This window comes from Rhamphochromis sp. 'chilingali', assembly GCF_963969265.1.
Source record: "Rhamphochromis sp. 'chilingali' genome assembly, chromosome: 18".
NCBI lineage: Eukaryota > Metazoa > Chordata > Actinopteri > Cichliformes > Cichlidae > Rhamphochromis > Rhamphochromis sp. 'chilingali'.
Window position 1 is genome coordinate 3,554,037 of NC_137945.1, and position 144,179 is coordinate 3,698,215.

Genomic DNA, 144,179 nt, shown 5'->3' on the forward strand with positions numbered 1-144,179 from the left:
GAATCTGTGCAGAGTGCAAAACAAACAGCTCCACAGCTGAGGAATAACTGCACCGCCATTCACACAACCCTACACCTAGGGTTGCCAACCGTCCCTTAAAATACGGAATCGTCCCGTATTTCGAAACAAAAGCACACGTCCCGTATTGAGCTAATAAGGGACGCACTTTGTCCCGTAATACAGTGAGAATCAAAAGTAGTCTATAAATGTTTATGGAATTAACACTTGGTTTGAAAACATAATTCCCAGCCCCTCTCCTGCTTTGTGACCAATGAGCTGACAGCACACTTATGACAATTCGAGTATGACAATTCAGATTACCGCTCATCTCATTGGTCGAGGAAAGGTCGCTTGCGGAGAAAATACCGGAAGACAACAGATGACCACAACAAGAAGCATGGCCAACAGGGAAACAAACGCCGACACTGCGGTGCAAGTCTCGGACGACAGTACACCTAAAGCTGGGCAAACACTGTGCGATTTTTTCAGTCACGTTATTCAGCTCCTGCTCAAACTGCACGATTGACTCGCAGGGGTTAGAAGTTCATAGGTCACGATGCAGGTCTCACACTGTACCGCCCGATGCTCTGATGCGACCTGAGTGCTCACACTGTGCCTCCATAACATGAAGGTTATAACAGAAAATCTGTCGCTCGCTCTCTCCGTTTTTCACTCACACAGACACACCACCACCATCAACTTTGCTAAATTGCTAATGAAAAACATTGATCAGGCAGCTGTGACTGAGCAGCAATGTAAATCCAACTATTTTCACGGTTGTTGTGGTCGTGATAATTTTGTGATGCCACATCGAAAAGGCTCGGATGAGCTTTTCAAAGTTCTACAAGTTGTGCCTCCATCGCTTGTGTCCAGATCACACGCTGCACAGCCGTGCTGCTCCATCTTTTTCACCAACGTTTACGTGTTTGCGCGTGAGCAGTGTGAGCGGCTGTGGTGAGACCCTCACGAGCGATTGATGATCGGGAGCTGGTCGTGAGGTGTTAATCACTTCTCGTTACCCCACGTATACTACACGACGCACGATGAAGGCCAAAATCGGGCCGATCACTCAAAAATCGGCTCAAAATGGGCCTAAAACCGCACAGTGTGAGCCCAGCATTAGAGCAGCAATGTTTGTTCCCCTCAGAGAAAGGGAAGAATGGGAAAAGGAAAACACCTGGCTGGAAAAAGTTAATATGGGCATGTGCAGTGAATATCAGCGCTATGTGGCCAGAAGTGTGATAATATAATTTATTTTGTGTAATAAACAACTGCAAGGATAGATGATTACAACAAATAGATGACTAATACATAAAAGTAATACATAGATGAATAATGATGATGAGTTATGATGCGTAATCATGGGAACAAGTGGGTTTACAAACAGGAGCAGCTGATTAGCATTAGAAAAGCTGAAATAATACCTCAGCTGAAGCCAATTGTACTAAATGCACTAAATGTGCACTGTTACAAGAATATTTTTCTTTCTATTGTTTTCTATTATTTTAAGTTAAGCAGGACAGAGTTCTTTTAAAGAAAGATTTACTTATATTCTCAAAAGTTAAGCATGACAGGCTTCTGTTTAAGAAAGAGACCTGTTTTACTGTGTTAATGTTGTCATTTTGAGCTAAAAATAAATGGCTAAATGATCATTTGTTTCACATGTGTTCATATCACAAAGAATAGAATATGCATCTACTTAAATCAAATTCAAGTCAAATGGTTAAAAAAATAATTTCACACACAAAAAAAGAGCTAGAAAATTCACCACACTGGGAAGGGTGAAGACAACTGGGTCGCCCGGCCCTGGCCACGAGGTGTCCCTTATTTATTTTTCAGGGAGTTGGCAACCCTACCTACACCACTACAGTTAACCCTGCAGCGGCCGGTGGTGAGATCGTGAAATGAACTCAGCACATCCACTGAAGTACAGTTTAAAGTCCTTGCACTCTGGATGCAGCTACTTTCTCCTTCATGCCATTTGTTTGAAAGCTTTAGTTGCTTCTTATCTGCTAATATACGCTCACAAGATCATTATGTGCACCTCTCTGCCACCAGGCTTGGACCTGCTTTCGTTAGCAGCAGCCATGAGGAGATGCTACACTGTGGTTATAAACACATGGACACAGTCAGCAGCAGCTCAGGTGGGCTGTGGTGTGTAAACGACGCGCAGCTAAGGCGCCCAAGAGTTTCAGTGACTCACCCACGGCATGCACTTCTTTAGCCACAGACGTTAGAGTCACTGACAGATCTTTGCATAAAGCACACAGGAGGACAGAAACTGTTCACAAAGATAAAATCGCTCTCACTCTCTTTCTAACCTGTTCCCACATTAACCGTGAATAATTCTGATCATGTTTCTGCATCGTGACCACTTCATGAAAACTGTTGTTAGTTGGATTATGACTTCCTGTAAACGCGTCTTGCACCACTTTGTTTATTCAACACAAACCACGTTCTTCATGTAACGCATCGGTGCGTGGACGGAGGGACCCACGGTAATCCTGATCACATATTTATTCAGCCGGGAGAAAAACTTCCCAGTGACTCTGCGTGTCCTGTAAGCTCCCAGTATGTGTGGTCATGTGACCTGTGAGCGTCGCGTGTCAGTAATCGGATGATTGACCTGACAACAAATACTCTGCTGCGTCACTGACTTTAATCCGCACCTGCCTCGAGCGAAAGCAGAGAGGGAGTAAAACCGGAAATACACCCAGATTTCAAAATAAAACGAGAAACTAACTTTATGTTTGACATTTGCTTCTTGATGACATTTTTTATGCTGGAGGAGAAAAAAAAGGCAAAAATAAAACAGATGCAGCAGTTTGCAAAAGCCTGTTTAAGCAACCTATAATAAAATACATCAGTATCCCTCTGACATGTTACAAAAGCAGACACACCTGTTTCTTTAAACTACAAATCAAGAATGTTTTCTTAAATACATCTTTTTTTTTACAAAGCTCAACTTTGTAAATTGCCTGTACGTCTGTTAACTTTATGTGACTTGGTTGCTTATTCGGCGTCTTCTACTTGGAACCTTTTATTTAATCTTTAAAGCTGCAGATTTTGTAGAATATATCTGATAAATCTGATCAAGAATAGCTCAAAGTCCTGAGTAGATAGTCTGATTTGAAAGCACCAAATTTTACTTTCTGTAATTAGCAACAGCTCTGTGCAATCTTCATTGTTACTAGTTTATTTTCAGTCACTTTCTGTTATTTATGCCGTGAAATAAATAAAATATATCTTGTATATGTAAAAGAGATTTTATTATTTAGACTTCTTTTCTCTCCGAGACATTTTTCCCGTTAGGAGCGTTTTCGCTGCGCTTTTATTTTGAAATAATGAACTAGAATTTTTCCTGCAGTCTGTCAGCCTTGACTCGGGGGTTGCTAAGGCATGCGCGCCATAGCAACCGGCTCACCAGTGAAGGAAAAGTGAAGATTTTAATGTTCATGTTGTTTAAACACACGAGGAAGAAGAAAATGATGATGATGATGAAGGGTCCCTTCCAACCTTCGAGACCGGATACAGAAACATCCCAATGAGGTAAAAATGCCAGGAACTAAAGTCATCAAGCCTAAACCAGTCGATACAACGAGGAAAACCCAGGAGAGACCCAAAGCGGCCAAAGAGGCGCAGAGTGAGCTCCGAGTTCCCGCTGTGCGCAAAAGCCGCGCCTCCAGCTGTCCGAGAAACCCGCAGCCTGAGCGGTGCCAAAGACCGACCGGCGGGCCGCAGGGGTCACCCTCCAAACCAGGGAGCGAGAGGAGAACCAGGTCCACCTCCACTGCCCCCAAACCTCCACAGAACTGCTCCAAAGCGAACCGGGACTGCAGGAGGGCCAATCATGCCGCCGTGGAGCCCAAATATCAAAGAGAGGAGCGGACAGTGCGAGCGGAGGCCAAGTACGCAACAAGCCACAGGTGAGATACGTCAGAGGGGCCTCGTGGACACCCAGTGGACCACGTGAATCCATCTGTAACACCACTCACAAACAGCAGTGAAGGGAGAATGGATATGAGAAACGCCTTTATTATTATACTGTAATACCCATCACAGCATCGAAAAATAAAGTTAAACACAACAAACAGATAGAAGTAGCTCAGTAAAATTAAATAGACTACAATAAAGACAAACGAAACACTATTAAAAACATCCTGCTGACTGTAGTAAAAACAGCACAGCAAAAATGTTTTTATGCTCAAAATAATGTTCAGTCCGTCCACAGAGGATGCTGCAGATTTACACATTTACACATTTACACATTTACACATTTATAGGCTGTATAGAAAAGATGGAGTGAAGTTGAAGCCTAAACAAGAAGCTGCTGGTTGTGCGTGTTGAAAGTGACGCAGAAGTCTGTGGCGTCACCAATGCTCACAGAAACTGTGGAAATCAAAAAATGGAACGATAGTATTTGATATTTTAGCGTCTCCTGTTAAAAACATTAAGAAAATTATTTAGCATGCAGGAAGCGACAGGAAGTTGGGAAGCCTGATTTTTTCCTTTTATTATATTTGAAGCTCTTGGACTTTTGAGAAACGAGCATATTTGTAATAGAAACGCGTAAACACTGATATCAGCCAAATATATCCAAGCAAAACACTTATCATTCATTAAAAGTCAGACGATGGTCTGAACCAAACACAAAAGCAGATTATTTGTGAGGTAATTGTGTTTATTTATGCTTTAAGAGACAACAGCAGCACCAACACAGTCCACAGGTCCAGTTCAGTGAATTGCATTAGTGACAAAGATCACCTGCACAGTGTAAATGAAGGAGGAAGTTATCCATCGAGGCCTCTCTCTGCTGTAAAGCTGGACGTGCAGTCAGCGGGGACTGACTCGCTGTGAGAGCTTCAGTGGAGATTATCTTGCCACACTGAGCGATGCTGTAAATTTAATAAAAATATGTCAGGATCGCTCCGTCTGTAGCGCAGCTGTGCCAAACATGTCGTATTTAACTGCTTCACACCGAGACTCTGAGGGCAGGAAGTATCATTTTTTTCTGTTACCTCGACGACTTCTATGGTGGGCGGGACTAAGATGGGGTAAAAACTGAGACTTGAGGAGGTGGGACTGTGAATTATGAGATATGAGTGCATTCATATTGTTTTGTATTTAATGCCATTTTTTCTGTTGTCTTATAGAGATGTCTGCTGTCTTTGGAAAAACATTTGGATGTTTGCATAACTTTTGTTTAACAGTTCTACTTTTTCTTTTTTTTTTTTAAATTCTGAGATAGTAGAAATAATTTAGCATGAATCTGGAAGTTTTCATTTATTGAATCAGGACAATGAATCTCCCCTCAGATTTAAAATAGCTGCTTGCGTACGCTGAATGTTTGAGTTTCTCTCTCCGAGGCTGCGTGCAGGTCAGCGTTTGGAGGGGAAGGCGTTCACGTGTAGTCCTGCAGTAAAGTTTCACGCAGCCATCTGGTGCAGCAGGTTAATCCCTGCATGTTTTACCACCAACTGCACGACAGTGCTGCAGGTGAACTGCTGCATGTCCGAGTCACAGCAGCACACAGTGTGGCCGGCTGTCAGATTTGGGGTTTCGATTTGAAGCACAAAGAAGACTCGAGTTGTTCAAATATGCTATTTTTACACCTGGCAGGAAACGTTCCCAACATCTCCACAGGAGTTTGTTGCTTTTCTCTCTGGATTAAAAAAACATTCACATATTTGTTTTCATCTTTTTCTCCCATCAGCTTAAATATAACAGCTTCTAAATCCAAGGTAACACCTCATTTGTAGGGTCTTCCTCCCACTGCTTTCCAGCTGCGTACCACATCTGTGCATCTTTGATTGTAGCACCTCCTGCAGCCTCCTCTGGCTCCTCATTTCTCTTTCCTTTAGAGGCAATTTAAGAATTAAAAGAATCCATCAAGACAGCGTACAGAGAGAGCAGGACACAGACAGGTCATGCTTGGAGAAATTCATTTCATTCCAGAGGGGCTCAGATTAGAGCTGCAGCTGATGTTTTATGGATTCTTTTTGATTATTTAATCCTTTATTTAAACAGGTCGTCTCATTGGGATCACTTCAGTCTGGTGTTTGGGTTTTTTATTTCCTTGTTTGGTTTTAGTTTCAGCTCTAGTTCTGCTCTTGGTTTCACTTTGGCTTGTGTTTTGTTCGCGCCTCCGTTGTGTTTCCGTGTCTGGCTGTTTGTCTCTTTGTGTTGAATTACTCATGTTTTTTCCTGTTGTTGTTGCTCTTCCTGTTTTAATTTGGCGGGTAATGTCCTTTGTCTCTACAGGTTAGTTTAACCTCCCACAGCGTCGTTCTGTTACTCATCCCCTCGTGTGTTTGTAGAAACCGTCTCAGTGTCCTCTTGTCCTTCGTTGAGTCGTCCCTTGTGGTTGTGTGTTTCCTCGCCCTCAGGTCCCAGAGTCTGTCAGATCAAAGCTACGTTTTACCTTCACTCCTGAGTTTGGGTCCATATCCTGCACATGATAAAAATGTGTGCACAAATACACAAATGCACCTTAAAATATTCCAGTGAAATGATGAAATATGAGTTTAAATGTAATCAAAGACCAGAGAATGATTCACAAATAAAAATCATTATTTCTTATTTCTCTTCACTAACGAAGACCATCCGGTCTCCTTCAGTGAGGAGGGAGGAAAGAATAGTAGGTGGATGAAGAAGCGGATCATTGCACACCCTTCCCCTGTGATTTCCTGTCCCCTCCACCCTCTCCTCCGTCGCTCTCTGGTGCACCTGGTGGATGATGGTCCTGCCCCTGCTTAAAGGAGGCTGGGCTGTAGCATCTTCTGATTCCTGCCCCCCCTCAGTGGGGCTTTAGTTTGCTTTCCTTTCAGGATGAAGGTCCTGGTGGTTTGTTTTGTTTTCGGGGCTTTAGTTCTCTCACGTTACCACCCTGAGCAGGTGCGTCCGCGTGGCTCCTCCACACTTTAGATTTTTCTGCTTAAATGAAAAAATGTGAATGTCGGGTGTGGCATCCTGTTGAAATGTTTCGGTGGCTGAGAGAACTCGAGCCTTGATGCTCGGCCGGGTTGTGGCTGCGACTACATAAACAACCTGACCACAATCCAGCGCAGCCAGAACTGTGGCGTGAACCCTCCCATCCATCAGAGGAGAAGCAGATTTGTTTCTGTGGTTTTATCACAGTTTATGTTTGATAAGAGATTTCTGAAGCGTGTCTGCAGCCAGTGGTTTATAAAATGTTATTACTCCATCAGCAGATTAGAGATTCACTTTTTCTTCTCATATTCTGTGTTTGTGTTTAAAAAGTCGTGGAAAGTGAAATAAAGAGTTTGTGTTTCCTGTTCCAGTAACAAAGCTTTCACCGTCATCCCCCCAAATCCCAAGAAGAGAAGAGAGATCCAGAAAAGTGAGTCACATTTCATCAGCGTCGTCTCGGAGCTGTTTAAATCATCATTTTCGCTGTTGATACTTGTTTTGTGATGTCTGATTGGCTGAGCAGAGGCGGAGGCAGAGCTCGCCGCCTTAGAGGAGCTGCGTCTGAGCCGAGCAATGGCGTATGTTTCCATCAACCCCAGCAGTGTTGGTGAGGAGGCGGGACCTGCGGATCTAATTGTTATATGTAAAGTTGTTTTTTTCGCTGACTGTTTGTTTGTGCGCTAACAGGCGGCTGCATGAGTCTGGAGGAAGTACGCTCGAAGCAGCAGCAGGAAATGATGCTGGCGAAGAAGAAGCAGAAACCGGTCTGACGGCTCATTTTCTTATTTGTCATGTTGAACACCTGGCCCATCCCACGTGGGATTCAAAGGCTCCGCCTTCTCACAAAACGAAACTTCCTGAAATGCCGAGAAGAAAACCAAACTACAACATTCAAGTTAAACTGCTTGGCGATCCGCTTCAATTCTAATAAAAGCTTTGAAGTGGATCTGCAAAGTAGTCAAAGCTCATGTTTAACTGGAAACAATAGAAGTAAAGCACATTAAACTCAGCTTCCCAGTTTACTTACAGAAACCAAGTACTGGGACTAAGCCTGCGATCAGACTGAGGCGTCTGTAAGATGTGATCTCAAAGATCTTTAAAATGATTTTGTTTTTTAATCTGTGGTTCTTTTGACTTCGACACCAGTAACGTGTTTAAAAGTGTGAACAAACGCTCCCTGATTGATGCACTCGCTCATTTTATCAGCGTCGACGTCTGTTTGCCTTCAGAGCTGCTTCAGTTCTTTGTAGCACAGATTTAACAATGAGAAGGAAACATTCATCTGTCCTTATTGACATGAAAGCATCACACAGATTTGTTATCTGGACGTCCATGATGTGAATCTCCTGCTCAGTCTGGAGTCTAGTCCAGATTACAGGCAAGAAACCAGTTTTTAGAGGTGATCTGAGCTTTGTGACGTGGTGCATCATCCGAGTAGACGAGTAGACTGAGTCATACGGGGATGGACAAGGTTAGCAACAATGCTCTGGTAAGCTTCTTCATATGGGGCGCCGTTCGTAAACTGAAACATGTTGAGCATCCAAAGATGCTCCTCTGCAGACCTGCAGAGTGATTATTTGAGTTACTATCATGGCATTTTCACCCAGAGAGCCCAGATGGTTTGTTGGACCATCATTCTCAGTAAACCTCAGCGATGGTTGTATGGGAAGATGAGCAGTTTCTGAAATACTGAATCATCTTTCTTCCTCGTTCTGATGCTCAGTTTGAACTTAAATCCACTGAAGTTCTCATGTGATTGGCAACAAGCAGTTGAGTGGAAATAAACACTGAGCTGCCACCTAATGAAGCAGTGAGTGTAGTTAATTATCATCTGCGGTTCATAATATTAAAATACTTGGTGGTGCAGCTGATTCTGTGGTGGAGCTCGCTCAGAGATCAGAAACACTTCTGAAAACTGTCGCCAGTGAACGCAGCTCTTTGCTGCTTCCACCAGTGAAAGCTCTGCCCGAGCTCGTTTAAACTCTGAGCATCCAGCAGGTCATTATCTGTTGTTATATCAGTACGATCACAGCAAACAGCAGCGGACTGAAGATTTCACAGAGAAAATACTTTTCTCTGTTACTTTTCTCTCGATGTCGTTTCAGATGAAGAAGCCGGTGTTGGAGGAAACGTCCGTCCTGACGAGCTGAGCGTCTCCTCCTGCCTCGACTCCTCGCTGCAGCTCAAACATATAAATCACATATTTAAGGAGCAAACTTTAAATAAGTCTTTTTAGTGAAATATTTACAGATGAACAAACAGATGTCAGAGCTCACGTATGTCACCGTTGTTGTCATATAGTGGTTCGATTATGGTTGTTTCAAAGTTCTGTGAGTAGCTTTGTGGTCAAATGAAAATGTATTTTTTATCCAAGTTGAAATAGGAAATAACTTTATTAACAGGTCGATGATTCAAACATCTTCCTCCGAGCTTTCAGCCATCACGTCAGTAACATGGAGCTCAGGGAATCTTATATGTGCAGCTCAAACTGCAACCATCGCGGGCCCGAATGTGATAAATATAAAGAGTTGTGTGCTAACACACAGACAGAAGCTGGCTCACTGCTCACAGGTACTCCAGGCTTTCACCTGTTGGATGTGTTTGGTTAGATTCATTTTTCTTTGTAAGATTTTGATGCATTTTCTTTACCTTTGTTTTTATTTTATTTGAAGTTTTCATTAAATCTGCAGCCACGTGTTCAAACTGCAAACACCGGAAATAAAAGGTTTGCTGCAACAAGCAGACTCAGGTAACACCTCTGACCGACTGAGGTGTGGCCTGTGAACGCATCACGCCACTCTTCACTCTTACGTAATTCAAACACAACAGAGCAGAACTGACATAAACAGGCTGTGGACAGCACAGAGGACAGGTGACGCAATAACAATATGTTCACTTAATATTTACAATAAATGTTCAAGCAGCTTCTCTCTCTGCGTCACAGCTCAGTGTGCAAAGCAGCGCTCGTGCTCTTTGACATTTAGAAAAACTCCTCTTCAAGATGAAGATCGTAAAGTTTTCCCGGTGTTATTCCACGACTCTGAAACTGCCTCCAATGACATTTCAGAGGTAGGACCTGGCTGCCTCACCCACGAGGTGTTTGAGGCATGTCCGGAGTTCTGATTTCTACCCACAGGAGAGGTCGTAGGGGTTTGGTGCTTGGTGGCTCAGGCAGCGGTCTGGGGTGGAGCCGCTGGTTGCTGAATCTGGCCAGTGTTGATTTCTATTTAGAATTTTTTAACTCTTTTATAAACAAACAGTTTCAGTTACCTGCAGCCCAGCTGCAGTAGAAACCTCCAACATCTGGCTGCTATAGAAACATAAAAAACTCAAATTGTCAGGTGGTAGATGATGCAAGCTTTTAGAAGACACACACAACACCACCTGGAGGTGAGAGGGAGATTGTTTCTTTAGATTTTGTAAAACTTTATATATCTGTGTATGCGCACATGTGAAGAATCAGTGCCACCTGAAGCTTTGATTTACCTCCCGCGTCTCAGGATTTACTGATAAACGTGAAGCAGGAGCATCAGCGGACATGGTCGGGGAGGATTCACCTTCCCTTTGACTCTGATGAGGCTGCTTCCTTGCTAGAATCCAAGCTTGTGTTTCCTCCCATGCCAGCAGAGGTCGTGTTCTGGCTGTTTCAGAGGCTGTGGCGGAGCTCAGGGTGGGTAAACGGTGACTGACCACCACACTGCACACAGAGGAAAGGTGACTGGAGAGCATTCAGCTTCCAGTAGGAAAACACCATCATGAAGAACGATCACAGCACAGCGAGAAGCACAGACACAGTGAACCGGAGGACTGTGGTTATTTTTATAATGTTTCATTAGTATGAGTCAAATGCAAGTCAGAGGAGCTCTTTGAATTCTTTGCATAACCTTCACATACACACATTAAAGAGCAGGAAGCTAAATGTCAGCATTATTCTTCTGTATCACGAACGCATAATTAAAATGTGTCATATGGCAACTAAAACCCACCTTTGCGCATGCGTGACAGCTGTAGGGAAGCAGCTGTAATTGTTTTGTGAGGCCATGATTGTAGTCCTTATAGGGAGGCGACTTTGTGGAGCAGGTGCAGCATTCAGGGGATCCGGGGAAGCTCAGACATTTCAGCGTTAGAATGTTTGTGTTTGTTTTTCCAGTGTTAAAAAATTCAAATTTCTGGTCATTTAATGAGAAAATATAAGAAATGTAATTAAAGTAAAAACTATTATATAAAGACAAGACAAACAATATTAACTTTAAACCAATAAAATCTTTGTAAACTTGATTTTTGGATAAAAACACCAGCGTTTCAAACGGGTTTTTATCAGATTTGAATGATAAGCCTACACATGCATGTTTGAAGTCATTTAAATTAAAGTCATTTAGGGTTCGGATCTTTGTTATATTTGAGCCACATGCTGAACAAGCGCATTTCTAAAAACTGCAAATAAAGTATCGTACATGTAGCACTCGCAGCTCTCCTGTCTTTTCTGTGTTTTCTGCTGTAGAGCACAGATTAATGTTTCATTTGAAAAAAGACTCAATGTTAAGCTTAACCAGGCTGACAGCAGCCTGGTGGATAACTTCATTCTTTGTTTGTTCGTTTGCATGTTACAGAGCCTGCACAAAATCACTGATCACACAACAGGGAAATGCCTTGTACCAGATTGAGCTCCTAGCTAATCTCCATCTGTAAGCTCTTTGGCAGGTATGCACCATATTGACTAAGCTATAAAATACAAAAACACAGCCAAGATACAAGCTGTGGGAACAGTAATATAAATCAAACATGCATGCAAAAAAGGTTTTAAAAACCCAAAACATATTGTAAAATCATATGTATATGTGACCGGTGTGTTCCTGCGTTGCTAGAATTAGAATTCAACTTTATTGTCATTGCACATGTTACAAGTACAAGGCAACGAAATGCAGTTTGCATCCATCCAGAAAGTGCTTTGGCAGTAATATAGATATATTACAAAATATGGATCTATTATAGGTATGTTACAATGTACACGGTATGAAGGTATGTTATGTTGTGTCTGACAATGAAAGGTAAAAAGAAACAAAGACCTCCAAGTCATTAACCTGCTCGCTCCAGCTCCTACAACCAACTACAAACAGCAGGGAAGAGGGTTGGCTCCACCCACCACAACTCCCAAGCTAGCAAGAATTATCTATTCATGCTAGCACTGACTGTGCCTGTAACACATATGCGACACACACGTACTACACATTTACAGCATCTAGCAAAGACAGACACAGTGATGACAATAATAGAACTAAAAACACAATCAGAAACATCAGGGTGGCTAAATATACTGTATATGTGTGTTGTACAAAGAAAGGACACAAACCCGGAAAGGGGAGAGGCCAAAGGGGTACACTGTATTTATAGGGTTGCACCAAAGAAGAAGAAGAAAAGGCTGAGGAGGGGCTCTAACTGATAATGAACATAAGGCTTAGTTCTACTGAAGTTCAGCACAAACTAAAATCAGTCGTCTCTTTACATTAAACACAGTTATTTACAATAAGTACCGTTAATAGACTGTAAACACAAAGTCTGAGCAGAAGGTTTGGTTCTTAAAACAGGCTTATTGAGTATTTCATTAAATTTAAACAATGCATATTCAGTTATGTCATTTTGTGTCATTTGTTCTGGCTGTTTAATGAATGAATTTAAGTAATACATTAACAAGAGTATTACATAAAATCAATGAAGGGTCTTTCACAAGCGATTTGTAATCTTTGATATTGTTGAAAAAGACCTGACCTGCGATTGACCTCTGTTCTGTGTTTGTATTGTTCTGGGTTTTATAAAGTAAGCTGAAGATTTCTCCATTATCACCTGAAAGACACCGACCTGGTGAATAGTTTAGGTTTTATTCTTTGTTTGTTCTTCAAATCTGAATCTCATAATTATGTCTTGACTTTATTCTTAGTAAGTAAGTAAATGTTATTTACATAATACATTTAAATTAATGTACTTTATATTAAATAGAGAGAGAAAAACAGAATGTTTCTCAGGCTCCGTCTACACACACCGTAGTGCTGGGCTATGCTGCAAATTTTGGTATTGATATGATACCAAATAAATACAGGGCCAGTATTGCTGATACCAGTACTGATTTATTTAACACAAATGAACACAATTCAGTGCATGAATGTTGAACTTAAAGGACAGAAAGTATGGATCCAATACCAGTACCAGCATGGTTTTGATACTTGCATTAAAAAACACACAACAGCAAACTGTCCATGAGCCACAGTTTCAGAGATCAGCAGGTGGTAAATGTTTGAAAAAACAGATGTTCAGCCTGTAACATCTGGGGAATGTTAGAGTTAGAACAAAGTGTGCAACTATTTGTTTGTCAAATTTAAAATTGGTTAAAAGTAGTTAGCAGCATTGCCTTGCAGCAAGAGGGTCCTGGGTTTGAGTTCACCAGGCTAACTGACTGGAAGAAAAACAACAACAACAACAACAACAACAGTCCCCCAACATAGATCCTTGTGGAACTCCAGATGTTATAACTGCAGATACAGAGAAGTATTTCACAATTTAACTAGTATTGCATACCAAACCACTGATACACATCTATCCAAATAATCAGGGGGTAAGTCATAAGCACTTCAACTTTACTGTCAGTATTTGGATTTTATTTAGACTGTATTATTAGTATTTCATCTGGAATAGTATTTTCACTTCATTTTGGAATATTCTGGGAAAAAAAACCTTCCAATATTATTTTCACAGTGTTATTTATGAAGTATTTTTTCAGTTACAGAAAAAAATGCCAGGCAGAGTTAAGTTAAAAATGTAAGTTATTATTTTAAAAGTTCAACTTTGAGTCAGTTAGTTGAAATTTTGACGAACCTCTGCCTGGCATGTTTTTTTCAGTGGCAGAAACAAACGTATTTCATAGCCCTCGTATTCTTTTATGATAAAGAGTGTATGCGTGTTTCGGCGGTGCCTTGCGTATTTCCGAGGGAGCCTGAAAGCAACTGCAGTCAGTGGCCGCGGCGCTGTGAGCTGATCTTTGTGCGAACGAAGCAGCGCAGCAGTCGTAGTTAGCAACCGACAGCAAACACACTCGGAGACGGCGGCGGGTCACCGATTTTGGGACTGAAAAATAACTCATCCGGCGATTACAAAGTGACTGGGACTGCCTTAAAATGGTAAGGTGACATTTTCGAGCTGGGCCGGGGGAGATTTTTTTCCTCCCAGCTTGCTAAGCGGAGAGCCAGCAGGCTAATGCTAGGCGGTTAGCGAACTGTTTTCCTGACTCATTATTGAGAAGCTCGAGGAGCTAGGCTGCCATTTTACACCAGGCTGTTAGTCTGTCCTGGCCTCTGCCTTTGACTGTGAGAAGACAGCCTTTATGTTGAATACAGTCCAAGTACCACACATGTGTGTAAGCGATTGATAAGTGTGGGTCACATAGAGGCTGTGTTTTGATTTGAAGCTGGTCCATCCATCGTTCGGGCAGCAGACGAAGCTACCAGGCTAATCGAGCCTCAGAGGCTAATGGGAGCTAGCAGTATTGCGTAGCAGCGCCTGACTCCATTCCGGGGAATAATCACAGCGAATATTTTCCAAATTAACAGACGCCGGGGATCATTATATTCAAAATATACCCAAGTATCCGTTGGGGGTAGGTTTTTTTCGAGCACAGCCCCGTGGACCGTGCGGTGCGGTTTGGTCATTCGAACAGGACACACTCCTGGAACAACTGGTGGAGCGGAGCAGCGATACGGTCGCTCATTTCCTGAGATATTAGGAGAAGCTCGGAGTCAGAGGTAGTGCTGACACTGAGCTGCCAGAGCGAAGCAGCTGTTGGAAAAGGTCTGTTTTCATACTAATCGAGATTCCTGGATATACGTCCTCACAGTTCTCCTTAATTTAAACAGTGCACTTATTTTAGACACTGATCATTAAAACGAGATATTAAGAGTCGATGGCAGTTGTACCGGATTCTAACTCTTTAGTTTAGTTCACTTATTATTTCTTCCCTTTTATGGAGTCCTAGAATTTGTCAGGATCCAGGACAATATACAGCACGAGTCTGAGTTACACCTCACTCCTTTGTGTTTCTGGAGTAATGGGAAATGTGTGCAGCGATTTATTCAACATAAAAATCTAAATAAGGCAAAATCCGAGTTTTTACAAGTCTAAGGAGTTTGAATCATGTTATCTGAGCACTTTTTTAAAAAGTCCTCCAGGCTTCAGACAGTCAGAGCTTTTCTTTGGATGTTTGTCTTTTGTTCTGGTCCGTCAACATGATCCCACAGTGCTTCAATGCCTCTGGAGGTCAGTCCACAACCGATAGTCGTCAAATGTCTGTTTTTCTATTCATATGTCTTTGTTACATGGACAGTGTGTGTGGGCTCATTGCTTTCATGAGTAACTGTGGGATTGCACGGTGACTTGTAATCTAAACGTCTCTGTTTATAATTCTGACCATTGATGCACCAGTGGATGAAGTCCACCCTGAGAGCTTGACGGAGCCCCCAGTGGCTGTGGACACTCACTGTTGTGCCGCTCTCCTCACCTCAGTACATGTTGGCAAACAGAAATTTAAAATTTGGATGGATACATTTCTTTCTTTGAGGGCTCACTGTACAACATGTCAAGAAGTGCCAAGACTTTGGCAAATGTCCTGTCCAGGGTGTACCCTGCCTCTCGCCCTATGACAGCTGGGATAGGCTCCAGCGCCCCCCGCGACCCTGAAAAGGATAAGCGGAAGTGAATGGATGGATATTCAGCTAAACAAATGAGAAAAAGTGATGCTTTTTTCCTTTTCCTTGCTTGTTTTGCTCCTCGGGGAGAAAAACATAAAGAAGCGAGGGCATTGCTGTATAAATATTTGTTTAAATGAAGCGCTGTATGGCACTTTTCCCCCCACAATGACACGCAGTGTTTAAATATGTGTTTTAAGGTTTCGGAATAGACTCAAGTTATGGTGAAGTCTAAGTTCTAAACTTTGTTCCATAAATCTGCGTCTTCGGCAGTATGTAATTGTGAAATAATTGGCTCAGTTTGACTAAAATTGTGTAATCAGAATCACCTTATTACTTTGAGTTTGTCTTTATATTGATTTTAAAGCTGACCCCCCCACGCAGTTTTAAAATGCTGCGGTTCAGAGGAGTTTTAAAAGACAGATGTTTCTTCCCTGGGTTTATGGCCTGCTAGTTTTCTTTATCAGGCTTTTATTTTGACGAATAGTGTTGATTATTGTATTTTGATGTACACTTGTCCTCATAAGTGAGGCGTCACCTAATCTTATTAAAAAAGAAAACGTATTATTAGACCAACAGGTGACAAAAGGCCTTTATTATAGTGGGCTAAAGACATTAAAGCTTTTTACCATCTTCAGAGTCTAAACACAAAAGGTGCCAAAGAGCAGTTATATTTCCACTTCTGTTGAACCTGTCACTGTCCTGCTGTTTTTACTGACCCTTTTGCTTAAAGCTGAAATGTGTCTGATAGTTCAGGTCATCTTGTTTCTAACGCTGTTTGTTCAGCACGTGCAGGTTCAACAAAACTTGATGGCCTGAGTTTAAAAATGACGTCGAGCACACTGATTGGCCGGCTCCTTGCAGCTGACTTCACCTGTGAATCAAACCTTTGCTTGATTTGCTTTTCATGCTGGTTTCAGCCGGTTTACCATGAAATGAAGTGTTTGAGGTACTGAAATAAGGAAATGTTTATTAGAGAAGGCGAAGAGTTTGTTTCACATTTGTGGCTGTAGATCTGCATGAACTGTAAACCGGAGCAGGGCTCACTTTTATAAGAGCAGCCTGAAAAGTCTTGTTACATCGCTGAAGGTGGTGCTAAAGTTTAATTCTGTAAGTTTGTGTTGAATCTAAGAGCTATGGCCTCGCCTCTGCAAGTGCCTGACGACGACGTCAGCATTTATTCACTTGTGTCCTGCTCTGCCGTTTTGATGGCGGTGGGCTTTTTCTCTCTGATCCATCGGTCTCTCAGAGACGTGGGGTTTCAGAAGGGTTAAAATGAACGCAGACGTACATTAAAGAACAAGGTTTGACTTGAAACTGATCACAATCTAAACCTTTACAGGTGTTACCTGATCAGCAAGCTTGAACATGAAGAAAAGTGTTTTTCTTCCTCAGCTGTTCCCATCCACTGCTGTTTGTTTTAGTGACAAAGCTGTGGGATTGGAAAGGAAGATGAAATGAAATCTGCCCGTAAACAGACAGATGTCTTGTTTGGCTTCCGTCTGTAAATTTGGCAGATTTACCTCCAAAACACACCAGGTGTGTGTCTTTGGTGTCATGACTGATGCAGTTTTGTTCCAGCTTTGTAATCATGTTCCAGGTGTTTCAGAAGAGCTTAGTCTGCTTGGGGTCTTTTATTTTGAAAATTGAGCTCATTCTCTCTGCTGATTCTGCGTCTGACTTCCTGTCCTCTTCCTCGACTCCGTGGAGCTCGACACAGATTCCTCAAAAGAAGCAATAAACTGGGCTCAGTTTTAAGCAACGTGAAGCCTCGGCTCTCTATTTCTAGCAGCATACAAGGGCGAGTGGAAAAGGTGCTAAACTACATTTATCTTAAAGCTTTAGTAGCTAATTAGTTTTTATTTATATTAGTCATCAAAATCTACTAATACGCTGTTTTGTAGATGGAGCCAGCTAAGAGTGTATGGTGTAATGGAAAAATGGTCCAGTGAAACATGTTCTGGAAATATGGAAAATGTAATGCTGCACACTGATGAATAACTTAACAAGTGCTGAATATTGATGCTGACCTTGACCTGCAGACCTGCTGTGCTGAGAGTGAACACACAGGAAGAACTCGGGGGCAGCATAAAGGGTGTAGTGTAGGTTTGTATAGTAACCACGATGAAATAGCTGCACACCCATCCTTCCTCACTTGCGTGGTTATTTGGTGGATTTGCCACAGGGCAAAACACAACAAAGAAAATGCTCGGTCATATTTTGAGCTCGGTCAGCCTCTTTATAGCTTGAAATAACCGCAACATGCAGCCTGTGTGCCTTCCTCCTGACACGTTTATCGATGCCGTGGAGCTGTTTGTGGCACTTGGATATCCCTCGATCTGTGGCTTTCAGGCTTATGTTGCTTTTCCGTGTGTAGCATGATGGGAAATATGCATGTAAAGTGATTTATTTTTTCTTCTGGCTGCCCTCTGCTCCTCATGATGGGCTCTTTCACAACAGCTCACTGCCTCATGCTGAGTTCAGATGTCTCGTCCATTCTCTGCTCAGCATGGACGCCTGAAATCTGCCTGTTAAAGATGACTTGTGATCTCTGTGGACATGACGCGGTCTGTAAACAGGACGGTGTCATTAGGAATACTTGGAAATGGCTATTAAAGAGATTTAAAGGTGGGAAAGGGAAACGTGTACTTATTTCTCATGTTTGGTTAAATTTACTGAACCTACTATTTGTTCACATTAATATCAGTGTTGGAAATCTACAGCATATAGTTTTACTTGATGTGAACATACACAGATATGAGTGTACCAGCCTGATATCAGTGTTTTTCTACATACTTCAAAGGATATTAATATAAAGTTTCATGAGCTCAAACTGAGAGGAGCTGACATAAGTGAACTGAGCATAGATTTAATAAAGGCCATAATCAGTCTGGTTAGGTTGGTGTCAGCGTAGAGGCTGATCCAGGGTGTGCATCAGTGCATAGAGCACAAAGGAACAAATGTTTCCGTTATTGGCTGATGTGCTGATTATTTCCTAAATTAGTCTGATTCATAATGTCTGTAAAATGTCCTTGATGATAATAATAACCAGAAGAGATGGAAATACCTTTTGTCTATAATAAACCTCACACTGCATCACTGACAGGAATCAGTGATAGTTTCTGTCCAGGTCTGCGACACAGTTCAGTCAGTGTCACCAAACTCTACATAGATCTGTATTGAGCGCACGCAAAAACGTTTGCAGGTGCAAGTGTTGTATTTTGAGCGAAGAAAAGTTGAATTTGAGTGAACAAAATTCATTCCTGCGTAGGGCTGAACGATTATGGAAAATAATCTAATTGCGATTTTTTTGCCCCAATATTGCGATTGCGATGCGATATGCGATTATTTTTTAAGGTCTTTGTCTTCTGTATTATTAAACAAAGACAAGCAATACATCATATAGTATGGCCAATACTATATTACATTAATTTTAAACTGTTCTTTCCTGGAAGACAGACCTCTGTTATGATGACATGAGGTGATGCATGAATTGATGACTGACATTTTTATTTAACTTCTTCAATCACAACAGTATATTTGAACATACACAATAGTTTATTTTTAGCTTACAAACATCTGAGCATAAAGTGCTGACAAGGAACCCTGGTGTAAACATTAAAATGAAAGTCAGTACAATGTGCAGATTGCAGAAATATACATAAACAAAATCAGTGGCTTTACCACACTCAGTTTTTCGACATCTGTGAACTACTAGACAGTCATTCAATTAAAAAATAATATTAAATAAATAAAACTAATAAATAAAAAATACACACATCTTACTGATCTCTGCAGTCAGTAACATTACACATAAAGTGCAAACATAATAGCAATTGTATAAACACACACACAAACACGCCTTTAAAGTTTAAAGGCGTGAAATTGGACGGTCTAGTTCTGATTAGCGTCACCGCTGTCTCGGTGGAGTTTAATAAACTCGGCCGTCTGCTTCTTGCTATCTAAAATATAACCAGACACTGGTGTAAATTCTCGACTGTCTCATACTTCTGTTTAATAAGTTTTCTGTTTGACGTTTAGTCAGCTGTGTGAAAACCAAGGAGGAACCCACCCGGGGGATTAATAAAGTTTTATTTTATCTAATCTAATAACTTTAATCTCAGCCAAACCGATTTACTCACGAACAAACAAAACACTGAAAAAAGCCCAACAATAACATTTTTAGGTTGTCTAAGTGACTTATATATTACGTTTAACCCGAGCAGCGAAACTCCGCGGTGATCTGAAAATGATGTGCCGGGAGTTGTGCCGTTCTCGGCCGCATCAGTAACCCTCGAGCTCCCGGCTAGCTGTCGAGCTGGTGGGTAGCAGACGCCTCTGAAAACGTCGAAGCACTTTTGCAAATATGGGATATCTTGATAAACCGAGCAGATATTTGATGTTTACACAACTACTTTCTCGCCTGAAAATATTTTAAAAGTTTATTTTGTGACCCAGAAAGATTAGTATGAGTAATTTTAAAACTTAGTAGCGGCCGCCATTGCTGGAAACTGGAGTTTGGCTGGGCCGCGCTATGAATTCTGGGATATGGTAGTAATTTGGACAGCCTTCGGCGCGTCGCTGTGACGTAATCGGTCTACAAATGCGGCCTCAGGAGGATGCAGCCCATGAATTTGGACATGTCCAGAGTATAATCGCAGCCTTTGCGGTTAGAAAATTGCACTTGATCATGTCGCGATATTATCGCAAATGCGATATATCGTTCAGCCCTATTCCTGCGTGCAAAAAATGTATTTCAGCGTTTGCTGTTTTACTTACACACACACACACACACCAACAGCCCCTCTCGCTCAGTTTTTGCATGTGTGCTCGCTCACAACGTGTTGCTCGCGCTCTCAACATTTCTGCCCGTGTGCGCTCAACTCTTTCTCTACACCGTTATGTTTGTGCCACAAAACCAGCCAATCACAGACTTGGATGCAAAAAAATCTGATTGGCTGTTCTGGTCTCCAATCAGCTCGAAATGACGAAATGCAATATCCCAGAATCCATTTGTCCGAAACTCAAACGAGGCAGTGGTGGAGAAACACAGAGGGGCGGAGTTTGAAATATTACTCTGTCTGGGTCACAAAATAAACTTTTAAGATATTTTCAGGAGAGAATGTTTCTGTGTAAACTTCTAATACCTGCTCCATTCATCAAGACATCACATATTTGCATAAGAGCTCTAACGTTTTCAGAGATGCCTGTTACCCACCAGCTGACCGGGTCACTCGGGTTAAACATATAAAAGGCTGAACTGACAAAAAATCACCGACTACATCAAAATAATTTTCTCCTCAAAATGCAACACTTGCAAACTTTTTTTTTTTACGTGCGCTCAGAATAGTGGCACAAAGGTTTTCCTGCCCCAGGTGGCCTCTGGGAGCTGAAGTTTTACCTTGTTTAACAAGCGGGTTATTAAACTTGCTTATGCTGACATGCTTATGTAAATTAAATCAAGGAATTTTCTTTGGGTGGTCCTCACTTAAAAAAAAAAAAAAAAAAAAATCCACGCAAATAAATAAATCTGCTGTAATTTAAAAATAACAAAATTCACCACAGCAGTGGATCATTTACTGTAAACATGATGAATTCATTTTAGGAAACATGATTTAAAAGTATAGCTGTACATAGTAATGTGTACCCTTGGTCACACGAGTTAAGATGATCCTGTTGTGTCATCTGGGACTCTGAGGGTTCGTCTGCTTGATGTTTGAGATCCTTGGATGTGAAGTTTTGTTTGCGTGCTCATCAGAAGCAGATTTATGTCACAGTGGCTCAGATGATTTTTAATGTTTGCTTCTGTTGGTAAAGCTCCCATGTGAACTCTAGGTGGTGTGTGAAGCGCGCTGGCGGGTGTTGGTGTGTTTGGCGGTGGTTTGTTTCCTGGTAAATGTAGGGTAATAGGTTGTGGAGTCTGTCCCAGACACACTGATACTGGGCTAATCTGATTTACCGAGCACTGCGTGTTCCCTGCTCTTTCTTCCTGCTTCCTTCCCGTTCAGCAAACCTCTCTCGCGCTCTGCTCGAGCTGAGAAACCAGAAACATGCAGGTGAGCTGTGAACCTCAGGAGTCGCTTTACCTGTCGGCCACACTGTGGGACAGGTGATCATCAGGCAGAGGTTGATATGAAAGCTCACGGAGGCTTTGAAGTTATTCTGCAGCAGCCGAGCAGGGTAAGAACTTACAGCAAATATTTCTGGACTTGACTCGACAGAGGCGTCATAAACCTGTTAACTCTTCAGTACAAAGTCTGTGAGACGCTGTTCACACTGACGTGTAACTAGAACTGAAGCCATAAGTGCTGTGGAGCGAGAGACTTTAGTTCTTGGTTTATTCTGATTGTGCTGCTGGTTTAAAGCATTTAACCGTTTGCAGTCGTCTCTGATAAGAAGTAACTGTAATCTTGACTTTGGGAGAAACTTTTTGGGCTGCGTCAGTTAAAATGACTTTCAACTGTCAAAGTAGTGAATGGTAATAAAGTGTATTTGTAATACACTTCTGACTTTGGAAATGCTCGTTTTAATGAACAGGACTGACATAGGATTTCAAAGCCAAGTTGTCTAAAAGTTCTAGAAACGGTGGACAGGAAAACAAACGGAGTAACCCAGACAGCTGTTTCACACTTCTTCACATCTGGCTCATTAAGCTCCATTTTGGAATGAATACCTTTGTGGAACAGATTTTCTGTCTCCTGGTTTAAAACTTTGAGTGACATGTTGTTCTTGACTTACCTGGTTACCTGGAGGTGCTGAAGCCCCTCCAGTCCTGTCCTGTAAATCAGGACAGAAGAAGAAATGAAGTGAAACAAGTCTGCCTGTTTAAAAGTGGCAGAGATGGCTCTCTTTGAAGTCTGCTCTTTTCTTCATCGTTCCTGAATGAGCTCCGCCCAGTCCCCAGCACACTGTTAGCATTACCCAGAATGCTGTTCAGCAGGGCCATTTTAGAAATGCGTAGTTTGTGTTAGTAAGGGTTGCCATGATGCCATCTGATGACCCCTCTGGTGCACGAGCGCTCGCTGCAGTCTCCTAATGATGCGTGTTTCTTCTCAGGGAAAAACATCCACCTCAGGCTTTTATTGGAGTAGAAGCAGCTGAAACAGGAAGCAGAGTAAACTGCAGCGCGCTCCAGCAACTGTGACGCCACTTTTGGTGCACACGGCTTATTAGCAAGGGGCGAAGCAAGCATAAACCACATTAACTTATTATTGTACATAAACCGTATGATTAGAGGCCTTAAGTGAGAAGAATATGGTAAATGCAGCACCTGTCAGTGTGCTCGTTAGCGTGCCTAGCGGCCAGTAGCATAATGTACTTAAACCGCTTGGGAAGCCACAGGTGGTGCTTCGGCGGTCTCCTGCATTGAGACCTTAAAGTCCAAAGAAGAGGAGCGGCATTTTGTTGCTCCTCATCATGAAGCTTCTTCATAAACAGACGTGGACTCCTGTGGGCCTTGTTGCTGTCTGTGGTTCAGACTTATCTGGGTCAGCTGTCCGCTGACACGAGTCACGACCTCTGAGCTCCGCTGCCTTCCTGCTGCACACAGAGGCGTTGTTGATAACCGTGGGCTGGGATTCCCATTTCACAACAAGCGCTCTGCGAGCTTCCGTTTCCTGTTACTCGCCGTCACACGGCTGTGGGGCTGATTATAGGTCAGGCACTGGATACCTGCTGCTGTGGGAATCTGAAAGCTGATCACAGCGCCGCCGTGAAGGGCACCTTTCTCACCGCTGCAAGAACAGGAAACGGCGGAGACTGAGCGCTCTTACACTCTTACCTGCTGTGGTCCAATGAGTATTCACAGGTATTGTCTTCCCCAGTTGCCACGGCAACAGCTCAGGTAGGGGCTACCTTTTGCGTTTAAGCGAGGATCTGCTGAAGAGGAGCCAAAAGGTTACAAAGCTTGACTCAGTAAAAGAAAAAGAAACACGCGAGGCTGCTGTGAAGTGGACATCACACTCATTTCTATTTTTAGTGTTATACTAGAGCAGCTTTTCATGATTGACAGATCAAAATAACCCCTTGGGTACGTCCCCTGTCTGAAACAAGCTGAGCTGGAGCTGAGTGCTGTGTTTAGGATCTTCCTCAGTGGCGTCAGCGCTCATCTTCATCACACTGCTGTGTCTCAAGTGAGTGCAAAAGTGAGTTTTACTGTGATTCCAGTCAGAAAGAGGTAGGGCTGGGCCATATCATACCATTCACGGTAATACCGGTGTAATGTTGGGCAACGATAAGAAAATGAAATATGGCGATGGAGTATGGGTAAAACGCGCATGCGCAGTGCCTTTGTTTTCATACACACATGGCGGAAAAGCATGGCGGCGACGGAGAATGAGAAGAGCGAAAGCGGATTGTTAAATGAAACCAATGAACCAGAACTGGTTTGTAAAAATGCTGCAGCTTTAATGGTGTGGAACTGGTTTAGCTTCCGTCCGTCAGATACACAACAAAGCACTATTTATGGTAGCGCATGCTAGCGGGCCGTCGTTATTACCGTGTTTTTTGGAAAATACAGCGCACTTAAAATCATCCTTTGATTTTTCTGAAAGTCGACAGAGCCCCTTATAATCCCGTGTGCCTTATGTCTGAACTCTGGTCGTGTTTACTGACCTCGAAACGATTTTATGTGCACGGCGCTCAAAAATCTGTCAGATGTTTCAGTACGACTTTGCTGAGCTACGAAGCCGCACCGCTTGATGGGTTGTCGGAGCATTACGGCTATCGTAGGCGGAGCCTCGCGGAGTGATACGTACTGTGCTTCAACATAATGTTACCGTATTGTGTGTGTATAAGCTCTTTTTAAGTTGTGTGGATATTATACATGGTTGTGCTGAGGATATGTCGGCCAGTTTCCACTGGAAATGCCTTTTGGTTAAACTGTCAGACAGGAATTTGCGCTGTTACATTTTTATATAACTTTAATGCAGATAAAACAGCTGCTTGTTTAAGTGAAAACACACTGATGTTTGTTTTGCACTAATAAAGTTGTGGAGTTGTAAAGTATTTTGTCTGGTGTCAATTATATCGTCAGTTATATCGTTATCGCAAATTTTCAAATGTATATCGTGATAAATGTTTTTGGTCATATCGCCCTGCTCTAGAAAGAAGCCAACACGAGTCGGTCATTTCTGCTGGAACTCTGCGTGTTATATCTGAGCAGTTGCCTGTTAGACGCTCACATAAGGTCTCAATCAAAGACCCATTTCCAGTGTTTCATTTTCTACGCCTTCAGAAGCAGAGCTGTAGCTGAGACGACCTGCAATCACCCAGACTGGTCGTTGGAAGGAAGTAAACAGACGATTTCGCGTGTGTCACATCCTGAATATCTGGCCCTGATAGCCGTGAGTGGTCATGCCTGCTCCTGCTAAATATAGCAGCGCTTGCCTACACGAAGCAGCAGTTTGTGCCCGTCCACCCTCCTCTTCCTCCTCCAGTCACACAGCAGCAGCTTCAGTCTGTTTTCTCCCTCTTCATGTCTGTTCTCAAATAATCAGAATTATAAACATGGGCTAGCAGTGAGCCGTGTCTTTTTATGATTACCCATTCTCTTTTAAACATAACATTAAATGTTAACTCACAAGGTTCGTGCCGAGCAGCTTTTCTTTATTTCACTTCTGTGGTTTCCCCGCAGAGCTTCAAAAGTCCATCGAGCAATCTGTCATGTTTCCTAACCTTTTGTTCCTGGATGGTCAGCTAATGTTCATAAAAGTTAAACACTGTTTGTTTACTGTAGTTGGTGTAATTATACCAACTAATAGAGCTGTTTATACTAAAATAATGCTAATAACAGGTTTATTAGCCTCATGTGACTTAAACTTCATGAACTTGATGTTTGAGGACAGATTTTATTGTTTCAATCGGGACTTCAACACAAATGTGCTGGTTTAGTCTTTGTGTCCAGCTCTCAGCTGAAGGCCTCTGTAACTAAGAGCAGCCTCATCTACTCTGCCTTCTGTCCCACGATATCTTCTTTATAAGTTTGCTTTGGTCTCTGTTAGACCACGTCCTTACAAGTGATGGCTCAATCGCAGCTGCAAGGGCTGCAGCTGGTGAAAGACTTTGTTTCCTGACAGGATGATGGCAGTAAACACAGAACATATGCTCAAAAAGCTTATTAGCTTACATACTGCTACCTGTGCACGTTTCCTAACATACATATTCTTCAGCTTGTGATTGTAAATCAAAACAAAGAGCCAGTAAGTCGAGTGGATTGTAGTTCAGACCTCGGGTTGCTTTGTTCCTGGTGTCTCGGTCTCTGCGTCTCTGTGGCTTCAGAGATGTTGACGCTGCAAACCGTGGCGTTGGTTTACCTCCTGCTCGTGTCCTGTCAGCAGGGATGAAATTACAGCTGTAGGTCTCTCTGTTATCCCTAATGATCCGGCCTCTGCGTGCTGCCGATGTTTACCCTCCTCGTGGTGCGATAGTCGTGACTCAGTCTTTCCCACAGGATGGGTTTTTAAACTCCTTCCTGAATCTAGGAACCTCATGGCTTCACGTCCCAAAGTTGGAAAGAAATTCACTACCTCGCACGAAGCATGATCCAACCCCAGCAACACCTTTCTTCTACTCGTATAATTAAGACAAGACTTTACAAGGTTTTTCCCCCTCATGAATGTGCCAGTCTGAATTTTTATCTGGTCTGTTTGCCAGTGTTTGTTTTTCTTTTTTTCGATTATAAATTGCCTGTTGACTTCCCAGACTTTCAAAATATGATCTGAGTTGTCCAGTAGTACGCCAGTGGTTTGAAAAACTCCCAAACAGGCCTGTTTAATTGTTTTTAGCCCTTCAAGATGACAATTCAGTGTTTCTGATTAATTTAGAATCTCCCAGAATGCATTCCCATACTGCCAAAGCAAACACAGGTTATAAATGTAGGTCATTGTGTTTGTGTGTTTCTCCTAGCAACCAAAAAACCCTTATTGACTGTGGAGGTGGAGTTCGTGTACAGTGAGGCTGTGGTAAGGGAAACTAGGCAGGCGCTGTAGTGACTAATCTCATTAGCTGACTGACGCTGGGTCCGGTCAGCATTGTGTCTGCTGGCTCAGATCCAGGTGTCAACAAGGTAAATCCAGGTAACCTACCTGGCTAATCACCAGCAGGGCTGCTGCAGTGATTTTTCAGTGCCGTATGTTTGAAGGGAATCCTTTAAAACAGAAGTTTTGGTGAAGCTTTTATTTATTTTTAAGTCAAAGATTGTTAATCAGGTGGCTTTTTGTGTCTCTTCGTTTTCTTTGCAGGTCATCTGGTGAAGACTTCCGAAGCTTTTAGGTGGAGGAGTGGCAGACAGCGCCACCCAGGCGTGCAGAGTGGGACCCCTTCCCGTCTCACATAACCGACGACCAGCTTCCCGAGGCCGCCACCATCGTCCCCAGATGGACTCCAGACTCTGAGAAAAGAGCGAGGCAGTTGGGACCGAAATCAAGCGAAGGAGAGGAGGCGCAGGGGGAGGAGCACACGCTCGCTGGAGCAGGAAAGGGAGGGCATTGGTAGGGAGCGGAGAGGACACTGGGCTCCACCACGATGTCGTCAAATAGGACCCAGAACCCACACGGACTGAAACAGATAGGCCTGGACCAGATATGGGACGACCTGCGGGCTGGCATCCAGCAGGTGTACACGCGGCAAAGCATGGCCAAGTCACGCTACATGGAACTCTACACGTATCCTGTGTGACTGCGGGTGCTGCTGAGTGTGTGTGATCATACAAACCAGCTTTATTAAGTGTGATAAACCAGTGTGTTACTGAGCAAGAGGCAGGAAGGGCATTTAGGAGCAGGCTCAATCAGTAAGCATTCGGAGTAGTACTCTGACACTGGCGTAACAGGATCTATCTAGAGGCAGTAAAGCTGGAGATTTCCGTAGGTGTGGAAGGATTATTCACGGTTGGCTTTAGCTGCTCCGGATTGGCTCTGGCCTGCTCAGATCTTAGGTCCTCTTTTGGCAGGACGCGGCAGTTGGCCGTCGGCTTGCAGTCGCTCGAGTTTGCTGCCGTGCTGGGCTGTGTTCGCCGCAAGTGTCCTGCGGTGGAGTCGGTCTCTGACTCCCCTCCAACCCCCACCACCCTCTCCTCTTTCTTTAAAATACATATTTATTTGTTTTATTTACAGGAAATCCCCTGTACAAAGCCACAGGTGCAGTAACTGATGTTTAGCAATAATTGTGTTAAATCATCAGGTTTCTGTCTGCTCTGCATTATTGTGAATAAAGCGCCTTGAGGCAGCTGTTGTTGTGATTTGGCACTTTAAAAACAAAATGCAGATGAAAAATTTAATTACATTATTAACCAAAATCACCCTGATCAGGATTTTTGCTTCATTCAAGCAGCCATAGCTTCTGTTCTATTGCCTCTAATCATTAATGTGGCTGCCTTAAGAACTGCAATATCCCTTTAGTGCTAAAAGTTAACAACCTAACAGCAAATTTTCCGTGTGTGTTTGTTTCAGATGGTTAATCTCACTAGCGTGTTACTTCCTTTTCTCTGAAGCACAAACTTTTTTTCTAGTCGTTTGTTCCATTAATGAGTTTCACACACGGAGCAAACAGGAAGCAAACCTTTGATTCAGAGCAGTGTTTGTGTGGTTGAAGTTGTGTTTGAAAGAATTTCACTTTCTGCTGAAGACATTTGGCTCCATTGACTCTTTATTAGACGCTCTGTTATCCAGACTTACAACGAACTGTAAGACTAAATAGAAAATAAGATGATTTGGTTTATTTTTTCCACACGTTTAGAAAGAAGCCAAGAAACAAACCACAAACAAGGCAGACGCTGTACGAGTGCCTCCACGGCTGAGATAGCTGGCGTATATTCATAAGCCTGCAGTGATTTCATTTTCAGGGACGCTAAAGGGAAGAACATGGAGATTTCTTAATCTCCTGCCATAAATAGAAAAACCATCAACATGTCTTCAGTGGTAATCTCGTGGCATCGCTGCTTCAACTGTCTCTGCTTTAGCTCTTCTGACGTCCTCACACAGGTTTTGGTTTCTAAAGGCAAACAGATGCTGAGAGTTACGAGTCCAGTGATCAGACGTTGGCGTTCGTTACGATGCGCCGCGTTCAGTGACAGACTGAAACCTCCGACAGCCATGTTTGGAGGTTTGGTGACTCTCATACAAACACATCAGCACAGGGAACATGTGGGATGAAGGTCACGTTGTTCTCAGTAGAAGTTCATGTTTAACAATAAACGCCCTGGTGGGCGGGGCCAAACAGACCTTCAGGGAAAGAATATCTGAGCTTGACAACAAGGTTAGTCTTTGATATGCTGCTGCAGAGTTTGGATTACTCACTGACCCTGAGCTTGATGTTCACACTGTAATCTTCCCTCCAACCTTTGAGTAGGTTTTAAAAATTGGTTTCAAAAAGCTTTATAAAGTTTGTCTGTGCAAAAGAAAAGGTTTAAGTCCATAAAATGCGTCTGCAGGGGACGTGGGCGTAAAGTCTGAAGAGCTGATTATCCCCTCGTGCACCTTTCCTGCTAAAGGTTGCACATTTCCCTGAAGTATGAAATAAAGTCCACCCGGCCGTGGAAGCTCGACGCTGCGGTCGTGTCCCTGCAGACGGCCCAGGTTTAAACTGGGCTGTGTGCACATGTGCTGTGATTTCATGCAGAAAAGAGAGAGCGACAGCCGAGGACATTCCTCACATACTTGCTCTTGATGTTACAAGCAGCCAGATGTGAGGAATGCAGCGGTTACCCTGATGTGACGTGCGCACCTTAACCCTTCGATCAGACATGTATATAACTATTGCACCAGCGTCCACCAGTCCAGCCAGGGCCGGGGCTCTGTGCCTCCAGCAAAGCCCTCCAAAAAGTCCACCACTCCAGGCGGGGCTCAGTTCGTAGGCCTGGAGCTCTACAAGCGGCTCAAGGAGTTCCTGAAGAACTACCTGACGAGCCTACTCAAGGTGAGTCCATGGTTACCAGTCGCAGCCTCACCGAGTGCACCACGGACACCTTTCAACTCCTCCTCCCTTTGCTTTCCGCGTTATCGTCCGCAGGATGGCGAGGATCTGATGGACGAGTGCGTGTTGAAGTTTTACACCCAGCAGTGGGAGGACTACCGTTTCTCCAGTAAGGTCCTTAACGGGATCTGCGCCTACCTCAACCGCCACTGGGTCAGACGAGAGTGTGACGAGGGACGCAAGGGCATCTACGAGATATACTCGGTAAGTCTGACAGTTCCTTTCTGTTTGAATGCACAGAGTTAAAAATGCAGTTCCAGCAGGACGAAGTTAAATACGTCACCTGTCCCCAAACAGCAGTTACACAAAAGCTTTACCTGACAGGTCGCAGTAGGAGCAGATTCATAGCAAACACTGTTTTATTAAACTTGTGGTTCTCCTTTACTCTGCCTCCTCTCAGCTGGCACTCGTGACCTGGAGGGAGTGTTTATTCCGACCCCTCAACAAACAGGTGTGCAGTTTTCCTTCTTAAAGAAACAGCGCAGTGATTAAAATGCTGAATTCTGCATGTTTACTGAAGCGAACCTCTCTCCCTGTCAGGTAACAAACGCCGTTCTGAAGCTGATAGAGAGAGAGAGGAACGGTGAGACCATCAACACCCGGCTCATCAGTGGTGTTGTCCAGTCTTATGGTAGGTCCTCGAGTGCAACAGGGGAGTAACCAAACACAAGCAGGTTATGAGTATCAGCAATGATCACACAGACTGAGAGCTGTGCATAACTTTCAGGCTGATGTGAAATTCTACTTGGTTTGGTGGGAGCTGTGAACGGAGGCTGTGGAGACTCACAAGCAGCTACTCTGAGCATGTGTTGGGTTTAACATGAAAAGCTGTCGGTGATCAGAGCAGCAGACTGTCTGCAGTGTCTTCACCTGTCTCACTTATATAAATAAATGACATCTACCCATGCTGGAGTCTGCACACGTGTTCACAGGAGCTCAAATCTGACTAATTAAACCCAGCTGGAGATTTTTCTGACTGACTTTTGTGCAGCTGTTGAATGATTTGAATGATTTCAGAGTTATTAGCCTAACATCTATTCTGCAAAGGTCACACGTACATTATGTTTAAGATTTAACATGAAGATGCCTGCTCACAGCTGGGCGATGCTAACCACAGCAGCACAGGGCTGAATGAAGCTGGTTGCTCACTGTGACACGTGGTGCTGTCTGCGAGCACATATTACATTATTGTTGTTTTAAATGAAAGGATCGTTTCAGACTAAATTAGATGTGTAGACACTTTTGTTTTGTATTAACAGGATGTGGATGCTTTCATTAATCCCACCTCTGTCCTCCTGCAGTCGAGCTGGGCCTGAACGAGGAGGACGCCTTCGCCAAAGGCCCCACGCTGTCCGTGTACAAAGAGTACTTTGAATGTCAGTTCCTCACTGACACAGAACGTTTCTACACGCGTGAGAGCACAGAGTTCCTGCAGCAGAACCCCGTCACAGAGTACATGAAGAAGGTAGGCGCTGTGCTGTCCAGCTGCAAACAGCTGTGGGCGAACGAGCAGAGACACGTGGAGCTTTTAGCGCCGAGTCGTGACCCAGAGTCCGTCTGCTTCCTCTGTGTGCGTTTCCTCAGGCGGAGGCCCGTCTCCTGGAGGAGCAGCGGCGTGTGCAGGTTTACCTCCATGAATCCACCCAGGACGAACTGGCCCGAAAGTGTGAGCAAGTCCTGATCGAGAAGCACCTGGAGATCTTCCACACAGAGTTTCAGAACCTGCTGGACGCTGACAAGAACGAAGGTAACCGTGTCCTTTCCCTGCTGGATGGGAGAGACGGCACCGTGACGCTGACAGGGAAATATTTTTGCAGCTCTGATCCCCTCTGGTGTGTGTGTGTGTGTGTGTGTGTGTGTGTGTGTGTGTGTGTGTGTGTGTGTGTGTGTGTGTGTGTGTGTGTGTGTGCGCGCGCTGCATTCCACACACACTCCAAACATCGATCTTTTCCTGGATAACTCAAAGCTTTTGTCTCCAGTAACGATGACCTGGTGTTTCACAGATGCAGCTTTCTCTCTGTGTGTTTCAGACCTGGGCCGGATGTACAACCTGGTGTCGCGGATCACAGACGGTCTGGGTGAGCTGAAGAAGCTTCTAGAGACCCACATCCACAACCAGGGCCTGGCCGCCATTGAGAAGTGCGGCGAGGCAGCGCTCAACGTACGCAGGACTTTTTTTTTCACCTCAGTGTTTCTCACTAGTTTAATGTAAGGAGTCGACTGAAGGAGAGGAGGCTCTGAAGCTTCGTTTGTCTGTCAGGTAGCAGTGAGATGATAAACGTGTGGCCTGTTAGTCAAACACACGGAGACCAAATGAGTTTGTTGGAGTTTTTAAAGCAGATTGATGGAGAGAGTGGACGGATCCCTGAGCTCCACAGCAGATGTACTAACAGGACAATCACACGTTAGCATTTATGTTAAAAATGGCTCACAGGCTCTGACCTGTGTGTGTGTGTGCGCGTTTGTTTCCAGGACCCCAAAGTGTACGTGCAGACCACCCTGGACGTCCATAAGAAGTACAACGCTTTGGTCATGTCTGCCTTCAACAACGACGCCGGCTTCGTGGCCGCACTCGACAAGGTCAGTAACCACAGACTGTAGATAACAGATGGCAGCAGACAGTGTGATGTCATCCACTGGATTCCTACAGGCAGGTGAAATTTTAGACTCGTGGATTTGTCTCCTTTTGAAGGCGTGTGGTCGGTTCATCAACAACAACGCCGTCACCAGGATGGCTCAGTCGTCCAGCAAGTCTCCCGAGCTGCTGGCCAGATACTGCGACTCTTTACTGAAGAAGAGGTGGGTGATGTGCACAATGCATGTGAGCCGCGCAGCTCAGCATGTCGTGTAGTTACCCTGGACTCCTTCTGAGGCTTCTGCCGTTGTCTTTTAAATAAAGTCAAACGTGCTGTCGCCAGCTCTTACTTTCTTCTTCCTCTGTGACCTGTTTCAAACAGAGTCAACACTTTCAGTCCTAAAAGTGAAACATTGAACGAATGATGAAAAGCTCTGTGACAAACAGAAGTGCGCCACGAGGGGTTTGTTTGGGCAGCTGTTGTTTCCTGATCAGTGGATGCTGTTCCACTGTGGGACTCTCCCCAGCAGGACTGCGCTCTCTGTGGGTTCAGTAACTCTGAGTGGCGTCTGCATCCTGACTGCTTTGTTAAACTCAGGACAAAAACAAAGACGCTTTTCAAAGCGCGGCGAGGTGGACGAAGCTGCTTAAAAGCAGCTGAGGAGTGTGAGAGTGATGCAGCTGAGCAGACAGTGTTTACTTCATCCACACAGGGATGGTTTAGCTTTGCTTCAGAGGCTGAACAATAGTATAGCATCTGCCTGTCTGTAATTTAACCTCCAAATGAGATTTAAAACAACATTTTGTTTGTTTTTGTTTCCTTTTCAGCTCCAAAAACCCAGAGGAGGCTGAACTGGAGGACACTCTGAACCAAGTGGTGAGATGCTGTGACCCGAGCTTCTCTGTAAGGTGATGTCTTAGTTTTGCAGTGAAACCAAAGACTCCACGCTGTTTCCTCTCTTAGATGGTTGTGTTCAAGTACATCGAGGACAAAGACGTTTTCCAGAAGTTTTACGCCAAGATGCTGGCCAAACGTCTGGTCCACCAGAACAGCGCCAGCGACGACGCCGAGGCCAGCATGATCTCCAAACTCAAGGTCGGAATCACATGCGTGTGCACTCGTTACACACTCCAGGCAGCGTGTGTGTGTGTGGGTGTGGGGCGTCTGCAGGGTTGTTTTGACTTCTTCTCTTCCTCCTGCAGCAAGCGTGCGGCTTTGAGTACACGTCCAAACTGCAGCGAATGTTCCAGGACATCGGAGTCAGTAAGGACCTGAACGAGCAGTTCAAGAAGCACCTGACCAACTCTGAGCCGCTGGACTGTAAGTGCGCGCACACACACACACACACACACAGCTGTCTAAATCAAATACACATTCAAAATAAAGTCTCACATGTATGTGAAGATGGACGCAGTTTCATTGTGTTTGTGTCACAGTGGACTTCAGCATCCAGGTTCTGAGCTCCGGCTCTTGGCCTTTCCAGCAGTCCTGCACCTTCGCTCTGCCCTCAGAGGTAATCCAGCACGCTTTAAAATTCATTTTTCTAATTTCATTCTTGCTGATTTCAGAGATAAAACTCTGACTTCTGAAGATCAAAGTCGTGATTTGATAAAGAAACCTCTCCCCCCTGCAGGCGCTTCCACCTTTTCCAGGTACGATTGGAAAAGGATTCCCACATTTCATCTCACAGGATCAATAAGTCATAAAAACATGATCAAGCAGTGCTGCTGGTAATGAAAACGAGCTGCTAGCTCGACTGCTTTAATGGTGTGACATGAAGGAGGAGGAGGAGGTGTTTTCATAATGTTGCTTATGAGTTATTGATCCCAGGAGTTCAAAGACATGAATGTCTTTTCCAACCAAACCTTGAAAAGTGAAGCGATATTGCTCCTCAACTTAAAGTTTTCCCCTCATGAATGTTTCGTGTCTGGTAAATTTAACACGTCGTAGGTTTTGTCATCCGGCAGCATCTGAAACGTATATCTTTGAAGCTCTAGTTCAGTATTTAACTAAATCTCTCCTGTAAAATCAAGGACAGTTTGATTTCCTCATTAAACATTTAAAGCTCAGTGTGGACGTTTGAGTGGTGACACATCAGCAACACTTTGTTCTTACTTTTTAAACGCCTTCAGCTGAAGGACGTGTGGATGGAGGGTTTAAATCATATGCCAGGTATTTGTTTTCCTGCTTTATAAGCTGCGCTAAGAAAACGACTGCTGCCAGAAGGTGCCAAGAAATAAAAACCTAATATGATGAGAGATTACAGGAGAGACGTGCAGACAGACGACTGTGGAAGTGGGTCACAGCTTTGTGCCGTGACAAATGGTGTTAATAAGAAGATCCCTTACAGGTCCGCAGACCTCAGGTTGAGTACCGTGGCTCTGACCCTCTGCCTCTCCTCCTGCACAGCTGGAGCGGAGCTATCAGCGCTTCACGGCGTTCTACGCCAGCAGGCACAGCGGCAGGAAGCTCACCTGGCTGTATCACTTGTCCAAAGGAGAGCTGGTCACCAACTGCTTCAAGAACAGGTACGCGTGCAGTCTGTGAGCGCACAGGTAGGGGGCGCTGTGGCGCCACAGCTCTGGTGATCAGCCATGAAAGTTACATCAAATATATTTGAGATTCTTGCGCAGCGAGTTTGTTGCAGTAAATGTATTTTTGTGTCTTACCGAGTTTCTATTTCACACTGGAGTGAATGAAACACCACTTTAGGGACTATTTTCAGAGGCGGATTAATACACACGTGGACTGTAGTGAGTATTTGGTGCCTCTGAAAGGTTTTAAGGCATTTGTGACACAGAGGAGCAGAATCTGAGGCTCGTGCTGAATTCTTCTTTTGTGGTGACTCTCAGGCTGGTAGCAGACCTGCAGAGCTCTGAGCGCACCGTCGTGAGGTACGTGTGGCGGCCGCGAGGAGCCGAGCCCACGCCGCTCCTTACTGTTGCTGTGCTTGTTGACAGGTACACGCTGCAGGCCTCCACCTTCCAGATGGCCATCCTGCTGCAGTACAACACGGAGGACAGCTACACGGTGCAGCAGCTCACTGACAGCACACAGATCAAAACTGTAAGCGCACAAACACCGCCGCCTTCCTTCGTGCTGCTCTGTCGCCGCGGAGCAGGCGTCTCTGACCCCTCTGCTCTGTTTTCAGGACATTTTGGTTCAAGTTCTTCAGATTCTGTTAAAATCGAAGCTGCTGGTGAGTCACGCTTTCTGTCCGGAGGTGAAATCCTCACGTGTGGCTGGTCTTTAGTTTCCATAGAAACGCTTTAGTAATGGCAGACCTGATGCTGAATCCAAACTTTGTGTCCGTCAGGTTTTGGAGGACGAGAACGCCAACGTGGACGAGGTGGAGTTCAAGTCCGACACGGTCATCAAACTCTTCCTTGGATATAAGAAGTGAGACACGCTCCACCTTAAATCCGCCTTAAATAAAAGTGTGCCTGTGATGTAGGAGGATGCTGAAGCTTGTTGCTCTTGTTTGCTGCGCAGTAAGAAGCTGAGGGTGAACATCAACGTGCCGATGAAGACGGAGCAGAAACAGGAGCAGGAGACGACTCACAAGAACATCGAGGAGGATCGAAAGCTCCTCATCCAGGTGCAGCTCCCACTCCACTTCACTCCACTCCACCCTCTGCATCACGTTTAAAACATGCTGAAAAAAACCAAACACTGAGCTTTTCCTCCGTCTCCAGCAGAGCTGTATGAGGGCATGAAGGGACATAAAGTGGTTCAGTGCAGCTTCTGCTCCCCTAAAAGTCACAGACCCACAAACATAAGAGCATGAACACGGACAGAAACGCACAACAAGAATCTCAGAGTTCATCAGGAGCAAACGAGGAAACGTTTGTTTGAATGTGTGACAGAAGCAAAAACCTCTAATCCAAACAAATCAGTTTGCTAAAGATTCTTATCTGCGTTAAAGTAACGGTGTGTATGATCCCAGCTACGGCGAGCTCGTCTGAAACTGTAGAACAGTGACTGTTAAAATATTTTCTGATCAGATTCAAACACACAAAACCAGACGGTCGACCCTGTGAAGGCGGGAAAACTGGAGACGTGTGCCGCTGCTCTTCAGACGGCTGCTGTAGTCACTCTGTAAATGTAAAAAATGGGGGATCTGCTGCTAAAACCTAAAAATATTTCCCATGTTGTAAACATGTAAAAGGCGCCGTCGCTGGGCATGAATCAGTTTGACTCTCCGAGGCTCCATGCATGGAGCCAGCTGTCAGATTTGCCCTCCTGCTCTCACACGGCGCTCCTGTGTCCCCTGCAGGCTGCCATAGTGAGGATCATGAAGATGAGGAAGGTCCTGAAGCACCAGCAGCTCCTGGCTGAGGTCCTGAACCAGCTGTCATCCCGGTTCAAACCCCGAGTCCCCGTCATCAAGGTACGCACACCTGTGTGTGTGTGTGTGTGTGTGTGTGTGTGTGTGTGTGTGTGGCTCAGAGTGTGACGAGTGTTTTTTCTCCCCCGTGGACAGAAATGCATCGACATCCTGATCGAGAAGGAGTACCTGGAGCGAGTGGACGGCGAGAAGGACACGTACAGCTACCTGGCCTGAGCGCCACCCGCCCTCCCCCCTCCCACCTGCCCGCCTGTCGCCGCCGGCTCTCCTTAGTTTAATTTTAATTTGTTATCTTTTTTGTTTTTTATTTTTTATTTTATGTCTGAGTAATAAAGTGTGGATCCCTCTGAGCGTGACCACCCTGATGATGACCGCCACCAAACCCGAGGGGGGGAGGGGCAGCTCGCTCCTCTCGCCTCAAGAGATGAAGGAACGAAAACGCCCCTCCTGTCGGAACCGGGAAACCCCTTCTTCACGCTCGCCCGTCCCCGCCTCATCGTGCGACTCGAACGCTCACTTCCTTGTTGTCATACTGTAAAAAAACAACCACAGACTGAGAGGAATAAACAAGCCCCGCCCCCCAATCACCACCCCCATCCCCTTTACATAAGCGTGATGAAATAGCCTACAGCCAATCAGAGGAGAGCCGCATCCAAAGGTTTCTGCATGCTACTGCCTACCTGCGCCACAGCGACCACGAAAAAGATTCTCACGTAAGCATAAAGAGCGGAGTCTCCCGGGCCGCTGCTGCCGCACGCCCACCAGGTCGACGCCAGTCCTGTAACTTAAAGTCCGCCACTGCATCGGAGGAGGAGGAGCCGCTGAGGTCGCGTCAGAGCGAGGTCGGTGGGTTCGAGCAGGAGTCTCTGTACCGAACGGTGGACATTTGTATAGTGTGGTTCATTTTCTAAATGTGTGATGAATAAAAACAAGGAAAGATTTCTCTAATGCCCGCCTCCCCCGACACTCTGTTCACCCGTGTTTAAAGGGCCGGTACACCCTGAAATCAGTCACATGCTTCTGCTCTGGGTCAGAGGTCACAGGTCCTCAGTCACTGCACAGATAGGCTCGGGTTAATGGTGGACGGACAGGTGAGGGTCAGCTGATGAGCTCATATTGGGTTTTATTTAAATGTTTGTCTCTGATGTCCTCTTCAGCTCTCAATGTTGGAGCAGAAGCTCGCCGGCGTCTCGCTGTTTTATGGTTCACGTGTTGCTCAGAGTTTAGCTCCGCTGCTGCCACGTTCAAGCAGGTCGGAGCTGCAGCCCACCAGCTGCTGGAATATTTTTGTACTCGGAGAGACATGGTTCAGTAATGTTTGAGTTTACTCACTGCTGCTTTATAACAACTGAAAAATGTAACGAGCACTTTGACCACAGGGAGGCAGCGACCCTCCTCTCGAGCTTTGAGCTCCATGTTTCATCTCAGTGCATCATTTCTGTTTAAAACAGTTTGTTCAAGTCAGCACGTCGTTCAGTTTGAGTTTCAGTGCAGTCAGATATATTTAATATTTTGATTTAAAAACCTTAAAATGTCTGTTTTAAATAATAAATTCATAATAAAATACTCTGGCATGATGTAATTATTTAAATTCTTAAAATAAATATTTTTAAAGCTGTTGGATAAAACTGGTTTTAATTAATCACCCCGAGGATCTGCAGGCTGGGTGACACACGGGTCTGCAGACGCACACTTGCACTCATGTCGGCTGCTGCAGGCTTCAGTTTGAACACTGCTGCCAAACAGGTCGTCTGGAAGGAATGTCATTAAATGTAAAACTCTGAGATGATCTGTGTGGTTTCTATTTAAAACAGAAATGATGCACTCACACAGAAAAACGACCTGTCTGCGCTGGAATCAGTAGCATGACTAACATGCTTTTTGCACAGATGACTACCCACACCTTAGATTGCATTCAGCACTGACTCGCTGCTCCACCCTGTGGTTCAAAGCGGTATTACACGAGTGACGGTATTAAATGACCATATTTGGAGAGGTTTGAATCCTGATGAACGGAGCGTCCACAAGCTGAGCACAACACATAGACACAGGTTAATAAAATATTTGCACGTCACTGAAGTTGCAGCACACTTCCTGGAGTCACCCACCAAACTCGAAGCTTCAAACAGGTGAGTTATTAAATAAAGATCATATAAAGGTGGAGACTTATGGAGCCTCCAAGCGGTCGTTGGAGGAACTGCAGCTCTTAAAGTTTTACCTGTGATGAAGGGCTCACACTGAGCGGATGTAGACAACAGAAAGAAAATAGTCCCTGCATGAAAAAAGCACATGAGTGTTTTTGGATATTTTAATGGGATTAGAGGCTCTCGATTTCTTTGAGCACCACAAAGTGTTTATCAAAAATGAGGCTGATGTCTCGAACACTGGGCAGCCTGGAAGATGTGAGGGGAAACCTGAGACCTCGGATCTGAAGCAGACTTTCACTTTGGGTGGTGGTGACTAAGTAGGAAACAAGTTCCTCTGCTTCATGCAGATTAGAGGTGAGATTCACTACAAAAAGACGCAAATCTGAAACTGAAATGTCCTCACTGGAGTTTCCACATCTCATTTAAGGAACCTGACAAACTTTATTCCACAGAGTTCCTGCAGATCTTTGAATTTATTAAATGCTAACAATCAGTTTATCAGGGATGTCAACAGATAATTAGGTTTATATTTAACAAATGGAGCCCAAGTTACCCATTAACACAGGGGTGGGGAACTCAAGGGCGGGTGTCCTGCAGGTTTTAGATCTCACCCTGGGTCAACACACCTGAATCACATGTTCATTACCAGGCCTCTGGACAACTTCAAGACATGTTGAGATCATTTAAATCACTTTTATCTAAAACCTGCAGGACACCGGCCCTGGAGTTCCCCACCCCTGCATTAAGGGTGTGAAATGTCACTGAGTGGATTTGAGTCATAATGTACCTCATTAGGAGCCTGGCTACGTGAGTGAGTGCAATGACTCCAACAGGAAGTCACATGTTCAAAACCCTGAAACAGACCAATCAGAAGCTGGAACTACATGTTGGCTCCAGCATCGTTTCCTTCCGTCTTATCAGACCCATAAGCTGACCCAGGGTTCATTCACCTGACAGCCAACACGTTCACAGGAACAGCATCTGTCCAATCACAGGGATATTTAAATAAAGACGAGTTCTAGGAAAGTTTTTGTATCTTTATTTTGGGATTATTTCAATATTTGCACCAGCAATAAAAGCGAGTCTCATAGATCTGAGAGTGTGCCGTGTTTCTACTCTCAGGCTGCTCATCAGTGGTGTTATAGGTTTAATGTACACTTGTGTTTCTTTCCACTAAAGAGTATGATCATAGGTTATTCTGACTACATGAAGAAAAAACCGACACTGGGAACAGTTTATAATATTTTAATCTGCAACACTTTGAACAACAAAAACCCCTGTAAACATTACAAAATCAGCACCTGTGTGATCAGAGGAGAGACGTGGTCCTGTTGACAGGAAGAAGAAAAGAAAATACACCCGCAGCTTTCAGTTCGGGGAGAGCCGAGGAGCACCGCTCCCCAATCTCCTCCGTGTTCAGAGACGCTCCTCAGCCCTCCAGTCACAGCAGCGTTTACACATCTGTTCATTGATTAGAAAGCAGCTGCTACAAACATCTGCATCAGCAGTAAAAGTAAAAAACACGAAAGGTTCCCGCACAGATCGACGTGGGAACCTGCGAGTGAAGCACCAGGTTTCAGAGGCCCTGAAGTCTCCCGACGACTACAGACGACACTCCGCTCTCTGTGACGTTTGTAATAAATTACAGGTGAAGAAAAGGGAGGTGGAGGAGGGGGGAGGCTGGTATTGCTACGAGTTGGTCAGACTTTGGGGTCTTTCCGAGCACCAGAATTCCCACAAGAGAAGATTCACATTGTGGAGGAAGAGGAGGAGGAAGGATCAGGGAGAGTGCAGAGGAAGGAGAGTTTTTCAAAGTAAAACTCAAGTCACTGAATTATCTGACGATTTTTTTAAGCTGTTCAAATTCAAACAGTCAAAATCCAACTGAGATGAATTAAAGCAGAGACCTCAGACTGTGGCTGAGCTCAGCTTCAGCTCGAAACACTGACGGCTCGTTAGTGCTGTGATTACATCCTTAAGTTAAAGGTGGTATACACAAGATAGAAAACGCCTCAAAGGAGGCAGAGAGGATGCTGGGAAAACTTTGATTAAATGTGCGTAAGTCAAATACAAAAAAAGACTTGTTTCCTGATTAACAGAGGAACCTCAGCGCGCTGCTGAGGATGCTGGGAAAACCCGACCCGAGTCAAAAAGCACTCGGACATGAAACTGAGGCTCCGCCCAGATTTGAAAGGCTCGCCCGGCGGCTGCGGTCAAGTGCCTGGCTGAAGGAAAGCGGGCCGGCTTAGTTTTCACGTAAGCACCTGAAGCAGAGGCGGCGTCACAAAGCAGAGTCACGTCCAGCTGGAGGCGGACGCCGGACCTCGCTTTTCACGTCGCGGTGTGTGCGAGGAATCGGAGACTGATCGAGAACGAGGCCTGGGATTCGTTTGGAGCAAATTCAGCACAAGAACAACCACAAGAGCGACTCTACGACACGCTGCAGGACATCTTTAGGATGGATCACATCACGAGAGCCTAAACTATCAGTTTCACCTGAATCTTCATCAGTTCATCAGCCTCTGATGAAGATCTCACCCACGGCCTTGGATTACTTACACTAAAGTAACTAACACACAAACCACTGAACTACAAAGAAACTGTTTTTCTCTACAGATCAAACATTAAACATCAGAACTGCCCGTCTTTGTTTTTCTGTACAGTCGTCTCTGAAGGCAGCGCGTAGACGTTCGTCTTACTGTGGACACACGGAGACGGCGTCCCGTCACTTTTATCACCGACTGGTTTAGTAAACATGCACATAAACGTCTGAACCTGGACAAAGTGGAACAATCTGGACTTTAAACGAGTTCGAGTCCCTCGGTCTGCAGCGTGACGACGCGCCGGTGATCGCGTTTGTTTCGGCTCGTTAGTTTTGTTCCTTTGGAAAAAATGAACGTTAGCACCAGATCGGCCGCTGATGGAGAGCCCGGCTGGGACACAGTCAGTGCGCCCTCCACAGTGGTTGCTTCGCACGCCACCGCAGCACCACAAAGCCGCTTCTACTCATGCTCAGAAGTCGCTGCAGTGTGGCGGTTAAGGACACGAGTGAACGATGGCGTCAGGTTTTAATCATCGTGTTGAAAATACATCAGTGCTCAGAGGGAGGCTGAGGATTCGAGAGCATGTCAGAGGTGCTACACCTGCTGTTCAGTGGGCGTGTCCAGCAGCTCCGACTCAAGCAAACCTGCGTCTCCGACAGATACCTGCTAATTAATGCCAGCAGCACTAATATCTTCAGTTGAGCCACAAAGATGTTTTAACTGCATTAAAAAAGCTCCAAACTGCACAAACATGATCCAGAGGTTCAGGTCACAAACTTCAATTACAGGCTCACCTGTTAAATAAGCCACACCCCCAAATTCTAACCCTAAAGAAAATCCAAACAGGCGAGTTAAACAAACGGACCGACTCACTTTAGGAGCCTCGAGTGGAGATCACACTGATGTCAGTCCTGGAGGGTGATGTCTGATCTGAGCATTTCCCAACATCAGCCCAGTGAAACCAGTGAGAATGAGCTACACGCCCCACTCCACACTCACCTGTGTTAAACTTTAACTTTCTGTACTATTTACAGAATGGACGCTAACTGCTAATCTGAGCCTCCGAGCTCGGCCTCTGGGCTCCGTCTGTGCTGTTAGCAGTCACTAACCGTTAGCCAGCAGTTACCTGTCTGTGGGTGCACCTGTGCACCTGCCGCCTGACAACCGACCCTTAACCTCGTAACTGAAGAGTTAATCCTCTCATCCAGATTTTGTCACTTCTGGCTCAAAAACAAAGCAAAAAAAATTAAACTGTGACCAAAACGCCTTCACAGAGCCAGCAGCCCACTGCACTACAGCCGTGTCCATCTTTAACGTACAGCTTCTTTTATTCTTAAAATATTCCTGTTGTTCATCGACTTTGTTTTTAGCGGTCAGCTGGTTTCAGTGTGACGCTGCTTCGTGAACGACCTCCAGATTTACAGACAGACAGTGAAGCGGCGCTCTGAGGAGTGACAGGTTCACACGACACACACGCACGCACACACAGACACGCACACACAGACACAGACACGCACACACACAGACACGCACACACACAGACACGCACACGCACACACAGACACGCACACACACAGACACGCACACACAGACACACAGACACGCACACACAGACACACACGAGGAGTACAAACAGTCTGGTCGGCGGTGTGAAAGTGGCTGGTGGAGGATTTTGGTCCCTGAAGCTTGAACTGAGAACTTTTAAAAACAGTCGGGCTTTTTTTCTCCAGAACATTTTTACTCAAAGATGAGACAGATAACAGATATTTATATATTTTTTGTCGGTGCGCTTTCAGCAGAGGGAAGATTTATGAATCCAAAGAGGAAGATTTGTCGACAAATCAAAGGATAAAAAACATGACAAGTTTCTCAAAAACTCAGACAACAACAAATATCAGCTTCAAATATCCCCGGTTTGTTTTTCCTGAAGCTTTGTGGCGTTGTGACGAATCGTCTGAGTCTCCTGAAAGTGAGGGTGTGGTTTGTTTGTTTGTGTGTGTGTGTAAGGCCTTTGTGTCACTGAAAAACACAGGAAGTCCCGGTCAGGCGATCTCCATCTCACGCTCGATCCCGACGTACTTCAGAGCGTCGGCCTGGCTGTACCTGAGGAACAGGAAACAAACCTTTGAAATGTTTTCTGATGCTAATAAGACACAAAAGCAGAAAAACTGACCTTTTTTTAATAATAATCTTGATATGCACACATGGTTTCAAAAAAGCCAGACCAAGAAAACTTTTAGGACTCGAGTTGAAGCAGCTAAACTTCTCATCTGACTGCTTTTGAATGAGTGCCATCAAAAGCTGACGGCACTCCTGGTTATTCAACATCCTGACCTCTTGGAGGAGATCCAGAGTCATCACGTGACCCTTAAACAGTTAGACTGGCCTGACCTGGATGACAGAGAACCTTTGCACACAGACCAAAAGCTGCGTCTGTATGAGAGTCAAAACTAAAGAAATCCTCCAATACAAAGACATTTAAAGTACAACACGAAGAGCTCTGAGTGTGAGACACTGACTGCAGGTGATGTATGTAGATGAAGGCGTGTTCAAAGCACTTTGAAACATTAACCGAGCTGTTCTGCAGCTGAGACCTCCATGTGACCCTGACCTGTTTTACCACAAACACAGCAAAACTACTTTCATGCAGAGTTAACCAAAAAAAAAGCGATGATCACACGATCACAGCCTCGTCTCCATCGTCACTCAGATAAAACCTCAGGACTCTCTCAGTCAGCGATTTGACTTCTTCTTCACTGACCTGTAGTCGAAGAAGAGCTCCTCTCCGGTCTGGATGGCTCTCTTGGCAAAGATCCCGATCCTGTGATCGCCGTTCACCATCATCACTGCAGAGAGGAGAAGCAGAGTTACCACAGAGAGGCAGGAAGCAGCAGGAAGCTCCCGCGACATGGTCTTTGTACCTTTTGCATAGCAGTTCGGGTTCACCGAGTGGTTGGCGAAGCGGATCTTGTTGCCTTTCCTCGTGGCATCAACAACAAAGTCTGGAAGGAAGAGAGCATTTCTGACTTTATCCTCAAAAACAAGAGTGGAAGAATTCATTTATTCAGCAGATCAGACGCGTTTGAGCTGAATGCAGTAAAATAAAGAAGAAAGACCTCAGATGTAACAGATATATTTATCCGTGCTGTGCTTTACCGTTGTTCAGGTTGAACAGGAAGCTGCACATGTATTTGTCGTAGACTTTGCCTCTGCGGTCGGCTTCGTCCTGAGAGATGATCTGCAACAGAACGTGTTGGACGTTTAACGCGCAGCTGTGAGCACATTTATTCAGCTGTGACTCCAGCACGTGCACGGCCCTTTGGGACATGGCTCCACACAGCGGGGAGCTTGACTTTAGTAAATGAAGTCACCCAAAAACACATTACAATGTAAAACAATAAGACAAAACAGGATACAGTTTTCCTCTGCAGACACCAAACCTTCCTTTAGCAATGATGTAAATGGCCTCTGGCAGCCCTCTTGCAGTACCGTCACAGCCCACCAGAGGCCACAGTGAGAATCGCAGCATCAGATCAAAGATTCTTCAACTTCTAACCAGGTCTAAAAAAGCAGGTTAAACGACCACCATCAATCAGCCGTACCTCTCCACAGTACTCCGAAATGAACTCGTTTTTCTGCACCGGCTCTTTGATGAAGATGCCCCAGCCGGCCACGTCTGACGGAGCGAGCAGGAGGTGCTGAGGGACGGGAACAGATCAGGCGGCGCTTTTAGAACGTTTGATTTCACAATAAAATGTTTTGTTTTTAGTGAACGATGATTAAAGGCTGCACGTGTTACCTTCTTGGCGCCTCTCTGGATGGAGCAGTTCTTGCAGGACACGTTCTTGCTGTCCCAGTGGTCGGCGGCGCCGCAGGTCAGGCAGAGGTCGGGGTCGCACTCCCTCACTGCCAGGTAGCAGGGGCACTGCTTGGTGTTACACTGAGCTTTGCAGCGGCAGCCCGGGAAGCGGTTCTGACCTGCAAACACGGGAAAAGCAAACCAGTGAAAACACACTCAAAGAAGATTGGTTACTTCGTTTTTCAAAATAAAAGTTCTTACACTCCGAGCTGCACTGGCAGAACTTCTCACAGAAGTTTTGCGCGGTGACGCAGGGACACGAGGAGTCGCAGGGCTGACGGGGGTGGTCACATGGCTGGTAGTTATACACGTGATTGGATGAGCCATCTGTAAGAGGTCAGATGTGGCGTTTAAGAACAGAGCGAGTTGTGTGCTTGTGATTTCTCTGAACAGCATCAACGCCCGAGCTTTGCTTCCAGTCGTCCATCTTCCTTTGGTTTAAACCTTACTGTCCAACCTTCCACCAACAAACTCTTTATGTGTGAACACCGTGAAACAAAAACAAATATGAATGAATAATTTCTCCTTTTAAAGGGAGCAAACATGACAAAAAGTAAAGACGAGGAAAATGTTTGTGCTTCTGCACAGGTAACACGGCGCCCCCTGCTGACCATTATAAAGAAAGCAGGATTAAAGTACTTCCAGTTTGACTTGATCTCACAGACGTGTCAGCAGATGTAATCTATTGTAAACTTTTGTGCTGCTGTGACCTCTGACCTTTCTTCAGCTGGATCTTGCGGCAGTGAGTAGCCCACAGTCTGTGCTTCCTCTTCTTCTTCCTCGGCGGCGTGTCCTCGTCTTCAGCGGGAGCGCGAGCAATGATGGCCGACTCCTTGACCCTGAACTCGTAAACCTGCAGGACCCAGTACAGACGGCGTGTTAGACCGAGTGTGATCGTGAAGCCAGGGTCAGTTAAGACGAGCTGAAACAGACGGCGGTGAGTGCGATGAACCGGCAGCTCACCTGTCTGCAGGTCTTGGTGCCTATGAGCCGCGCGATGGCGCAGTAGTTGTCGTAGTACGTCCCGATGAGGACTCTGAAGAGAGACGCCTCAGCGCCGCTCCACTCCACCGCTTCGGCCTCACCGGACAGCTTCATCTTCACGGGAGTCTGACAGCGCGAGTTTCCCTCTGCACACATCAAATCAACACTGAGGACGTTTCCAACGCCGCAGGAAATAAACCTGCATTTGTGAGGATCTTGACAGGTCATAAACGAGGGTCCTACTTTCAGGGAAGGGTCTAACAGACAGCAGTGGTAAAGGTTTGTGTCATAAAACAAGGAGCGCGATGGTCTCATGGCTGAAACTGAGCTCGCTTAAATTTCCTCAGAAGGACAAACATCTCCGAGGGATCTAAGATAAACAGCCGAGCAGTGCAACCTAAAGTTCGACTGCCAAGAGAAATAATCTTTAGATAAAACCATAAACGAAAACAAAAAGGCTTCTTATACAAACACTGATGAATACTGATGAATACACAGACTCAGTCTGTGGATTTATCAGGAAATGCGTGGAAGATGTCGTCCCATCCAGAACAGTCAAATCCTTCCCAAATCAAAAACCCTGGATTAACGGAGATGTTCGCGCGGCACGGAGCACCGCCTTTGCCTCCGCGAACACATCGGACTACAAACACGCACATTACCAACTCCGGAAGACGATCAAAGCAGCCAAACGTGAGTACAGGGACAGGGTGGAGCAACAGTTTGACAACCCTCGGAGTATGTGGCAGGGACTAAACACGATCACAGACTTTAGAGGGAAAACCAGCACACCGCAGACCACGGCCTCTCTGTGTGAGGATCTAAACGTATTCTACGCTAGATTCGACGCAGCGAACACCATGAGACCGGACAGTGTGCGCACCGCGGATGACGTCAGTGCGCACACTGTGTTTGAGGAGGATGTGCGGAAGTGCTTCAGGAAGGTGAACGCGCGCAAAGCTACTGGTCCGGACGGGATTCCCGGCCGCATCCTCAAGTCATGCGCGGCTCAGCTGGCTGGAGTGTTCACGCACATCTTCAACCTTTCCCTCTCTCTATCTGTAGTCCCAGCCTGCTTCAAAATGGCCACCATCGTCCCTGTACCCAAATCCTCCACCATCTCCTCATTGAACGACTGGCGACCTGTAGCCCTGACCCCCATCGTAAGCAAATGCTTCGAGAAGCTGGTCAGGGACTTCATCTGCTCTGCACTACCCGACTCACTGGACCCTCTACAGTTTGCATACCGCCACAACAGGTCCACTGATGATGCCATAGCCCTGACACTACACACTGCCCTGTCACACCTGGAGAAGAGAGACACGTATGTGAGAATGCTGTTTGTAGATTACAGCTCAGCATTCAACACCATCGTTCCCTCGAAGCTGGACAGGAAACTGCAGGATCTAGGACTGAGCAGCTCCCTCTGCAGCTGGATCCTTAGCTTCCTGTCTGACAGACGCCAAGTGGTCAGACTGGGCAGCATCACCTCATCCCCCGTCACACTGAACACTGGTGCTCCACAGGGGTGTGTACTGAGCCCTCTCCTGTACTCACTCTACACCTACGACTGCACAGCCACTAACAACTCCAACATCATTGTGAAGTTTGCGGACGACACTACAGTGGTGGGTCTTATCACCAACGGTGATGAGACGGCTTACAGGGAGGAGGTCAGCGCCCTGACCCACTGGTGTCAAGACAACCATCTCACCCTCAACGTCGCAAAGACAAAGGAGTTGATAGTGGACTTCCGGAGGTGCAGGGAAGTACACACCCCCATCACCATCAACGGCGCTGCTGTGGAGAGAGTGAGCAGCTTCCGGTTCCTTGGAGTACATCTGGCTGAGGATCTTACGTGGTCAGTACACACAAACAAAACAGTGAAGAAGGCGCAGCAGCGCCTCTTCTTTCTCAGGAGACTGAAAAGATTCGGCATGAGCCCCCGCATCCTCAGGACCTTCTATCACTGTGCCATTGAGAGCATCCTCACTGGATGCATCACCACCTGGTATGGCAACAGCACCGCCTACAACCGCAAAGCTCTCCAGCGAGTAGTGCGGTGCTCTGAACGGATAATTGGAGGTGAGCTTCCCTCCCTCCAAGACATCTACAGGAAGTGCTGCCTGAGGAAAGCGGGGAGGATCATCAAGGACTCCAGTCACCCCAGCCATAAACTGTTCAGACTACTTCCATCAGGAAGGAGGTTCTGCAGCATCCGGTCCCGTACCAGCAGACTGAGAGACAGCTTCTTCCACCAGGCCATCAGACTGCTGAACACGTCATAGACACCTCAGCTTCACTACTGGAACTTCAACATTATGCACGCCATACTGTATATAAATGCCACTGTTTTGCACATATTCAACTCTGTATATTTTATATATTTTATTATTATTTTTTTTTACTATTTAATTTGTAAAAATGTGTATACACACACACACACACACACACACGTAGGAAAATATTTAGTATACACATCCAGAAATGCATACACTATTATATATCGTACATATATTTATTAGTTTCAGGTTGGCCATTCTTGTATTTTGCTCGTTTGTGTTGTTGTGTTTGCACATCTCTGTTGCTTGTGGGGCTCGCACACAAGAATTTCACTCGCATGTGCTGTGCCAGTGTGCCTGCACATGTGATGTGACAATAAAAGTGATTTGATTTGATGTCACAGTGACTCCTGGTCAAATCGATCTCTTTGAGCCTAAATTTAAATAACTTCAAATGTCTCCGTGCACCAATATGATTGAAGTACAAGCGTCACATGACCACGTGTGCCTGCACTGTATGAAGACTCACTGCTGCTGCCTGTTGCTTTGCTTGCAAACTAGTTTGTGCAGTAAAGACAGGAAGGAAGGAAAAGAGTGAGTGTCATAACGTTGTATGAACTCCAGGCCGTTATTGTCGTCACGTCTGCTGTTTACATCGCGTGTTTGTGACTTTATCTGCAGCAGCTTTGAAGTGCAAACAATCATCTGTGCTGTCAAACAAACCTCCCACAACAAGGGGGCTGCATGCAGAGGGGAAGACCCAGCTGGTACCAAGAGCATCGCTCCAGCGTTCAGCCTCTCATCGGTGAACCGCAGGCACGGTGCAGGTTACTGCACGGATGAAGAGATGCTCGACTCAAAGAGCCTCACAGGAGCAGCAGGATCTCTTCTACAGTCTGGGCTAATCACAGTTTTAAAGTCTTGATGAAGCAGCAATGTTACAGTCTTTGTTTAAAAGGGGCTCAGAAACAGACATCACTCCAGCTGGTGGTTTTTATTTATCCAAAGTCCTAAATTAGCATCAAATGAATGTGCCTGCTGTTTGGGAATCGCCCTCCTCAGAGGAAATAACTTTAACTTCCCAGGAAAAAGAATTCCTGAGAGATCAAGTTTGAGGTTCTCTGGCTGTCTCTGTGTGCTCCAGCGTTAAATTCTGCTGCCAATTCCTTCAAAGATCTATTAAAGACAATAAGGGACATAACAGAAGTCTTAATGTCCCATCAGAGCTGTAATTAGAACAGCGAGGGAGGAGATGTGATGTCAGCTTTTTAATAGCTTCATGAAAATAAACAGAACTGTTGCTGCGTCGGCAGATTCATTGACTCTGAGGTCATCGCTGCTCTGAAGCCTGCGCTTCACAGGCAGAAACGTTTCTGTTAGGTTTGATGGACAAACAGAGACTCTGCGTCTTCTCTGCAGACGGACGTCTGTAACCCTGTTAACATTGAACTTCTACCGTCTGTAATAACCGCCCGTCTGCACCTGAGCTGCTGGTGGTCTCGTCCTTCTTGTCCTCGTCGTCTTTGTCGTTGTCTCGCTCGTCCTCTTTGCTGCCCTCGCGGTCGCTGTCCGTGTCTTTGGTTTCAGAGGACACCGTGGGGGTGCTGGGCCGGCTGTTACTGTTGCTGTTGGGCAGCCGACCGCGGCGCCGGCCCCCGTTACGCTTGGAGGGCGTCTTTGCCCGCTCGGTTCCCACGCCTGTGGCGTACTCCCTCATCATGCCGTCCTGAGGAAGCAACAGGAAGAGTGTTAATATATTTTATAACTTTTCTGTTTCAGTTTAAAAGAAAAGCAGCGACTCGCCTGCACCAGGTCCATGTAGCAGTCGATGCCACACGGGTTTTTGTCCACCAGGTTCTCCAAGTTCTTGCGCTTGTACGTGTTGGGAGTTGCATGGAAAGCTAAGAGACACGAGAGAGAGAGATGAGTGCTTCTAGGAATTCAACAGCCTCATCTGTCAAACAAGCAAAGACTCCGACCTTTAAAGATTTTATATGATGCAAACACTGCCAACAAAAACAAACTCAGGTTGGTGCCAATATCAAAAAAAGCTGCTGGCGTTTCAGCGTCGATCACATGACGTGTCGAGCAGCGTTTATAACATCATCAGCACAGAGTCGAGCAGAGTCTTTTTAGGATGTGATGTTTTATTCTTTACTTTACTGACACGATCAAACTAAAGGAATCATTACCACAAGTTATTTTATGACTGTCAGGTTTTTAATGGAAAGCTTTGAGGCCATTTTTATACCCAAGATTCTTAAAACTGGCTGGACTATGAGTTATGTGAGGTTAGAGTTCTTATTTCATTAAAACTCCAAAGATAAGGTTTGATAACTTTTGGGGAACAGAGTGAACTTCTTGGTTTTCAGGTGGGAACATATCAGAGAAAGTTTGATTAGTACTGATGAAGGTGAGCTGCAGATGTGATAACGTCACTCTGCAGGCTGATGTGACCACATCACAGTGACAGTTACACAGATCTCTGAGGTAGCAGTCCAGCCTGTATAACCAGGAACTGCTGTGAAGTGTATTTATTGTGCACTAACGGTGGAGGAAGCAGTCGTATTTGAAGCAGCGTCTGCAGAACAGAGTGTGGAAGGAGTGCAGGCTCTGCTCGCGCTGCACGGAGCGAGCGTTCGGACCGTCGATGTTCGGCGTGCATTCAGGCGGCAGGGCGCCGGGCAGCTGCTGCTCAGTCAGCTCCTTGTACCTGCGAATACAAACACGCACACGAGAGAGATCAAATTTACTTAAGTCAGATGAACGCAGTGAGACAAACACGCATCACTGAGTTATCAGGTTAAAACATCCCATCAGTTTGTTACTGTAAAGCTGCTCTGTGCTGTAACACTGTCTCACAACACAGACCTGAACGTAAACAGGAAACACCTGGTGTTGTGTAACAATGGATTTAAGAGTCACACCCACAAGAACTAAAGTCTGTCAGGTTAAAGATATAAATCCATAAACCAAAACAGCAGATTTAAACCCGCCCCCCTCGCCTCCTATAACATTTAACATGAACAGATGTAGGGCTGAACGATATATCGCATTTGCGATAATATCGCGACATGATCAAGTGCAATTTTCTAACCGCAAAGGCTGCGATTATACTCTGGACATGTCCAAATTCATGGGCTGCATCCTCCTGAGGCCGCATTTGTAGACCGATTACGTCACAGCGACGCGCCGAAGGCTGTCCAAATTACTACCATATCCCAGAATTCATAGCGCGGCCCAGCCAAACTCCAGTTTCCAGCAATGGCGGCCGCTACTAAGTTTTAAAATTACTCATACTAATCTTTCTGGGTCACAAAATAAACTTTTAAAATATTTTCAGGCGAGAAAGTAGTTGTGTAAACATCAAATATCTGCTCGGTTTATCAAGATATCCCATATTTGCAAAAGTGCTTCGACGTTTTCAGAGGCGTCTGCTACCCACCAGCTCGACAGCTAGCCGGGAGCTCGAGGGTTACTGATGCGGCCGAGAACTGCACAACTCCCGGCACATCATTTTCAGATCACCGCGGAGTTTCGCTGCTCGGGTTAAACGTAATATATAAGTCACTTAGACAACCTAAAAATGTTATTGTTGGGCTTTTTTCAGTGTTTTGTTTGTTCGTGAGTAAATCGGTTTGGCTGAGATTAAAGTTATTAGATTAGATAAAATAAAACTTTATTAATCCCCCGGGTGGGTTCCTCCTTGGTTTTCACACAGCTGACTAAACGTCAAACAGAAAACTTATTAAACAGAAGTATGAGACAGTCGAGAATTTACACCAGTGTCTGGTTATATTTTAGATAGCAAGAAGCAGACGGCCGAGCTTATTAAACTCCACCGAGACAGCGGTGACGCTAATCAGAAGGCTAGACCGTCCAATTTCACGCCTTTAAATTTTAAAGGCGTGTTTGTGTGTGTGTTTATACAATTGCTATTATGTTTGCACTTTATGTGTAATGTTACTGACTGCAGAGATCAGTAAGATGTGTGTATTTTTTATTTATTAGTTTTATTTATTTAATATTATTTTTTAATTGAATGACTGTCTAGTAGTTCACAGATGTCGAAAAACTGAGTGTGGTAAAGCCACTGATTTTTTTTATGTATATTTCTGCAATCTGCACATTGTACTGACTTTCATTTTAATGTTTACACCAGGGTTCCTTGTCAGCACTTTATGCTCAGATGTTTGTAAGCTAAAAATAAACTATTGTGTATGTTCAAATATACTGTTGTGATTGAAGAAGTAAAATAAAAATGTCAGTCATCAATTCATGCATCACCTCATGTTATCATAACAGAGGTCTGTCTTCCAGGAAAGAACAGTTTAAAATTAATGTAATATAGTATTGGCCATACTATATGATGTATTGCTTGTCTTTGTTTAATAATACAGAAGACAAAGACCTTAAAAAATAATCGCATATCGCATCGCAATCGCAATATTGGGGCAAAAAATCGCAATTAGATTATTTTCCATAATCGTTCAGCCCTAAACAGATGTTGATATTAAGTTTATTAAAGTACTCCACAGCTCTGCAGAGACACCGATGAATGCAGTACAGTGTGCACACACACACACACACACACACACACACACACACACACACACACACACACACACACACTTTGTGAGATTTGCTGTCACAACAACAGAGGAGCTGTGAGTCAAAGTTCAGCCACTAAATATTCTGGTTTAGTACCAAGTGGGTCAAAACAAAAGAGCCTGACTCCAGTCTGCACTAATGCTCCAGCTAACACATGCACGAGGTTTAAATGTTTCTGAAAAATGATTTTATATTTATGAACTGATCCAAATTAACGTGATGCGTTTAACCCTTTATGGCCGCTCATTTTGTGCGACTCTTTTTAAAGCGGTAGCACTGCAACCACGTAAGCTAGCACAATAATGGTTTTGCATATGAAACTGGAGGAACTGTACTTACAACTTATGCCAGTTTCCCCCTTCAGAGCCTTATAAGCCTATACTGGTGATTTTCTGTGTAGTTTCTGGGATGATTAGAAGGCCAAAGAGTTCTGGAAATAGTTTGTTTTGATGCACATGCTGCTTTTTTTTTTGCAAATTTGCATTATTATATTAAAATTTCCTTTTTCCTGCAGTATATAAAAATTGGTGTAGCTCAAAAATAAAACTATGAAGACACTCAAAACACATTTCCTGTGGTTGGAAACTATTTTGTACAACCTTTTTGGATAGCAAAATTTTCTCTAACAAGAAATATGTGTTTAAAAAAAAAAAAAGTAAAAATGATTTTCAATTTTTTGTAGTTCATTGCACTTTTTGGCTATTTTTGTAGTTGCTATGGACTTAGTGCAATCATATTATTAGAATCTGGTTATAACGGTTGTACTGAGGTATAGCAACTTGAAATGCTCCCAAAAATGGCTCCACAGCATGTAAAATATAAGCTCTGGTGGATTTGGTTCTGTGGTAAGTCTTGAAGTATTAAATTGAAATTAAGTCAAATCTCGAGTTTAGTATTGTACAAATATTTTAAAGTACGTATAAGACCAACTGCTGCTCTTATATTTTGTATATATTTTACATCATAATCAACATTTTAAACACTTAAGAACAGGTTAATGTTGTTATAATTAAAAGTCTGTTTGCTGAGGCATGAACAGTAAATAAACAACATTCAAGTAAACAAACAGAAGATATGGAACAGACCATCAGCTAAACAGTTATTTTAAATACTGGATCATCCTGAACAACATCAGTATTACTGATAAATCTTTTTAAAAGCAGCTCATGACGTCTGTGTGTTTACAGAATGAATCAAAGTGGTCCTGAAAGGCTTCCAAGACATAAACAGTCTGAAATCAGACCTGTCCTGAGGTTTCCTCGTACAAAAACGTGCATCGCCTTTAATGATGCACGCCATCATCAGTTTGTCTCAACATTAGCACTCATCTGTGTGTGTGTGTGTGTCCTCTTTAGCTCACACATGAGACAGCCGCGGCTGTAGGAAGCACACATCTGACGTTCTGGCAAAATTAACAACCACCAGGACAACATCACGCCTGAGTCCATCTGAGCAATGACTGGATTCATCGTCTCCAGTGACACAACATGCAGCAATCTCAGCACCAACTGGACTTTGAGTTCCAAACACCAGTGAGATCACCTGCTGTCAATACGCCCTTTAAAGTCATCGCCTCGTCCCATCTGACCAAAGCGCCAAAACAGGACTTCTTGAAATCTCTCGAGAGGAGATCAACTTGAAACCAGGTGCTTTTTATGTTCATGGATAAATTCTTTGACCTTCTTTCATGACACATATTAGAATCAGTTCCTCTGTTATCGTCACAGTACCGACTCACTCGCACACAAACAAACCCACTGACTTTTCTTTGAGCTCCTCGGGGGAGCCCTTGTCGGGGAACATGGAGGAGATGGCCTCAAAAATCTTGTCAGAGGGAAACTTCTTGCTGGTGTCATTGTTGGTTCGGCCTGGAGACGACACACACACGCTTTCCATCAGGACACAAAACTGTCAGCTGGACCAGCGTGAATGCTACCCCCTTACAGCAGGTCAGCACAAACACGTCTTCATTGGTTATTACACGTTTCTAACTGCAGTACAGCTCCAACATCTCAGGACTTACTCTCATTGTTAACAAGCCCATCCTTGCGGGGCTCCTCTGGGTGCTCTTTGCCATCACACACGTCCATCTTGTCCACTTTAAAGTCCTGCTCTTCCTCCTCCTCATCATCCTCGTTGTCACTGTACTGTGCCAGAGCGTTGACCAACTCGACGAAGATCTCGTCGTTGATGAAGCCACACTCTGCAAAACACAACACACAGGATAGATAGTTTTACAGAGCAGCAGAGGAGCCGTTTCTCTTTCTACTGAGACGACGATACAAAGCAAATATTCATCGCACTGTTTTCCTGATGAGACACCACACTGACCAACCACACGAGCACGTTCACATTCCTGGTTTTGCAGTTTCTCTCAGATGTTGAGGGAGGACAGCAAACAGCTGTGCTGCATCAGCTCTCACATTACAAACTGCTGTGCAGAGTTTTGATAAAACGTTTAATCTCTGCTAGTTTTTTTCTGTCCCACATACTCAGAAATCTCTCTTTCAGAAACTTTGGAGCACGCCCACACAGGAGCCCGAGTTTGACAAGAAGCCATGCGAGCACCGAGCAGCACAGGACTTTCAGCTGCAACGATCTGTCACATTAAGTGATACTCAATCGTAATGGAAAACAACCAAAACTGATTACAGAAGGTAATTGTGGAAAAAGTTCATTACTAGACTTCCTGAATTCAGTTTTGTTTTTATTCCTAATAGAAAACTCTGACCGGCACATTTGTTTCAAGTCTGAATGAAAAGTGAAATGTTGATTCCAAAACAACTTTGTTCCTCAGAGCAGTGGCACCGTGACTGCACACAATGTTACGCACAAAATATTTATTTTCTGCACCAATGCTTGGTAGCAACTCATTTTCATAGGGAAATGAGTGCATACGAAAAGGAAGGAAAAAAATTCATCGTCTGTGCACAAAGTTTAACACACCACAGCTAACACATGGTAGAGATGACCGACTACCTGAAGAAATAAAGTATTGCCAGAAAAATCCATCGTATGGTTCCAGCAGGTTGAGCTCTCAGGAAAAAGGTGGCTAATGCTAACGAGGCTCCAGAAGCCAAACATCCACCCTGACAGACACTTTGCTTCAACAAAATGACCCATATGTTTATGGAAGCAGCTTAATGCTAACAGAGAGGAGACACGCCAGCATTTCAAATGGTTTTTCCTGTTGCCATGCTAGGTCTAGATCCTGCAAATGAGCTGTTAAAAAATGCAAACACAACAAAAAACGCTGAAAAGTTAGAGGCTCCTGTGTTCATGTACGACTCGAAATTATTGTCTTGTTCTTGTTCTGATAAACTGCTGCCGTACAGTCGTTTTTAAACCATTTTTCTGCTCTTTATATTAACCCTGGAGAACCCATGGGGTCGGCTCTGACCCCATGGGTTCTCCAGGGTTAAGATCCACAAACAAAGCGCTTTGATCCATCAGCTGATTAGTCACATTTCAGTAACTGTTTTTGCTGCCTTCAGACTGATTATCAGATGAAGTTTCATTAATTACTACTTTGGCTCTCAAACCATTTGCTCCTGCGCCCACTGACCCTCACCTCTGTCTCCGTGGACTTTGCCGTCATAGTTCTTGATGAGCTCTTCGATGAAAGTCCCGTCCTGGTCGAGGATCTCGTCTCCCATGTAGGGAATGTTATGGAGCACCGTCTCATCCTCCACCTGCAGGAGGAAACCCAGAAACGTCACACACACAGCTTCTCAGCCACCTGTGACTGTAGTATACTGTCCTGAATCCCAGCCTCAGCTGTTCACAAAGTGCAGCTTTTAAAGCTTTGTACGCACCATGAAGTTTTGCTGTAGCGGCGACCAGGAGTACATGACCGGGACCGAGGCCACGGCGTTCAGAGTCTTCAGGGGGATGACCTGTCGAGGGAACTCGGAGAAGCCGCTCTCCACGGTGCACTGCAGAGGAAGCGTGCGTTACAGTCAGGACACCGCCCTCTGAGCCTTTAGAGTTTTTTTTTTTTTTTTCAAATTCAAATTTCAAATTCAAATTTTATTTGTCACACACACACACAACCATACACAGTATGACATGGGAGTGAAATGCTTGTAGCTGTACAATGCCCGACCATTAAATGACAGAAGAAAAGTTTTACAATATTTACAATTTACTACAAAAATTTACAAATTAACTTAGGAATTTACAGTAAGGAATGTGCAAATAGCAGAAGAGATTATAAAGATAAGGATTATAAATTATAGGAATTATAGGATTATAGGAAACGTGTGGTGGTGACGTGTGTGAGAGTCCAGTCTTATAGTGACGTGTTTGGGAGAGTCCAGTCCTACACCTGGTTCAGGCCCCGAATAGCCTGGGGGAAGAAGTATTTTGATACCAGTATCAACCGCTCACCTCTCGAGTCCCTCGTAAGGAGCTGACCGACGTCATGATGTGAACGGGCTGGATTCGCCGGGTTTTCCACTCCTGGTTCAAAATGTCAGTTCGCTCCATGATTTTCTGACGGTTGCTGTTGAACATGCTCTGTGAGAGTTAAAGGAAATTTATATCAGTGCACAGAACAAAACACAGGGCCAGCTTCACTCTCCCTCAGTGTTACCACCCGCAGAGATCGTACCTGTGCAGGTGAGCCAGGTGACCATTTTAGCAAATAAACAGCACGTGCTGAAGCCTTTATATGGCCCTTCAGCTACGTAAACTTTAATTTGGATCAGCTTTAGTTTTAATTTCTGATGGAAAAAGGTTAAAGGAGCCATAACGTCACTAACGAGACCCAAATCTGTGAGAAACTGCTGCTGTGAAAACAACTTAAAGTACTGAAAACGTTACGTAGTGAGACAAAAGCACCGTCATCCATCAGACTCCTGATAACCATCTCTTCTCCATTTTAACACCATTTATAGGACAACTCTCAGAGAGCCAATCACAGAGTTTACAGCCCCGGCTGGTCTAGTCAGTCAAAGCAATCACCGGCCCAAACACCGTGGGACACTTCCTGTTTCCACTTTCATGATTAAAAACTTTGGGCGAATAAATAAATCTGTTCTTTACTCCAAAACAACCTCAGCTAGTGCTCTTAAAAAAAATAAAAACTATAGTCAAACAGACCCAACTTCTCTTAATAACTGCAGCATGAATGCTGCTGTGTGTGTCTGTGTGTGAGTGCGTAAACGAACCTTGACCTCGTCAGCCCGTCTGAAGCGTTTCAGCTGCCGAAGCCTCATGTACTCAGACTTCACCCTCCTCTTCCAGCAGGCGGGGCCTTTCTCCGAACGCTTCCCAGTCAGCACCATGATTCACCTGCAGCCAGACAGGAAGATATTAGGGATCCTGAACACGACACCTTCAGGTCTCATATTTTCACACTTTTCTTGACTGGACTGTAGGGCCAAAACACTTTATCTATATAATTGAATAATTTAGGCATAAAATGTTCCTCTTGGCACAACCCAAACTTGGATCTGGTGCCCCAGACATGCAAACCAAACATACATTTGTTAAGATAATAAACTTCACCTCACGTCCAACAATCAGAGCCAACCTCTGATTTTCTTTTCTTTCAACAGCTGATGTAAAAATGATATGCTGCAAATCAAACGTCTGAAACCTCGCTGCCAGCATTCAAATGCCTTCTGTTCAATCTCACGTTACCATTCAAGTGCCAACCCCGGAGAGATTCAAGCACAGGTGGATTACTTCCTCGCACCTCCTCTGCCAAGTCCTCGTTCTCATCCTTTCTTTTAATGACTGTGTGTGAATGACAGCAGTCGTCTGTCGATCCATCTGCTGCCCGGCAGTCAGTCAGTAACCGTGAGTCTCTGACTCAAACCTCACACTTCAGATTAGACGTGACAGACGGCCGTCGTGGAGATGTGGACGACTGAACCGGCCTGACACATTTCACAGCACAGAAAATAAAGAGAGATACACTGAAGCCCCTTTGGACAAGTTAAATGTGCTGGGATGTTCACACAGTAAACTCACTGCTGTGTCTTATTAGTATTTAAAACGTGGAGAGATTATTAGGCACCGTCTCAGTAATGCATATAATCAGTATCTAAACAGGCGATTATAACCTTATTTAAGGGTTGGATTTGCGCACAAAATGGAGCAAGACTATCACTGAGTCAATTTAATCCCGTACGGATTAGGGTTGGGTGATTGGACGAATATATGGACTATTGACGATGGGCTCAGCCTCAGTGGGCACCAGATCCAAGTTTTTACAAGAGCCATTTATTTATTTGCCCATGAGTAAGTTTGCTAATAATGATGGAGCTAATAGAAGCAGTCAACAGCAAAAAAATGAATAAATAATAGCGCCGTTTTAACCGCACCCTCTTTCATCTGCGAGCAAATGCCCCCACCTCAGAGTGCGCCCAAATGCTTGTTGATGGAGCTGCAGAAGCTAGTGATAGCCTAGCATAGTCAGCCGGATGGTGGACACGTACATGCTCATGCAAGTTAGTCGTGCTTGAGTACTTTGCTCACACTATACGTCTGCAGCACACCGCTTTGGTTACATCCTTAGGTTCACCTCTTTCATCTGGTTTAAAGCCAAAGAAATCCCAGAATGGTGACTTTATATTTTTTGTGCTGTGAGCGCTAACACGCCGTCAACATGACTAACACGATTAACAATTAACCCATCTGGATCCCAGACTGAGTCAAAATCCCTGAAATGTCCCCGTCAACGCATTTCGGCAGTTTGTCCCAATTTTGTTCATTCTGCGCTCCAGATGTGTTGGGAGCGTTAACGATTGTAATTGTGATGACCGCGTTCAAGCCGTGTTAACGCTGACAGCGTTTTTTGGGAAACTAGTTTGTCCATGTTTGGACTTATTCTGTGTTGTAAACACACAAATCAGTTCATGCATGATTACTTTGCCCCGCCCATCAAAAAGTGTGCACATGCGCGAATATATCGCCCATCAGTGATTGTTGGACTGACGATTGGAAAATTGTGACATATCGCCCAACCTTAGTATGGATATACCGAGATTGGTAAACTGTGCTTGGTTTTCCTGTACAGATGTGAGGGGGAAAAAAAAAATCACCAACAATGCTATAAAAGTATTTTCTAATCAGCCTGTAAATGTCTGAGAATTGAGGACAGCAGCTGCTGGACTTTCTGGAGAGGAATGTTTTCCCATTCCTGTCAAAGGAATCTAGCTGCTCAACAGGTCTGGATGGTCTTTGTTGTGTTGTTTGGTTCATTATCCTCCAAACGTTGAGCATGAATTATGGTGAGAAAGGTCTGGACTGCAGGCAGGCCACTTCAGCACCGGACTCAGCGTTCATATTTCTAGTTTCATAGGCACGAGTGGACTCCCACATCATCATGGAAGCAGACTTTGAACTGATGACAAACCGAATGCTTCCTCTCCCTTCTTGTTCCAGAGAATGTGAACTCTGCGTTTTACAAAAATAATTTCAAATTTCATATTACCTGACCTCAGAACAGAAAAGGTAACTGTTCTTGTAAGTCATGAACAAACTGGGAATAATCACATTTCTTGGAAAGTCCCAATCACTTTCACTAGCCACACCCAAACCTGAGTCAAGAAATCACTTAAACAGAACCTGTTTGTCAAAGTGAAGGAGGATAAAGATCTCCAAAAGCAACACATCACGCTACAGTCTAGAGACACAGCAGCAAAACAAAGTCACTGACATCTACCAGTCTGGAAAAGAATACAAATTTCTAATGCTTTGGGACTCACGAGAACAGTAAGAGCCATTACCCACAAATGGAGAAAACTTGGAACAGCAGTGAACTTTCCCAGGAGTGCATGGCCCACCAAAATTATTCCAAATTACTTGGCAGCTCACCCAGGTTGTCACAGGAAAAAAACCAAAAAAACAAAACAGAACAACATCTAAAGAACTGCAGGCGTCACTTGTCTCTGGTGAGCTCAGAATTCATGAAAATATTCTGGACTGATGAGACAAAAGCAGAACTTTGATTCCCGTTACATCTGTCATCAAACTAACAGCACATCATCAAAAGAACATCTTATCAATATTCAAACAAGGTGGCAGTATTAATGATGGTCTGGGGCTGCTTTAGGACCTGGACAACTTGCCATAATTAATGGTACCATAAATTCTGCTCTATCAGAAAATCCTGGAGGAGAAGGACACTTAGTTTATGCAGCAGAACAATGATCCAACACACCAGCAAGTCCACCTCTGTTGCTTTGGAACAATCTTCCTCTTCACATGGTTTTTCAGTCCAGATCGAAGACCTATTTTTAATCTCTGGCTTTTAACTCTGTGGGTGACTGACACTTTTATTCATTTTATTGTCTTGCCAAGTTTCTATATTATTATTATTGTATTGTTCAGCACTTTGGTGTGTTGTTAAAGTGCTATATAAATGATGATGATCATGAATGGTTCAAAAAAACCCAAATGCATGTTTTGGAGCAGCCTAGTCAAAGTCCTGACTTAAATAAATCGCTGCAAACATTTGACCTTCAAGATGAAGGGCTCTATCCAAAACCTGCCACATGACTCTCAAGATGACTTTTGACTAACAGGTGAAACTCAAGCTTCCTGTCATGTGTAAGCGGCACAAACTTCTATTCTTTTTGCTCTAGGCGATGTTATGAGTTTTATGGTGAGGGAAGTGGTTGAATATCGCCCCCGCAAGGCTTCTAGGCAAACAAGAGGGAAGCTTTTTTACTTTAATCAATGTGACAATCGCCTAACTTAAGGTGACACTTACTTTTACCACCACCTCCAGCCCCAGTTTCACAATAAAACCCTCAAAAGCTTGAACAAAAAACGAAAGAAAATTAAATGAGAGGTACTAAAAATTATACATCAAAAAACTGTACCAGCCTTTTTCTGTGAGCTAGCTTCGAGCTAACGATAGCTTGCGGATGTCGTGCCAAGTTTGGCTCCCCTCAAAATGTGCTTCCCCTTAGCCCTGAAACATGCTCACAAAGGTCCCAAAACACGAGTGGACGGTGGATCCATCGGAATGATTACCCTCCTCCGAGTCATTTAAAAAAAATGACGGCTTCTTTATAAGCTAGTCAATATTTACGGGGATACAAGAATTGGCACGGTACCCCGGCGAGCTAGCTAACAGTTGGCGAGTTAACAAAGATTGAGGCGCCCAAGAGCACAAAGAGCAGCCCACAACAAAAGCACCGTGAACACAGCCACGGACACTGACAGCTTCTCTCACCTCCACCCGAGCCTCTGGCCTCATCCAACGGAGCGATCCGGATCGATGCGACAAACACGGGCAAAGTCGTCCTTTGTGCTGCAGATTAGCTCGCTCCGTGTTACGGCTAGCTGTAACGTTAGCTCGATGGCTAGCTAGCAGTTTAACTCAGGAGGAGGGAGCGACCGAGCTCGCGCAACACCCGGCTTCACGCACCCAGAGCCGGTAAATGAAATAACTCACATCGGCTCCTTCGCTCCAAGGCTGGTTAGGACACAGAAACTGTGCGTCTATGAGGGACAGTTTGGTGTCAGCCTGCTTGTAAAAAGTTATTTGGATTTCAATGTTTCCGCCTAGGCAACAGCGACTCTGTTCAAACTGGTCCTCCGCCTCACCGCCCACTACGGCTGCGGCGGATTCAAGAGGCGCCAAACGTCTAGGCCAATCACAGAACCCGATGTTAGGGTTTCCTCAGTGAGTCCTACGCGATAGGTCGAATGATATAAAAGTGTAGCCAATGAAATTTGGAGCTGAGCTGGGGGCCCTGTGGCAGGGACATGTGGACAGCTTCTCTTTGTTCTCTCTTGTCAACGGGAGAAAAAACAAAATATGCAAATACACACTTTGACAGTTGAGTTAATAATAGTTATGCATCACATTTGAGATCAAAGCGGTGTCTCTGACGCATGACAGCTGTCACAGCCGTCAGGGCTAAACTAAAACACTTATATAAAAAAGGTTATCGATGGATTTAAGGGCAGCGGAGAGGCGACAGACAGCGCGTGGTCTCGTGCAGAACAGCTCAGGTTTCAGCAGGTGTGTGAGCGTCTCAGTGTGTCCAGAACGAGGAAACATGACGGCTGAACGGGTTTATTGAATGAATGAGAGACTCCAGTGCCACAGCCAGCAAGGGCAAGGGTCTCCAAGTTTATTTAGCCACGCCCCTCCGAGCAGCGATTGGATGACGCTTCGAAAACGTCCACATGATGCATTCACTGCCAGCGGAAACAGAAAACACAGCCGACAGATTAAAAGCATCATTAAAAAACAATTGTGTCATTTCAAATCTTTAAGAGTAGTAAAAAATAAATAAAATGTAGAATGTTTTAATGCATTGATTTTTAAGCAATAACAATAGGGAGGGAGATGAAGAAGGCAGACTGGAATACTAGGTTACGTTAAACAGGATAAACAGAGAGTGACAGAAGAATGCAAAGGTCGTCCAGATGACATACCTGATGGAAATGTGTAGGAGAGAGGGTCGTGCAATTCTTCTTTAACTAGATGGTTTAAAATAATCATGGAGAGAGTGAGAGGATACCTGAGGTATGGAGAAAAATGTACTTGAATTGTTTTTTAAGACGAAGGTTGATGTGCAAAGCTGTAGCAACCACAGAGGGATAATGTTGTTGAGCCATATCATGAAGAAATGGTACGTTGTTGAAGCTGGAATAAGAAGAGAGGTGGTGATCAATGAGCAGCAGCATAACTTCATGCTGAGAAAGAGAACTACAGATGTGATGTTTGCTTTGAGAGTGATGGAGAAGTATAGAGAAGGTCTCAAAGAGCTTCACTTTATCTTTTTAGGATTAGAGAAAGCAGATGATAGGGCGCCAAGAGAAGAACTTATGAAGTCAGGAGTGGCACGACAGCTCCCTCTGTTGGTCGCTGTGGTGCAGATCCAGGCCTTTGTTTAAATTCAGTTAACTTAAAAGTTACAGTTTTTTCTGAATGCTTAAACCCTAACTGTGATTCTTACAGCACAATTTCTAAAACTATTGATAATTATAGCAAAACCACTCACTGAGTTTGCAAAACTAAAAGCACAAACACTGCTTTGCACTCAGTTTGCCATTTTGTAACACACACTTTGCAAACCTGTAGCTACAATCCACTGCACAGCACTCTTTTTGCAGAACTGTAAACACAACTCACTGCTTTACACTCAATTCCCAAATGATCAACGCACTCCTAGCAAAACTATACACATTTACGGCCATTATTTATACTACTTTGCCAACTGTCTGGCACACTTTCACATGTGAAAACTGTTTTAGATAATTAGTTCACTTTGCAATCAGCCTAAGCACTATAATACAGGTAAGCTGTGTGTGCGGAGTACAATGGAGGGAGCAGAAAGAGTGAGAAGTAGAGGAGGCCGAGGAAGAGGACGTGGAGGTGAAGAAGTAGGATGAAGAGGACGACAAGGACAAGGAGGAGCAAGAGGAGGACGAGGAGGGGGGAGAGGAAGGGTAAGAAGAGTAAGAAATAGAATTGCTGATGACATCAGAGCTACAATAGTGGACCGTGTCATCAACCGTGGAATGACCCTGAGGGTAGCTGGCCAACGGGTCCAGCCTAAGTCGAGCTGCTACACTGTAGCAGGCATCATAAGGACATTTTGAAATGAGAATCGGTGAGTACAGTCACTTTGCACTAAGATTTGTAGCACTGCCATATGCCAATGAGAAACACACCAATACCATTGATGTAAAAATACTGGAATTGTTACTTCACAGAATTGCTACCAGATGCTGGGGCAGAGGAAGCATGTTCACTGCAGACCAAGTAACCCATATAGTCATTATGGCGATTGCAAATAATCCTATACTTGGAAATAAACACTTGTGTTTGTTTTGATGTGTTTGAATAAACAGCAGTACTTGAAGTTTGGATCCCTCTATGCTTATGGATCTATGACAGAAGTATGAGCTCAAACTGACATAGCCTACCTTGTGCACAGAGAAAGCAAAAGCCAGATGTGTTTTGTATTCATACCATCAGTGTGCAGTTGGCGCATTGTGTGCTTAGTAGATGATGGCTTGTGTGTACTGTTTGATACGGAAACACCATTTTTACGAAGGTGTGAAGAGTTAATCTAGCTGTGTTTGCTTTTGCAAGAGAACTACAATGTTTTGATGATTGGGTGACAGGTTTTCTTATTTGTGTGAAGAGTTTTGCAAAATTAGCCAATAGTTACAAAAAATGTGCACAAGCCATTAGAAAAAACTGTAATTCTGTTTTTCTGGACGTAGAGTTTTGTGGGAGAAACGTTTCGTCCAAGGGACTTCTTCAGTCTCAGCTGACTGCAGGTTACTGACTGCAGGTTTCCCCAAATCTTATAAACAGTACATTTGCATAATGAATGAAACCAGCCCACTGAAGGGACAATGGGCTGTTTATAAGATTTGGGGAAACCGCAGTCAGTAACCTGCAGTCAGCTGAGGCTGAAGAAGTCCCTTGGACGAAACGTTTCTCCCACAAAACTCTACGTCCAGATGAACAGAATTAACTTTTGGAGATTTACTTTCCTGGATGATTGAGAATGCATCAAGATATCTATAGAAAAAAGACTCTTGATTCTCAAAGGTCCAAAGTTTGTTTGTGTGTGTTACGTCTCCTCGAGAGGAGGAGGGGATAACACAACAACTCCGGAAACTCAGTACAGGTGTTATGGAAAAAAGGTTTAATGGCAGCGCTCCAGAGTCAGACAACCAGATAACCCAGAGTCAGACAACAAATGTGGGGGAAAAAGGGAGTTAGGTTGTGCCAAAAAAAAAAAAAAAAAAAACCACCAAAAAGACAAAACCAAAACTTAGCTGAGCTACTATCCTAGAAAAGCATCAAACAGGAAAAAAAAGGCCCTAGACCTCAACTTAAAACAAGTAGTGATGTGTCCTGTGTGTCGAAGCGTCGAATCGTGTGTCGGGTAATCTCGGGAGCGTTTTTGTGAAGCGCGTATCGAGGCTCGCTTTGATTACGTATGCAGTGACGTTCGAGGCCTCGCGGGCAGTCCGTACCACGTGACTGATTCAGGGACTGGTTCACCGGTTCGCGCCAGATTCGAAATAAAATGGGCAGAAAAACAGCTGATTCCCCATCACGCTGTGTTGTGGAATTGGATTACGTACGTGCTACATAGTTACTTATGCATTTCTTCTTCGATGGAACCAGCAAGGAAGAGATGTTTTTTTTTAAATTTTGTCTCTCCTAATAAAGTATGCACACAGTAATAAATATCACAAATGATAAACACCATAATATAAATAAACAACACTACACATCCTATAATCTGATTTCTGTCTTTTAGTTTATTAAAAAGTGAAGCACCAAACACTAGTTTGTGTCATTATCCAGATGTACATAAGCATGATTACACAGGTACTAGGAGCGGGTTTGGATTATCGATTAAAATCGATTCTAGCTTGGATGTCGATTCATTAAAATCCTGAATCGATTTTTAATAGAAATATTACTACATTTCAACAACCACCAAACAGCTAAAACAGTAAATGAGAGGAGGTACACCGATTCTGCACAAAGACGTAAACACAAGGCGCGGACCGCTGACGGATCAGAATCAGTGAGATGTCGCCTTTCTCACCAGACAGCACGGACACGGTCGGGGCTGAAAGCCGACAGTTCACTGATTCTGATCCGTCGGCGGGTCCGTGCTTCATGTTTACGCTTTTTTTGCGCTGATTCTGAAGCTGCAGGTTTTATTTATCTCCAAACAATATTGACCGAACCAGCAGAAAAAGAAGATCCAAACTATGCTTCACATAAACATCGTCATGAATTCACTCTGATTTTTGCTGTTTTGCTTTCACCAGGATAAAAATCACACTTCATGCACAGCTCTCTCTCTCTCTCACACACACACACACACACACACACACACACACACACACACACACACACACACACACACACACCCCTACCTTCAAGAACAGTTTCCCGTCTAAAGATCTGCTTTCTGCATTATTCGCTTGTTTGTTACGCATAAGACCTCCGTTGTTTGTCAGCCGCTGTTCTTTCCCATTTAAATACTTCCGAAAAGAAAACCTAATTTCTGTCGTTCGATAGGCTACTAAAATAATTGAAACTTTTTAACATTATGCAAAATTGCAAAACGCTAAGGTGTGTCTCTAATAAAACCTCTATTTGCTCTGCTTCAATTCAGCAGCATCAGGTAATGTTCATTTGTTGATTGATGGTTTTCTTTTGGTTTTGATCTACTGCTGAATATTTTCATAAAATCGTTTTTCTGTTTTAGCCTCAGCTATGTTGACACAAAGGCATCTGCTGTGATGCTCACACATTAGATAAAGTCTCGAAAGTGTCAGCTTTCTTTTTATAGTTATACAAATATGCAAATGTACAGATCTATGATCTGAATTATACTATTGACTGACTGTCTGAGGCTGACAGTTACACAATCATACCAAAACGCTGTCCTGATACTTTCCACTTTCTCTTTTGTATCACACATACTGAGACAATATTCGGGATAAATAACCAAGAAAACAATTTATTTATTCAGTTTAGAGGTTTACACATCACATCATTATAATCACAGAGCCCGCTTCACTTGAATTGTCCACTTGATGGCGCAGTAGAGCAAATGAATCATCACAGTGCTTCGAACCATGAGTCGACCAATTGGGTGGAAAGCTTCAGTTCATCATGAGGCTTCATCTCACCATCACTAAAAACAAGCTCAAAGTTACATGGGTGGCACCAACCTACTTACCTAGTGTTTCTATCAAAAAGACTCTACGTGAGTAAGTGTATGGGGCCCCCAAACTTACCTAGTCCACTTTACTCCCACCACAAGCATCAAACAAAAGAACGACAGCAGGAAAACATCACACATGTGCCAAACAATTCAAAGGAGGGAAGAGAGCCGCGCCCAGCCACAGGTGGGTCTCCTTATCAAGGTGTTCACTTCTGGTTTGTCCAATCAGGGCCTCCCTCCTCTAATTAGTTGGACGTCCCTAGATTGACATCAGCCTGTAGTCTGCGACCTAAGGGAACGGAAAACAAAAGGAGAGGGAAAGAGAACATGCAGCCTGCAGACACGTAACAGTGTGTGTGTGTTTTCAATCAGTAGAAAAAGAGTAATGAATAAAGTTTGTGATTTTCCTGAAAACAGATCCTGTTACTACTGATAGTGTTGGTCCATCTGTTAGTGAGCAGGTAGTGAAAAAATCAGAGTGTAAAAACATCCTATAAAAATATATTGGATTTATTTATTGGTTTGCAGAGTGTTTGAGAAGATAGTTACATATAAAGATATGAAGCGACACAAATAAAGATTTTTCCAAAAGAAAACACAAACAGACATAAAAGATCTTATTATTATTATATTATTATATTATATCTCTCGGCTGGCCTGGGAATGCCTTGGTATTCCTCCGGACAAGCTGGAGGAGGTGGCTGGGGAGAGGGAGGCCTGGGCCTCTTTGCTTAGGCTGCTACCCCCGCGACCCGATCTCGGATAAAGCGGACGAAGATGGATGGATGGATGGATGGATTTATTTATTGGTTTGCAGAGTGTTTGAGAAGATAGTTACATATAAAGATATGAAGCGAAACAAATAAAATTTTCAAAATAAAACAGGAAATGATCTAAGATATACACATAAAACATAAAAGATGAATGAAGAGATCTTATTGAAATAAAAATGAGAACAAGAGTCAGAGCAAACAAAAGACACGAAGCATTTATTATTTTCCTTTTACTCAAACCTCTTCAGTTTAATTTTAGGAGTTTCCTTTTTACTCTTATTTAAGTTCTTTTTTTATTTTCATATTAGGACTTTTTTGTTTGAATCATTAAAGTTTGAATGGCAGAATGCAAAAGATTAAACACACACAGGTACAACAAAGGCTCGTTCAGGTCAATACATCAAACGTCCAGCAGATGGTGATACACACTCAGTTTACAATGGCCAACTGTGCTGCTGCTCCTCCACCTGAAAGCATGTTTGGTTCCAGACTTCAATGTCAAAAACCTTAAAGAGAGTCAAAGACGCACAACTGAGCTTTCATGTCTTTAAAGGCCTCCAAGTTAAAGAAGGCAGTGGGAGAGAAAGCCATGATTCATTTAAAAAAAGAGAAAAAGGTATCAAACAAATATCAACGTGAACATATTTATGCAGAGATATCAAGTTAATTAGTAAAATGGGAAATATGTGTGATATGTGTGACTTTTTATAGAAACATGCTGAGGCAAGCATGGACATACAAATAAACCCCCCTCTTGTAGCTCTTTGGAAATGCACAAATACAATTTTATGTCCATTAGATTTTGTGAAAATATCTGTATGGCTGGAGTTTCCTGAGGAGCTTATTGATTTCTGCATTAAGCTGATTCTGTTAGTTAAAATTTAAATGTTGAGAACTGAAATTAAATTATGTGGCAACAATTCAAAGAACTTTTTTTTTTTTTTAAAAAAAGGGAAATTAAGATAAAAAACAATTATGTACTTTATAACATTCCAACATTATCTGATGTTTGTCAAACCTTTACAACAATGCCTTTGTTGTAAAAATACGTTAAAAAAATATTTGTATTTATTTATTTATTTAGAATACAACCACAGTTCTGTGGAAAATGCTCTGTTGACTAAGACATTTCCACAGAACTCCTCGTGGCCTCGTTCCAAACATTTCTTTTGAACAGATATTGATCATAAAAAAACACCATACATATTTGTGGTTATGAGGGCACACAATGAAAACATATCCAGTGAAAACCCAAAGGTGTGACAGGTATTTCCACTTTACAGTCCAACATTATGTGATGTTTGTCAAACCTTTACAACAATGCCTTTGTTTCTCCCTGTTGAGCTAAGACCTCTAAAAAAATTATGCCATCTAGAAGTTGGTCAAATGTGAAAAGTAGGAGTGGAGCTGAACCCGAATACGATATTCGGAAAGGCACAAATAGCGTGTTTTTTTGTTTTTGTTTTTTTTTTTTACAAATTCTTATTTCAAAAAATACTTTAAAAATATTTGTATTTGCAAGCGCGAGCCACTTCACAAGCGGATGGCACAACATAGAAGAGCCACCTCCACGGGACAAGACTCAGCAGTCCATCTGCATCTAAAGGTCAAAGGTCACTCTTTCGAGGATGCCAACGTTGGGTGCAGGTTTCACAATGAGCTCACCCGAAACTCTGGCTGATTGGGACCCACACCCAGTTTGACACCTTGGCTCAGGCGATTAGAGGATCATCAGGGGGTCCTTTTGTCCCTCTGTGGGGGGAAACTCCCACTGGGTTTAAATCTGCTCCCTTCTCTTGTTTGCCAAAATCCCCACATCTGGGCTGAACTCATTTAGCTCAAAGGTCAGCTAATCAAAGGGGTGTGACCTCACGCCTGCCACTCAGCAGTCTATGAAGATGAATGGTAGATGATCCTGTGGAGCTTGGGCTGTGAAAAATACGTCCATGTAAATCTTGTATTTTTCTTGTTTTTTCTCTTTGGATTAGTTGGCGTTGTTGTTGCACTTGGTCACATCACCATGTAAGAATCTGTTCTAAGATGACTTTAAATGTATACATACAGTATAAATATATATATTTATTTTTTATTAAAAAGGATAGGGAGGGCTCAGCCCTGTCAGTCCATTCATACCAGCCATCCCTGATAGACACACCAGGGATCCTAAATGCTGGCAAATCCACAGAACTTGTAAAAAAAGAAATGATCACATATATTGAACTCTCTACCTCTCTACCGGGTCCTCATCTTTTTACATTTATTCTTCATGTTGGTTGATTCACACCAAAGAAGAAAAACTCTGTGGAAGCCCTGCAGGATCTGCTTGATAAAAAAACCAATTACCACTACATTATTGTACTGTTCACCTATGGTGATGAACTTGAAGACTTGGACATAACTATACAGCAGTATTTACTTGAAGCCAAACCAGAGCTCCGACAAGTCATCCAAAGCTGTGGAAACAGGTTCCACGTCTTCAACAACCGAAGCACAGACACAAAGCAGGTGGAGGACCTGATCACGAAGATTGACGACATGGTGGCACATACTACACAATTGCCATGTATAGAGAGGTGGGGGGGAAGAGAGAAATTGGGTGGCATGGTTAAAGAATACAGGTTTATAAGTGAACTATTAGAGAATATTCTGCGTTTTAATTTCCTTCTTAAACAACAAGACAGTGTAAACAAATAGAAATGTGTAAATTACTTTTGCCTCAACTAGCACAGACTTATTTTTCTCCCAGTGAAAATAAAATAAAATGAATTATGCCAAGGATCTCATCAAGAATAACAAATTTTAAGGATAATTGTGTGCTTTAAGTGTGATGTGCTACTGATAAGTTACTTTTCAGGTATCAGGTGAGTATGGTTAGTTTTTTTTAAAATAGCAGATCTATGTTTAACCATAGTGGCTGAATACGCTTGAACTCAGATTTATGCCATTTAAATGTCATTTAGCAATAAAACTTGAAGTAATGCTTAGTTTTGTTGTACAAAGCCAGGAAAAAAACAGATGTTGTGCTTGTTATTAAAAACAATTTTGAAACAATTTTATTTTTAAGGTTTATTCTTTTTTTCTAAGAAGTTAGCTCAGAAGCTTAAGATAAGTGATCTCAAAGTACTTTACAAAGTAAAATAAAAACGTTTTGAGAGAAAATTCTATAATTAACATTCACAGAAATAATTAAATATGCATCTGGATGTGACTAAACCTTATAAATTTGTCTTGTGTCCTGAGAAGTCCTAAATCAACCAAGAAGGAAATTTCGCTTCTTGGTAGGAGCAGTCTGTGCAAAGTTTAGAGGGCAAATTATTTGATTATTCAACAATTTCTTTATATAGAGCCACTTCATTACAAATGTACTATGTACAATACAACCAGTTGCTAAGGTACATTTTTATAACATTTAAACTCCTTTCTCGAATCAGAAAACTCAGTTTTTAAGTTTATAAGTTCACAAACCTTCTTTCTTCCACCCTCACTATACATTTAGATGCGGGAGGTCTGTCCAGCGTCTTCCCCACCACCTGATCCAACTCACCACCAGGTGGTGGACAGTTAACAGCTCAGCCCCTCTCTTTACCTGAGTGTCCACAACATACTGCTGCAGGTCTCGTGATACAATTACAACATCGATCATCAACCTGCGACCTAGGGTGTCCTGGTACCACCTGCACTTATGGACACTCTTATATTTGAACATTGTGTTCGTTATGGCCAAACTGTGATTTGCATCACTTTGTAAATATGAAGACTGGAGAGGGGGTTCTGGTGGTGGTGGTGGTGGTGTGTGTGTGTGTGTGTGTGTCTGTCTGTGGGGGGCGTTATTGTAATGTACTGTTTGAGCTGTCTGTGGATCAAAGAACCCTTTAAATACTAGCTGGAGCCAGCTTCAGCGAGCGTAAAGAACACAATAACAGGACTGTCATTGTGTTCTTTGTTTCCACAGAATACAACCACAGTTCTGTGGAAAATGCTCTGTTGACTAAGACATTTCCACAGAACTCCTCGTGGCCTCGTTCCAAACATTTCTTTTGAACAGATATTGATCATAAAAAAACACCATACATATTTGTGGTTATGAGGGCACACAATGAAAACATATCCAGTGAAAACCCAAAGGTGTGACAGGTATTTCCACTTTACAGTCCAACATTATGTGATGTTTGTCAAACCTTTACAACAATGCCTTTGTTTCTCCCTGTTGAGCTAAGACCTCTAACAAAATTATGCCATCTAGAAGTTGGTCAAATGTGAAAAGTAGGAGTGGAGCTGAACCCGAATACGGTATTTGGAAAGGCACAAATAGCGTGTTTTTTTACAAATACTTATTTCAAAAAAATACTTTAAAAAATATTTGTATGTACAAGCGCGATCCACTTCACAAGCACATGGCATAACATAGAAGAGCCACCTCCACGGGACAAGACTCAGCAGTCCATCTGCATCTAAAGGACAACGGTCACTCTTTGAGGATGCCAATGTTTACATTTCAGTTCCCTCCCCAGACACCTCAATGCCCACTCAAATCCTGGGCCATCTGACCTCAGGAAATCACATGATAGGTTGGGTGCAGGTTTCACAATGAGCTGAGGGTCCTCAGGAAGTACAAGCTGAACTCCAACCTGCTGCTGACCTTCTACCGCTTGTCCATTGAGAGCCTGCTAACCTACTGCATCACAGTATGGTACGGCAGCTGCACAAAGGTGGATAGAGCGAGGCTTCAGAGTGTAGTCATGACAGCACAAAAGATTACTGGCTGCCCTCTCACCTTGCTTGATGGACATGTATTTCTTCCACTGCCTCAGCAGAGCAGCAAACATCATCAAGGACAGCTCGCACCCTGGTTTTAACATGTTACCATATTCCCTATTTAGTTACTTCCAAAAGAAGTAACTATGCTGTGTGCCCTGCCCCAAATCAACTAAACAAAAAAACAACAAACCAGACAAACTGATGAATAAATTCACTGATCCAACAGGACAGAATCATCGTGGCAAGGTCCAAACACCAAAGAGAAATAAGGCACACTGAACTTTGTTTTATTGTAAATCTTTCACACCAATTAAAATTCAGTACAGTAAAAATCTTGCATCAATTACACACACATTACAAATTCAAAGTTAATACTAATAACTAACGAATCTCACACACAGACACACTTTTATAAAGATCCATACTATTTTACTCAAAAAATATCCAAGCCTCTTATTTATTGTATCTTTGCTGTTTTCTTTAACACCACGCTCACTGTGTTCATTAGCTTTTCCACCTGGTCTGAACTTGAGCTGCGGTTCTCAAAAAGAACACACCTGTTGCCACACTTTTCTATGATTTCCTTCAGACCAGGTTGGCAGGAATGAAGAAAATCCTCCAGGGTCATGTCTGCCTCCTCCAGGTCGTCTCCTCGGGTGAACAGGATGACAGTTTGTTCTTTCACTTTGGTCCCAAAAGTGTTTTCTAACTTTTTCAGTATGTCTCTCTCACCATCTGTAAATCTGCTCACATGCATCACAAGTACAAACACACAGAGTTCTGACTCACAGAGCTCTTTGCACCTTTTTACATATTTTTCCTGAACTGATGGTTCAGTGTCATCATCAAACATGTCTGGAGTATCAATCACACGCACATGTAAGTCATTTATCTCAGTTTCTTCCACCTGACACTCTGTGGTGACTGGGTTTGAACTGGGTTTAGAAACAAAGTGCTTCCTTCCAAGGATGGTGTTTCCACTGGCACTCTTTCCAGTCCCAGCCAATCCCAGAAGAACGAGGTTCACTGTGGTGCTGGTGAGCTTTGCTGAAGTAAAGAACAAGCTGAAGTTGAGTTAAATATAAAATAAGTCGTTTCTTTAAATCAAATCAGCTACTTTTTCAGAGTGTCTGTGGGTCACAAAAAGTTTTAAAATGCCTTAAATAAATATTTCATGATAATAGGGCCCTAAAACAGGATGAAATTATGTCCAAAGTTTGGGTGTGTTTGTATTCTTACTCATGCAACAATGCCATCACCATGTTTGAGTGATAAATATTAAAATCAAACAATGCAAATGCATCCTTAAGACAATAACTTTATTGAACTAACCCTTCATTTTCATATGTTTCAAAACAGTTAACTATCACAAAAGGCTGAGAAGTTTGTTCACTGACATTTCATTTCCTGTTAAAGTCAACTTTTCTTGCTAGGTGCTAGGTGTAGGTAGCTTTCTACCTAGCATATTCCCACAGCCTTCTCTGTAATCAAAAAGCTGAACAACAGTTGAAATACACTGATTATTATCATCTAAAGATGATAATAAAGAGAAGTCCTTGCCAGACAGCCTTCTAGATGGTCTATAAAAACAGGAAGACGCAAGATTAATCTCACATCTTTACGAAAACCTAAAACTGGCAGTCAAGCTAGGATGAAGTTTTGGTATATCAGTGGTTAGAAATTGCTGTGAGTCACAGTGCGCAGCGTAAAGGTCCTTTCACAGCAGACCCAGCATGTGCTGCTAATGCTAACTAAGAGCCAAGGATCCAGAATTTGTTGCGCTGGCTGCTGAGCTCTGTGGGTTTTTGCAGTAGCTCTATGTGAACTAGCTCCTAGCTACTTGTCGTTTGTATCGCTGACTCTATATCCTCTACAAGAGTTTGTGTTGTTTTATCTTCAAATGTTCAATAAAAACATGTATGGCGTAACGAAGAAAGCTTTGTAACTATCCCCAGTAGTGAAATGTGTGTCATTTCCACAACACTGCTTTTCCCAGAAGGTCCACAGAGCCGTTGAAAAGGCTCTGGAGGTCCCTGTATAAGCACGTAAACTCGGACACGCACAGACTGTTTTCCTTCGTGGTGATGAAGGAAAACGCTGGGCTGGCACATGAAACAGCCAAACCCATCTGTTCTCTAGTTGAATTGTTAAAATTTGTGATTGACATGATATTGATCAATCAGCTAAATGGAAGAAAAAGTAGGTCAAAATTTGTATGTGTAAGTTGAAAGCCACATGCAGCCAGGGAACAGGTTCTACACATAGTTTTTTGCTTTGTATCTGTAACCAGACCTTAACAAAAAATGTGTAACTCGTGTAAATATTTTTTACAAACACAAATATGTTTTACAGACACGCAAATTCTCATCTGTAGATGCACAAACATAAAACTTTCACACATTTTGGTTTAAAAGGTTACAAAACTCAAATACGCATTTGATTTACAAGTACAAAATATTAATGACCACAATTTGAGCCCATACTACAGCTTCCTCTTAAAGACATGCATGTTAGGTTAGGTGATTCCAAGCTGTTTCGTTATGTAATTTGCAGTCTGAAGTATTTGCTGCCTGAACAAAAAGGTCAAATAGAAGCTTCCTTTATAAATAACATTACATAAGTAACATTAATTGTTTCTTTAAAAACCTTTGGAACACACACACACACACACACACACACACACACACACACACACACACACACACACACACACACACACACACACACACACACACATGTCACACAGTGGAAAATTGTGTTTTTATATTTTGTTTTGGATCAGACTGTGTTGGTACAGGGTGTCGATTTTATTTGCATGATTTTATTGTAATAGTGATATTGCATGTTTGTTTATTGATATTCCTATTGCATGATTTTATCTCCATATTTATAGTGTTGATTGAACAATATGTTTTTTATTATTCCACTGTGGATTAAGCGGACAATTGTAGGCACCTGTGAGGTGGGGGCGTTCCCCGAGGTGGCCTATCAGCCACCAAACTGACTTAAGGGAGATAGTGAGCGCAAAGACAAAAAAGAGAGAGACACACGAAAAGTGGAGAGCTGGAAAACAAAACGTGTGCAAGCCAGCATATGAGAAGAAGGACCTCTGGCCTGACTGTGGGGTGCCACGAGACATTCGGCGATCGGCCAGCACAACCCGGCGATCCAGTCCCGACGGACAGAATAGCGACCGTGGGAGGCGACGCGTGAAATCCACAGTAGGGCAGGGGTACGCCTCTGCCTGCATCTGGCGGAGCTACGAGGGAGGCCGTGCGCGGAGGTGGAGAGTAGCTGGACTGCACGATTGCGCACAGTCAGGTGGAGATAGGAGCCTCCTCCCTGGTCTTCTGCTGGCGAGAGTCCACATCCCGGAAGAGGAGTTCCTCTCCTGTCTCTCTCAGCTCAGGAGAATTTGCCCGTGTGTTGCTGGACTGGGAGAATTAGGACCCTGGGGGGGAGTTTTTAGTATAGGGAAAAACATTCATTTAGCTTTGTGTTTTTAGCGTTTAATCATTCCTGCCGGCAGGGTTTTTAGCGGGTTGTAAACACTATTTTTATTGTATACGGGGATTTTAGCTTGTATTTGGGGTTCTGACTGTGTTTTATCCTGAAAATAAATGGTGTGTTTGAAGCCAGCTAAATTTCTGTGCTCTGAGCGCTGACCCACTCACTCCCCTTTCTGCTTGTATAGGCGTGGTGGTGAAGATTTAGTTCCACCAGTTTAGCGGCTACACACACACACACACACACACACACACACACACACACACACACACACACACACAAAGAGCAAGCGAGTGTGGCTTACCTTTCTTTTTACTTCCATCTTGTGGTTCAGCAGTGTCAGCAGGCCTAAGATGTAGAAGTTAAACCACATTAACTGGTTTAACCGACCAGGAAGCAAAGAGAGCTTCCTGGTCGGTTGAACACCATGTTGAACAATTGTAATTGAAAAAGTACTGTCAAACAATTATATATAAATATTTGACACCCATTCATTTGTCTCTACCTTTTCTTTCTGTTGGTTGGCATCAGTTGTTTATCTTTAAGTAGTTTGCTCAGTTTGCTGAAAACCTGTTCGAGGGTGTAGAATTTGAATGGATATTCTGTAAATTTGTGTCTCAGCGGAAGCACAACTGTGAACTCTTCTCTTGGTTTTCCAGTCTTCTTATTGAGGTCTTTTATCTGCTTTTGCACATTTCCTGTTGAAAATCCATCCTCTACCACCAACAAACACAGGTCAAAGTTTGAATTTGTAGAAAATAGCTCTCTAATATCATCACATGTTGTGCTCAGATCTGGTGTACATGTAAACTCAAATGTATCATCGTCATATATCTCAGTGTTTTTCAGAATCTTTCTTTTGGTTAAAACAGATAAATCTTTCCCCAGGATGTTGGTTATCAGAGCTTTCTTCAAAGACTTCACATTGCCCAGAATCATGACTGAAATCTTATCTGTGAAAATAGTTAAAAACAACATTACTTTATCTGATACAGTACATACAATTAAAACATAGTTGTTGTGTGAACTTACTGTGAGACATTATCCTTGGCTCAAAGTCCTCTGTGGTGACTAAAGGTTGTGCTTGTCGCTGCCTGGATTATGTGGACCTGTTGTGCAACATTAGGGGTGTGTCAAGTGTGACACCGTTATCAGTGTTGTAGAGGTTACTTTAAAAATATTTTCCTACTACAGATTACAGAATACATGCCCCAAAATGTATTTTGTAACATATTTTCGTTACAAAATTCTCAAGTTACTCAATGAGAGTAATGTATTCTGAATACTTATATCATGCTTTTTACAACCACATGAATGTACTATTGCTGTGTGATTCATTACTATTACTGAAGGTTATTAGCCATACCAATACCAACTAGATTTTTCAATCTTAATATAAAATGAGTAACAGTAGGGTAGACATTAGGTAAGGCTGCACTTTTTGCAGCGATCTCATATAGAAAACTATTCTGCGCATACAGTGTAGGGCAGGGGTAGGCAACCTTTTTGATGACGAGTGCTATCTAAAATTTCCTCAGAAGTCAATGTGCCATATAATTGCATTAGCAATAAATGTAATAACGCTCTATATTACTGAAGCATTTGAAATGTCAGAATGTGGAAATTTCAACATCGCTTGTAAAAACTGACAGCTAGCAACGTCCCTCTCACCAGTAGGCTAAGTGATTTTTAGCCAATTACAAGGTGAATCTGGTAGTTGGGGTTGTTAGCTTAGATACCGTCATTAAGAAGCGGTGCAACTAATGTTTCTATGTGAGCTAATTTGCGATGTGCACCGCTGGCCCGGCCATTTATTTTTTAATGCACCCTCTCAGATTAATTCACTGCATGTCGTGCCCAGGGCTGAACTGGGACAAAAAAATCGGCCCGGGTATTTTGACTAGAGACCGGCCCACCAGGTATTACAGGAAAAGCCATAAAGCCTTTGAATGAAAACAAATGCTGTTGTGACAGTGATGTACAGTCTTGTTGGTATATATGTATGATTTCTAAACATTTTATGTCAGATAAAAACTTTGGTTGTAAGATTTGGAGAGTATTTGTTAAAAGCAAGACTTTTAAAATGAGAATAAGAAAGAAAAGTACTTCTTTGTGCCCCCTTTCCCTGTTAATGCCCTACCTGGCCCCCCTGGCAAAACTTTGCTAGACCCGCCCCTGCACAGTTACCAGCTGTCAGGTACTTAGAAAAGGATCCTGGTGTTATTTGTCTCTCAGAAACAGTTCATAACTTCCCTTCAACTCATTCATGTCACCTAAAAGGTAAACCTGTTTCTCCATCACCTGTTCAGCTCTGATGGTTCAGTAAGGACATCTCCTGGTTTCATCTTCATGTTTCCCTCTCACCACATATCCAAACCAACATCATGACCAGCAGCTTTACAGCTGTGGCTCCAGCAAACATCAGCTGATGCTAGAAATTAATATTAAATAAATTCTAATAACAGCTGATCAAGCTTAAACGTGCTGCTGTTGTTCAGCCCGACATCCGCTGGTTTCCTCTTTCTGGCACAAAGTGGAGATAAATAAACAAGAGAGAAAAGCCGATCAGCTGATCATTGATCAGTTTCATGATTGATTGAGAGAAGAAGAGGCAGCTGACAGCGTAAAGATGCAGAATAACTCCAGCTTTGTGTCTTTTTTCATCTTAGCTGAAGTACGGGACAATCTGTGTTCCTTTTCAGCTCAATACGAAACGCGTGATATTTTCTCTGAATACGGGACTATTTCGTTTTTTAAGGGACGGTTGACAACTCTACTAACTAACCTTATGAATAAAATAAAGTTCACTATCAGTAACATCATAGCACCACCCAGCTGTATAGAAACTCCGTCATGCTAGCTAGCACGCAGTATGAGTTATTGTAACTGATGTCAGCACAACGAAAATAAACTCCACCTAAACTTGGTTTATATCTGACCCAGATGGACTGCAGGTCATAACTTCTTACCTGAAGGTCAGTTCACCTGACACTCGGACCGGCGGCTGCCTCGGGTCTCTCCTCCTCCTGCCTCCCCTTACCCTCACCCACCTGCTGGCCTCTGTGGAAGCTCCGTCACAGCCACCACCAAACAACTGAGTTATTTTTATACATCTGCCAGCATCTGGCCAACCCACCATCTTTCATTGTTTATACCGTTGCTAAAAAAAAAAAATCATCGGCCCATAAAAACGAAAAATCACCGAGCATTTGTGTATGCACGATGGCCAGTCCAGCTATGGCCGTGCCATCAGTTAACCCTGCCGAACCCTTGTGTAGGGACTAAAGCATTATAAAGTAATGCATTACAGTAACTAGATTATTATTGTGGTAATGTACACGGTAAATAGTTATTATGCCAAAATCAGGAGCACATTAATTGTTACTGGGATTTAGGTAGGGTCGTTATTTGTTATGTCTTGTGGTGGCTTTCCCTCTGTCTTTCTCCCCTTTCTCTCCCCCAGTAAAATCTGTCCCGTAAAAAACAAAAAAACAAAAACCAAACAAACAATGAATCTCTCATTTTATTTAAAACGTTGCTGTGGGAAGACTCCTCTCAATCTCCTGGAAGCTCAGTAGCACAGCTCTCTGTGCCATTCCCGCTGTTCCTCAAGATGATCACTGATCCTCCTCGAGCCTCTATTCTGGCCTCCACTTCCATCCTGTAGGCGCCCTTCCTCACTCACATCTCGTCATGGCACCTCACGACACCTACAAATTAAAAATGAATTTCCTCTTGCACCTGGCTTCTGCCGTGTGTCAACTCCCTACTGAGACCTGTACAAGAACGTTACACATTCTCTCTAAAACAATCTCCCGCCACCCTGTAACCCTGTGTAAAAACCAACTATAGATCATGAGAGTGATAAAGTATTCAGCACAACAGACAAGTATCATGTTCAGGTTTTCTCCAATCATTAACTCACTATTATTGCCGCAATTTATTTTATCCACAATTTAATCAGTGACTTTCCTTAAGCAATGTCACTCCACTTGTTTTACCACTATGAGCCCCTAGTGGCCAGCTAGTGAGCTCCACGTTAAACTGTTCCCTAAACACTGCATCTCTTATTTGTTTTCTCATGTCACTTGTCTGTTTTCTACTGAATCCTCCACATCCACTCTTAACAAAAGCTAAACAAACATTAACAAAACATTGACCGTGGTCAGGCGTCGGCCATCCACATCCCAGAGGTGCTATAAAAAGATTTCCTGTAAAAAGAATCACACTGTTGTCAAGACAGGATGTGTCTCACACTATATTCACTTCCCTGTAGTATTCAACATTTTCCCAAGAACACGTGTCATAGCATCACCAACTCATAACCTATAAACACCGTTTCTTCACACATAAGCCCAGAAATCCTGTAGTAGAAAAACATTATTAGAAAACATTAACTACACATAATGAAATCACATTAAGAACTGTAATGCTGTAGGGAAGAAGATGCAAATGTTAACGCTGCGCAGGTGTATACACCCTTTCTCACAGTAATCTCTGTGAGCAACACACAACACAAACCCCATGAATAACACACCCCTGGTAGATTCACAAACACAGAAAGTGGCACTTAAAAGTTAAATCGTCATGCAACCTCGGATGTCGCTGTCATCTTTCTGCTCCTGTAAAAGAAACACACCTAATTCATCCACCCTTTTGTCCTGTCTAGGTGGAGTTTAACCTTGAGTCGTGGTCAAGTCTTGTCAGCTTTTAACAGTCAGTCAGTTTGTTTTTATTTCCAGTCATCCATTCATCCATTCTCTCTTTCTTTGCTGATAGTGGAAACCATCACCGCATTTAGATTTCCTCCCTCAGCAAAATGACGTCATTTCAAAAAGGAAAACAAGAACTTTAGGTCGGATTACCTCGCTGAATCCTTCTTAGGCAGGGACTCTTATTTTCTAATTGTCCCAAATAAGTGACTTTCTCCAGAGCCCATTTTAATGTGGAGAAACTCACTTGCAACAATTTCGACGACGTGTAGCGCTTGTAATTCCCGCCGTGCAAATCTGCTTAAAGAAAAGAAATTCACAAACAAAAATCAGTGCACTGTTCAAAAAATTAAATGAAAAATAAAAGATAAAACTGTAAAACAAAAGTAAATAAAAATACAGAAGCCCGGGTCTTAGGACTTGTCACTGAATAGTCTTTCTCTTATAAGTAAAAAAATACCAAACCTAAAACTTGGTGCCATGGTAAAACCTTCCCCATACTTCAGAAACCCAAAACAAAACAAAACAAAACAAAAATCTGCTAGTTTCACTCATTTAAACTCTGGCTGCAGGATTCTGTTCATCCTGCTATCATCCTCCCCAGAATAATACTAATTCAGTCGTCTATGTATCAGTTCTCAACCCACTCACTAAACCAGACAGGATGCTGGTAACAGTATTACCTACTTAAAATTGTGTTTGATCCTAATGAGCTAATCCTAAGGAGCTTCATTACTTCATTACGTGTGTGTGTGTGTGTGTGTGTGTGTGTGTGTGTGTGTGTGTGTGTGTGTGTGTGTGTGTGTGTGTGTGTGTTAGTAGGGTTAATACATTTTCTATTTCTGTGCGTCCTTTTATGTACCTTCCCCCTTTTTTCTGAAACAAAACTCCATACACTCCAAATTTCTGTTTCAGAAACATCTAAATGAAAAACTGTCATAGTCAGGCATAGCTAAACCCCAGATGCTTGCAGGTTACCATAGACAACCACACTAAGTGTTGTTAACCCCTCTACAAATGCCCTCTTTTAATGTGTCACACTTTATGTATGATGCTGTGTCATCTCTGGTGGACATTATGTGGTGTCACTTTCCATTTTCTAACAGTACTCTTGCATACCTCAGTGCTTGTCTTCCTCCCCCTTTTGTGGTGGACCGGGGACTGTTTCAACCCTCCACTTCCAGGCAGTCGTTTGTCTCCCCAGATTCTTTAACCCAATTTGATTCCCCGCACTAAAACAGCCGCCTCTGTCCTCTTTTGCTCCTTTCTCTCCCACTTCTCAGTCCAATGGCAGTCAGTTTTCTTCAGCTTTGTCCCGTGTATCTCTGTCCCACTGTCTCTCTCATTGCCATCTCGCTCCAAACATGGCCAGTGTCAAACTCAGACAGTCTTCTCAAAAGTCCTTCACACACAGTGAGGTTGCAGCTTGCTGGAAAGGCATCTCTATCCATCCCATCTAGATGGTGGATCTTCCCTTTCTGATGCCGTTTGCCCACAGCGCTGCTGGACCTCTCTGGTATTGTCTCTTGGACTCCTGTCCACTGTTGATGTTCATGCTCGTGCTTCTGAAACTGCACTCTGTGTCTTCAGGGAGAGATCAGCTTCCTTGGAGCTTGCTTGTTCAGGATGAGGACGGGAAGCTGCAAAACAATTCAGCCAAAAATTCTGGCTGAGTGTTTTTATTTTGTTTCTAATGATTGTAACCTATAATTTTCTTCTGACTGCTGCCCATGGAGAATTGATCCAGGTCCGTTCCCCACCTGTAATCGACAGACTGAGAGACTCTCATTAGTCACTATGACGCCAGATGTTTTAATCACTCCTAAAGCAACACATCTCTACTTATTTTGTTTTGAACTCTACTGACTTTAAACCCCAAATGTGAAATTTTATTTGTTCCTAACCGCAAACACAAAAATCTGCTTGATGTTGTTATTAATTATTTTCATCCACCACACTCCAAATTATGTTTTCTTTCTGTGTCCAGTAGGGGAAGAAGGTGACCTCTACTATCACTGCTCCCCCAGTTGGAGACAATTTCTCACTCAAACCTCCACACTTTTTATTTTCTTTGCTTTCATCACTTTCTTTCTCTATTTTTTCTTTTTTTTTGCACGCATACATTAACCTGTTAACTCACTCTTCCACCCTCATTTTCCTTTCACCCCAACAGCTCTCATGCAGTCAGCAATCAAATCCTCCATTCATCCTTGAGTACTTGATCACCTCTAAATGTCACTGTTAAGTTTATTTATTTATCATTACCTGAACACTAATCGACTGTTTTAGTTTTCTTTATTTATTTTCAGTTCACTATCTCCTATTTGATCGCTAGGAGTTCTTAACCATTATTATTTCACAGAAAATCAACTGATCTACTTCTCCTCCCTCTTCTGTCATGCAGTAATTCTCACACACTCACAGCCTGGGCACTCGGCCCCCACCTTTTTTCTCTCACAGACATACAGAGCGTGCCCGCGCTTCATGCACCTCACAAATTTTCAAACTGCGCCATGGACTTGATACCGCAGTTTCTCTTCTTTTAAAAATATAAAACCAAACTCAATGTCACGTCCAGTGTGGCAGACTTTGAAGATAGGACCCAAAATGCGGCAGCTCTGGTGCAGGTGAGTATTTATTAAACAAAAGAGAATACAAACAGCAATGGCGCGGGAACATGAAATAGGTACCTCAACTGGGCAGAGCTAACAAAACAAACCAGAAACGTAGATGCAGGGAGACCGAGGTAAACAACACAGACAAACCAGCAACTAACAGAGGCAGACATGAGGTTAAAATACACAGAAGGATAACGAGGGAATGAGACACAAAAGGAGGGCACAGCTGGGAGTAATCAGACCTGACGAGACAGGGGAAAAGTAATAGAGTAATGAATACACTGAGAACAGACACGGACCTAGAAAGTAAAATAGGAAACACATACACGTAATGACATAACACACCAACTTAACACAGACTGGGGGACACAGAACATAGGAACATGAACCATGAAACAGAAGAGTACAAACACCCAAGGTAACCAAAACCACAGAATAATAATAAACTAAACATAACACGGAGTCACAGACTCCGGATCATGACACTCAACCCCCCATTTGACTTCACAGTTTGCAACAACTCGTGACACGCCCTCCTGCCGCGATCTCTACACACCACAAACACACTATTTTGTATAATCCTCACACACTCGGCTTCTGTATTAAATCAGTTTCACAGCACACGCAGTTATAATCAATATAAGCAATTTACACTTTATTTTATATAATCAGGCCTGTATCAACATGAGAAAAGACACCAGATGCCAAGACAAGTTATTCAACAGTTCCTTATCACTTCTTCTTATCTTTATCATTTCTGTACCGGTACACCTAACCTTTTGACTAATTTAAAACCCTCTAAGCCCAGGTCCAACCTTGCTGATCAATGAACCGGCTTCGGGAACGCCGTCGCCGACAGCGGTCAGATTTCTAAGCCCTAATTAATTTATAACCGCTTCCAGCAGCTGACAGGGAGCTCCACATCCGGCGCATAGTATCACACTCACACCTTCAGCTATACTTAAAGCTCACAAGTCACCCATGTTGAATGGTCACGGCCGGGTCTCACCCTGTCAGTCAAACAAGGCAGTATAAACGTAGTCTCCCTCAGACTACCTGGCCCTTTTAACGGGAGTCCGAAATTCCCGCGGAAGGCTAATCCGGGCTAACTGGTCGCCGCCAGAGATAACCGCGCATCCACGGTTACCGGTCGCTGCCACACGCTGAACGAAACTGCGTTCTTCGGAGTCCAACTCCGGTCCTAAACTAATTTATATACATTTTAAAAGCATCACTGTGGGCTCCAAGTCCCCCAATTTAATTACTTGATGCCCGAACCCAGTTCTGCTGATCAATCTGACCAAATACCCTAAACTAAAGCTTGCCTGGCTGGCGTCACAGTCAACAAATATAACACATCAATTTAAACCCATAACATATTAACATAAACACACAAACTATTAACTTAAAATTCACCCCAGAATTAACAGCAATAAATTTTATCAGTCAAATATTCCCCAAACTTTTATCACTAATTACCCCAAAATCACCACAGACACGGACCAGAAGCTCTACTGAGTGAACATTTAATGTAGCTTAATTTCCAATTCAGCACCTTTGGATATTACTTCAATCAACAGGTGGTGCTTACCTCCTATTTTGGGCCCATCACTCAGTGGACCTGCTGGCTGTCCGTCTGTTTGACACCACTAGACCTCAGCCAAACCCCTGCAGTCTCTCCTCAAACCAGGTTCTCTGCACCAAGACTGTTGTGGTTCGAATTTGAGAAGAGACAAACGACTGGAAGTCCATAGTGGGTCAACACAAATGATTTTATTAAAACACACTGAACAAAAATATAAACGCAACACTTTTGTTTTTGCTCCCATTTTCCATGAGCTGAACTTAAAGATTCAGATAAAACTGAGGTTATTGTACTCGGCCCTGAAAAGCTTAGAAATATGGTATCTAACCAGATTCTTACTCTGGATGGCATTACCTTGGCCTCCAGTAACACTGTGAGGAACCTTGGAGTCATTTTTGACCAGGACATGTCCTTCAATGCACATGTTAAACAAATATGTAAGACTGCTTTCTTCCATTTGCGCAACATCTCTAAAATTAGAAATATCCTGTCTCAGAGTGACGCTGAAAAACTAGTTCATGCATTTATTACTTCCAGGCTGGACGACTGTAATTCATTATTATCAGGATGTCCAAAAAACTCACTGAAAAGCCTTCAGCTAATTCAAAATGCTGCAGCTAGAGTACTGACAGGGACTAGAAAGAGAGAGCATATTTCTCCTGTTTTGGCTTCCCTTCATTGGCTTCCTGTTTAATCCAGAATTGAATTCAAAATTCTGCTCCTCACATACAAGGTCTTAAATAATCAGGCCCCATCTTATCTTAATGACCTTGTAGACACAATAGTGCCCTGCAGACTGTTCACAAAGCTGAGGGATCTGGGACTTAACAGCCGTCTGTGTGCATGGGTGTTGGACTTCCTCACTGGCAGAACTCAGGTGGTGAGGGTTGGCAGGTGCTTCTCCAACAGCATCACCATCAACACAGGAGCACCTCAGGGATGTGTCCTCTCGCCACTGCTCTACTCCCTCTACACTTCAGACTGTGTGGCCACCCATGGCTCCAACACCATTGTGAAGTTTGCTGACGACACAGTGGTGTTGGGTGCCATCTCCAACAACGATGAGACGGCCTACATGGATGAAGTGAAGAATCTGGCATCGTGGTGCCAGGACAACCACCTCCAGCTGAACGTCAGCAAGACCAAGGAGCTGGTGGTGGACTTCAGAAGGGGTCAGCACAGAGACTACAAGCCCATTATCATCAATGGAGCTCCAGTGGAGAGGGTGCAGTCCTTCAAGTATCTTGGTGTCCACATCTCCTCAGACCTGACATGGGCTGCCCACATTCAGGTCCAGACCAAAAAGGCTAGGCAGCGCCTGTATCACCTACGACAACTGAGGAAGTTCAGGGTCTCTCCAAAGATCCTCAGGATTTTCTATACAGGCGCTGTGGAGAGCATCCTCACACAGAACATGACATTGTGGTTTGGGAACAGCTGTGTGAAGGACCAAAAAGCTCTCCAGAGAGTGATCCGTACAGCAGAACGCTGCTGCAGGATTGCTCTCCCCCCGCTTCAGGACACCTACACCAGGAGATGCCGGACTAGAGCAGCGCAGATACTGATGGACCCGTCCCATCCTGGCAACAAACTGTTCCAACTTCTGCAATCTGGTAGAAGGTTCCGCATCTTCCGGGCAAGGACAGAGAGACTCAAGAGGAGCTTCTATCCCCAAGCCATCCGGGCCCTAAACACACACACCCGCCCTCTCACATCATCTATAACTGACTGAGTCAGGACTCTTCCAGACACTAAACCAAGGCACAATGTACATTTCAAATTCCTTTAATTTTAAATATGTTTATATTGTCTATCCTGTAAAATAGTCAGATGTCTATTCATATTAATGTACAGAATTCACCTGCTTGCTGCTACTGCTGCACATTCACCCAATGTATATACTATATATATATTAGGGGTGCAACGATACACAAAATTCACGGTTCGGTTCGGTTCGATACTTTGGTGTCACGGTTCGATATTTTTTCGACACAAAAAAAATGTTCATGCATTTTTAATTTGTCATTTATTAAAATTATAAATATATATTTTAACTCAAAAGTACAGTTTTTAAATTTAACCCTAACCCTTGTGCCTGTTTTTTATTTTGACAGCGAATGCGCACCTGCGGACCACTTATGTGCAGCCCTGGTTATTTAGCTCATCATATTGCAGCCACAGAAATTCTTTTGTCCATGAAACCATAAAGCTGCACTTTCTTTTTGCCTTATAGTCTGATTTGTCATAACTTCTCCGTTTTGTGGTAAGCTTTTCTTTGGCTGTCACTTCTTCACCCTGACCTGTCTTATTTGGCTCAGCAGAACTGAAATGCTTTTACACACGCACTCACATAAGCTCAGCGATTCTCTGCGCGATCAGCCTCTCACATGTTTAAGCTGCGGGAGATTTCACTTGTCATGTTTGCATAGTAAGCTAACGATTAATAAGACGATGTCAGAGGAATTGGTGCACAAATTATCATCACTCACAGATCAGTGCTGTCGCTCTCTATACACAGTTCGCACGATTGCAAAGTGAAAGCAAAAAAACAAGCGCAAATTCAAACGCGACTTCAATATGTCACATATTGACAGTGGCTCACCGATGCCAATGACATAATTACCCAGCTACATTTCTGAAAGAATGCAAAAGCATTGACATAGATTTTTCCTACAATAGCCCGACGGGCAGGGCAGAGATAGATTTTGGTAGCCCGACTGAAAAAATCGCTAGCTAGGACGTCGGGCTAGCGATATTGCGAGCCCTGTATCTGATTGAGGAATCACTCATCTTTGGAAAAGAGAGTTTATTACAGAGAAATGGCTCTTTCCAAAATAAAAGCTATACTATCCGCTTCTTCTGGGCTATATTCTCAGCAGCATAAGGAGAATCATGTGCTAACAGCTGTCTAAATGACTCGGCTAAAGTTAGTAGCATGCTTGCTTTTTTTTGTCTGCTTCCACTTGTCTTTGCACTAGGATGATGTCGGCGTAAATGTGCAGTCATATTCATTGTGTTCCCACTAGTGCTTTCAGGTTAATCTCGTTGAAATGACCTTAACGCCACAACACGGCAAATCTCCGTTAACGAGCTACCGCCGATCGCTCTGTGCATGGGGCTAGACGGCCAACATGTTAACGAGCTAACTGCGCTAACACACTAGTTCACACCAATGTAATTGAGCATTGCATGGCACATCCAACATACTGTTTTACTTTAGTGCATGACTTGCTTACCTTCAGGGTCATACGTCACATGAAAACCAAAATAATTCCAAACGCCACATCTGAATGAGGTTCAATTTGCCTGTTGCAAGAAGAGCTTAACTTCTGTCTCGCTAGCTTGCCCTGCGCTCTTCCTTCTGACTATGCTGTCTGTGTTGAGCGCTCAGTGGATCTGCGCTCGACAGTGCAGCCTAGGCGGAGTAGTCGAACACAGATTCACTGAGCGCTCAACACAGACAGCATCGTCAGAAGGAAAATTGATAAAATAAATTACAAATGTTGTATTGTTCGATACATATGCGTACCGAACCGAAAGCACTGTATCGAACGGTTCAATATCGATACGAATATCGTTGCACCCCTAATATATATATAATGTTCTTCCTCTACACCCCCCCACAATTTTTGCACATGTCGAGGAGCGTGTCAGGCTACATTTCACTGTGTGTTATACTTGTATAACTATGCATGTCACAAATAAAGAACCTTGAACCTTGAACCATATCACCCTATTAGAGCACTTCGCTCTCGCTCTGCAGGCCTACTTGTTGTTCCTAGAGTATTTAAAAGTAGAATGGGAGGGAGAGCCTTCAGTTTTCAGGCCCCTCTTCTGTGGAACCAGCTTCCAGTGTTGATTCGGGAGACAGACACTATCTCTACTTTTAAGATTAGGCTTCAAACTTTCCTTTTTGCTAAAGCATATAGTTAGGGCTGGACCAGGTGACCCTGACTCCTCCCTTAGTTATGCTGCAATAGACGTAGGCTGCCGGGGGATTCCCATGATGCATTGAGTTTTTCCTTTCCAGTCACCTTTCTCACTCACTATGTGTTAACAGACCTCTCTGCATTGAATCATATCTGTTATTAACCTCTGTCTCTCTTCCACAGCATGTCTTTATCCTGTCTTCCTTCTCTCACCCCAACCGGTCGCAGCAGATGGCCCCGCCCCTCCCTGAGCCTGGTTCTGCCGGAGGGTTCTTCCTGTTAAAAGGGAGTTTTTCCTTCCCACTGTTGCCAAAGTGCTTGCTCATAGGGGGTCATATGATTGTTGGGTTTTTCTCTGTATCTATGAAGCGCCTTGAGGCGACTTTTGTTGTGATTTGGCGCTATATAAATAAAATTGAATTGAATTGAAACATTTTCTACATACACAAAGGACCCATTACTATCAAATATTGTTCACAAATCTGTCTAAATCTGTGTCGGTGAGAACTTCTCCTTTGCCGAGATAATCCATCCCACCTCACAGGTGTGGCATGTCAAGGTGCTGATCAGACAGCATGAATATCTCACAGGTGTGCCTTAGACTGCCCACAATAAAAGGCCACTCTAAAATATGCAGTTTGATCACACAGCACAATGCTACACATGTCACAAAACCAGTCAGTATCTGGTGTGGCCACCCTTTGCCTTACGCAGTGCAACACATCTCCATTGCATAGAGCTGATCAGGTTGTTGATTGTGGGCTGTGGAATGCTGGTCCACTCCTCTTCAATACTTGTGCAAATTTGCTGAATATTGGCAGGAACTGGAACGTGCTGTCATATACGGCAAGCCGAGCATCCCAAACATACTCAATGGGTGACATGTCTGCTGCCATGCAAGAACTGGGATGTTTTCAGCTTCCAGGAATTGTGTACAGATTCTTGCAATATGAGGCTGTGCGTTATCATGCTGTAACATGAGGTTATGGTCATGGATAAATGGCACAACAATGGTCCTCAGGATCTCAACACGGTATCTCTGTGCATTCAAAATGCCAACAATAAAATGGACTCGTGTTCATTGTCCATAACCCACCATGGGCCACTCAATCCACAACGTTGACGTCAGCAAACCACACGACGCGACACAAGCTGTCTGCCATCTGCCCTGAACAGTAAAAACATCTGTCAACGTGCCAAACACCATCGAATGTGAGCATTTGTCCACTCAAGTTGGTTACGACAACAAACTGCAGTCAGGTCCAGACCCCGAGTAGGATGCCGAGCATGCAGATGAGCCTCCCTGACACGGTTTCTGACAGTCTTTGCAGAAATTCTTTGGTTATGCAAACCGATTGTTGCTGCAGCTGTCTGGGTGGCTGGTCTCCACCTGGTCGACCATCCTGGAGGTGAACATGCTGATGTGGAGATCCTGGGCTGGTGTGGTTACATGTGGTCTGCGATTGTGGGGCCGGTTGGATGTACAGCCAAATTCTCTAAAATGCCTTTGAAGACAGCTTATGGCAGAGAAATGAACATTCATTTCACAGGCAACAGTTCTGGTAGACATTCCTGCAGTCAGCATGCCAACTGCACGCTCCCTCAAAAGCTGCGACATGTGTAGCATTGTGCTGTGTGATCAAACTGCATATTTTAGAGTGGCCTTTTATTGTGGGCAGTCTAAGGCACATCTGTGAGATATTCATGCTGTCTGATCAGCACCTTGACATGCCACACCTGTGAAGTGGGATGGATTATCTCGGCAAAGGAGAAGTTCTCACCGACACAGATTTAGACAGATTTGTGAACAATATTTGATAGTAATGGGTCCTTTGTGTATGTAGAAAATGTTTCAGATCTTTAAGTGCAGCTCATGGAAAATGGGAGCAAAAACAAAAGTGTTGCGTTTATATTTTTGTTCAGTGTACATTGCAAATTGATTTTACACACATGCCAGCACAAGGAAGCATCAAGTACTTACTGGTAATAGTGGATCAATTTAGCAAATGGGTAGAGGTGTACCCAACATCAAAAGAAACTGCAGAAATAGTCTGCCAAAAGCTGTGCAATGAAATAATACCCAGATTCGGAATACCTCACCAATTAACAGTGACAGAGGACCTTCTTTTACATCGGAAGTAATCCAAAAGTGTGCAAAAACTCTAGGAATAGACTGGAAATATCACGTGCCCTACCACCCCCAGAGTTCAGGAGTTGTAGAAAGAATGAATAGGACCATAAAAGATCGCCTGACTAAAGCAATGGTAGAAACAGGGATGACCTGGGTCAAGCTACTCCCTCAAGTCCTCTGCGAGATTAGAATGACTCCATCCACTCCATCAATACAAATTTCATCTTTTTCACCACTTTTCAGCAGAATTTTCAGTTTTTTCACCACTTTTCAGTACAAATCCAAGCTTTTTCAGCTTTTTTCAGCAAAAACCTCTTTTCAACAGAATTCTGCTCATTGAACTCTTTTCAGCACAAATACCAGCTTTTCAGCTCTTTTCAGCAAAAACCTCTTTTCAGCAGAAATTCTGCTAATTGAACTCTTTTCAGCAGATATTGTGCTGATGGAACTCTTTTCAGCAGAAATTCTGCTGATGGAACTCTTTTCAGCAGAAGTTCTGCTGATTCACCTCTTTTCTGTAAATTTTTTAGCCTTTTCACCTCTTATCAGCACAATTCTCAGCAACTTCTGCTAATTTCACCAGAATTGTCAGTCTCTCCACCTCTTCTTTGTGCGAATGAGTTTGGTGCAGTGAGGTGAGACACTGCCTTTAGACCAGAAGGGCCAGGTTCGAATCCTGCTCAGGGCAACCTTTTTTTTCAACTTTCAACCTTTTCAGCTTTTTTCAGCAGAAATCTTCAGCGTAAGGCATCCACACAGCATTTTCGCAGGAAATGCAAATTTTTCTAGTTTACCTGGATCTTTGTTTAAAAATGTCTTTCAGTCTATTGGTCCCTGTGTGCTTACAATTATCAATACCTCACTGGTTTCTTGTCAGGTCCCTGTTTATTGTAAGAATGCTGTTATTCACCCACTGTTAAAAAAAACTAAGCTTGATGCTTCTCTTCTCAGTAGCTACAGACCGATTTCAAAATTACCGTTCATTGCTAAGATTTTAGAAAAGGTTGTGGCTAAGCAGCTTATAGCTGTTCTAGATGAATACAGCATTCTGGATTAATTCCAATCTGGCTTTCGTAGAGCTCACTCTACTGAAACTACACTTCTTAGAGTCTCCGACGACATTTTGATGAGATGTGATGCAGGAGAATGCTCCGGTCTGTTGATGTTGGACCTGACCTCCGCCTTTGATACTGTGGACCATCATATTCTGCTAGATAGGCTGAGACACTGGGTGGGTATATCAGGGGCTGCTTTGGACTGGTTTGAATCCTATTTGCATGAATGATCCTTTTCTGTGGCTACCTCTAAGTACAGTTCCTCTTCTACTTTTCTTGCCTACGGTGTGCCACAAGGTTCAGTTTTGGGGCCTTTATTGTTCTTGCTGTATTTACTTCCTCTTCAACACTTATTGAGCACTGTTAAGGACATTTCGTATCACTGCTATGCAGATGATATTCAGTTATATATCTCCTACAGCTACAGATTTTGCACAAGTGCATAGACTCCATTAGATGTTGGATAGCTGGAAACTTTCTTCAACTAAATGAGGAGAAGACTGAAGTCTTTGTTTGTGCTCCTAAAAATTTTGTACCTAGTGTTATGGAAAACTTGGGTCCACTTGCTACATTTGCCAAACCGTCTATCAGGAACTTTGGTGTTACTATTGACTCAGCTCTGACTTTGGATACCCATGTAAAATCTCTGGTTCGCTCCTGTTTTTATCACTTGAGAAACATTGCTAAGCTGAGTCCCATTGTATCTCGCTCCGAATTAGAAATTGTCATTCATGCATTTGTTTCATTTCGTCTGGATTATTGTAATTCTTTGTTTACTTGTTTATGTAAAGCCTCTTTGGAGTATCTGCAAGTTGTTCAGAACGCTGCTGCAAAGCTTCTGACCAAGTCCTCCAAGTACTCCCATGTCACACCCCTGCTGATTCAGCTGCACTGGCTCCCCGTTAAATTCAGAATCCACTTTAAGGTTTTGACCTTGACTTTCAGGGCTTTGCATGGACAAGCACCAACATATATAAGTGAACTTTTACATCCATACATTCCCAGCAGGTCCCTGAGGTCATGTGACCAGGGCTTGCGTGCTGTCCAAAACACAAGGCTGAAAACAAAAGGCAACAAAGCTTTTGTGACTGTGGCCCCCAGATTGTGGAACTCTCTCCCTTTGAGCCTGAGATCTGTGGACTCCTTGGTCGCTTTTAAAAAACAGCTAAAAACTCATCTTTTTAAACTTGCTTTTGGTTGATTTTTATTTTTAGGTTTTAGCTTCTGTGAAGCACTTTGTGATTTTTATCTTGAAAGGTGCTATATAAATAAAATTTTACTTACTTTTTTACTTTACTTACAGCAATAGCACATCGAAGATGCTGAAGTTTCGACCACCCCAATCTTCTTATGAAGTGGTGTTGGAGATGCATTTCTGCCTGTGCATTGCTGATGCAGTTATAGTTATATTATAGTCAGGTATAGTTCTATTATTATGATGTTTAGGCTGTGTGCAGGCAGAAGTGGTGAATGGAGACAAAATGTGAACTCCAAAAAACAGCTTTATTGCTGAAATAAAAGTAAAAAACTTCAAAATATAAAGAATAAATTCAGGAAGGCAGGCAGACAAAAGACATCATGAATGAGGGCAGATCACGACACGGACACAGAGAAACACGCAATACACACAGGGAGCAATCAGGGAATCAGAGACAGGAGGGTATCCAAAGTCAGGGAATCAGAGACAGGAGGGAAACACAGCTGGTGCAAATCAGGGCTAACGAAACAAGGGGAGCAAAACCTGATACATAAACACAAGACACGGACTTTCAAAGTAAAAGAGGACACATAAAACAGAGACCTAGACTTGACAAGGGGACTCAGCAGACAGAGGAGGCAGAGCAACTAAGAAACACAGACAGAAACCAGAACATCAACAAAGAAACCAAAAGACTAGAAATGATAATATCAAAATCAGAGTTCAATAATAAAGTAAACCCAAAACTCTGGGTCGACAACCCAGGTCTCCAAACAATTATAACTGATCGTCAAGGACCCCTAAAAAGGTTTGAAGTATTAAATAATGTGTTAAAAATGAATTCAGTTATAATAACCACCAACTTTAAGTCGGAATGTAGGAATTAAGTAGGAAAGTACTTGAAGGTACTTGAACATCAAGTGTTCAGTAGATGGTGGTACATGACTAGTTACAGCACAGCATAACTTCATCTGAGCCTGCATTTACAGACTCAGAGCATTTGGAAATCACATGCAATAAACCACATTACACATTGTTAAAAGAAAATTGTACATAGTGTGATCAGCTACATGAAACGTGCCCTTTTTAGGATCACTAAGCAAAACCACATGTCTACGTGACTTTTCATATAACAACTTTTGTGTGATAAACTTATTTTAGCAACTAACAGCTTCCTCTGTTCTGAGAACATACAGGTGCAGAAAAGGGGAACCTCAGCTCTGAGTTCTTGGAATAAGTTTGTTATCTTTGTACACACGTGTAACCAGCTTGTATAAATAAAGAACGCAGACAGTGACAGAGCGCGAGTCCGTGAGTGTCTCTCTGCGAGTACGAGCGCTCTGTGGCTGCCCTTGCAAGTAAATCAACTGCAGTGTTTGTGTTTTCTAACTCAGTTGTCTCAGCTGAAGAACTGTTTGGGAGATTCTTAGAAATATAAGATAAGATATGATAAGATAAGATAAAATGACCTTTATTAGTCACACAGGTGGGAAATTTGTTACTTTTGTAACTTTTGATTATTGCCATCCCGACCCAAAAAGGTTTAATATATATTTATTCACTTAAAAATCACAACTAAGACCTTTTTATTGTATCTTTGCTGTTTTCTTTAACACCACGCTCACTGTATTCATTAGCTTTTCCACCTGGTCTGAACTTGAGCTGCGGTTCTCAAAAACAACACACCTGTTGCCACACTTTTCAATGATTTTCTTCAGACCAGGTTGACAGGAATGAAGAAAACCCTCCAGGCTCATATCTGCCTCCTCCAGGTTGTCTCCTCGGGTGAACAGGATGACAGTTTGTTCTTTCACTTTGGTCCCAAAAGTCTTTTCTAACTTTTTCAGTATGTCTCTCTCACCATCTGTAAATCTGCTCACATGCATCACAAGCACAAACACACAGAGTTCTGACTCACAGAGCTCTTTGCACCTTTTTACATGTTTGTTCCGAACTGATGGTTTAGTGTCATCACCAAACATGTCTGGAGTATCAATCACACGCACATGTACACTATTTATGTCAGTTTCTGCCACCTGACACTCTGTGGTGATTGGATTTGAACTGGGTTTAGAAAAAAAGTGCTTCTTTCCAAGGATGGTGTTTCCACTGGCGCTCTTTCCAGTCCCAGCCAATCCCAGAAGAACGAGGTTCACTGTGGTGTAAGTATGATTTCCTGAAATGATGAAGACCAAACACTAATTAAGCAAAATTTCAAACAGTTAATTTCTTTAAGTCAAAACAACTGCTTTTCTGGGTTTTTTCTGAGTTCTAAAAAGTGTTACGATATCTTTTATCTTCAGTTCAGTTTAAATCTTTTTGCTTATTGTACTGCCAAAACTGTTCAGATAATAGGATTTAAAGTTAGTTAGTTAACTCAGTAGTCTTAGCACGAGCTGAGTAATAATAGTTTTTTCTCAGTAATAGCAATTTTGTAATAAAATCACATTCAAAACACTTTTAAGCTGTGCCCTACAGACATTGTCTGTACTCATACATGTGGGTTTACATAGTGTCTGTATTGGTTGAATCTCCTCAAGAACTCTTTCTCTGTAACAGTAACCAATTACACACAGAACACACAGTGCTGGTAATACGGCGAGATGCTCCTTAAACAGATTGTAGCTCACCAATTCTGTCCAACTGATCTTCTGACTGAGGACTGGAGATTGACCTGTAATTCAGCAATCAGCTCATATTAACAAGTTTCATTTTTATTCAGTTAATTTTAGGTGTCGATTAATTAAATTTAATGATAACAAATTAATATGCTTTGTCATTTACCTGGTATAGGTTGTTTGTTTCAGCTCAATCACTTTGTCCAATTCATTAAAAAGCTGTTCCAGGGTGAAGGATTTAAATGGGAAATCTTTGGGTTCATATCCCAACGGCAGCACGACTTTAAACTCTTCTGTGGGTTTTCCTGTTTTCTCATTCAGAACATCTATCTGTTGCCATATCTGCTCGGTTGAAAATCCTTTTTTTACCACAAACAAACACATGTCAGGGGGTGGATTCTTGGATAAAAACTCTGAAATATCATCACATGGTGTCCTCAAATCTGGTGTGCATATGAACATAAAGTTTTCCTCTTCATGAATCTCAGTGTTTTTTAGAATCTTTCTTTTGCTTATATCAGATAAATCTGTCCCCAGGATGACAGTTATTAGAGCTTTCTTCAAAGACTCTTCATTGCCCAAAATGACGACTGAAATCTTATCTTTGAGAAGAGAAAAAAAAAAATACAAATAATTAACACAATCAAGAAATAAAATTATTAGACAGACATATGTTTTTGGTTTCTGTTTTTCTCGTTTAAAGTACAATACACACAAAATGCATGAACACACACCTATCTAATAATCGAATAATATGTTTATGATATTTAATATTCCTACACGATAGTCGAAATTCTTATAGCCTTTGATATAAATACATTCAATTTAACTCAGTTCAGTTCAATTTTAGTTATATAGCACTAAATCACATATATTGCCTCAAGATGTTTGATCTTGTAAGTTAAAGACCCAACAATAATACAAGGAAAAGAGGGAAAATCCCCTGAATCATATGACCCCCTTTAACTCTTTGGCGACAGTGGGAAGGAAAAACTCTCTTTAACAGGAAGAAACCTTTCATATATCTATTCACCCTTTGATATAAATAATTGTTAACTTGCTAATTTTAAATATCCAAATAATGGATTTTGTTCTTTTTCCATTTAATTTTTTTGATCCTCTTTGAATTGAGCGATTATTGTTACCTGCACACACACACACACACACACACACACACACACACACACACACACCAGATGTCAAACTGTCCTTGCGAAGTCATTTGTACCGTTACCACCTGTTGAACATTTTCTTCTAATTCTGTCTTCAAAGATTCTCAATTTCCCGTTACAGCAATCAAAATTTCTCCAGTGGAAACATTTAGCGCTCCTACATGTTGGGTCTTTACATGTAAGGTAAAGATTTTAGGTTTTTAGATATGGATATTAGGTTTGGTAGTAGACCAAGTCTGTGTGTGACTTGTGTTTTGTGTCGTACAGATAAGCATTCGTCTGATGGAATCGCAGGTTAGAACAATGTAGCTTTAACACTGAGATTTCTACAGTCAGCGTTTTTGAAGAGCAATGGTGAATGCATGTCCTTCTAAAAGTACCGTAGCAAAGTTTAAGGCTATAATTTATTCAATGTTATGTGCCAACTAAGCAAACAGCAGCTGCTGCTACTCCCTCAACAGTCGATTGTCCTGTTTATTCTGGTTCATCCTCCACGCAAACATCACAAGACGCTCATTCTCGAGTTACTTAAAGTTTTGCGGGTGACAGTCTGTACTTCTGCGTGACAATGTATACATGTGTGGTCTGTTCATCAGGGATTCCCAAACGCTGACACTGTCTGCACCACAACGGGTAAATGGCATCGCCTCAAAAAAGAGGACGTGGTTTAAATAAGTAAAGAAATGTTCAGGCCACAAATAACCACAACATAAACACTTGTTTGTTTAAAACTCAGATGTTAATCAAAAAGAAGAAAAATCTAAATGCAAATAAAAGTTTTTGTTTTTGAACTGTACATTTGAAAATTATTGTTTTCCAGGGTGCAGCACCGTTGTTCTTTGAAGTCTCTCCCTCTTTCCTCCACCTTTAATCTTCTTGTGTTCTCCATTCGATCATCCAACTAAATAAATATCAGAGAAGCAGAACGACGTCCTGCAGGACCCTGCGTGTGCAATGCGCGTAGCTTTGAGCCCCAGAAACAATCAACAGATGCTGAAAGATGCTGATCGTAGTGAGTTTCATGCAAACAACATGAGACACTCATTCTCCACTTAAAGTTTTGCATGTGACAGTTTGTTTCTGCGTGACAATGTATACACGTGTGGTCTGTTCATGAAGGATTCCCAAAAGCTGACACTGGTCATCGAAACAAGTTAATCTATCACTTTTTTAAAAAAGAGGAAATGGTTAAATGTATAAAGTGTTTAATATGATTAAATGTAAAATTTGAACTCTAAATTCGAGAAGCTATTTTAAAATCCAAAAAACCTATACTTGTGATTCTTGCTCTCCACAAATATTTTGAAATTCTCCATAATTAAAATCAGATATCCTCTGGTCTTCTCTGAATAAACCTTGATTTGATTTCTCAGCTACACATGTCCAAATTCAATCATTAGGATTTTCTTCTGTTCATTTGTCTTTACATTTCATTTCAGCACCGGTTCGAGCACCGTTTAAGCACCGGCACTGTTTCAAAAGTAACGGTTTGGTACTGGTAGCGGATAAAACCTAAACGATACCCATCCCTACTGGTCTTCACAAATTTACTAAGAGAAAATGATTTCTTATAAAAAGTACTTCCCCTTCTCTCTCCACCCATCTCTTCCAGTTCCTACACCTTTATTTCTTTTGTTCCTCAATTTTAGGCCCCCTCCTCAAAGAAAAGACAGAAAGAAAGCAGGACAAAGCATTCCACTAAACAACCAAAAAATGCTAAAAAAAATGCTAAAAAAAAAGACATCACAGCAATAAAACTACAGATAAAATGTAAACTGACCTGGAAACAGGTAGAAGCGCTTTGTCAGAGTGTTTCTCTCCTTTGTTGGCATCTGCAGGTAGTCAGAGGAGGAAGATTCAAAGTGCTGCATGACCTGTGGGAGACATGTCACTTAATTTAAGAGACACAGGGTCACGATCCTGGGTCTTTTGACCCAGCGTTTTGAGTTTTAGTTTATTTTGATGTTTATGGTTCATGTTTAAGTTCATTAGGTCATTAAGTTCATTTTTTAATTCAATTTCCCTTGCGTTTTCAATCCCTGTGTTAAGCCTCCCTTGTCCTTTATGTGTTTCATGTCTGCGTTTCATTATGTTTCCTGTATTATTTCAAGAGGTTCCTATGTTCAATGTGTTTAGTTTTACTCTCCCCTTGTGACGTTCTTATGTTCATCTGTGTCAGCTGTTTCCCCATGTGTTTCCATGTCCCTCATTATCCTCCTGAGTGTATTTAGTTCGTGTGTTTTCAGTCATTCCTTGTCAGGTTGTCTGCTAGTCCACGTCGTGTCTCCAGGTATCCATGCCAGTTCTCCATGTTTAAGGTTTTTACATGTTTAATTTTAGTTCACCCAGTTTAGGTTTTTGTTTAGTTTCACACATGTCCTTTGTTTGTATCTATTTTTGCCAGCCTTAATAAACAGCTCATTTTTGTTAATCCACGTCACAGTTCACGTTCGTTTTGATCTGCATTTGAGTCCTTTTCACAATTCATACAGTCTGCCTCAGCCAGACTGTGACACACAGATTCATATTACAGAAAATATTACAGTCCTACAGAGATGCAGGCATTTTCCATTAAAGTGCTTATGACACTTTGTATATCTACTTCTGTTCCACAGTTAATATTATATTTTATTTTGTTATTGACTTTAACACTTTCAAGTGAAAGATGCTGAATCACTGAAAGAGATGTTTATGTTGTTTCCTACTTGTATCAATTTCAGAACCACATCCCTACTCGCCAGCCAGAGTGTGTGCCTAATGCATGCCAGTGATCAATACAATCTCATGTCTCTGACCGGGCATTCGGCGTTGAACCATGTTCCAGAGATGGTGGGTTGAAGTGTCTGCTATAACAAAAATGAATGTCCTGTCTGTATCTCAGCATACAAACAATTTTAATCTCTATTGAGAGATTTCCCCCAAAAAACAACTATAAGAGTCTACACTGTTTAAACTGTATTATGGCAAAAAGTCCCTGACTCCAGTTATCTGTGTCCTACAGTATGTACTGCAAATCAAATCTTCTAAACTCAAACAGATCTAATTAGTTTTATTATATCCAGTTCACTATTGAGAGGCTTGTTGACTTCATAGCTTGATACTTTACATTAGTATTTTATTTTACCACATTATATCATATATTTTATATATACACGTGGAGAAATCATTCTCTTGTGTATTATTTTCTGGTAAGTAATAGTTTGGTCACTAACCAAACAAAGTTTAACTTAAGGATCTTGCTGCCTTTATTAGTGAGAGATATTTGTCTCTGACTGTATTGGTTACTTTATCAGAAACGGAAACTTTTTTTGAAGTTCAGTGACATATTTAATGGATGACAAAGACATCTCCATGTTAATGACAGTGATCAAAGCCGTGATGTCTTTGTTGTGGATTATTATACAGCTGTCTATCAGATTACTATAGGGAACCACTTATTATTGGACAAATGATCCCAGTCACAGGTTTCATTTAAAGAAACAAAAGCTTCCAGTCATCAGACTTACTTTTCTGAACAGTTCTTCAATGTCATACTCGTGGCTCCATTTGTTGAACACATCAGCGAGTGTTTGGATAAAAAAAGAACCTGATGTTGATCTGTATGAAACTGTGTCTGCAAACAAACAGACAGTAACAGATTATTAACTGCAGTTCATTAAAACTTATTTGTCACAGGAAGCAGGAAAACTTACGAGGAGTGCTGGAATGAAAACAGATGAAGTCCTTTTCGATGTGAACTCTGACAGCTCTGGTAAAGTTTTCTGATAGAGCTCTGATATTATCTGTGTGCACAGGCTGTTGGAGAGGTAAATCCACCGATCCTCTCTCAGCTGAAACAAGGAACACAGACTTGTGAAAGATGAAAAGTTGATCTTTTCATCTTCAGGGGGTCTGCATCCATATCAGCAGTTATGCTGGACAGTAAATATATGTATGTGTTGTATTGTGTATGTGAAGACAGATGAGAATTACCTCCTCTGCAGGCCTGAATGATGATGATCTTCGGTTTGTTCACCAGTGCTGGACAGTTCTTTGCGTTTAAGTGCTGAAAAATTTCCTCAGTTTTAAACGCCTTACTGTCAGTGCCAGAGATAATTCCCATGTCTCCATGAGACATAATGGTCACAAACACACTGTCTGTCTGGGTGAGCTTTTTATGCTGCGAGAACTGAGTAAGAGCATCATCAATCTGCTGTGGGAACAAAATATCATCACGGGTTATTCAATCAATTTTAAAAACTGACAGTGAAAGTGAATAAACATTGTCTGCCAGTAAAAATTTACCTTTCCAGTCAAGTTATTATAACGTACCACCTGGTATCCCAGACTTTGGAGAAGATTGAACATGACCCGGTCATCTTTCTCAGCTCCATGTCTGTCCGAGCTGTCATTATGAAACTTTATATTATTGATCATCAGGGCGATGCGATTAGATTTGGATTGTTTAGTCACAGGGTATATCTGAAAGAGAAAATGGAATGGAATTTAACTGGCGATGGGAGCAAGACCACTCCAGTTACTCCTCATAACAAGTGTATAACTATAATATGACTTCCCACACTACAGGCTGTTTGTTCTCATTTTTCGAACGCCTGAACTTCACCCTGTGCACAAACCCTGAATTCTCTTCTTTCTTTTGTCACCTGCTCTCACCCATGTAATCTAAACCTTCTCATACCGACACAGTTTTTTTGGACAGCTCTATCAAAGCTGAACTACAGCTCTGATGACATCTCACCAGCTGGAATGGCATCACCTCTGTTTATGACAGTCAGCTGTAACCCCCCCCCCCCCCAAAAAAAATAAATAAAATAAAATAAATAATAATAATAATAATAATAATAATAATAATAATAATAATAATAATAATAATAATAATAATAATATGCTGCTCCTTCTGCCGGTTTTAGGGGTTGTTATGATCGAATTAATGATGTGCGGATGGATACTGAAATATCGATTTCTCCTATACCAATCATTTATGTTCTAGAATCGATTCTCACATTAAAATATTGATATTTTAGTACTTTGGGGTAAATTTGTAGTTTATCACTAACAGGAACACAGTGGAAAGAAACTATAACATTTGGATCGTCTACATTGGAAGAAACTACTTCCTCTTCCGCCTTTCATAGTCATGTGCGGAATATGGCTGTATAAGTGTCTCGCAGCCACTGGCGTGCGCACTCACAACAATGGCTGAGTTATGTGCAGACGTATTTTACATCCACAAACAGCCGTGGTTTGCGATACATGTGGCAAAAAAGTGAGGTGCTGTGGCAACACCACTAACCTCGTCAAACACCTCAGAGTAAATCATATCACAGGATATGATGAGCGTATGTTGAGGCGAACTGAAGAGGAGGAGTGGACAGGGACAGGTGTTGCTAGGGCGAGACAGACGTCTCTCACGGAGTCCTTAAGTGCTGCAGGCAAGCAAGGTGTTCAAATAGCGCACAACTTAAGGTTTTTTTTTTATTTCATATGATGAATTCTGCATTATTAAGTGATAAGAACAAGTAATCTGATGTCCTGTAATCATAATGAAGCTAATTTGAGATACAATAAAAGATACAATAAATAAAATACGTTTTTGTACAGAGTATCGGTATCGGATCAGTATCATCAGTAACCCTGAATATTACTTGGTATCAGATCGGAAAGGAAATCAGTGGTATCACACATCACTACTATGAATGAACTTTTACATTTAACCAGTACCTCTAAAAGTGTTTCCAGTCATCTTCAGCTATTTATAAAAATCTACAAAATCATTGCTTTTTTTTTTTTTATTACAGAGACTTGACTGAAAATTGAAAATTTCAATTCTTATTCACTTAGAAATCCTTGCAGAATTTGATATAATTAAAAGAGCCAAAGAAACTCCCCATCCTTCATCTCCTTCATTCATAGTCGTAGATGACAGTCGGTCACTCACCAATCCTCACAGAGCAGGGGTCCGTTCTTCGTACCTCGCTTACTACATCCAAGGCCAAATCATCGCGCTAACTCTGAGCTCGCTATTCCGGTTCCCCGAACACACCTGCTGTTGACGATTAGTATAGCTGGATGAAGTAATGTGAGATCACTGGGTGTCGTAAAAGGGGCTACGCATCGATAGTAGAAACATTGATCGGCAACCCTTTGATTGGTCGGCGAAAATGTCGAAGGAGCGCGCTCGGTATTTTTCGGCAGCAGAGCAAGAACTCGAGTGAGGGATTTCAGGAGTTTCAGAGTTTAATCAGAACGCAAGGGAACACTGCAAAGGCTGCAAAAGCAAGGAGAGAGGGCTGGCAGAAAGTTGCTGACAAATCAAACTCGTAAGTAATTTAATAATAACAATAATAATGGATTGAATTTATATAGCGCTTTTCAAGGCACCCAAAGCGCTTTACAATGCCACTATTCATTCACTCTCACATTCACACACTGGTGGAGGCAGCTACGGTTGTAGCCACAGCTGCCCTGGGGCAGACTGACAGAAGCCAGGCTGCCATATCGCGCCATCGGCCCCTCTGGCCAACACCAGTAGGTGGTAGGGTAGATTTATCATATGACACTATATTGTCCAATATTATATTACATTATATTATATTATGTTATATTATATCCCCTTTCACATTAGAGCCACAACAGGACCCACTAGAACATGGGAACAAGTAAAAGTGAAATATAAGAATATTCTACAGAATGGTAATATTTATCACTTATATTGCTTTTAGTCTCTTGCAAAGAGACCCTGGAATAATCTGTTTGTTTATAACAGCAACCCATAAAAGGGCAGAGCAAAAAAAGACAGGTGGTGGTCCTGCACCCCCTCGTCAACAAGTTGGTTAAGTAAATAATACCCTCACGGGAAGATCGATATCTCTCTATGAGCACACTGTCGCGCTGAGCTAAAGGATCCTGTCTATCCCGCAATATACGCTGAATTCTGAGGACTCTCCTTATCAATCTTGCACCTTCCGCAATGGGTGGCTCGCGTATACGGACAGGACATGGCTGCGACAGACTTCCCAAATCCACCTTCGCTTTTATAGCCGTGGTCTCTCATCTTGATTACACGAAGTAATTTACAATTACTACTCTGAAATATGAATTAGATCTGCAATAATCACATACATGTAATAGAAAGATTAATAGTACATTTCCCTTTTGTTAGGAAATGACCTGTATGTATCTGTGTGAAATCAATAAAAGGATCAAGTGCTGCATTATCTTTAGTTACATTGATAATATTTATTTATGGTGAAACAGTGGTGGAATATCGCTGTTGCTTTCGTATAAATGAAGCGGACATACCTGCGTGGCCGCGATCTAATCCTGTTTACATAAAGTAAGCCTGCTCCCGAGCAGGTTTACGCTTACGGCTCTGTTGCTATGACAGCAAGTCCCGGATGAGCTTCGGAGAACCGCACGATCCAAGATCACGCGAAATGGTCAACAATCACATCCAGCTAACTTACTTAGCGAGGTACGAAGAACTGACCCCAGGACACAATCCAAGCCACCACAATACTGCTCCTGACTCTTTCTCTCGTCTCCACACATTCAGAACCTTGGTTCCTCATGCAGAGGCAGATTTTACAACAGTAGCTCCATTTTCAGCAACATCATATTTAAACAAATTTAAAGCCCAGCATCAACCCATCTCAAGAAGCCATCATTAACAGCCCTGGTACCAGCACCCTGACCACTTGGAATTCATTTTGTTCCATGGATTACCACTTCAAACTACACCTCCCATCCAATCAGTGCTCTTTTTATCAAAATCCCCGCAATTAAATCTCATTTTAGCAGCATCAGTTATTAGTGGTGCAACGGATCAAAAATCTCACGGTTCAGATCGGATCACGGTTTTAAATCACAGATCGGATCAATTTTTGGATCAGCAAAAACAGAAAAAAAAGACATAAATTTGACTCGCCATTTACTTATTTAAGTATTTTTTGCCTATTTAAAATCATTCAACTGAAGACTCATTCCACGCACTTATATAAAAACAAATTAAGGTGCAATATGGACATTATGGACCAGGCTGGGCAGCCTCTGCATCCTCTGCACACGGCCATAAACAACCAGAGGAGTCAGTGACAGGTTGCTTCTCCCAAAGTCAAGGACCGGCAGACTTAAAAAGTCCTTTGTCCCACACGCCATCAAACTGTTTAACTCCTCGGGGGGAAAACGGGGACAAAGGAGGGGGGAACAAGTAAGCTGTAGTGCCTTTTCACTGTGCAATAGTTTTTGTTAATATCCAACGGTGTAATAGACTCACAATAATGTGCCGTTCCCTTGTATTCTTATTTCTATTTATTATATTTATCCCTTTTGTATTCTCTGTATTTATATAGGTGTAAATATGGTATATTTCTGCTCACATTCTGCGACTTCTGTGGGTGCTGTGCTACTGGAAACTGAATTTCCCGGAGGAACCCACCCGAGGGATAAATAAAGTTTCATCTAATCTAATGTAATCTATAGGGCAGTGCAGGGCTTTGTATCTATCACTCCGCTATGATATAACGAGCGGTCACGGTCACGTGGCTTTCCGTTGCCCTGGAGCTCCACCCATTTGTAGTTAGAGCAACAGAAGAAGCCTGGGACAGTTCAGCCATAACTTTAAACTTCTCCTGCTCATACATGCTTGGAACCATCTTGTCACTGAAGTGGACGCACAACGAGATATCATAGCGTGGCTCAAGCACGTTCATCACAGTTTAAACCGCTTGTTTTGCGCAACAGAATACGGCCTCCCATCTGCAGCTAAACACCCCAATAGCTTTTGTAATGGCTTTAGCCCGGTCGGATCGGGCAGCAAAAGGCTGCTTAAATCCTCTGCTCCGCCACTTGGACCGCTAGCGCTGACCATAACTATCGCTTGACAGACCAATCACGCGCACCATACAAATACTTTTTTTTTTTCTTTTTCGAATCTTCGGATCACGTGCGTACCAAACCGTGGAGTGGGATCGGCTGAGGCCTTCCCCCGGCTACACCCTCAGGCCTAGATCTATGCTTATTCTATCTGCCACTCAAGAAATGTTGCCTAGAAAAAAATTACATAATTGAGAAAGTGACCACATCTTAAAAAAATTGACGATGTTGCTGAAAAACTGTCAGCTACAATAGGCCACTACTAATTACTGATTTACATTAGATGCAGAATGTTGAGAGGACAGCGTCTCTCTCAGTGAACATGATTTATATAAGAATTATACAGTGACATACGTTTTTTGCCCACTCGTCATCTCTGCATGTCGCCATCTTTAACCTACAAACGGATCAGAGAACAGTTTCAGTAAATCAAAAGAAAAAGGATTTTGGGGTGGTAGTATCCAAAGGCCCTAATGAAGAGGTAGGAAAAGAAACAGAACACACCAGCTTCACACTGCACTGTGAAAAAATGTGGAAAGACGAATCTACTTCGAGGGAGGTCTCACTCCCACTGGCTCGTCCTTCTGTCGCCAAATCCAGCAACTAAAAAGATGAAATAAGAAAATTACTCAAGCGCTTCACAGATATGGATACTCAGTCATAACTGTAAAGTAAAATGCTCAACAATCATACATCATATAAAAACACTCAAATTCAGTACAATTCAAAATTAAATTTTATTTACAAAGCGCCAAATAACATCAACAGTGCTTTATGTTGTAAAGACTCTACAATAATACAAAGAATATTTTTTTTATTTTATGATAAATACATGTATACAAACATATCCACTAAAAGACTAAAATAAAAACACACAAGCCAAACAGCATTAGCCAGTCAAAGTAAGGCTGCCACCTGAGCTGTACAGTACCAGTTTCACCCAAAGGACAATTCCCGGCAAACATCCCACACCTAGTTACTCAAGTCAGGCAACTTTTAAGCAGACAGTTCAGTGAGCCGTCCTAGCAGATGTAGCAGAACTTGGAGAACAGCAGCTTTTTGATGCTAAAAGATAATTTTGCGCTGGTGTAGGCAAAGTCCTGCAAATATATCCGTCTGCATTGGATTTGGTGAAAACACTGGGTGAAACGAAAATAAACGAATAACGTAAAAACTAGACGCAGTTACTATCCCTCCACTTAGAGAGACAGAGGCGTCAGAGTGAACTTCGGACGTGGCTTCTACATTTAACACAGACGCTGTCACAAACAAATCCGGACGTCGGTGTTGAGAAAAAAAAAATTATATATATATATATATATATATATATATATGGCCCCAACTGACCGAGTGCTCAGTGAATACCTCAGGCAGCAGAAACCCAAGAAAGAGGAGGGAGACGAGGAACCATCATGGAAGGACAGGCCCCTGCACGGTATGTACCACCGGCAGATAGAGGAGGTGGCTGATATCCAGAAATCCTACCAGTGGCTGGACAAAGCTGGACTGAAAGACAGCACAGAGGCACTAATCATGGCAGCACAAGAACAAGCTCTGAGTACAAGATCCATAGAGGCTGGGGTCTATCACACCAGGCAAGACCCCAGGTGCAGGCTGTGTAAAGATGCCCCAGAGACAATCCAGCACATAACAGCAGGGTGCAAGATGCTAGCAGGCAAGGCATACATGGAACGCCATAACCAAGTGGCCGGCATAGTGTACAGGAACATCTGTGCGGAGTATAACCTGGAAGTCCCGAGGTCAAAATGGGAGATGCCCCCAAGGGTGGTGGAGAATGACCGAGCTAAGATCCTGTGGGACTTCCAGATACAGACGGACAAAATGGTGGTGGCTAACCAACCGGACATAGTGGTGGTAGACAAACAGAAGAAGACGGCCGTAGTGATCGATGTAGCGGTTCCGAATGACAGCAATATCAGGAAGAAGGAACACGAGAAGCTGGAGAAATACCAAGGGCTCAGAGAAGAGCTCGAGAGGATGTGGAGGGTGAAGGTAACGGTGGTCCCCGTGGTAATCGGAGCACTAGGTGCGGTGACTCCCAAGCTAGGCGAGTGGCTCCAGCAGATCCCGGGAACAACATCGGAGATCTCTGTCCAGAAGAGCGCAGTCCTGGGAACAGCTAAGATACTGCGCAGGACCCTCAAGCTCCCAGGCCTCTGGTAGAGGACCCGAGCTTGAAGGATAAACCGCCCGCAGGGGCGTGCTGGGTGTTTTTATATATATGTATATATATATATACATATAAAATTACATTTATGTTTGCTGTATGCACTTTGTTCGTTCCTAAGTTGTGAGTCTACACAACAGCCAAATTACTGACTTTAGTTATCAACGTTTGAAATGATGAAAGGACTTGAAAAGTTACCCACAATTAGCTGGCTGTCCAGATAAACACAAAAACACTTCAGAAGTACTTATACATAAAGTCCTGTTTACTCGTTCCCTGCCAGGAATATAGACTCCTGATTGGCCAGCATTTCTACACGGTTAGGATTTGACATGTTCTCGACTGCATTTTTTGTGATTTACATGTAGACGGAGATATTTGTTCAAAACTGCACGTGCAGACGGGTTTTTTTTTAAACAAAAATGTAAAATTTCCGTTTTTAAAAATACCCGTGTATGTTTGGACGTAGCCTTAAACTTCCTGCATGAAACACGCCTGCTGTTAAAGTTTCAACGAACTGACTGTGAATATTTTTACTTCCTGTCTTGGAGAGGTGTCTGAGCGATGCTCGGGTGCCTCTCGTTCAGACCCAACATTTTTCATTTCAACCAGGTGCACATGATCTGGCCGACTGTTAGACAGTAGGAAAAAAAAAAACCTTATAAAAAACCCAAAGATAAAACTTATCTGCTCTGAAGTCAAAGTTAACAGAACATGACGTGTTCTCTTCCGCTATGACATCTGTTGGCGACTATCAAGCCTTTGAGTCGCCGAGCAGCTGAATAGGGGAATATTGTTGACGCGCCCGCTGTTTAAAACGTAAGTCAAAGTTCCAAGTTAAAACTCCTTTATTTGTTATCAAATCCTTAAAATCCGTAGAAAAAACAGTGATCAAAAACATTCCAAGCTTGAGCGGTCAGCAAAAGTCGACTTCCCCCATCACCCACTCATTCACAAAATTTCCCTCGGGCCGTGAACAGGTGATATAGCAATCACTATTACTGACACCACGTGACTCAAAGCTACGCCTATCCATAACATTCCGGCCCCTAATTATTACATTTTTACAGTAATAATTACACATCCAACACCACAACTCACAACACACACTTCATCAATCACAGACACCCAGTGAGACAACATAACATACTCAAAAAGTTCACCAAAGTTATTTTCTCATGTCTTCTCTTCTTTTCTTCTGTCTGCACATGGTCAGTCAGTCATAGGCCAGAGGTTACCAGCACTTAGCCTAAATATAGTCAGTCTGTAATGTACATCTCATAACATTAAAATCAATTCAAAGTTAGTTATGTCACACTGTGTCAAAATGTCATAATCATGGGTCAGAGGCCTCCTGAAGAAGGCATATCTTTGTGATGGGTCTGCACACATGGCTGGTTGGGGTCTTAATCCAGACCTGACGCACAAGCCCCTTTTCATCTGGTGCAGCTCCGGTGACTCTCCCAATGATCCAGGAACCACGAGGTGCAGAATCATCCACTATAAGGACCACATCTCCGGGAACGAAGTTGCGTTTAATCCTTCCCCATTTCTGGCGCTCTAATTCTGTGACTGGGACTCTCTTTGCATATCCTCTAGATATAAGATCTGTCATGAAGGCAGTGTAGTCTTTGTGAAAGTCTTTATCTCTGATGAACCTTTTCTTCAAACCTAAGGCTCGTTGCTCAATTGCACGGTTGTCAGGCATTCTTATGTCTCGGTCTTTTAGTGGCAGGGCAATGCTGTAGTGCCAATCCCCCAAAGTCACCGTCTTGCTGGCCAATTCCAGGAACTTCAAGTCTTCCTTTGACAGCCCCATCTGTTCATCATTGCTGCTCTCAGGAAAATCCGTCTTGAACTGCTGTTTCCATAGCTTGTCCAGTGTGACAGCAGAAACTCTGTTGGCGGTAACTGTTGCCAAACATCCTGGCCTTCCACAGCATTCTCGATTAAGTGGCCCATTCACAGTCCAGCCGAGCACAGTCCTAATGGCAAAGGGTCCATCACCTACACTCCGGATGACCTCCAAAGGTTCTAGAGCTCTGGGCATATTCATGCCAATCAAAAGCTCCACATTGGCCTTAATTTCTGGCAAATGAACATGCTTCAAATGTGGCCAGTCATCCAGGTCCTGTTGATTTGGGATGTTACCAGTATCTACAGGCATTTTATGCTGAGTGAAGAGGTTAGGCATATCACAGTACATGTCACTGTCCAATCCAGCAACTTCAAGTTCAGGTACAATGAAACTGTCCACCACTTTCTCCTGTCCCATGGTGCGCAGGAGAATCTTTGTCCTCCTCCCAGCAATATTCAGCTTGTCCATAAGACCCACTGTACAAAAGGATGCTGAACTCCCTTGGTCCAGAAAGGCATACGTTTCCACTATTCTTTGATCTCTCTTTGATTTTACTTTAACTGGCACAATGGCAAGCTTACAGTCCTGTTCACCGGCCCCAGTAAGACCACTAGTCTGGATCGTAACAGGAATGTTATCTGCCTCATTATTAGGTTTGATTTCATTCTTCTCTTTGTGGTGAATATGGAGTATACTTGCATGTCAGAGACCACAGATTTTACATGAAAGGCGTTTTCTGCATTCTTTGTTTATGTGCCCAGTACACAAACAGCCAAAACAAATGCTATTCTTTTTAAGAAAAGAAATCTTCTTATTATGAGGTTTCTTATCAAGCAGAGCACATGACTCCAGTGTGTGTCTGCCTTTGCAGAAAAAAACAAGCCTTCACAGTGCTGTGACGATCTTGAGCCCCTGTCTGATTCTGTCTCTCAACATCAGAGACTGTTGTGGCGAAGCTACTTCCGTTAGCTTTTAGATGTGGAGAACGTTTCCCTCCATTGCTGCCCTTGGCTGCTAGATGTGTTGCTGGAACGTCACATAGATTTCCAAAGATGGGATCTGTTACAATTTTAACTTGACGCTCAAGGAAGGAAACAATGTCAATGAATGCGGCTCTGCGATGTTGCCTCTCCTGAATGTCATATGCTACTGTTCGCCATTTGTCTTTTAACTTATATGGCAGTCTTCTAATCACATCAAGCATATTGGCAGGTGTATTTAATTCAGAGAGATCATTAATCTCTTCCATTGCATTGCAGCATCCACGTAAGAACAAACAATATGCCTGAAGAGCTTTTCCATCTTCCGATCTAATCAGTGGCCATGAGTGAACTTTGTTCAAATAGGCAGATGCAATCACATGTCCATTCCCAAAGTGCTCATACAGCAGAGTCTTTGCCTTTACATATCCAGCACTTCCAGACATATGTTGGCAGCTTTTAACAAGTTCATTGGGCTGCCCCTTGGTGTACTGTGCAAGATAATGCAGGCAGTCACCAGCATCGCCAGTCTTTGCTTCTATGACCTGTTCAAACGAGCGCATAAAAGCCTGAAAATGTAAAGGGTCACCATCAAAGGTTTGAATCTCCCTTTTGGGCAGTGAAGAAAGACTTTGCTGATGGACCAACATACAAGTTAATTCATTTTGTTTTTCCATAATGGACAACAGATTTTCATTGGCTACTGGATGAGCAGCTTGTGGCTTAGGCAAAGGTGGAATTGATCCAAAAGCATCAGAAGGCCCCATAAGAGCTGGTGCAGGCCTTTCCCTTTTGATATTCTGTTGCACTGTTTTTACTTGAAGCTCTGCATTCCCAGTGATTGCATTTCCTTTTGTAAGCGTCTGAGGAACAAAAGTCTCTGCATCCGCATTAAGAATTTCAAGGCTGTTTCCCTTTGTTTTAAAATATGATTCCATTCCATTAGATTTCCGTGAAGTGACGCTCCGCATAGTGGATCCAGTTCTCAGCACGTTCACCTTTGCAACAGTTGCAGCTATATCTGCTTCAAGCTGAAGTTGTTCTTTCTTTCTCCTCAATTGTTCCTCTTGTTCTTCAAGAGAGTGTTTTTCTTTCAGCATATGTTGACGTGCGAGCAAGGCGGCCATTTCAGCTTCTGCCCTGAGACATGCAGATGAAGTAGATGATACTCTTGAGCTTGACCTACTGCCTTGATTTGACACACTGTCGGATGGCAACACGTCATCATTAACATCATTCTGAGGATTAAGAGATAATTGTGGTTCTTTTCCAGTGTGCTCTCGAACCTCCACTTCTCCTCCCAGGGAAGTTTCCTGTGACTGTGCCTTGTCAGATGATGGCCTCCCTGAATGTTTATCAGTTTCAGAAAGCCATATGTTAACATCCTCCATAAACCCTTTATTGTATTTAGCGATGCTTGAGAACCATGTATTTTGTTTATCTTTCTCATCAAATGAGATTAGAGAAAGTAAAGATTCATGCAATGCACTGGCATCCTTAAACAGGTGTGTTAACTCATCAAACTGTTTTTTGACTTGTGAATGATTTTTATCATCTTTCATTAGCTCTTTAAGAGACATAATAACACTTTTCATTTTGTTTACATGCCTTTTCCGATCTGTTTGGATGGTTTCAATTTTGTTTGCAAAAGCTTTCTCAGTGAGGGAAGTTATTCTTTTATCCTTTTCAGTTTTTCCAACAACAGATGCAGCCTGTGATCCACTCATTTTAAGCATTCAACATAAGCAGCATGCCAAAATCCAAAACAAAGGCAACAGCAATTCCTTCAAACTCAGTTGAATGCCTGCAGAGCCACAACTCACACACACCAAATCCAACAGCAAACGTAGCGGTGGGCGTGTCACGAAAACATCTTCGTATGGTCAGAATCCAAACTGCGTTCAAACAAACAACACGCAGCACAAAAACACAGTTTACATACCACCGTCGTCTTCTCCTTATCTGTCGGTCTAGCCGCTTTTACGGGTGTAGTGGCGGCGGTGTGTGGGCTCGCATCGGCGTTTATTCAGCGCTGATTGCGGGAGGCTCCATTGCCGTCGCACTTTTTGCTGACAAATGTTGGCGACTATCAAGCCTTTGAGTCGCCGAGCAGCTGAATAGGGGAATATTGTTGACGCGCCCGCTGTTTAAAACGTAAGTCAAAGTTCCAGGTTAAAACTCCTTTATTTGTTATCAAATCCTTAAAATCCGTAGAAAAAACAGTGATCAAAAACATTCCAAGCTTGAGCGGTCAGCAAAAGTCGACTTCCCCCATCACCCACTCATTCACAAAATTTCCCTCGGGCCGTGAACAGGTGATATAGCAATCACTATTACTGACACCACGTGACTCAAAGCTACGCCTATCCATAACAACATCCATTGACACAATCATTTAAAACTGAAAGTGAAAGAACATTTAAAGAAAATAATTTCTGATCATAAAGTGTAATTATTAACTGTTTGTACAAGACAACAAACTCAGGGCATGTCAGTTTGGACCCGTTTATGAACACACTCATACTGAGGAGGCTTTTACACGTTTCTATTTTGTTTGTTCTCCTGTTGAAGCTGCCAGCTGTTAGGAGCCACAAAGTATCTTTTTATCTGCTTTGAAACCACGTTTTTATTTCTAACCTGTTAGATTTTATTTATTTGTTTTTTCTCTACACACTTCTGCCTGAACCTTCAACTATCACAATTATAAACGCAAGTGCTTTTGCTTTCCAAAACCATCGGCGCTCGCTTGTGAGGATAATTTGCTGCTCAAGGAAGAAAACCAAAACATCACCGACCTTAAAGATGACATCCAAAAACTCTCTGATGAGCTGAAGAAGAAAGTCTCACTTATCCAATTTCACTGACCAGCGCCCTGACTGCACAATCTTAACATGCTCAGTTCAGCTCTATAGCAAACAGATGTGCCACCTGACCTCGGAGCTCCTCCCCATCAGTCATCCCCGGCGTTTGTTTATTTTTTTAAGTTTGTTCTCATCCATCAGTCACCGAGTGTTCATAAATGACAATGAGGTGTAAAACGAGTGCTGATATGATTTTATTACGTGTTTTCATCTTTATTGTGCTACCTAAAGTTGGTGTGCGAAGGTCTGCGTGGTATTAAAACAATGCTATTACAGAAATATTAGCTCCTGACATGGCTGGTTGGAAATTGAATTACTGGTTAAATATTCCCAATAAATATCCCGATATAGTTCTACTAGTTCCAGAGCTTCATTTAAACTGTACGATACTTATACTGACCCGGGTCAATGTAAAATAAAATTCTACCTGTCTGAACAAAGTCTGGATTCTTAAATCTTGCAGGACTAAAGGAGCCAGGATTTAATCATAAGGATTAAACGGAGTAAACTAGAAGCTTATACGTTTACTGTCAGACTCTGGGAAATGTTGTCAGTGATCAGTGACTCAGGTTAAAACTAAACATTTGGTGTCTTCAACTTTGAAGAGATGAAAAACAAAACCCAAAGTACAAATGTTAAAAATGCCAATATTTTTTAGTCAGGTGTGGGAAAGATAATTAAGGATACACACCATTCAGGACCATTACATTAATGTTGTGAGTATATGATTTAATCCCTGGCCAAACCTGTCATACTTAACTTACTGGACCAGCCGCATTAGCCTTTTGTGAGGTCCGTTTAATAAAGGGGACTCAAATGAACTGCAGCTCCCTGAGAAGTGGACTGTGGGCACAGAAACACATGTTCATTCATACAGCTGTAGCAAGCTGGCAGTCATTTTAAATAGATTTGTAACTCTGATGTCTGTCTCTCTGTTAGTCCTCACACTGGTTATCTGTCCAGGTGTGCTCTGCCTATGACTACTGGGACAGTGGCTAGCTCATAAAACTTATTGTTTCAGCACAAAAGTGATAAACTTAAACTGATACAGGAAAATAAAGACACAAAACTAAAACTGAGTTATTGATTCTTTCTGTCAGCTTCCTGTTTATTTAATTTTGGTTGTATTTTGACGAAACACTTCCGTTAGGTTCATGTGGTGCAGCCTTCAACTAAAAGAGAGCAGTTTTGTATGATTCATATTTCATAACAATCTGTCCTCTTGCATTTGAAACAAACTGTTTTGTCCCATTCCACTTTAAGACTAGAGTCTTCTGATTGGCTGCTCCTAGGTTTGACGAAAAGGAACAAATTTCAAAATCAGAGTTGTGTGCTTTGACAATATTAGGGACTTCCCCTCTCTATGAGCTCATACAAAACAACAAAAAAATAAAACTGAAACTTAGTATGTAGAACAGTCTGGTGCCTGAGCTTCAGATAGGTGGGATTACTTGTACATGCTACACTGACCTCATACAAAAGCATCCACCAACCATATACATATAACAGAGTGATGCCACTACTACAGACATCAAATACTTTTGTTCTCATGTTCCCAAGGTCTGTAGCCTTGTTTATATTTTCTGTTCCTTTTCAGTTTCTACTTCTCCTTTAGGAAATAAAGTTCTTTAACTTTTATGTTCGCGACTTTAATTCCTACTTTGTCTTTATCATTGTTGTAATTCATTTGTTTTGTACTATTATTACATTTTAGTTTCTATTTTGACATGACTGCTCTTGCCTCCCAAGTGGTCCTCTCTATCTCGTTTAGTGTGAGTTTCTTGGGTTTGTGTTCAGTAATCATTTTTGGGTTGTTTCCTGTTTTGATCATTTTTCTCTGGCATCATGTTTTATGTATGACTTCCTTTTTGTCAGAATTTCTCAATTGTTTTGACCCGCGTTTCCTTTTTGTGTATGTTGATAAGTTATTGTGCAGATATACAGTCTTGATTGAATGTACTCTGTGTGCCACATGGACACACAATCAATCTGTGGGAACCAGAATGCCAGCTGGGTTATGGGAGATCAGATACTTATTTCACTCCGTGACATGCAAATATATATATAATTGTTCAATTTAAAATATTACTCCTTACATTCAAAACTATTAATAAATTAGTGCCAAGTTATCTTAGTGAACTTCTCAAACCACATACTCCTGCTAGAACACTCAGATCTGCCACTCAACTACTTCTGACCCAACCCAGATCTCGGCTGAAGTCTCCGGGTGACCGTGCGTTTGCTCTGGCTGCCCCGGTACTGTGGAATAACCTTCCTCTCGATCTCCGCCCATTGCACTGTTCATAACACGACTAAAAACCCACTTATTCCATCTTACCTTTCCCTCTAGTTAATATTTCTTTTATGATTTTATATGATGCACTTTTATGCTCATTTAAATTCTTGTTTGCTCTGTACCTGTTGCTTTCCTATGTATCAGTGACAGTTATCTGCTTGCATACTTAGTACTTGCTTTGGTCCTATTTCTATTGTTTTCCTTCTATTCTCTATGTTACTTGTTAAGCACCTTGGCATACCCTTGGTTTTTAAGTGTGCTTTATAAATAAAGTTTATTATTATTATTATTATTATTACTATTTTAATATGGATTTTCTGGATGTTTGGTTGATATTCTGTCTTTCTCCATTAAAATAAAAATACCTTAAAAATTAGAAACTGTTACATTTTTTTTTAAAGTGGGCAAACGTATAAATTCAGCAGGGGATCAAATAATTATTTTCCCCACTGAGGCCTATTGGCTTCACCTCTGGTCGAAATAACATAACTGATTTAAGTGTAATTTATTTATATATTTATTTATTCATATTTTTTGAACCCATAGATTATTTAAAACATAATGCAGATGAACTCTGAGTGGATCTCTGATTCTGACAGAATATTAAGTATTTAAAATCAGCTCAACCTGCTCAAAAGCAGTCGTTTTATTCTCACATTGTAGTTCTCACATCAGGAACATCATTCTCAGTGCACTTCTATATACATTTAAGAAATTTTATTTCATAACAGGCTCACTTGTGAAAAGATATTTAAAAATCTGAATCCTTTATACATATGTCAGTCAATCAGTGATTGCTTGTCTGATCATTACACACCGAGTGTGTTGTGAAAAACAAAACAAAACACATGAAATTCCTAATTTTTTGCACACAGACTTGTTGTTTCTAGTAAACAAACTGAAAGAGCTGTGCTTTGTGAAAAAATGGTTCTCATGAAATGCCTGCAAAAAACATCAAGTCAAAATCAAGCGAAAACGAGCTGGTCCTGATGTTTCTAAAAAAGAAAATTAAGAAACTGAGATTCTGGGTTCATCCAGTTCTCATGAGCAGGCAGCAGCAGGGAGAATTTCATGGTTTGATGCAGGAGTTGAAGCTTTCATTCATATTTTGGGAGGTCAGTGCAGCAGTTTGAACTCTTGCTGGCAGAGTTGGGACCACATCTGAGGAGGCAGAGAAATCATTTCAGACATCCACTTGAATTGGAGAAGCATATATCTGTTTCTCAGGTAAAACAGTATTGTTTCATTATTGTAAATTCAGTACTGGTATGTGTGTTGTGCTATAAGAACACTAGTTGCTAAATACAGCAGTCTGATCTGTTTATTTCCATCTGAAAAATCAGAAAATTTGAGCTTAGTCTGAAAAATGTAACAAATTCTTCCAGCAAAATGACTCTGCTGCTGTTTATGATCACATTAAGAATGGGCGAATACGAAATAACTGCATACCCTTTGTGTCCAGTGTGTAAATGCCTTTAGACACCAAACAGTTTTATATTTTTATTAAAACCATAATGACTTTGGAAAGAGTATTGGAAAAAAAAACATGTAGGCCTGATCTAGAGTAAGAAGTGTTCAGACAAAACTGAAATGCAAAGAAGTCTTTGAAACTTGTGGTCCTGCAAGGTCTCCGTGATACAAGTCTTCTGATCTATATAGTCTGTTAAAGTCTAAGAATATAAAAAATATTGAGCTAAAATATTAGGCTGACTCTTAGGAGCTCATTCATCAGATGTCCAGTAGAGGGCATTTCCTGTACAGTTTACTAAGTGTGGTTAATTTCATTACAGAAGAACATACAGAGAACAAACTGTAGGTGTATTGAAAAACCTTTAATTACATTCTGGATTAACTGTGTCAGGAGTTGCTGAGTGGATGTGGAGAAGAGGACTCAAACACAGGACTCACGGTGAAGATTCAGGGTGTTTATTGTGAGAGACGAATGACGAGAATAGGAGATGGCTGACTGACTGATCTGAACTGATCTGAACTGAACTGATCTGAACTGATCTGAACTGAACTGAACTGAACTGAACTGAACTGCAAACATGTGGCACAGACAGCAGTGACCACATCAATGACGCGACGGTAAACAGAAGGAAACTGAGGACTTAAATACTCTGACAGATGAGGATGGTAATGAGAGACCGGTGAGTACACAGCTGAACATAATCTGGCTAATGACGCAAGAGACGAGCTGACACGGGGAAAACAGAAAGTGAGGACAACGTTGGTGTGGCAACATAAACTAACCGTGACAGAACTGAAAGCACTGGGTCAACGACCCAAGAACCCTGACAAACTGTAGTCGGATTATTTGACAAAAATCCATAAAACTATTCCAAACAAACATATTGTAACGATGTTTAAGTGTTGTTGGACAGTGACATGTTAGTTATCTCTGCACACTGTTGTTGTTCCTTTAAGATTCATGTTTGGTTGGGCTGCAGGAAGTAGTGAGGGTGGTGTACAGGAAGGGGTGGGGGGACCTGGTTGTTCTGTGTGTGTGCCAGGCTGAAGAGAGGTGTAATACGAGGGCGCTCTCCCCTGAGTTAGCAACCCGCTTGCTTATGTGCCGAATAAACGGACAAACTGAGACCCCAACCGTCTGGTTCTTGTGAATGTTACATTGGTGTCAGAAGTGAAAAAAGAAAAAAGAACCCCAGAACGCCCGACACCCTGTTGCTGGCGACGCTTGCCGTTACGAGACGAAGATGTTGCCGGGCAGGATTAAGAAGGAGACGGAGGAGAGGGAGGTTCGTCCGCGCTCGCCCGCCCATGGAGTGAGGGAAACGGCGCTGCGGCTGTCTGCCGAAGCTGGATTTTCTCCAGGTTTGACTAGGCTCGGGAACTGTTCACACAGCAGCCGCGATTCCGGCGGGAAGGAGTCGACCTCGCTTGGCGCGCCGTCACGTGATGTAAACAAACATGGCGGCGCCCAGCAAGCTGCAGCGAATATAAAAACGCCTAAGTTCAGCGGCAAGACGCCATGGGAAGTGTTTATCGCACAGTTCGAGCTGTTAGCTGTTGCAGCTGGCTGGTCTGAGGAACATAAAGCTCTCCAACTGGCTTTGTGCCTGTGTGAGGATGCAGCTGCATGCCGGCTGCTGCTGACCGAGGAACAGAGGGGAGATTATAATGCTCTGGTCGGAGCACTTCAGAGGCGCTTCGGGCAGTATAACCAACCAGTGCTGCTGAGGTCGGAGTTCAACAACAGACGCAGATTGTCAGGTGAGCCCCTCCGCATTTTGGCCCATGAAGTCGAGTGCCTTTGCCGGAGGGCGTATGACAGCATGCCACCATCAGTGCAGGCGGAGTTAGCTCGGGACCAGTTCCTGCAGGCCCTAAGCCCTAAAGAGCTCCGTATGCAAACTCAGCTTGCTCGGCCGGCCACACTCAGTGCAGCCCTGGAGCTAGCGTTGGAGAGGGAGATGCTTGCAGGATCCTCTGGGGGCGCTGATGACGCACACGTGGTGAGGGCTGTGTCTGCACCTGTGGAACAGATGGAGACGCCAGCGGGCCTGTGCAGTTTGGTGCAGGCAGCTTCGCTGCAGTCGCCTTCCCCTCGGGCTGGCCCACACCGCCGACCTCAGAGCTGCTGGGGATGTGGACAAGTCGGACACCTCATCAGGCAGTGCCCCAAGCTTGCAGCGGTTCAGGGAAACGCCCACGGGCCCGTGTAGGCGGGAGTACATGGGCCCGGGAGAACGACATCCCCACACCACCGCCACCTCCACCCATCACTGTGGGCTGGACCCAGGTTGGCGGCTTCTGCCATGTTCCAGTGACGATTGCGGGGGTGTCCTGTACGGCCCTGCTGGACACGGGATCCAATGCAACGCTGGTCCGACCCGATGTTGTCCCAACCGGAGCTGCTGTACAACCGACTAACGTGCAACTTAAGACGGTGACCGGTGATCTGGCCCCAATGAGAGGGAGGGGAGTGTTCCAGTTCAAGGTGGGGGACCTCGGTGTGTCTTATGCTGCCTGGGTGGCTGACGTGCAGGACGCCTGCATCCTTGGGCTGGATTTTTTACGAGCCATTGGTGGTGTACTGGACTTAGGCAAAGGCTTCCTCGTACTCCCTGATGGGAAGAAGGTGCCGCTTATTCCTCCCCCGGTCTGCACAGCATCTGCCGCGGCATCCACCTCCACCGCAGAGACCCCTGCAGACCCGCCAGCAGAACAGCGAGCGGAGGAGGAGGAGGGGGAGAGGCTCTCAGCAGTGAGGAGTATCTGGTCAAAGAACTGTGAGGGGCTGACTCCACAGCAGCAAGAGAGTCTATGGCAGGTACTAAAAGAGTTTAGTGACATTTTTGCCCTGAAAGACAGTGATGTTGGCTTGACACACTTGGTAGAGCACGTCATTGAGACCGGGGATGCCCAGCCTATTAAAGTGCGCCCCCGCCGCCTGCCCCTGGCTCATCAGGAGGCTGCAGACAGAGAGTTGTGTGAAATGATGAAGGCGGGCATCATAGAACCATCTGATAGCCCGTGGGCCTCCGCGGTGGTGATGGTGCCTAAGAAAAAAAGTCCTAGGATGCGTTTCTGTGTGGACTACAGACCACTCAACAAAGTGACGAAGAAAGACTCTTACCCCCTTCCCAGGATTGATGAGTCTCTCGACTTAGTAGCCGGGTCCTCCTGGTTTTCCACCCTGGACCTGCGGAGTGGCTACTGGCAGGTGCCACTGTCCCCGGAATCCAGACCGAAGACAGCCTTCTGCACTAACAGGGGACTATGGCAGTTCAAAGTCCTGAGCTTTGGTCTTTGCAACGCTCCTGCGACCTTCGAGAGGCTTATGGACAGTGTGCTGGCTGGCGTCCCATGGCAACGGTGTCTGGTTTACCTGGATGATCTTCTAGTGCACGGGAGCTCCTTTGATGCTGCCCTGGATGCCCTGAGACAAGTGTTGGAGAGGGTGGCGGCTGCAGGTCTGAAGCTGCATCCCGACAAGTGCCACTTCATGAGGAGGGAGGTGGAGTTTCTGGGCCACAAGCTGGGTCGGGAGGGCATCAGCACTTTGGAGGAAAAAATTCACACCATTACCGAGTGGCCCACACCAGCAGACCAGAAACAGCTCAAAAGCTTCCTAGGACTGGCGTCTTATTACAGGAAGTTTGTGAAGGGCTTTTCCTCCATAGCCGCACCACTCTTCCACCTGCTGCAGAAGGACCGTGACTTCATCTGGACCCAGGACTGTCAGCAGGCGTTCGACACCCTCCGCAGATCGCTGACAGAGTCCCCAGTCCTTGCCCCCCCTGACCCCGCCCTGCCTTTTGTCCTGGACACTGACGCAAGTAATGTGGGGCTGGGAGCAGTGTTGTCGCAGGTTGGGCTGGAAGGGGAGAAGGTGGTGGCGTACTTCAGCCGGGTCCTGAACAAGAGTGAGCGGCGCTACTGTGTCACACGACGAGAGCTGTTGGCTGTGGTGGCGGGGGTGAGACACTTTAAGTACTACCTGTGCGGCACAGCATTTGTTATCAGAACTGATCATGCTGCCCTTCAGTGGCTGATGTCTTTCAGGGAGCCAGAGGGACAGGTGGCTCGCTGGCTGGAGGAGCTCCAAGCCTTCAATTTCACTGTGGAGCACAGAGCAGGGACGCACCATTCTAACGCAGACGCCCTCTCTCGCCGCCCATGTGCTGCAGCTGGCTGCCGTTACTGTGAGAAGCGAGAGGAAATAGAGCGGGAACTCACGACAATAGACGGAGCAGCACAGCTCGCCTGCAGGGCTCTTCTGGTGGTGGATGCAGCGGAGTGGAGGGCACGGCAGGAACAAGACACGGATCTGCTGCCGGCCCTGCAGTGGCTGAAGAAGGGGGAGCAACCCCTTTGGGATGAGGTCACTGGGTTTTCCATCTGTACCAGGGGGCTGTGGGCCAAGTTTGCAGCTCTCAGGCTGAAGGAGGGGGTGTTGGAGCGTGCCTGGATGGATCCTGCCACGGGGGAGGAGAGGTGGCAGGTTGTGGTGCCAAGGTCGCTGAGGTCAGCTGTGCTGGAAGCCTGCCATGGGAGCACTGGCTCTGGCCACTTTGGGGTCTCCAAGACTCTCCGCCGCCTCCGCCAGGGCTATTACTGGGGTCAACAGCGGAGGGATGTGGAGGACTTTTGCCGCAGCTGTGATGCATGTTCCTCACACAAAGGGCCACAGGACCAGTCCCGGGCTCAGCTTCAGCAGCAACCAGCAGGAGCCCCAATGGAGCGAGTAGCTGTGGACGTCATGGGCCCATTTCCTCGCACAGACAGAGGAAACCGCTATGTTCTTGTGGCCATGGACTATTTTACCAAGTGGCCGGAAGCATACGCCATCCCAGATCAGGAGGCTGAGACTGTCGCTGATGTATTAGTGGAGGGGATGTTCAGCCGCTTTGGAACAGCAGAGACCCTCCACAGTGACCAGGGGCGTAACTTTGAGTCCAAGGTATTTGCTGCCATGTGTGAACGCCTTGGGATTAAGAAAACCCGCACCACCCCACTTCACCCCCAAAGCGATGGGCTGGTGGAAAGGTTTAACAGGACGCTGGCCCAGCAGCTAGCCATCCTTACCTCAGAACACCAACGGGACTGGGATTACCATCTTCCCCTTACCCTCATGGCCTACAGGTCGGCAGTGCAGGACTCCACCCAATGTACGCCTGCCCTGCTCATGTTAGGGAGAGAGCTGAGAACTCCTGCAGAGTTGGCTTTTGGGAAATCCCCGGACGCGCCAGAGGCACCACCGGGCCGGGACTACGCAAGGAAGCTGCAGGACCGGCTGGATTCTGCACATTCCTACGCCCGAGAGCAGCTGGCGAAGGCAGGCCTGCGCCAAAAGAGGAATTACGACATCACCACTACGGGGAGGCACTTCCGTGCTGGGGAGCTGGTGTGGGTCTACAGCCCAAAGAGGAAGAAGGGACGGTGTCCTAAACTGGATAGCAGCTGGGTGGGGCCTTGCAGCGTCCTAGAGCGAGTGGGGGAGGTTGTTTACAGGGTGCAGTTGCCTCCTAGGGGGAGGATAGTAGCGCTGCACAGAGACCGGATGGCCCCCTACAGAGGACAGTCCCTCCCCTCCTTTCCAGAGGGACTGGGGCTGCGTTCCCCTCCCTCGGACTCTTCACCCCAAAGCCCCGAAGCTCCGCGTCCACCTCAGGGGCTCAGGAGGTCAAGGAGGGAACGTAGGCTACCACCCCGCCTCAGAGACTGTGTCGTTCCCTCGGGGACGAGGAACTTATTGCTGGGGGGGCAGTGTAACGATGTTTAAGTGTTGTTGGACAGTGACATGTTAGTTATCTCTGCACACTGTTGTTGTTCCTTTAAGATTCATGTTTGGTTGGGCTGCAGGAAGTAGTGAGGGTGGTGTACAGGAAGGGGTGGGGGGACCTGGTTGTTCTGTGTGTGTGCCAGGCTGAAGAGAGGTGTAATACGAGGGCGCTCTCCCCTGAGTTAGCAACCCGCTTGCTTATGTGCCAAATAAACGGACAAACTGAGACCCCAACCGTCTGGTTCTTGTGAATGTTACAATATATTAGAAAATCATTACTTGTTAGTTGAAATAAGAAATAAGAAAAATAAAGATGCAGTTTAAAACTATATATGTGATCTACAAGCTTCATCATATTTCTATCTTTAGAAAGGAAATCACTTCTAAAGACTTTACTCCTCTGATCTGAGACATGAAATTATTTTATTTTCTTACTTCTTGGATCATCCTAATCATTAAGTTCATCCTCTGTTCTCATATGAGCTTGAGCTGCTGTTAAAAAACACACCTGCAGCCATGACTTTGAATTATTTCTTTAAGATCAGGTTGGTATCAGGTTATCTCCTCAGGTAAAGAGGGAGCTACTGATTTGTTGGATATATAAATGATTTTAAAATATATTTCACTAATTTTATTAATGCCAATTTTAGCTCTATATCAGCTTCCAATTAATGTTCTCAGAGAGGATGTTCCAGAAGTGCTTATTGCTTATTCCCCTTGCCAAGTTCAGATTTTATACATAAACGGCCCAGTAGATGGCGATATATCTCCACTTACTGACTGATGAAGTGACGCTGCATCTGGATACACATCTGGCTCTTTGATGGCCTAGGGCAAGCTGATGGCATAAGATGTAAGTACAACTCCTCCGGTTTCATATGCAAAAAAAAAATCTTTAGTCTGCTTCTTAAACCAGGCAAAGATCTTACACCCAAGCAGTTACCACACAATCTCACTCATAAATTCAAACCTTAAAATACTTTGTCAGAAGATTATTAAAAATCACCCCATACATAATCCATGCTGACCGAACAGGTGTGTAGACACTAAACCAACAATACATGCAGACTACTTAATGTAATAGATTATGGTTCCATCAACAAATTAAAAACCACAGTTGTCTCTTTAGATGCAGAGAGCGCATTTGAAACTAGAAATTTTCAGCAGCAGTTCTACACAAATTTAGATTTGGGGATGAATGTTGATTTGTGTTGATTGTTCCCACACAAACACACACGCACATGAACTTTTGAAAATGTGATGACAAACAGCCACAACACCTTCTATGCCAGGTTTGACAGGCTGAATACAGACACTCCGTCATAGGCCCCTGTGACCCCTCTGAAAAAAGCTGTCGGACTGATGGAAAAACAAAAACACAGTACGACTTTACCTCATTTCGAATGTACAATGGGATAAATCACTCATTAATGTGCAATACTCACAGCTGGATAGTGTTGCAGCTGGATAGTTTAGTGGTAAGACTACACACCTCGGGAGTGGGGATCACAAGTTCAATTCCCACCTGTTATTCAGTAAGGGTCCTGTCTACACTCCCTATGCTAAAAACCAGCCCCAGAGTAGCAGCCTGTCCGCAGTTCAGGACACAAGCTGTTCACTGTATGTTGTACTGTGTATGTGACAAATAAAATTTGAATATACTCAGTGAAATGTGCGATGCTATTACACTATTTATATATAATATACAATTAGAAGTTTCACCAGCAAGTACTGTAAGAATCACCACCCTTAAGAGTTTTTTTTAATATCTTTTAAAATATCACACACACGTTTTTGTGTCACCAACGCAACAGCGTTTTATTTCTAAAGGCTGAGTGTGTACTCTGTTTAAAAACTGACGTGCTCTGTCTACCTATTGATCACGATTCCGAAATTCAGATTTTTAAACTCTTATGAACATTCATGAAACACAAATTTTCCCATACAGAATAAAGTCATATTAGAACCGTTTATTTATTTATTTCTTAAAATAAAATGATCAAATCACCTAGAGATAGGAAACCCTCGTAGATCTGTAAAATGAGGTGTGGTTAAATTAAATCAATTAAATTTTTAAAATTAAATGACTGGTGAGACATTGTTACCAGCCAGGATTTGGAAACACATTTTTTTGACCAGTTGTAGATAAATGTAAAAAGTCATATCAGCATTTCAGGGTTGTCAAGGCATCGGTAAAACAACGCATTACTTTTAAGAGCACATATGCCTTAAGCACATAATAGACTACTCATACGATAAAAACATCAAAACCATAATATTATCTCTAGATGCAGAAAAAGCATTTGACAGAGTTAACTGGAAATTTTTATTCGCAACTTTACACAAATTTGGTTTTGGAAACTCTTTCATAAACTGGATAAGAATATTATACAATTCCCCAACAGCTCGTATCAGAACAAATGACCAGACATCCTCCAGCTTCTGTCTCCTGAGGGGCACCAGACAGGGATGCCCACTCTCCCCTTCACTTTTTGCAATTTTTATCGAACCTCTAGCAGCAACATTTAGACAGGCTACAACAATTAAGGGCATAAAATGTAAGAACATAGAACATAAAATCAGTCTCTATGCGGATGATGTGTTGCTTTTTCTGCAAAACACACAAACCAACCTCTCTGAGGTAATTACTTTAATAAACTGGTTTTCAAGAGTTTCAGATTACTCAATTAACTGGCCAAAATCTACAGTTCTCCCCATTAACTGCTCCTTCCATAATTCTTCCTCTGCCCCACTGCAATCCGGAAATATTAAATATTTAGGTATTAATGTCTCTCCTAAGCTTTCAGACTTAACTAAATTAAACCACATCCCACTTCTAAAGAAAGTAGAAGGCGATCTGACTAGATGGAAATCTTTACCCATATCACTCATGGGAAGGGTCGCCACTATAAAAATGATGATCTTGCCAAAAATAAATTACTTATTTTTGATGATCCCTAACAAACCATCACAAGATTGGTTCAGATCTCTGGATTCATATATTTCCAAATTCCTTTGGAAAGATAAACCCCCGCGTATCAGCTTAAAAACGCTACAAAGAACCAAGGATAGAGGAGGATTAGATCTGCCTAATTTTTACCAATACTTCTTAGCCAACAGGCTTCAGTTCATCTCAGAATGGTTAAAACATACCTTCTCAGTTGAGCCCTGGCTAGATGTTGAACAGGCACTATGCAAGGATCTAGAGATTTCAGACCTACCATTTATTAGCTCAAACATCAAAAGACATGAATGCTTTAAAAGTATCAACATCAGCTTTTCTCTGACAGCATGGTGGGAGTTTCTAAAAATAACGGAGTCTTCATTAATTCCATGCAAACGTACACCTATCTGGAATAACCCTGACATATTACAAAACAATAATATGATTAATTTCCCAGAATGGAGTTGTAAAGGAATTAAATACTTAGAACATATATTAGAGGGAACAGAATTTATTCCATTTGACAGACTAGTTGCACAATATGGGATCAACAAGACAAGATTTTTAGAATATCAACAAATTAAATCCATAGTAAAAAAGAAATTTAACCTCAGTCAAGTTGAATTACAAACACCACTAAGTGCGGCACATTTCCTTACTCTTAAATCCCCCAAATTATTATCTAAAATATACAGAACACTTTCTAAATTAGATGAATCAATATCCCTTCCTATTGCAAAGTGGGAAGCAGATTTATCAGTCAGCTTAGACCAAAACGTCTGGTCTGAGATTTGCTTAAAAACCTTTAAATTAATTAAAAATCCCAGTCTGCAATTAATACAATACAAAATACTACATAGAGTGCACTATACAGGTCATCGGATGTTCAAGATGGGCTTTACATCTTCCAACAACTGCTCACACTTTCAAGGCAATACACCAGACAATTACATCCACGCTCTTTGGTTCTGTCCACCAGTGCAAAAGTTTTGGCGCGAGATATGTGAAGACTTATCAAAGTGTCTGAAATGTAACATTCCAACTTCCCCCTTAGTGTGTCTACTGGGCAGCTTAGATAATGTCACTTCAGAAAAGAATATAGCCCATATGATCTTCACTGCCCTATGCATAGCCAAGAAAACAGTCCTCATGAACTGGAAAAATAAAAATAATCTTAATTCTAACCAATATAGAAATTATCTATTAGATTACATTAGTCTTGACACAGCCTCTGCCACCACATTAGATCAATTGCTCTGGGCCCCTTTTATCAGCTCCATCACCTAGTGGGGGTGGGGGGTCATAGTTTGGTCCCGCCTTCACTGTTGTGATTGGTGAGGGGGTAGGGACAGGCTTAGGGCGTCGGGGGGTTCCCCGGAGGCATCTTCCTTGGGGGGCTCAACCCGGGGTAGCGGTCACGTCCGGTTGGGGGCTCTGTTGGCTCTCAGGTGACTGTTTCCTCGCGGCTGCGTGCAGCGGGGCTAGGGGAGGGTCTGTGCTGACGGACGTGGGTTACTGACCTGGCAACCTGGCTGCCCCTGGGTGGGTCCGGGATGGGCGTGAGGTTCTGGGGGCGCTCCGTCTCTGGGCTGGGGCCCGGGCCGGGCCTCGGGGGCTTGGGTCCTGGTTGGTGTGTTGCCGGGGTTGTGGGCGGGTGGGTGCATGGGGGCCCGGCCCTGGAGCAGGGTGCCGCCGGTGCGTCGAGCCGCCTGGGGGGCTCTTCAACTGGTGGGGGGGATGGTCACATCTTGCAGGAGCTTTCTTCTCTTCAGGAACTCTCTCTGCAGGAGGGGGAGATACAGGAGAGGTGGAGGAAGATCTCAGCCTGGGCGTTTACCGTCTTATGTAGTCTGGAAGATGTGTGGATGGTGGGGTGGGTGCAGTTTTCTCTGTGGTGGGGTTGGGTGGACTGTCCAGGGCTCTGTGGAGCCGGAGGGCGCTACTGCACTGGGCCCCGGTCTGATGGGCCTGGGCCCCCTTTCCCTGGCGGGTCGCGAAGGGTGGGAGTGCCTACTGGGGTCAGCGGGGGAGCTGGCCCCAGGGAGGGGTTACCTGCCCCTCCCTTCCTTCCCTCCCCATCTCCAGCTGCCTCCCTCTTCCCGCTCCTCCACAACCACCCACACATGCAGGGCCTTGGAGTGGGGGTATGTCACCAGGGTGCAGAGGAGGCTACCCCCCCCCCCCGTCCCCTTCTGGCTGCCTCTGCCTCAATTTTATCCCACAACTTAGACATTCACATTATTCACACTCTCATTACACATACATATAGGATCTTGGGGGTGGGCACAATCACGGAGTCCAAATTACCATCAGGGTGTACACCTCACCCCTGGCGTCGTTGCCCACCTCTCAATTTTAAATACACTTAGACATTGAGGGCTAGCAGGAGGGACCATGCGCTTACCTGCTGCTCTCTGGCAGGTAGCTCCATGCCCTCCTGGGTTTTAATTGCACCTTAGAACACACATGCATCAACACTACAATGAGCGGGTGGAGGGAGGTTTGGAGTCTTCTCCCACCCCCATTCTCTACGGCCTGCTGGAGCGGGAGGGCTAGGAGGAGTTGGCCGTCCGACTGCGGTCTGGAGTGTGGGGCCTCCCTGCTGCTACGGAGTCGGGGTGGTCTGCCTCCCCCCACCGCAGGGAAAAGGGTAACACCACCTGGGTCTGGGTGCAGTTCCCCCCTCCAGGGGCGAGGGTACCTAGACCCGGTTTGTAGAGTACGCTTGGGGAGTGTGATCGTGTGTACAGCGTCTCTTTATGTCTGTCTCCACGTTGGTTGAGTGTGGAGTGAGTGCATATGAGAGCATGAGGGTGGGAATGGATGTTTGTGTCTGTGTGTGCCTGTATGTCTGTGTCTATATGTCAGGTTGGGTATCAGACGCCACCTCTCTGGGGACACCTCAGGCCCTCCAAGGTTTGGAGGCCTATCTCCACCCACCACCACTTCCCCTGCCGGTGGCGGACTCCCTCAGGTGTCGGTGCGTTGGTGGTTCTTTGTGTCTGGGGGTGGGCGCCCAGGTACACACCGGCTCACTCCTTGGCGGCCGCTTATCGGGGCCTGGAACCTGGGGCTCGCTCGGACCACTTCGGAGGTGGGGTGCCCCCGGCCTCTCGGCCTGGGGCTCGGTCACTCAGGCACAGCTGGCTGCCGGCGGAGCTCACGGGCGCGTCACTGCAACTCCCCCTGGCTTCTGCTCCGCGGCTGCTGAGTGAACCCTCATCTGGGACTCTCCTCAGCTCTTGCTGGGACAGTGGCGCGGCTGCCCCTCTGTTGGTTTTCCATGGTCTCTTGTGTTCTGGGGGCCTCTGGATGTCTGGAGTTTTGATCTCCTCCATACCTGCTTCATACCCTGGAGGACGGGGCTGTGGCCCCCCCCCACACTCCCTAGCAGATCGTTACATGGAGAAACCTTTGGAATACAAGCACGCTGATCCACACAGGTATGCACACGGGTGTTCACTGCTCGTAGACTTAAATTACACCTTTCTTGGCTACTACTTCGAAGCACATCTGTCCTGCGTGCTGCACAACAACATTGAATATTTAGTATATACTGCTGTTTACACTTAGCTAGATTAATGCGATGGTGTTGTGTTTAGTATGTTGCTTTGTTTTTTTTGTCTTCTATTCTTCTCTCAACAGGTGATCCAGGAGATTTTTATTTTTTTTCTCCCCCCCTTTCTCACTGTCCCTCTCCCCTTCTGTTTTTCCTTTCCTTCCTCTTTCTTTCTCCCTTTCCTATCCCTCACTGATGTTACAGACATTTTCAGATGTCTGTAACATCTGAAAATAAAATATAATAAATAATAAAAACAAAGATCGACCAAATGGACCAATACGGCAATGCCACGAAGATCCATTTGGCAAAGTAAATCCATTGGGTATCCTTGTTGGTCTTCAGACAACAATTCTGATGGCTAAAGAACCAAATGGGACAGGCAAAAAAAAAAAAAAAAAAAAAAAAGAGCACATATGCCTGTATAACTGTTGCAGAGACACATGCAGAATCCATAAAAAGTAGTTTCATTAAAACATGATTGATTGATTAAATTAATACATGGGTAAACCATATGAACCCAAGTGAACCCAGGGACTCACATGAACTAGCAAAAGTGCCTTGTACAGGGGTAGGTGCAGGCGTACACGGACGCACATGAACCCGCACCGCAACAAAAGTGCCTACATATTACTACTCACATTTTCTTAGAAAGGAACAACGATGTTGTTGTGAGACTTTTTTCACTGATACTTGTGTTGATAAGATCACGATGAATCACAAATGTTCAGGAAGGTTTGTTGGGAGGAAATATCCTAAATGTTTTATCAAAGAAATAACAGTGGTTTCTAATCTGTTGATGGAAGAGTACTACTACAGTAATATTACATGTACCAGTCTGTGTGTACTACTGGCTGAGTGTCTACCCTTTTTCTAGTTTTCTGGTAAGGACTCTTCTAATTATTTTTTAGGTCAGTGAAGCAGTAGCTGGATGGGAGTGTGGGGTCTTTGGCTGGTTTAGGTAATGCTGGCAGAGTTGACGTTTGGAATTGCTGTGTGATCACTCTGAATTTGAGTAATTGACCCTGTGCACGAGAAAATGCTAACTTCCTGGTTTGAGACTGTATGTGGGGTTGTACATTTCCGGTAGCTTTACTTTGCAGTCAATCACTACTGCGAAGATATCCTCCAAAATCATGTCCAAAACTCGAAAACGGAAAGATCGCGTTGAGTTGCAAAGAGAAGGTGGGAACACTCACCGCTGTTGTGTCATAAAAAATCTAATGATCAGTTTTGACATTTAAAGAGTTTAGATCGATCAGTTGTTTACATCACTCAACACAAGCAGAACTGCATTACTGCAGCAGAAGACACATCGTCCACACTCAGAAGCACATCTCTGTATAGTGACTGGTCTGATGATCTAAACAGGCAAATGTTCAGCATTCAAACTACAGGTGAAGAATAGTCAAACCAGATGTTTCCCCGTTATGTCGAGATCAGCTAGTCAAGTACACACCTACACAGCATGTTAACATGCTGTTAGCATGTTAAAAAACCCACACAAAAAATGAATGATTGCTGGTAACGGTTTCTATACGTTAGTATTTACGAAGGGTATGTTGTGACTGGGACAGCTGAGAAATATAACATTTGAATCCCTTTTCTCTTTTGCTCTGAGGCGCGGGGAAAAAATATCGACAAGTCGATGAACATCATTTACAGATATATTGGGTAAATGCCCGAGACATCTATAGAAATGTAAATCGCCGCTTGATTCATTCATTTGCTTAACTTGTTTTGGACCGTAAACAAGGTGTGAATAGGACACCGTAAACAAAGCTCCCCACAGGAGTTTCCGCACCGGAAGTAGCATATGCTAACGTGCACACAGTCAATTGTTCTGAAAAATAGCGGATGTTAGTGTTGGACACAATTCTTTACAAAAGTGCTGGAAAACCATCCGGACCTGGAACTTTATTAAAGCCAGGCCTGAAGATTGACGACAACAACTGAAGGAAAAAATATGAGAAGCAGAGGAGAAGCCTAAGTGGATGCAGAAAGTGAGTTTCTATTTTTATTTCATATTTTATGCAGAGTTGTAATACAGCTACGTCAGGTTGGAATGCGTTCAAATAAACTTGTTTTAAAGTAGTCTTGAAGTGAAGCAATGACTCAGAAGCACTGAGCTGTTGATTAAAAACAGGGAACTTCCTGCTTTCTTTTCTTTAAGAACATTTCCTTCTATCAAACCTTCCTGGATGTTTGTGATTCATTACAAGCTCATCAACACAAGTGTCACTGGAAACATGCACCGAAGACACCAGTGGATTTCAACCTACAAGTGTTACAGGTATTTCCACATCAGTATTCAACTTTCTGTCATATTTGTTCCAGCCTTACAGCAGCATCCTTGTTCCTTTTGGACTCTCATGATGGAGATAAGCGAGTGGTATTCAAAGATTAAAGATCTTACTTGGCTGAGCTGGCTGTTTACTCACAGGCTGATGTCCAACAGAGGCATCCAAAGCATCTCAGGGGAATATTTTCTTATTGAAAGGTGTGACAGCTTTACTTCCCGCTCAGTGATCTTGACACTATACCATTTTTTTCTGAATTCTTACTTAAATTTTCTGAACTAAAGTAAATTGTCAGAATAAATCAAACAGTAATTCCCACAACATGCAGTGCAGATAAAAAACATTTACTAAATGTTTTGTCTCATTATATTTTCTTATTTGAATGCAGAATCCATCGTTGAAGCTGCTGAGTGGATCCATTTTGGTTTTACTTTATACTTTTCTGCTTGTGTAGAGCTGTAAGATCACCACATGTCATTTTAAATGGTTGAACACCTCAAAACATTAAATTCAGGTCAATTCAGCTTTATTTATATTCCCCCAAAATCATACGAGTCAACTTAAAGTACTAGTCAACTGGCTCCTCTTACAATGTAAGTGAGCAGACTCATCATTTACATTTTTGCCAGACCATTTTCTACTAACATTTACATTTATAATAATAGATTACACAACGTTGGAGGATAAATTGCATTACAATGGTTGTCTTTCTGAAATTGCGAAGTCATTTAGAAGACTTTGGTTGGCATGGATAGTGCTATAAAAAAACCCTCTGTAAAGAAAGAACAATCCCTGACTCAGAGGTCTACTGAGCCAAGTATTCCGTTAGCTTTGACTATTACCGCTTTATGATTATGAATTTCTATCTTTAGACAGTAAATAATTTCTAACCACTTTATTGCTCTGATCTGAGACATGAAATTATAAATTCTGCCCTTCTTGGATCATCCTGGTCATTGTGTCCATCCTCATATGAGCCTGAGCTGCTGTTCAAAAACACACCTGCAGCCACGACTTTGAATTATTTCTTCAGGATCAGGTTGGGATCTTTCTGTCCAAGGATTGTGTTTCCACTGGCAGTCTTTCCACTCCCAGACATTCCCAGAAGAACAAGGTTCACTTTGATGCCAGTGTGCTTACTTGAATAACAAAAATTATGTTATACATATTATAATAGATGACAAGTTTAGGTGTAAGTTCAGATACATGAACACAGTTCTGAACAATGAGCGTTTAGTGAACTGTCTCTGAACATAAGGTGTTGTATGGATTATGATTTACTTGCTCCTCTCAGCTCAGTGTACGGTGTGTAAAAATGGGTAACAGGATCAGTGCACCTAAAGTACAAACAAAACCATATTTAGTTCTAGTGTTGAGGCAACCCTTCCCTTGTACACAATATTTACAACATACTGTAAAGCAGTGGTTCCCAAACTTTTTTTGCTGGGCCCCCCTTATGTTTTACAAGAAAAATGTTCACGCCCCTGCGCGCACGCGCACACGCACACACACACCCTCCAACCACACACGCCCATATTTTGCTCCATTGCGGTTTATTTCACACCTCAAACATTTAGTAAACAATTAAGCAAATACAAGTAATCTGCAATAAATTACAGGTCGTATTAAAATAAACTACTAACTCTTTTACGCTGCGTCCACACCTACACGGGTATTTTTGAAAACGCAGCTGTTTCGTCCATGTAAACGGCGTTTCGAATCACCGAAAACTGAGATTTTTTTAAAAATCCTTTTTTGCGTTTACATGTGGACGAGGAATACAGAGTTCGTCACACAACGTCAAAGGTATGTGCCTTTTTCCACGTCACACTGTGCGCCACGTTATTGTTTACATGAGATGAATTGCAGATAGATAGAGACAAAATACTGTTAATCTGGCTATCTGCAGGTTTTACACGCTTACATACACATACATAACTGCAGGTAACAACTTTACATGTGACAAATAAAGGATTGATTGATTGATTGATTGATTGATTGATTTTTTTTTATCACAGTTCACTGAAGCTGATAATGAACCTGATGTTTCAGAATATAATAAACCATATTATGCATAGCTTAAGAAAATAATTTACATTTAATCTCTGGCTGGTAATGACTCCATGTGACCAGTGATTTTGTAACAAAATCACCCCAACATCAGGAAATAACATTAAAAACAGTCTTTCTATTATTAAAGGCAAACGTTAGTCCAGTCATAATTATAAAGAAGCAACGTCATGTAAAAATAAAACAATATGATTTTTCATGCTTTAATATATAAAAATATTTACCCAGAGTTACAACAATAAATGTTTTATTCTTTTTTATTATTTTTTTTCTGTTGTGTTTAAAGCTACCTTCACTGTGTGAATCAGCTTGTCCAGTCAGTGGTTTATTTAAAAAAAAAGATGTAAAACTGCTTCAAGTAACCATATTTTAAAAATGCATTTCTTCTTGTTTAAATGATAATGTAGTAAATGGCATATAGAAGGCAATTATTTTATTACTATCTTCCAGTTCAATATACAGAATAACTTTCAGACTCTAAATTATTATTTTTTTATAATTCAAGTATTTATTAGATTTTGCATTTTATAACAGCAAATACAAAGATGCAGCAACCGAAAGGAAGAAGCAAACAAACAAAAAAAAACAAACAAACAAAAACCAACAACAACCCCCCCCCCAAAAAAAAAAAAAAAAACGAAAAAAAAAACCCCCAAACAAAACAAAAACAGTGAGGTTTTAACATATCGTTAGCTTCATAGCATAAGTGCCTAAGTCATTGACTTAGTCAAATGACTTAGGCAATTATGCTATGAAGCTAACGATATGTTGTATTAAGCTCAAATGTCCAAGTCAGGTAGACATGTAGGTGCAAAAACTGTCCCACTGTTCCACCGCAGCTTCCGTCACATGATGTATTTTTCCCAGCATCTTTTCGCACGCAACATTCCCAATCATTCTTTCTTTCCACATTTTAAGCGTTGCAGTATGGGAGTCCTTCCAGATTTCCAAAATGACACAGGCACATGTTACCAATGCAGTACTTAACACTCTAAACTGGTGTTTATTTAATTGCGGCACCTCTCTTTTGTCTCCTAGTAGACATAATTTAGGTGATCTGGGTAGGTTACGAAGTGTCCACCCCTGCAAATAATTCAGTACAGTGTTCCAAACTAGAAAAACCAGCGGACATTCCCAGAGGGCATGTATCAGAGTACCTTTGGCTTGTTGGCATTTCCAACACAAGTCATCTCTACCAATCCCCATTCTATACAGCCTTGAAGGAGTATAATCATATCTGTTAAGAATTTTGTATTGAATAAATTTTCCCCTGGCTTCCCTAATGTATAATCCATTGTTCGACAATATAGAATCCCATTACTACCAGACTCTAAATTATTCATAGCTCTACAGAAAAAGGCCAAATGTCTAAGCACGTGATTTTAACTCATACATGAGGTAATGTTGTCTGTTATTCTAACAGCCCGGTCACTGTGTCAATCAGATTTTTCACTTGCTGTGAACTCGACTTTCTGTTCTCAAAGAGAACACACCTGTTTCCACACTGTTTAATAATTTCCCTCAGACCAGGATGGCCCTTATGCAAAAACTCCTCAAAGGTTATTTCTCCCTGCTGCAGGTCGTCTCCTCTGGTGAACAGTACCACTGTTTTTTCTTTAACTTTACTCCCAAAAGCTTTTTCTAATTTACCCACTATGTCTCTCTCACCATCTGTAAATCTGCTCACATGCATCACAACTAAATAGACACAAGGTTCTGACTTGCAAAGCTGTTTGCATTTTTTAACATGTTTGCTCTTAACTGATGATTTGATTTCATCATCAAAGATATCTGGAGTATCAATTACAAACAGGTGTAGGCCATTTCTCCTTGTTTCTGCCGCCTGGCACTCTGTGGTGATCGGCTTTGAACTCGGTTTAGAAATGAAGCTCTTCTTTCCAAGGATGGTGTTCCCACTGGCGCTCTTTCCACTCCCGGCCATGCCCAGAAGGACAACGTTCACTTTGGTCTCAGAGTGCTTTCCTGCATTGATGAATAACAAATCGAAAAAAGTACTTTTTCAGAGTTTGTATGTATCCTTAAATTTCATATTCAGTAATAAGCACCAAAATTAAAATTATAGAGAAAGACATGACATAAATTACTCCATTTCAAATATTATAAAGTCATTTTTGCCCCAGTACTGTGTAATCACTTATAGCAGCCTTTATATTTAAACTAACATATATGCTTTCCTAGCTTGTTCTTCTTCAGCAAGTTTGTGTAGTTCACTGAAAACCTGCTGCATGATGCAAGAATTGAAGAGGAAGAAATCTATTGAATTACACCTACACCAATCAAAGACACAGGCCTGAAGACAAACTGCTGTATAAGTTTGTGTCTCACCTTTAGTCTCAGGTTGATCTTGTAACTCAGGATTTTTATCAGAACTGTAACAGAAGTGTTGAACCTCATGAAGTGATTAGAAACTGTGTTTATATCATCAGCTGATCATCTTTTTAAATCAGTGAACATCATTAAAGAATATTTCTGTTCAGTGTGAACTTCACATAAAGTTTTGTCAAATCCAGAATCTAGAAGTCTCCATGTTCACATTTACCTGTTGTTCCTTTGTCCTGCTTCTTTAGTTTCATCCATGTTTTCTGGTGTGTCAGTCTTGTGATCAGTGTTGCTGGACTGGATCTGATTTTCTTCTTGATCAGGGTGGTCTGTCATGTCTGCTGAAGCTTTCTCTGTGTTCTCACTCAGATCTTCTTTCTGTGGCTGCACAGGTTCAGGTGAAGACTCGTCCTCTATGATCATTAAAGACATGTTGTGTTTTATTCTTTGATAAAAACTCTCTGAAGTCTGCTGCACATGTGACCTCATTTATTTCTACTTTGTAAATTATGTTCTTCAAATAAAGACCTCAGCTTGGCATTGTTCCCACACAAACACACACACTAACAGTTTGATGTAATCACTGCATAAACACACATAAACACATACACTTTTGAAAATATGGTGACAAACTACGTTTAAAGTTTGTGTCTCACCTTTAGTCTCAGGTTGATCTTTTAACTCAGGATTTTCAGCAGAACTGTAACATAAGAGTTGAACCTCGTGAAGTGATGCAGTAACTGTGTTTATATCATCAGCTGATCTTTTGTTATCACAGTAATAAAAAACATTTGTGTTCAGTGTGAATTTGAAACAAAGTTACATTAACTCCAGAATCTAGAAGTCTCCATGTTCACATTTACCTGTTGTTCCTTTGTCCTGCTCCTTTAGTTTCATCCATGTTTTCTGGTGTGTCAGTCTTGTGATCAGTGTTGCTGGACTGGATCTGATTTTCTTCTTGATCAGGGTGGTCTGTCATGTCTGCTGAAACTTTCTCTGTGTTCTCACTCAGATCTTCTTTCTGTAGCTGCACAGGTTCAGGTGAAGACTCGTTCTCTATGATCATTAAAGACATGTTATGGTGTGATTCTTAGATAAAACCTCGTTTGTCATCACATTGTGTTTTAAAGTCTGCTGCACGTGTAAACCAATTTCTATGAATCTCAACATTTGTGAATCATTTTCTTCACATAAGGATCTCAGTGTGGGATTTCTTCTGTGGTTCTAAATGTCGCAGAACAAAAAGTTCACATTTAAAATCTCACACAAACACATACATCCTGGTCCAAATTATTCACATATGGGTTTTCGGAGCCCTCCTTTTCACATTTTTGGCTCAGTTTGAACTTATGACTCCACACACACACACACACACACACACACACACACACACACACACACACACACACACACACACACACACACACACACACACACACACACACACACACACACACCTGAAGTATGAAGACAAACTGCTGTATAAGTTTGTGTCTCACCTTTAGTCTCAGGTTGATCTTGTAACTCAGGATTTTTATCAGAACTGTAACAGAAGTGTTGAACCTCATGAAGTGATTAGAAACTGTGTTTATATCATCAGCTGATCATCTTTTTAAATCAGTGAACATCATTAAAGAATATTTCTGTTCAGTGTGAACTTCACATAAAGTTTTGTCAAATCCAGAATCTAGAAGTCTCCATGTTCACATTTACCTGTTGTTCCTTTGTCCTGCTCCTTTAGTTTCATCCATGTTTTCTGGTGTGTCAGTCTTGTGATCAGTGTTGTTGGACTGGATCTGATTTTCTTCTTGATCAGGGTGGTCTGTCATGTCTGCTGAAGCTTTCTCTGTGTTCTCACTCAGATCTTCTTTCTGTGGCTGCACAGGTTCAGGTGAAGACTCGTCCTCTATGATCATTAAAGACATGTTATGGTGTGATTCTTAGATAAAACTCATCACATTGTGTTTTAAAATCTGCTGTGGATGTAAGCAGATGTTTTCATGTCCTTAAGAAAAAGGTTTTCTTTTTCTTTTTACAGGAAATTCTTGACCCATGAGTCGAGCAAAGGTTAAAACTCAACATTACTTTTTTAAAATCTGAAATTCAATTATAAACCTTTACATTTAAAAATATTTTCCCGCTATTCACATACGTATTAATACAAAGCAAAGATTGTGATGTTAATGTGAATACAAACTTTTTATTACAACTCACTCTGAGACATGGTTCCTCAATCCAGAGACGGAAGACCTGTGCGGTGTCTCCAAGCTCTGCTGCTCTGTGTCTCTGTTACATGAACCTGTTATGCAAATACTGAAGGTGTGCCTATTGTAAAACCGCTCATAAAGAACGTTTTGAAAAGAGGCTCTAACATTCATCTCTCTCACCTGTGTAGTTAGAACAGTGAAAACAAAGTATGACATCATCTACATCAGGTATACATTATCTTTAAGCTTCTCTGTTTCTGATATTATATGAAAAGTCACATTGTCTTTATTTTCATTCATATGACATTTGAGAAATATTCAACCAAATTTTGGAATTGTGTTTCAGGGACATGTTCACGTTCATCACATGACTTGGTATTGTCACTATTTTACTAATATTATACCAGTTTAAAAACAGTCAAAATAATAACGATATTGAGAGTTAATTACACAGTACATTAAAAAACTGGAAACGATGTGTTCATGACATCCAACTCTAGCTTGTCCAATTCCACAGGGGTGTCTTACAACTCTAAAAAACCCACAAATTTTTGTTGTAAAAACAGAAACGTTCCCTCTCTTCAGTCTTCTTTCTATTTCCAAAGTGATGTTAATATGTAGTGTTTCTATATGTATTATGTATCTCATGGTAATTATTGTGCCATACTGTAATTTACTCAATGTTGGATTCAGAAAATGAAAGTTGTTTGTTTTGAAACTAGAAAAAACGCTGTTAAATCACTATGCAGGAAGTAAATTGGGAGGCTCAGCTGTCACACTTGTCATAAAGAGAAGAACGTACCTTGGATACTCTGGATGTTTTTTTGTTGTTGTTGTTGTTATTGGTTTTTGGGGGCGGGGGGTTAACCAAAAACAACCAACTTCCCTGAGTAAAACCTACTGTGATCATCTAAAATTTGCCCCAATCAGTACTTAATCCTATCTCCAAGTAGTAAAATACAAAGAATCCACAGCATCTTAGAAAGGAACAAGGATGTTGCTCTGGGACTTTAGCAAATATGACAGAAAGTTGAATAGTGATGTGGAAAAACCTGTAACACCTAGGGGATTTCACCCCAAATATTTTTTAGTGACACTTGTGTTGATATGATCATAATGAAACACAAACATTCAGGAAGCTTTGTTAGGCAGAAATTCTTTCTTTCTTTCTTTCTTTCTTTCTTTCTTTCTTTCTGTCTTTCTGTCTTTCTGTCTTTCTTTCTTTCTGTCTTTCTTTTTTTTTCTTTTTAAGAAATGTTGGCAGCCAGAAGCAGGCACTTCTCTGCAAAGATTTTAATCAACAAAGGTGCCATTGCTTGTTTTCAATTCATGTTGACTTTGTTTTTCACCATAGACAGTTCAGTACTTCTGAGTACAGTTTCACTTCAGTATTATTTATAGATTATTTAAAATCTAATTTAAATATTTTTTTCCCACTTTTGTGAAGATAGTTCTTGAAATCTTAAAGTGTTGAAGTATCTCCAAAAAATCATAAGTGATGTGCCATCGATTAAGAAAAGTGATAAAGTAGTGACTAATATTTAAGCATTTACACTTTGAATAATAGTTTTATTAGAGTATTGCACACTACTACATGTATAATATAAGATATGCACAACATAGAAGAGCCACCTCGACGGGACAAGACTTAGCGGTTCATCTGTGTCTAAAGGACAAAGGTCAATGTTTCGAGGATGTTTACATTTTGGACCGAGAAGACAGATGGTTTGAAAGAGGAGTGCAAGAAGCCATATATGTCCACTGTGAATGACCATCTTTGAACAGAGGCGGTGGGCTGCAACATCAACTGTCTGCAATCTTATAATCCAGTTTTGAGATCCCTTTCCAGACGCCTTAACGCCCACTAAAACCTTGGCCCTTTGACCTCAGTAAATGACGATATGGTGGGGCTAGGTTTCACAATGAATTGACTGGAAACCTTTGCTCTTTGTGACCCACACCCATTTTTACACCTTGACTCGTTTGATTCGATAGAGGATCATTAGGGGGTTCATGACCCTCTTGGGGACACTGCCATAGGGTTTAAAATCTGGGACTCTCCACCATTTGCGGTTAGAACGGAAGAAGCATCTCGGATGAGATGCAAAGCATCTTCAAGAAACCTAAAGAAGTCCAGACGCTTTTCTTTCCAATCTCCTTAGACTACGATGACCTGGATGACTGAGAACCTTCACAGACATTCTGAATAAGAGTTACCATTCTGAAAAATAGTGGTTTCTAGTGTAGGCCAAAATTCTTTATAAAACTGTTGGAAAACCAGCTGGACCTGGAGTTTTATTAGAGCCTGCCTTGAAGATTGATGCCAACAATGGAAGAAAAAATATGAGAAGCAGAGGACTAAGATTCAGAACAATAATTTCTGAAAAGAAAATGAGCCACTACAGTAGACCATGTTGTTGTAAATGAAATGAGAAACCTTTTAAAAAAATGGAAACACTCTTATTATAACCCTTTTATGTGGCATAGGTAGGAGCTCAATTTCTATTTTTATTACAAAGTTGTAATGCAGCCACATGAGGTTGGAAAGTTTAAAGTATTAGTGAAGGGAAAGAATGACTCAGGAGTACTGAACTGTGTGGACCAAAGAACAAGATAAATATCAAGTGAAGCCAAGCAATGACAGTTTTATTGATTAAATCGTTTACAGGGAACTTCCTGCTTTTCTGACATTTCTTTCAGAGTATTTCCTTCTATCGAACCTTCCTGGATGTTTGTGATTCATTGTGTGCTCATCAACACAAGCGTCACTGAAAACATATACATAAGACACTAGTGGGTTTCCACCTACAAGTGTTACAGGTATTTCAACATCAGTATCCAACTTTCTGTCACATTTGTCCCAGCCTTATGGCAGCAGCCTTATTCCATTTGAGGAAGCTCTGGACTGTCATGATGGCGTTAAGAGAGTGTCAAGTCAAGTCAACTTTATTTATATAGCACAGTGCTGAACAGAGGGATAGTATGATCAAATTAAAAGAATTAAAATAGATAAGATAAAAAAAACATTTTCAAATGTAATGTATAATGTATAAAACAAAATCCCTTCAAGCTTCAAGCTCGGGTCCTCTACCAGAGGCCTGGGAGCTCGAGGGTCCTGTACAGTATCTTAGCTGTTCCCAGGACTGCGCTCTTCTGGACAGAGATCTCAGATGTTGTTCCCGGGATCTGCTGCAGCCACTCGCCGAGCTTGGGGGTCACTGCATCGAGCGCTCCAATTACCTCTGGGTCACCCTCCAATTCTTCTCCAGCTCTTCTCTGAGCCCTTGGTACTTTTCCAGCTTCTCGTGTTCCTTCTTGCTGATGTTGCTGTCATTCAGTATCACTACATCGATCACTGCGGCCATCTTCTTCTGTTTGTCTACCACCACTATGTCCGGTGTGTTAGCCACCACCATTTTGTCCGTCTGTATCTGGAAGTCCCACAGGATCTTAGCTCGGTCATTCTCCACCACCCTTGGGGGCGTCTCCCATTTTGACCTCGGGACTTCCAGGTTATACTCGGCACAGATGTTCCTGTACACTATGCCGGCCACTTGGTTATGGCGTTCCATGTATGCCTTGCCTGCTAGCATCTTGCACCCTGCTGTTATGTGCTGGATTGTCTCTGGGGCATCTTTACACAGCCTGCACCTGGGGTCTTGCCTGGTGTGATAGACCTCAGCCTCTATGGATCTTGTGCTCAGAGCTTGTTCTTGTGCTGCCATGATTAGTGCCTCTGTGCTGTCTTTCAGTCCAGCTTTGTCCAGCAACTGGTAGGATTTCTGGATATCAGCCACCTCCTCTATCTGCTGGTGGTACATACCGTGCAGGGGCCTGTCCTTCCATGATGGTTCCTCGCCTTCCTCCACTTTCTTGAGTTTCTGCTGCCTGAGGTATTCACTGAGCACTCGGTCAGTTGGGGCCATCTTCCCAATGTATTCTTGGATGTTTGTTGTCTCATCCTGGACTGTGGTGCTGACACTCACTAGTCCCCGGCCTCCTTCCTTCCGCTTAGCATACAGCCTCAGGGTGCTGAACTTGGGGTGAAACCCTTCATGCATGGTAAGGAGCTTTCTTGTCTGTGTGCATGTCTGAAGTTTAGTCTCCGACAAGTTGAAATGTTCAGCTGGGTTAAGATCAGGTGACTGATTTAGTCATTCTTTACTTAAATAAACTCCTGTGTTGCTTTGGCCATATGTTTTGGGTCTTTTTACATCTGCTTTATGAAATACCAGCCAATCAATTTGATTGCATTTAGCTGGATTTGAGCAGACAGTATGTCTCTGAACACCTCAGGAGTTCATTGTGTTGCTTCTGTCATGTGTCACATCATGAATAAACTTTAGCGTCCCAGTGCAACTGGCAGCCATGCGCGCCCAAGCCATCACACTGCCTGTGCTGTGTTTTACAGTTGATTTGGTATGCTTTGGATCATGAGCTGTTTCACACTTTCTCAGTACTTTTATCTTGCCACATTTCTGGTAGAGGTTGATCTTGCGTTTATCTATCATGAGAATGTTTTTCCCAAACTGTACTGGCTTTTTTAGATTTTTTTGTTTTTAGCAAAGTCCAGTCTAGCCTGTCTATTCCTGAGTTTTATGAGTGGCTTTCACCTTTCAGTGAACCGTCTTATTTACTTTCATGCAGTGTCGTCTTCATGGTAGACTTTCATATCCATACGCCTACCTCTTGGAGAGTGTTGTTCACTTGTTTGGCTGTCATGAAGGGGTTTC

The 144,179-nt window shown here is 42.9% G+C and overlaps 3 protein-coding genes across 6 annotated transcripts; 2 read left to right on the forward strand and 1 right to left on the reverse strand.

The window, feature by feature from the left end:
- The first annotated feature begins 3,411 nt into the window (after window positions 1-3,411).
- LOC308386256 (uncharacterized protein) lies at window positions 3,412-11,347 on the forward strand. 3 transcript variants are annotated; one of them, XR_013969759.1, is made up of 6 exons: window positions 3,412-3,926; window positions 7,302-7,360; window positions 7,454-7,537; window positions 7,618-7,694; window positions 9,036-10,320; window positions 10,431-11,347. XR_013969759.1 is itself a non-coding variant. In XM_080865672.1 (5 exons), the coding sequence occupies exons 1-5, from the start codon at window positions 3,556-3,558 to the stop codon at window positions 9,078-9,080; spliced, it is 636 nt and encodes a 211-aa protein (XP_080721798.1). In that variant the 5' UTR covers window positions 3,412-3,555; the 3' UTR covers window positions 9,081-11,347. The 3 variants fall into 3 exon arrangements, 1 of the variants encoding a protein (XP_080721798.1); XR_013969758.1 differs by having other exon boundaries at window positions 7,618-8,419; window positions 9,036-11,347; XM_080865672.1 differs by having other exon boundaries at window positions 9,036-11,347.
- A 2,571-nt stretch (window positions 11,348-13,918) lies between these two features.
- Window positions 13,919-38,117, forward strand: LOC308385919 (cullin-1). Of its 2 annotated transcripts, none has more exons than XM_080865127.1 (22): window positions 13,919-14,099; window positions 26,900-27,322; window positions 29,396-29,570; window positions 29,664-29,831; window positions 30,028-30,078; window positions 30,168-30,258; window positions 30,929-31,092; window positions 31,212-31,374; window positions 31,658-31,788; window positions 32,100-32,207; window positions 32,278-32,426; window positions 33,031-33,079; window positions 33,167-33,298; window positions 33,406-33,523; window positions 33,640-33,716; window positions 34,613-34,731; window positions 35,164-35,269; window positions 35,355-35,402; window positions 35,520-35,602; window positions 35,696-35,801; window positions 36,480-36,593; window positions 36,687-38,117. In XM_080865127.1, the coding sequence occupies exons 2-22, from the start codon at window positions 27,183-27,185 to the stop codon at window positions 36,765-36,767; spliced, it is 2,373 nt and encodes a 790-aa protein (XP_080721253.1). In that variant the 5' UTR covers window positions 13,919-14,099; window positions 26,900-27,182; the 3' UTR covers window positions 36,768-38,117. The 2 variants fall into 2 exon arrangements, with proteins under 2 accessions (XP_080721253.1, XP_080721254.1); XM_080865128.1 differs by having other exon boundaries at window positions 13,920-14,099; window positions 32,320-32,426.
- Window positions 38,118-42,958: 4,841 nt separating this feature from the next.
- Window positions 42,959-62,956, reverse strand: ezh2 (enhancer of zeste 2 polycomb repressive complex 2 subunit). Its single transcript, XM_080865561.1, has 19 exons — window positions 62,171-62,956; window positions 58,149-58,272; window positions 57,367-57,495; window positions 56,793-56,912; window positions 56,549-56,669; window positions 55,001-55,180; window positions 54,740-54,845; window positions 50,916-51,079; window positions 50,170-50,267; window positions 49,849-50,092; window positions 46,064-46,230; window positions 45,818-45,953; window positions 45,302-45,427; window positions 45,041-45,219; window positions 44,844-44,939; window positions 44,398-44,479; window positions 44,163-44,243; window positions 44,003-44,087; window positions 42,959-43,344 (listed from the first exon to the last, which is right to left on the reverse strand). The coding sequence occupies exons 2-19, from the start codon at window positions 58,263-58,265 to the stop codon at window positions 43,284-43,286; spliced, it is 2,292 nt and encodes a 763-aa protein (XP_080721687.1). The 5' UTR covers window positions 58,266-58,272; window positions 62,171-62,956; the 3' UTR covers window positions 42,959-43,283.
- Window positions 62,957-144,179: the final 81,223 nt, after the last annotated feature.

What these genes read in the sequence shown, in the direction of transcription:
- LOC308385919 (XM_080865127.1), top strand. Translation starts at nt 27,183, where the DNA reads ATGTCGTCAAATAGGACCCAGAACCCACACGGACTGAAACAGATAGGC. An exon ending in TCGTGGCCGCACTCGACAAG is followed by an intron (nt 32,208 to 32,277) that starts GTCAGTAACCAC and finishes GGATTCCTACAG; the next exon opens with GCAGGTGAAATTTTAGACTC. An exon ending in ACAGCACACAGATCAAAACT is followed by an intron (nt 35,270 to 35,354) that starts GTAAGCGCACAA and finishes CTCTGTTTTCAG; the next exon opens with GACATTTTGGTTCAAGTTCT.
- ezh2 (XM_080865561.1), bottom strand. Translation starts at nt 58,265, where the DNA reads ATGGTGCTGACTGGGAAGCGTTCGGAGAAAGGCCCCGCCTGCTGGAAG. An exon ending in GCACCAAGACCTGCAGACAG is followed by an intron (nt 45,954 to 46,063) that starts GTGAGCTGCCGG and finishes TGGGTCCTGCAG; the next exon opens with GTTTACGAGTTCAGGGTCAA. An exon ending in CTGCCAGTGCAGCTCGGAGT is followed by an intron (nt 45,220 to 45,301) that starts GTAAGAACTTTT and finishes CCGTGTTTGCAG; the next exon opens with GTCAGAACCGCTTCCCGGGC.
- LOC308386256 (XM_080865672.1), top strand. Translation starts at nt 3,556, where the DNA reads ATGCCAGGAACTAAAGTCATCAAGCCTAAACCAGTCGATACAACGAGG. An exon ending in GAGAAGAGAGATCCAGAAAA is followed by an intron (nt 7,361 to 7,453) that starts GTGAGTCACATT and finishes TTGGCTGAGCAG; the next exon opens with AGGCGGAGGCAGAGCTCGCC. An exon ending in CGAAGAAGAAGCAGAAACCG is followed by an intron (nt 7,695 to 9,035) that starts GTCTGACGGCTC and finishes ATGTCGTTTCAG; the next exon opens with ATGAAGAAGCCGGTGTTGGA.